The 144,179-nt window shown below is 40.3% G+C and overlaps 1 protein-coding gene across 2 annotated transcripts; it reads right to left on the bottom strand.

The window, feature by feature from the left end:
* Positions 1 to 64,394: 64,394 nt before the first annotated feature.
* LOC127575427 (potassium channel subfamily K member 3-like) lies at positions 64,395 to 129,604 on the bottom strand. Of its 2 annotated transcripts, XM_052025293.1 has the most exons (3): positions 129,234 to 129,604; positions 71,220 to 72,101; positions 64,395 to 69,386 (listed from the first exon to the last, which is right to left on the bottom strand). In XM_052025293.1, exons 1-2 carry the CDS (start codon positions 129,514 to 129,516, stop codon positions 71,257 to 71,259), a joined length of 1,128 nt encoding a protein of 375 aa, XP_051881253.1. In that variant the 5' UTR covers positions 129,517 to 129,604; the 3' UTR covers positions 64,395 to 69,386; positions 71,220 to 71,256. The 2 variants fall into 2 exon arrangements, with proteins under 2 accessions (XP_051881253.1, XP_051881252.1); XM_052025292.1 differs by having other exon boundaries at positions 64,395 to 72,101.
* Between the last annotated feature and the right edge of the window lie 14,575 nt (positions 129,605 to 144,179).

Genomic DNA, 144,179 nt, shown 5'->3' with positions numbered 1-144,179 from the left:
TTTTTAAAAATGCATAAGATTTTTGAGAGTTCATTCCAAGATGTACTGCTGCAATTGCTCTGAAGCAAGAGGATTCTAATTTTAAAATGTCCAGCAGAAAGAAATAATAGAGCTTTTCTCAGCCTCAAGCTAAGTTAATGCCATAATACTGACTGCTGACTGAATCAGCACAGTTAAAACTGCACAGAAATTTTCATCACTTGTGCCTTACTTGCCCTTCACTTGCCCTGCATTTACAAGATTTCATCATGGCAGATCTGATAGGTATCAATTGTCCCCTTGAAAATTTTATTTTTTATCATGGTTAACTTTAATTCATAAATCCCCCAAACTTACTTAATGCAAAGAAGGAAAATTATACACAAGATTACAATATTAGACTACAAGCCATTTAATTACAATTCAAAGTTGTACAGAGTATACTACAGAGGTAGCACAGCGGCACGCGTAGTAGAGCTACTGCTTCACAGTTCCGGTGACTTGGGTTCAATCCTGACCTTTGGTGCTCTCTCTATGGAGTTTGCATGCTCTCCCTTTGACGACATTGTTTTTCTCTAGGTTTCTTCTTGTGCTTTGGTTTCCCCCCACATCCCAATGACATGTGTGTGGGTAGGTTAATTGCTCCTATTGTATGGATGAATGTTAGAATTTAGGGGAGTTCTTGGGAATGTGGGAAGAATAAAATGGGAATTGTGAAGGATCAGTGTAAATGGGTGCTCGGTGATTGTCATGGACTTGGCAGGCTGAAGGACCAGTTTCCATGCTATATGTCTCAATGGCAATAAAATATAAGTTGCCATTTTTTAAGGAAGTAGGTTATTTGATTAGTTGCTTCCATGGTGATATAATGCTGCTGAGAATAACAAATGGTGACATTGAATGTTTGATTAAGTACCCAAAGAAATGTTGTGCATTTCTATAAAAGCAGGAATGCCATGAAATCAAATTTCAAGTGACAAGAGACCTACCTCATAACATGGGAAAGGACCTTAAGGTAATGTCTGCTGAAAGATGAATCATTGCAGATCCTTTTTAGAAGCAGGAAATTGCAAACACTGTCAAGGATTGTTAAAAGATTTTGAAAATATACCAGAAGCCAGGAAAGCCCTTGAGTGATTCAATAACCGTAACTGAGAAAGCAATTTTCACCCTTTTAAAGAGTTTGAATTTCTCTTGAGTTTTTACATAGGTTATAAAATGTTCAGAGTATTCCTGTACTTTAAAATAGATTTTAAAAGTTATTTTACAAGGATGAAAGCTTTACTGACAAGGTCAGGATTTATCTTTGAGTTAGTGGTGGGCAGTAACCTTCTTGAACTACCACAGTATGTCCAGTGAAGATAGTCCCGTGACATTAAATTTTCTATGACTTTATCTTTGAATCGGAAGATGAAGGATTTAGATATTGAAGGAACAGTGAGGTACTTCTGAGTCAGGATGGTATCTGACTTGGATAAAACCAGCATATGTTCCCTTGTGCTATCAGCCTTTCTGGGCAGTAGAAATCATGTAGTTGCCTTGAGTGAGCTGTATTTCATTTCATAGATGATCCACACTGCAGGTACTGTGGTGGTGATGGAAGGAGTGAATATACAGTATAGGATGCAGTCTGAGATGCTGGCTTTATTCTAGATAATACTGGTGGAGCTGCATACATCTAAGCATGTAGAGAATATTTCATCACATGCCTCACTTGTGCGTTGTTGATGGTGAAAAGGCTTTGAAGAATCACTGTCAGGTCACTTGTCACAGTATACCCAGCCTCTGACTTGCTGTTGTAGCCATAGTATTTATATTGGTGGTCCAATTAAGTTTCTGTATGTTGAAGATGGGGATTTCCATCTCATACCTCTTCTGATTTTTTTTAGGTTCACCAGCTCCAGAAAACATTTCCCAGTTGTATTCAGTATAGTCTTGTTGGGCATTGATGGCATATGACCTGTACATTTTAACTGCACTGCCTTAAAGCTGATGGCTTGCTTTGGGAGGATGTTACATGTTGAAATGCCATTTGTTGGCCATGCTCCAATATCTTTGTGTAACTATATCTGATCTCGTTGACACCAGGGACACTGTGTTCAGCTGGTACTCTGAATCTGACCCAGTCTCAGACCTTGCATGGCCATCTCATCTACTCTGTGAATTTTTATATTATGGTACAATTCACTGCCCTTGGCACACAATGAAATATAATATCATTGTTACTTTCATCTGTTTTGATTTATCTTGCATAATCAGCTCAAAATAGAGTGTAAACATTTTTCTCCACAGTCTCCATTCTTTAGTAGGTTACTTGCCTGGAAATTCAACAACTCAAGCGTTTTCATTTATTCTATGATGTAGTATCTTTTTTGAATCACAGAGCATGCTGATTCTCAGTGTATACTGTATTCATGTGCTATTTTACCTTTTAAGCATAGTGACTAAATTTCATAGTTTCATTAACCAGTATTTCTGATACTATGTATCAATATCACTCATAATATTCTGGAGGATAGCCTGTAATTTAAATTAGGTACTTCATTAACCAAAAGAAATTACAGAGAAGGACAAAGCATTTCTTTGTTCTATGTTTACTTTCAAATATGCAACTGATTCCAGTCAGTTCAATACTCACAATTTAATAATATTTACATAGAAAGCCATTGGTGACATAGTATAATATTTAAAGGGAAATGCACCCAATATTAAGTAAACCATATATGCTATACTTGGACACTCAGCTACTGTAGAACCATAACCTCACTGCAACTCTTCATAGAGAGATACAGTACAGAAACATGCCCTTTGCCCCCCCTCCCTTAGTTCACACTAACCATCAACTGCCTATTTACACTCATTCTATATTAATCCCAGTTCAGAGATCCCAGTGACACACAAAGCAGATATGTGGTGTATTTCCAATGAAGCTACAGTGGCACAGTGACAAAAATAATAGGAAATTCAGTGTTCATGTCTTTGTAGTAATACTCCAGGCAGAGTGCTGCCGCTTGTTTCAGATCATGAAATAAGAACTAATTCCTTTATCATTCTCCTTTAGTGATGCAAATTGTCCCCTTACCATATGTTGCTCTGAAACATGTAACCACATTATTCTGCAGTGATGATTTCAGAGTAACTTGTCATTGTCTTCAATCAGTTGTAATTTTACCTCTGCTCTTGTTTGTTATTGGCTTTGTTTCACTTTTCCTGTGACCATATAGCATATGTTTTGTGTAAGCTAATACCGAAAAAAGCATGAATTATGGAATATTTGTCTCAAAGCAGAAAATTCTGGAAGCCTGAAATGTGCCCTTCAGAATCTGACAAGTTGAAGTTTGATAGGAAGATGTAAATTCTTACCTGGTTAAGTATTTTAAAGAGCAATTCAAATAATGTCAGACATAGTGTTTCAAAAATAAGAGGAGATATGATGAGAAACACTTAAAATGCAAGAGACTACTTTGCCATTTTAATTAATTTAGAGATCTAGGGCTAGAAGTTCTCCGTTGCATATAATCATATATTAAAAAGACTGTGCACTGGATTTCTATGCTTCATATGGAGTCACCATGGAATAACTTTTCTGCACACGTGAAACACAAGGCATTGTACTCATAGGTAGCATCATTACACATATTAGCACCATGTAATTTTGGCAGCAGCATAAACCACAAACTTACCTGCTTGATGACCGGTTTTGGCCAGTCTCAACTGGAACAGCAGCTGGAAGTAGTAGGCTGGTTTGAGGTAATTTGATGTGCCATGATGGGTACAAGAATTTTGTCTCCAGCTCTGCACTGCACGTCAAATGGCAGAGGTGGAGCTCAGGGAGAAACTTGGAATATTCAGATCCCCTCCCCAAAAGAAAACAGTGGAAACAACACCCTTAGGATGTTCATAAATCTGATCCATCATTGGATTTGAACCATGCCCATTGATGTCTTCACCACAGGACTTCCCTGAAAAGATATGGGTAAGATCTGATACTTTAATGAGTGCTCAAGTGATAATGGTTCTTTCTGTGAAGGGTTGCTTTTCTGTTTGAAGTCCATATATCTCTTTATGTGTCCGAGGTCTGATATCACAGCAGCAACATTAAAACATGGATTGCACACTGATTGATATCACTGTTGCATACTCAGTATTATAAATACTTGGGATTCTAAGCCATATAATGTGCAATGTATTCTAGGAAGTCCTAACAATCAATTTTACACCTCCTTACACTGCTCTTTTAAGAAAAGCACTTCATGTACTGCCTAGGTATTCTACAATCCAAAGGTATGAACAGTGAATTTTCCAGTTTCAGGTAACCTGCATCTCCTGTGTTCCTTTCTCTCTCCTTCTGGTCCACCTCAGTTCTCTCACCACAAGCCCGCCCCACCCTTCCAACGTCCCCTCAGCCCTCCATTACCCAGTTTCTTTCCCTTCCCCCACCTGGTCCAATCTGCCATTCACCCACACACACAGTCCACTGGGTCTCCTATATCTTCCCACATCCCTGGTCATCATCCCTCCCATACCTGGTTCCTCTTATCACCTTCCTTAATTATCAGATTCCAGAAACTGAAGCCCTTTGTTCTCTCCACATATGCCAGATCCTGCCTCACCCCTCCCCTCACCTCTTTATGCAGGGTATCTGTCCTCTACACTCTCAGTCCTGATACAGGATCTCAGCTTAAACATCAGCTATTCCTTTGCCTCCACAGATGCTGCCTGACCTGCTGAGTTTGTCCAGAAATTTGTTCTTTGCTCCAGATTCCAGCAGCTGCAGTGTCTTGTGCCTCAATTTTACACCTCAGTTTGCAGCAGATACAAGGCATGCATTATGGAATTGAATTTCTAAGTTCTAATGTTTGTGTATAGTTTGTTTAACTCACAAAGGTAATTCAGGGTACTCCAGCAGTGAGCTTAGCAAGAAGGAGATCTCACTTTACATTAAGTCATGCAATCCTGCTTCCAATAAACCTCAGAAGTTTACCGATGGGCAGGTTTGTCATAGACCAGCAAATCCAGTAGGAATCTCACTCAGTTTTGTTGCTGCAGCAGGGTGAGTCATGAACTGACATCTCATTCCCGGGAGGTTGTGCAAGGTGCTCACAACTTCCAATGCAGCCAGAGCACCAAAGAATTCCAGGGGATTGGAGGGCCTGTCAGTCTTAACAGCAGCTTCCCATATAATTAAAAACTCCCGAAGTCTCACCAGCAGATGGGTGCAGGAGTGTGCTGGCAGGAGGCTGCAGTTGGGGATCCATGGGAATGGGCCAGGCAGTCTGTGGAAGAGGGAAACCAAAGTCAGGGATGGGATTGAGGAGGAAAGGCAACCAGTGGAAGGCTGAAACAGCAGAGGTTCATAGCAGTGGCCAGGGGAAGCAGTGAACCACACTCGCTTTTGTTGCTTACTGAGAAGTGTAAACCTTTGGTACGCAACAGAAGCTTACCGAGGATCCTCACTCAGTGAGGGAGTTTACATCATAGTCCAAAACTCAACAGCCCAGGACTAGGCCGAGAGTTAAAATTGGCACCATCATTTCTGTAACAAATGGATTAATATTTAATAGAGGAAAAAAGCAAAAGAAGCAAGGAATTTCATTTAAGCTATATTTTATCTGGGAGTTAGGTGAAGCCTTACTTACCGAGCAGTGCCATTGCACAGAAATTTCTGATTTTGTGGCCTCTTAACCAGAATACAAGCTCAGAAAATTCTCCCTACACAGCACTGGTAAAGAAATAGAACATTAATCCAAAGCACCAGAGCAAATTATAAATCACCTCTAGCTGTTATATATTATTTACACAACTCACTCACTTCTGACCAATCGACAAGGAAAAGGAAAAAAATATGTAGTTTTAATCAAAATTGCTTTTATCTTGTTGAATTTTTAATACAAAATATACCATCTGCATTCTGAAAAGAAAGGAAAATAAAATTGAATTATTAAACAGATTCTGCAGTCTGTAGAAAATTTAATCAGGAGTGCGGCAGCAATATACAGCAATATATAAAATTTATGGGAACTGGGAGTTCCCAGGTTCAATTAAAATAACCTTTAAATCAATGACGTGACATATTTAATTTATTTTATTTGCAGTTGCCTCAAACAATATAATTCTAAAAATAGTTCAGCTTCTATAATTGTGAAAAATTTATTTATATTTGTAAGCTGCTTGACTGATTTAAAAAAATGAGTCCTAATTTAAACTTGACACAAGAGGTCAGTGTGAGGTTTGCAAGGCAAAGCAACTGGTTGGCCTTTCTGATTTGAGACTCAACTCATCGAAGTTCAAGCTTGAACCTTGAAGTAAAGGTCCAAAAGCTGGCTGGAGCTGTGGCAGAAGACCATAGCTGGGACCAGGTTAAAGGGCTGTTGGTGGTTGAAGGCTAGAAACAATTGTATTTAAGGGCAGTGGCAAATTCATGGCATTTCTGCTGCTCACGGCCTTTCTCGGCCCTCTTTTAGCCTCCATGTGTATAGTGCCAGATTTCTCTAGCTAGGCTGACACTAAGTGTTAAACATGCGCTTGAACAATAAACTCTTATTGGGTTCTGATGTCATCAGTAGATTCAAACTCTAGAGTTTCAGATGCTGCCACCTGTATGGACAAATGCACCCACTAAAATGGAGTGGAGCACTTGTGCATCATGCGAAAGTTAAGTACAAAGGTATTAACACTTTAATATTCTGCATGTCCCATTTTCATTAGAAATGGAGAGTGGAAGTCAACCTGAAGGCATGACCAATTTGAAAAAGATCAGAAACTGCAGCTCCTGACTATCCCACAGTTTGCTCTCTGTATATCCATGCTCTTCCCCAAACGTTTATGTCTGGCCAACAATGTTGCTCATATGATTTAGCAACAGAAATTCATTGATAAAGAACATTAATAAATTCTGTATTTCCTTCAACCATCATTGGAGCAGTCCAGTTATATTCTTTGATGTTCTTTATTGATTTGTTTTGAGTTAGTGTGCTGACTAAGATGAACAATAACATTTGTATCACAGCATCTGACAACCTTAGGTCAGACCGATATAAATCAAGAATTAAGTGTACAATCCTCAGAAAATGGTCTCCAAGAAGGGCAATTCTTATTCCAAGATGACTTTTCTATTTCCTGCACTTATTAGTGTCCATTAGCGCCAAGCAATTGGTCATCCATCTATCTGCATGGAAGGAAGGTCAGAGAGAGAGAGAGAGAGAGAGAGACAGAGACAGAGACAGAGACAGAGAGAGGGAGAGAGAGAGAGAGAGAGAGAGAGAGAGAGTCCAGTCTGAATGAGAATATGCGGGTGCATTATTCTTAAGTGCAGTATGAATTCATTCTTGCATATAGAAATCATGTGATTCAATGAAGAGAACCCTGATCAGTTATTTGTGATCAATGTATCAATATGCATGCTGAGGAAAATAACTTAATCCAGGACCTGTAGATGTTCTCATTAGGCTAATATATTTCCTTGTTATCCTCAGTGGCTCTGCCTTAATGTTTATTTCAGGTAAGCCATTTATTAGTTGAGAAACCAAGTTAATATGTTTGCTTTCCCTTCCTTTCTTTCAGGGGGTTTAATGGTGTATTGAATTAGAGAGGATAGAATAAATTTCAAGTGCCTGCGTTTAATTAATTCCTGACGGGAATGAAAGCCTTGCCCATCAAACAGCTTAAAGTGGTTAGTTACCGTGACATGTTTTCAGTTTGTAATCTCTAAGCTAATACAGTTTTCTCCTTCTTAATGTCAAATTGAACAAATTAATTCCATTTATTGATTTACAATTGAGCAGAAGGTTAAAGCAGAATACAGAGAATAATTTGCAAGAAAATTCTCATGCGCCTATTTAGTATTGCCTAACAATAACTCTTAACACTTTGAGCTTTTGGAGAACAGATATCTAAACCACACGACTCAAAGGCAGTCATAGAAATTTTTTTGATATAACTTTTGAACTATTTAGATGACATAGGGTCAGAGTAGGCTTTTCAGCAGCAGTTAGACAAACTACCAAAAGTTGGTAGCATCTCACCAGCTACTGGCATCAAGCCTGTATTCCTTAAGGTGTAGGTGGGTGAACCTCACATCCATTCCGGTAACATAATTCCAAGGTTCAGTAAAACTGGTCAAGGCTCACAAAGCAATAAAACTCAATATTCTTCATGTGTCTTTGCAAATACTACATAAGTTCACCAGCCCTTATAACACACTGTTCTTTTTAACTTTAAACACTACTCGGATGCACAGTTCTTTTTAACTGTATTTGATTTCAAACACCACTCACTCAAGTGCTCACTCAGTATCTGTTCTTACATTTCAACAAAGAAATGTCATTCTCTTTGATGTTTGACCATTATCACAAAAAAAGATTCTATGAGTTTATCACCAGTTTGAAAGGATGGTGACTGAATTTAACTTTGTGATAACTTTGATGTTAAAGGTGATGGGGGACAGATCCAAACCTTGTAGTTATTTATTGTCAAGTTTATTGTCATGTGCACATGTATGCACAGGTGCAATAAAAAGCCTACTTGCAGCAGCATCACAGGCACATAGCATCATATAAGCAGCATTCACAAGAAAAACATATATTAACCATAAATTATACATGATTTTTACAAGAAAGAACACAAGTAGAACAAAAATAAAATAAAATCAATTTTAGTGCAAAGTGATCAAAGTGGTCATATATTGCTAAACTGTAGTAATTAGGGTTGTACCTGTTGGTTCAAGAACCGAATGGTTGAAGGGAAGTAGCTGTTCTTGGTGTGGGACTTCAGGCTTCTGTACCTCCTGCCCAATGGTAGCTGTGAGAAGATGGCGTGGCCCAGATGGTGGGGATCTTTGATGATGGATGTTGCCTTCTTGAGGCAGCACCTCCTCTAGGTACTACCGATGGTGGGGAGGGATGTGCCCATGATGTATTGGGCAGAGTCCACTACTCTCTGTAGCTTCTTACGTTCCTGCGCATTTAAATTGCCATACCAGACCATGGCGCAACCAGTCAGGACACTTTCAACAGTACATCTGTTGAAGTTTGTTAGAGTGTTTGTTGACAAACTGAACCTCCTTAACCTCCTTAGTAAGTAAAGATGCTGGAACTCTTTCCTTATGATTGAGTTTATGTATGAGGTCCAGGACAGGTCATCAGATATATTAACGCACAGGAATTTAAAGCTTAAAATTTGTGGATTTGAGTTTAAAACTTGTGAGTTGATTTGTAAAGCTTGGTGACAGCCAGTTTGCAGGGGTTTAATGAAGAAAGTAGGCAGTTAAATCTAAATGAATGCATGTCATTGCGTGGTATGTTTACTCTATTTATTTCCTTGGGTTTAGTATATATTCCCCATGCTTGGGTCAGTATATAGTTCCCACATTTATGTCTCTGCATGAATAACTCCTGTACTTCCTTTAGCTCACAGTCTGTTTTAAAACTTAATTTAAAAGTCTTGTTGGTTCCTTATAACATGCTTATTTTTATTTTTATTTATCAGTTTTTATTTGACCAAGGTTTATATCCTAGTCAGCCATCAGAAGCAATGAGTTACACAGCTCCTTTTACAGTACAGCTGCCTTACCCTTTTAATGTTGGTTTAGTTGGAGTTTAATTCATATTTGGTGTTGGCTTGGCAGAAGCGATCAAGACCTCAAACCTGGCACAAAGGTTGTGGTATACTGAGCAGCAGTGATCCTTGCCCTCCTGTACATTCCAGAGACATGGATTACCTGCTGCAGGTACCTCAAATCACTGGAGAAGTACCATCAATGTGTCTTCACAAAATCCTCCAAATCCACTATCAGGATTTGTGGTCCTCTTCCAGGCCAACATTTCCAGGACTGAGGCCCTATGATATGCAGTTGACTTCAATGGGTAGACCATGACATTTGCATGCCTGACAGTAGCTTCCTGAAGCAGACAGTCCATTGTGAGATCCGTCACAGCAATAAATTACCAGATAGATAGAGGAGATGATTCAAGGTTAACATCAAAGCATAACTTTCTCAATGACGCATGGAAATTCCTAGCCCATGATCATTCAAAATAGAGAAAGAGCATTTGGGGAGGATTGAAAACTTGTTGGGAGAATGTAGAAACCCAGTATAATCAGTGGAAGAAGGACACCACATCCAAAACTACCCCGCCCCCAAACACCTGAGCTCCAGTCCCATCTGTGGCTGAGTCTGTGAAGAACTACACAAGGAGAAGAATGGCCACAGAGCAGGAGATAGTTCAGCTGTTTTAAAAGCATTGTATGGCCAGAACTTAACAATGCCCCTCCACTCAGCAAACATAGGATGCATCTCATCTTGATCAGGTAACTTTTCTTACTTTGAGCATTACCAATTTATTAAGGACCTTCACTTCATCTATTTCTTGTTCTAGTTAAATTATCCACTGCTGTCTTCTTTACTGACACTGCCAGCGTCCTCTTTATCAGTGAAGCTGGATGCTGAGAATTCAAAACAACACATCCATGACCTCTTTCTCCATAGAAAAATCTTTCCGTTTTCTGATCAGCCATTGCTCCTTTAAATGTATTTTCAATTCTCTTTCAACCCCATTAAACTATAAGGTCTCTTTTACCCCTCTTATTTTGGTTTTCAATCTTTTACTTTATCAATCTCATAAGTGTCTTTATTCTGTTTCATTGCAATCCCTGTATTTTTAGAATCAAATTGCCATTCTTTTCCCCAGTGCAAATGTTTCTGGTTGATGCTCAAATTGTCTTCTCTTTGAAGGATGTCCATTGCTCATGCGCTGTTTTACTCAACAAACCTCGATTCCAATCCAATCCACCTTCACAAGATGCTTTCTCAATTTGCTGAAATTAGCCCTACATCGTTTGGAGACTTTTACTTATGATTTTTTCTTATCTTTTTTCTTTATTATTCTAAATCTAACAATATTTCCTGCATGCTAATCTATCGAAACACTTCATTTTCCAGAACCAGATCCGAAACTGTCTCCTTTTATTTATTTCTAAAACCTTCTGGTACACAATTAAGGAATTCTTCCCTGCTTGCTTTCTATAGTGACATTTTCCAAATGCACATTACAATAATTGAAGTTTCCCATTATCATTACTCTTGTATTCTAACATTGTTCTGTAATTTACATATAAATGATTATCCATCTCCTTTCCATTGCTCTGTGACCTAGTGTATAAGCTCCTCTTTTGTTTCTAATTCTAACCAAATATGTTGCGTCTTTGACCTCTCAAGTACTCCTTCCCTTTCTTGTGCTTACACAACCTTTAATCAATACATTTAGTAGAATGTAATTACAAGATCCGAGCAATACCTTTTTATGCATTCCAGTATCAAATCTGGTAGAAATTAACAGAATAAAATGTCTTTGTAGTTCCTTATTTTTTGCACTTGAGCAAGTATATATGTGAAGAGCAATCTGGTTGAACAGGTTTTGTTTCACGATGGTGCAAAATGGAGCTTAAAGCCATAATGGCAGATATGTCTGTTGGAATAACTGTCAAATGTAAAGGGGAAACAGGCAGAAAGTTCAGCAATTGATTTTCTCCTAGGAAGCATTAAGGGCATCTGTGACTTTTGTAAAGAAATTTTCCTCCAAGGAAAATGTGAATGATAACCTGTATTCAGTTACTGAGCACTTGAACGCTGAAGGTGATGAGAAGGGAGTTGCTGCATTTTTTGGGATCATGTGAAGAGCATTTTATGATTATGGAGTAATTAAGAAAAGCATGCAGTCTATTGAGAATTGTCTTGAAAATGACATTATCCCATTTAGCCTGATTTTAGAACAACTTTCAAGATGACTGAAACCTTTACACCCACTATGCCTTCTATATTTTGTGGCACTCTGCCTTCTATATTTTGTAACAGAAGTAGCACTTGTAATTGGGAGATATAATGACTAGCAAAATAAACTTAATAACTTGTGGACTCAAGGTAAAATTTAAAAAAACTTTCTAAATTGTTGCAGACAATTCCAAAGGGGCCACACCAAAAGCCAGTGCAGTGGGAACATCAGCAGTACAAGACACAACTCAAGTGATCACTGCAAGTGAATCATTAGGCACTAGCTTTATCTTCTAATCCCATCCAAAAATGCCTACCTCCACAGCCAGTTTCTGAGATGTGCCTGCAATTTGTCCAATTACATGAGTTAGGCCAAATTTAGGAAAATTTTATAATTCTAATTTAATCTTATAATTTAAGATAAAATCAGTCATTATACATTCCACCAAAAATAGCTTTTTACTATTTTGGCAAAACAAGGAATAACATGTTAAAACCATTACAAGGACAGCAGCCTAGAAATTGTCAGTTAGAACTTTTTGCTCTATGAAATTTAATTTCAAGAAAAAATCAATTACAAAGGAACATTGTAGATTCACTGTATTCTCCACATTCCCTGAATTTCTTTCCAGGCTCCATGTGCATTTGATTTGTTAATGCCTCATTCAGTCCAGTGGCATCCTACAACATGTAATATAGGTCTGCCTACCACTTCCCTGATTTTGGACCATCTGTGGATGGTTCATGAATGGTAATCGTGCAGAAAGAGACATTCAGAGCAGTCCTTAGACCTGCTTTGTAGTTATTTCAAAGGGGCTAGTCTGATCAGGTCTCTGGCTAAGTCCCTTGCGAGGAACCCCCATCTCAAGTAGGTCCACTTTAAGTTAAATGCACCCATCATTGTGTCTCTTCCTTGGGCCCATCCGGTCACAAACATCTCAATATATGACACTTGTCCAACCAACTCCTCCATTGTCCAAAGATTTGCCACCCAAGCCCCCATCAAATTGCTTTACCTTCCCTCACTAAATCACCAACCGGTCCATTGCCCAGTCCCCATCCCACTGACCTGTTGTCTAATCCTCTCCCTCCACCACAGCTACCAATCAACTTCCTGACCTTCGCCTAGCCCCAATTAACTTATTGCAACCCATGCTCCACCCATGAAGTCCTTGTCCAGTCATCAGGGTCCTGATTCCCACTAGCTGACATCTTAGGGTAGCACAGTGGCACAGCTAGTAGAGCTGCAGTCTCACAGCTCCAGTCATCAGGTTTAATCTTGACCACCAGTGCTCCCCAAGTGGAGTTTGTGCGTTCTCTCTGTGACCCAGTGGGATTCCCTGAGTGCTCCAGTTTCTTCTCACATCCCAAAGACATGTGGCTTAGTAGGCTAATTAGCACTGTAAATTGCTCTTAGCGTAGATAGGTGGGAGAATCTAGGGGGAGTTGATAGGAATAGGTTACAGGGAAAGTTAGTGGGAGATTGGGATTGCTCTATTGGCATACTCTCAATGGGTCAAATGGCCTCCTTCTATGTTGTAAGGAAATATGAAATATGAATGTAAATTGTGAACATCCCTTCATCCTCAGGCCCAATTCTCTTGAGATCCATCCCTCCTGACTACTCACCCACAACTGTGACTTAAACTCTAATCTGAACCCATGCTGTATCTGATCTCCTATAAACACACACAAAAGAGAGGCATTTGATAGTGTGGCTCATAGTGCTACAATGTCTTATCCACTAACGAACTTTGCAATGGCAGTTCTCAGGACTGTGTATAGGAATTTCAGTTTGAAGGTTTATGAATGCCATGTGTCCATAATCTAAGTCTATTTTTATATGATAGGAGCAGCTCCTTGCTAACTTGAGCAACACTTGCCGCTCCATTAATGAACCTTAATAGGTAGCATATAACTTCTCAGCTTATTTGTTGCACAATATCCCCTTTGCTGTTTGCATGAAATATTCCATATACTTTTGAAAGGTAGCTCCAGATTCCCAGAAGCAAGAGTCACAAAGTATCGGTATTTGTAACACAAGGAATGTTCCCAAAGGTGAAGTTCTATTGAAGGTGATAAAGATAGTTGCATTGAATCACTTTAAGGTATGTGTTAGCACATTTACATGTCCATTGAAACATTCTTACTATATATTTTCAGAGCAGCAAAATGGAACTGACAGAAAAAGAAATTGAATGTAACAATACAATTAAATATATGGCCTTAGAGAGGGAGGCTGCAGTAAACTTGGAAGAGGCCTGAGTTTCCAGAGAATACTTTGCCGAAATCCTCAGAAAGGAGATGTTTTCCTTTTTACTAATTCAAATCTTTGTCATTTCATGATGTAAATTATAGAGGAGAATTTATAAATAGATACTTGTGACATGGACCATAATACATTAATAATAAATATCAGGATTCCCATCGATGTCAATGGGCATCACAGCAATTTTGACCCATTAAAATTAATGGCTGTAGAATTCTTCAGGGCCCACTGACTTCCATACCCAAATTCACAATCTACACTTTCAATGCATGACAGGTCACATGAGGATTAAACTTCTATAAAGCCTGTCTATATAGCACAGATGCATTTTAGAAAGCTGGACAGAATAAAGAATAAAATGTACTACACGATACTTGGCAATTTATCCCTTGGTGCTTATGCCAACTGTTTGTTAAAGTTATACTCATATCAGAACCTCCCTATAAGATATCAAAGGGTAGCCAGTAAATTAACATGCTTTATTAAACCAAAGAACTTAAAGAATTTATTTTCCATGTGCCTACTGGAGTCATGCCTTCAGCAAGAATGTAAAACTCTTGATGAACCAAGATTATTATTGCAGCTATATAGGTCCCTGGTCAGACCCCACTTGGAGTATTGTGCTCAGTTCTGGTCGCCTCACTACAGGAAAGATGTGGAAGCCATAGAGAGGGTGCAGAGGAGATTTACAAGTATGCTGCCTGGAATGCGGAGCATGCCTTATGAAAGCAGGTTGAGGAAACTCGGCCTTTTCTCCTTGGAGAGACAGAGGATGAGGGGGGACCTGACTGAGGTCTATAAGATGATGAGAGGTATTGATAGGGTAGATAGTCAGAGGCTTTTCCCCAGGGCTGAATTGGTGGCCACAAGAGGACATAGGTTTAAGGTGCTGGGGAGTAGATATAGAGGAGATGTCAGGGGTAAGTTTTTTACTCAGAGAGTGGTGAGTGCGTGGAATGGGCTGCCGGAAACGGTGATGGAGGCTGATACGATAGGGTCTTTCAAGAGACTGTTAGATAGGTATATGGAGCTGAGTAAAATAGAGGGCTATGGGTAAACCTAGTAATTTCTAGGGTAGGGACATGTTCGGCATAGCTTTGTGGGCCGAAGGGCCTGAATTGTGCTGTAATTGTTCTATGTTCTATGTTCTATTACCGAAGATTTACCAGATTTCCTATCCCAAAATACTATGGGGAACCCAGTGCCAGTGCTGACCTTTTCAAATGGGCTGCAAGATGAAAAGAAATCCTAGAAAACTTATTTATGCAAAGACAAGATTTTCTTCTGCACCCTTGCTACCAAAGTCACCAAAGTTGCAAATCAACACATAGCTAACAAGATGGCAAAGTCTGCAAGTATTAACATCAGGAAAAAAATATTTAACAACTTACAATGTTGATAAACTCAAACCTTCTCCTCCATCGGTGCAACTTTGTTTACTAATGGTGGACAACAAACATTTCTAAATTGGACAATTCATGGGCTTGTAACAGGATGGAGACTGTCAAATTAAAAGGAAAGGTTGTGTCAAGCAAATTGTCACTGCTGTGAAATTTGACTTATGAAGTAAGGAGGGCTTGGAGAAAACTTCTGGGGAACAACTTGATGGCAAAGTTTGCAAGTATAAACATCAGGAAAATAAAAACAGAACTCTTCCACAATCTGAGTGGTTGCCAGAGTGAATTCCATGTAAAAATATCTGGAGTTAACGTAATACTTAAACACATTGATACAATCACGAAGAAGGCATACCAGCGGCTCTACTTCATTAGGAGTTTGAGGAGATTTGGTATGTCACCAAAGATTCTTGCAAATTTCTACATATGTACAGTGGAGAGCACTCTGACTGGTTGCATCACCTCCTGGTATGGTGGCTCCAATGTGCAGGATCAGAAAAGGCTGCAGAGGTTGTAGACTCAGCCAGCTCCATCGCAGGCACAACCCTCCCCGCCATTGAGGATATCTTCAAGAGGCGGTGCCTCAAGAAGGCAGTACCCATCATTAAGGACCCTCACCACCTGGGACATGCCCTCTTCACATTACTACCGTCAGGGAGGAGGTACAGGAGCCTGAAGACCCAGACTCAACGTTTCAGGAACAGCTTCTTCCCCTCTGCCATCAGATTTCTGAACGGTCCATGAACCCATGAACACTACCTCATTATTCCTCTTTTACAGTATTTATTTATTTTTGTAACTTATAGTGATTTTTTATGTCTTTTTGTCTTGCACTGTACTGCTGCCGCAAAACAACAAATCTCATGACATATATCAGTGATAATAAACCTGATTCTGATTCTGATTCTAAAGTTGAAGAATAGCTTGCAAGTTGAACTACAAACGGAACTAACCACCCATAGAGAGAAAGACTGTATGTAAGTAGATATGCCACATGTTACAAATAAAGGTTAGAGCACTGTAAAGTACAGGATACAGAAATCATGATAAACTTTCAAAGTTTGCATTGCTTTATATCATGATTTCACCTAACATCTTATGTTGGGTTATTGGTAGTGTTGTATTTATATTATTTTATTTGTTGCATTTGTTCAATTTTAATACTTTTCATAAAAGTTTTGGGTTGTGTTGTTCTATGAACCTTGACTTGTTTTTATCATCTAAACAGATTCAGGCTGAACTCAAAAACTATCTACATGGTGACTAAGTTTCATGGAGGTACAATCACATCTAGCCAGTACAATGCATACATGGAGAACAGTTGGCCACAATTCTTAAAGGGATACACATCTACAGGAAATACTCATCATATGTTACAGCACTGATAGAATCAGATAAAGGGAGTGGCAGGGGCTTTATGTGGAATGAGGACTGGACTTATTTTTGTGCTGTAATTCTTGTTTGTTTTGGCCAATTTTCATTGCAAGGAAAATTGTGACTAAGAAAAGGATGAAATTATTTCTATAATCAATTCTAGTCAAAATGTTTACTTAATTTTCAAAGTAAGTTTGAGCACCTCTATGTATCCAGATGATTAAGTAATGCCAAAGTGAAACAGGGGACCAGCTTATATTAAATGAGTGATATATTCTGGCTGGAGGACACAAAAGCAGTGGTCAAACTAATAAATGAGAAAACTCCCAAGAGAGATTCCTGCCAGGCTTCTGAAACATGCAAACATCTGCTGGTATTAAGTCCTCTTGTATAAAAGAAATACCTAGAAATTGAATGGTGCCTTTCTTTGGCATTCTAAAACATTGTTGTGTGGAACACCAGCATCAAGCTGAGTACCCCAAAAGAGATCAGATTATTGATTTTAACTTCCAACTAACAAGAAGCATTGATATGTGACTTTCATGGACCCCAAATGGGCAAGGCTAATTTCAATGGTGTAGTCAAGATTTTTCTACACAACATTTAGAGAAAGCATCAGCTCTTAAAGGCAGACTCCTTATGACAACTATGTGGGAATAAGATACAGAGAGATAGCAGGGGACAGAGAACAAACTCCCAGATCTTCTGTGGGGGCCATTGAACTGCCCTTAACTGAGATACACACCAGGAGTAAGGTCTTAAATGTTAGGGATGGCAAGGCTAGAAGTACTCCCTCCCTTCCTCACCAAGCCCCTATAGAAAAGTGTCCAGCAGGAGCTGGCTTGAACACTCTTCTCCAGAAGTGAGACTCCAAATCAATGGACTAATGCTAAAATTTCTTGACTTCACCAGAGCTCTACTCCATTTTAAGCATCATACTTTCATGCTGAAGCTCTCTCCCTCTCTCTCTCTCTCTCTCTCTCTCTCTCTCTCTCACATACACACACACACATTCACCCCATTTAATGAAAAGCTTACATAATTCCTTCAGCTCCTCCATTTAGTCTGAAACTGGGAAAAATGAAAGAGAAGATATTTCTTCTTCTCATAGGCAGAGAAACCAATGAGGATTCAACCACATCAAGAGCAGTGGCCACATGAAATTTGCCAGGTCTGCTCATTAAGTGTTTCCTTGTGTTTGGTACATCCCCTTTGTATTAATCATAATTATGCTTCTTTATCACCACTGGGGCTGCTGTATTATCATAAAAAAGGCCTGGGCTCAACAATTCTCTATTTAGTCCTTGCAGGCATAAGGAGAAGTCTGCTGTTTGCCCCACTCCTGCACAGAGGAAGAGCTGCAGAAGGAGAGGGAAAAAGAGGAAGACCAGAGGGTGGAATGGAGGAAGAGGAAGTGGATGGAAGTGCTGCTGATAACAATGAAGAGCAGAGTATATAATTACATCCGACAATTCACAGCAGGACCTTGGAGACCAGCATTGCCAGAGGTGAGCATGTACTGTGTGACATGGGGAGAAGCATCAGGCACCAGTGAGGTGCTCTCTGACACAAATCATGGGGAATGTGTTGTGGGGGCTCAATGGATGGAAAATTCAAGCCACTGTCGTGCCTCACAGAGGACGATTGTTGGGATGATTTTATGACAAGGATGATACAGGTTCATGACAATATGGTTGGCACTTTGTCAGATCTACCTGGACAAATGCAGGAGATGGCAAGAAGCAAAACATCCATATCCACTTTGAGTGGAGCCAGGAAACCACAACATCCACGCGCTCGCTTTGTATTGCCCTACTGTGCTCCTCCAGTTCCAGCAACCACAGGGGATGCAAAAACTAATCCAGCTCATCCCTTCTCACCATTCTTTCAGCTGAACCAGTGATTAACTTGCACTCTTGCACATTTCTTAATCTAATGTTTTGCATGCAGTGCTCACAATATGGTCCTCTGTACACAGGAGAGACATAAGTCAAGAATAACCATGTGCTTTAGTTCCCTTTAATTCTGCATTCCATTCCCACTCTGACCTCTCTGTCTTTGGCATCCAACACTTTTCCAATGAAGCCCAATGCAAGCTTGAGGAACAGAATCACATCTTCCGTCTAAGCACATTGCAGCCCCGGGGCTCAATATGAATTCAATAGCTTCAGATAACCATCTTTTCTTGCTTATATCAGGATAGTGCTGTCCCTCCTCACAAATTCATTGCCATTCATCACAAAGGAAGCAATTCATTCCCATCTCTGCCTCTCGTTCAACATGTTTATTCATACACCACAGTCAACCATCCCAGGCTGCTCCCTCAATTGGTAGTTTGAAGTCGATCCATCTAGAGCATGCCCTGTTACTGGTTCATCAAAGACTTCTCAGTGGACTCAAAGGAAAAGGAAGCAGTCAGACTGTAGTGACAGAGAGGACACTGCAACATAGCACCAGGCAATTGAAACTCCTATTCTAGTTAGCTGAAGGTGCGATGTTTAATTTGGAAGTCAAACGTGATAAGTCTCCATTGATGTATTCACTTAATTGAAAAAGAAAAAAATCAATATACAAGTAGCATTTAGCTTGGTTTTCATTTAGGCTCAACATATTCTTGCAGAATGTAGCAAAGAGTCATATTTGTCTTACGGCTGCTGGCATTGCTGTGTGCATTGCAATACCTCACTTAACAAGAATGCTAATTGAATGCGATGGCTCTGAGTCATGGTGGATTGCTATTTCAAATGTTGAGCTTCTCAGGACTGCACAGCAGATCGTAAGGTGTATCAAACTGATGCCACACTTCCCACGTAAATCATATGATGAATACTGTTGGATTCGACTGCTTTAACTAGCTTTTTAACATATATAATGTTTAATACACCTCAAGTGGCTGCACAGGGAATGGCCGCTTGCTAGCTTATTGGTTCGTCCATCAGGTGAATATGTGGCTTTTTCATTGGTTGGTTTGGCCACAAGTATCTAATAGGTTTCCTGATTGGACTATTGTCAGCTAAAGAGCATCTCTTATATCAAGTATAAAAGATGTCGCTTTTTGTTAATCTCTCTGTTTCTCTCCTCCCCCCGGCCCAAACTCATCTTTTGTTCCCTTTGTCTCGGCTCATCAAAGCTAGTGCCATGTGCTGTGTGACTTTTTCTTTGTTTTAAACTTTTCCAATAAAACTTTGTGAAGCATCAAGTTGTTTTCAACTCATTCCTGGACTCCTGAAAGAACCTGTGGATTCAAAAATAACAGGATCCAACAATACTTATGATCTCTGATTTAAAATCGATCCTTCTCTCAGAATTCTTCCCTCCTTGCTGCTCTTTACAAAGTCTTTAGTGGCACTCTCTGAAGAAGGAATTCCTATAACAGGCTGTAGAATAAAAGTAAAATACCAGAGTCAAACACAATATTAACTCAGTGCTGTCTGCACTTCAGGATCATTCATTTCTGAGCAAGGTAAAAAATTACACAAACAGATGAGATAGCGTTAGTTGTAGATAATTCATCCAGCAGGATGGCTTAAACATAAATAATTACATCTGATTGATTGGCACAGAGAGAAACTTTTCCCTGGAGAATTCATCATTAATTACCTCCTGTTGTCTATGAAGGGATGTCTAGACGATGCCTCCTTCCTGAGCTGAGTGTAATCATCTCCCCATGTGGTTGTGGAGGACCACGACCAGAGGTGGCCTCTCCCCCTTGGAGCTGTCCTTGTTCCTCTTGCTCCTCTTGTTCGTCCTGTTGGTCATCATTGTGTGACTCCAAAGTCTCTTAGACTGCTGGCCAATTTCCATCAAACATGGGTTATGCCCTCCTGTTGTTCAGGGTTTGAAACATGCAAAACACAACCACAAGCTCTGCAAAACTGTTGGGTCTGTTGTGCAGTCAGACCCCAGACTGACGTAGAGAGTAGAATCTTAAAATACTGTCAGGGTTTTGCTGTGTTGTAGTGATACTCAGCAAGAGTGTTCAGAGTGTGCACAGGTGTCAGAAATTATGAAAGGAGTACGTAGACTTTATCCCCCAAATTCCTTTCCTCAAGGCAAACATTCGGGGCAGACTCCCTAAGAATATAGAAGTCATCTGAACTCAAAGAAAATGTGCCATTGATATTGAGAAAATTCTCTCTTGATTAAAAAGAGCATGGAATTCCTTTCAATTGATGAAAGGCTTGGAGTTTTTGAGGGAAGCCTTAGGGGCACATGAGTTGTAGTCACTGGCAGCTTGGACCATGGGGAAGCCAACAATGTTGGTAAATCCAATAAGCATATAATGCCACCTTCCCCTTCCTGAAGTCAAAGTATACAAAGTTATTCTCCTTGCGAAAGGTCCCGAGTGACCTCCATAATGCTGCAGTGAGTAGCAACCAGTGGTATATGAAGGAGCAGATGAATGGTTGCCTAGAATGATCCTGAGGCCAGGTAGCTAAGTGTGCTCTGAACTTGACCTCTGAATTTCAGACATGGCTGTAGATCATCTTATAGAATGTCACAGAAGACAACCTTTGAAAACCTGAACCCGCATAAACATTGCTCATTGAACAGAACATAAAAATGTGCAGCACAGGAACAAGCCCTTCAGCCCACGATGTTGTGCTGAACTAATTAAACTGGTAATTAAATGCCAAACTAAACTAATCCTTTCTGCCTACACAATGTTCATATCTCTCCATTCTCTGCACATTCATGTGCCTATCTAAGAGACTCTTAAAGACCTCTGTCGTACTTGCCTCCAGCACCACCCCTGGCATCGCGTTCCAGGCACCCACCACTCTCTGTGTAAAAGACTTGCTTGCACATCTCCTTTGAACTTACGCCCCTCACCTTAAATACATGCCCTCTAGCCTCTGCCACTCCAGAGAAAACAACCTAAGTTTGTCTAACCTCTTCTTATAGCACATGCCCTCTAATCCAGGCAGCATCTGGGTAAACCTCCTCTGTACTCTCTCCAAAGCCTCCATATCCTTCCCGTAATGGGGCGACCAGACTTGAATGCAATACTCCAGATGTGTCCTAACCAGAGTTTTATAAAGCTGCAACAAAACTTTCTGACTCTTGAACTCAATACCTCAACTGATAAAGGCAAGCATGCCATATGCCTTCTTTACCAGCCTATCAACTTGTACAGCCACTTTCAGGGAACAATGGACTTGGACCCCAAGATCCCTCTGTACATTAACACTGTTAAGGGTCCTGCCATTAACAGTGTACTGTACGAGAGGTTGAAGTAGCATCTTGTATATCTGAAAACTTTCTGTGTACCATGTCTTCCTGTCCCAAGGTTCCTGACTTCCCCTTAGCTGTGTGCAAAAACTAGCCTGAAGCTTCCACTTAAAAGTTCCTGCCTACAGCCACTGAGGCACCTATTAAATAATTTGCTCAGCAGTTAAGTTCAGCACCAGGCATTCTCTGCTTGTCTGACCAAAATTTGAGTACTTAGGGAGATGTACAGATAGCCTGATGTCTTTTCTGAAATGTCCTTGTGAAGTGTTCTGTTGTCAGCAGGATATCCCTTTAAATGGCACCTAAATGAAGAACACAGTAAATTCTGCTCCTTTCTTGTAACTGTCAATCAACAGTCATTTTCTGGAAATGGTAGTTCCAGTTTACGTTGAGAGGGGTTGAAATAGCTGTTGCACGATGATAAACACCATTAGATTTGTGTCTGATGCTGAGAAAATGTCAGATGTGCAATCATGAATCTTGACCAGAAATACCCAGTCCAATTTTCCAACTGGTGCAATTTCATATAGAAAGGATCACTAATGCAGTTTACTCCAGGCTAAATCAATTTTGGATCATGTAGCACTGAAAAAAACTAGACTACACAATCCAATTTCTAGGCAGTAATTTTATAAAATTGTGGTTCCAGCAGGGAGCCTCAGCTGTTGGGAATGTGTATCAGGAATTTGGATTCATATATCCTGTGATTTTTGACAGTGTGAAAGGATGCTCAGATGTGCTGTTTACTAATTTTATATTAATTTAGGTTGGGAATCTGCTTTGCCAGCTAAAATAGCAAAACTGAAGCTATGTGACTGATATGGTTCTTAAAGGGACCAATGTTTTTTAATTTTTTTTTACAGAATTAATGTGGCACATTACAGAAGGAAGCTTAACTGCCTCCCCAACACAGCCAAGTGGTATTGCTTCCCTGTGACATTTCCTTGGTCTTGTTTCAAATGTGACACTCCTTCATTCATTGGCTAACACGGGGGGGGGGGGGGGCGCGTAATTTTAAGGTGATTGGAGGAAGATATAAGGGGGATGTCAGAGGTAAGTTTTTTACACAGAGAGTGGTGGGTGCATGGAATGCACTGCCATCAGTGGTTGTGGGTGCAGATATATTAGGGACATTTACAAGACTCTTAGATAGCCACATGAATGATAGAGAAATAGAGGGCTATGTGGGAGGGAAGGGTTAGATAGATATTAGAGCAGGATAAAATGTTGGCACAACATTGTAGGCCGAAGGGCCTGTACTGTGCTGTAATGTTCTATGTTTCTGTGTAAAATTGGATCCAGTATAATCTTCAATAAGCCACACTATTCTTTGTTGCAATTTAGGTGGCTTTTCTATCACCCACTCCCCCACACCTCCCCTCCTCTGATAATCAGAGTGCAAGATCACCCTATCCAGAGGTGCAGTAGTGATTCAATCTGTTGTGTTAAATTCTCCAAGGCTCAGGGCTCAAACCAATGTATTGTCTTTATCTGGACTCCTACTGTCAATCCATGTCATTACATTAACAAAACAAGAATTCACTCCAAAATGGTCAATACCACTCGAACAGAATGGGTTTCTGGATATCAATTACCAGTAAGCAAGGACTTGCCATGATTTACTCCCCCCTTAATAACCAATGTGCCTGCAACCTTTGAAGATATCCAACACTATAATTTGATTTCAACTCCCTTTGGAAAAGACTGTTAATAAAATGGAAGAATACTTCAACGGAGCTTGAGCCCCACACTAGAAATTAAGTTAACTACATTCAGGTGCCTAGTGAGTTCACAGGATGGTCTTCAAAGTTGTAACCTTATTTGTTTGTCTTCCACAATTTTCAGTTCCAGAAAGGCTGGACATTTAAGTTTCCGAGGAAGTGAGAGAGCTAGAAGGAGGCATAAGAGGCTGCAGATGCCGGAATCTGGAGCAACACACAATCTGCTGGAGGAACTCACTGGGTTGAGCATCTGTGGGGGGAAAGGAATTATCGATGTTTCGGGTCGAAACCCTGCACCAGGAGAGAGTCACAAGCTGTACTCACTTGAGACACAGGAATTCAGACAAGAGAGGACGAAGCAGGGTCAGAGACAGCCCTTGGGAGAGAGCTATGAGAAGACAGCAGCAGAGGGATTTTCAGTAATGTCTGATTGCATTATAGCAACACAATATCTGCAATAACGAGGATGTCCTAAATAATTTCAATCTACAATCCTTCAGAATAATCTATATCAAAACTACAAATCCCATGAGAGTCTGAAGAATCAGAAACAGCAGAGCTAATGTTTATCACTGCACTGAAAGAAAAGGCTGGTATTTTCTCTCAGAAGAAGTTCAGTTCAATAAGCAGTAACAAAAGGAAAGCTTGTGTTTAATAGTTGAACTAGCACACATTATATGTGCTCTGTGCAATAAAACAAAAATAAATTACCATATAAATAAGCACAGCATTAAAATTTCCATTCAATGATCATGAATTCATGGGAAAATAACCTTGCACTGTTTACACATTTTATGAACATGTATCTGTATTTAGGAATATGTCTCTGTTGATTCACTTAATCAAGTGCAATGTAGCAATGTAAATGAATGCAAGTGAGAAATCACTGAATATTGTATAAAGAATAAATAGCAAGATGATAAAGTGATAATATGAGAAAAAATTGCTGGAGAGCATCTGTGTGCACAAAATTGATGTTCAAACCAGACAATGCTTCAGTGAGAAAATTCATTCAATATTCTGAAAGCTGTCTGGGTAGAATCTTGGCTTGAAATTAACTGGGCCCTGAATCGTGCTGCTCGGTGCCAGTAACTGAATGTAGCTGAACTGCTGCAGTCTCACAGGAGAGTAACTGACTTACTGTTGTTTACCATCAGCTTAAATGAGATTCACCTAATCAGACACTTTCATTGCTGTAGGCAGGTTTCCAAAGTGATTGTTTTAGGCCTGATATATCTGCAAAATGGAGGAAACTTGTGTAAATAAAACATATCCTGATGAATTGGCTGTGTATTTGAAAAAAATTGAGTATCTTACTGGGTATCTGCTAGTTTTTAGAGGTGTGTTGAAAAATGAAGTGCTAACCTCATGAATTTGTAATACCTGCATGCTACACAACAAAAACAGCATGCTTCCACTCCAGGATATCTAAGATGTCCTCCTTTTTCAGCAAACAGGGTTTTCCCCCAACTGCTATTGATAGAGCCATCACCCGCATCTCCACTATTTCCTGCACTTCTGCCCTCGTCTCATCTCCCCCAGCATAACAGGGATAAAGATCCCCCAGTCCTCACTTACCACCTCACCAGCCTGTGCATCCAACATATCATTTTTCGCAACTTCCACCATCTACAATGGGATTCCACCATCAGGCACATCTTCCTCTCCCCCTGCTGCAGGGATCACTCTCTCCGTGACTTCCTCATCCGCTCATCGCTCCCCACCTACCCCCCTCCCTCCTCAGGCACCTGCCCCTATAACCACACTAAGCACTACACCTGTCCTTACACCTCCTCCCTCACCACCATCCAGGGCTCTAAACAGCCCTTCCAGGTGAGGCAGTCTTTCTAATGTGAATCACAAGGTGTTATTTATTGCATCCGGTGCTCCCGTTGCGAACTCCTCTACATCAGTGAGACCCGATGCAGACTGGGTGACCACTTCACCGAGCAGCTTCGCACTGTCCGTCGTGCCAGCTGGGATCTCCCGGTGGCTAGCCATTTTAATTCCACTTCCCATTCCTACACTGACATGTCCGTCCAAGGCCTCCTCCACTGCCAGGTCCAGGCTAGAAGCAAATTAGAGGAACAGCACCTCATTTTCCACCTGGGCAGTCTCCAATCCGGAGGCATGAACATCGAATTCTCAAACATTCATTAACCACTCTCCCTCTGTCCTTTTCCCCTTTTTTTCTTTTCTCTCTCCTCCTGATCCTACTGTCCCCATCACCCTATCTCTTTCCCCTCCCCCACCCTCTCCATTTGCCCATCGCCCACACCCTCCCCCCACTGGTTCCCCTCTCACCTCCCTCCCTTTATTCCACGCTTCATCATCATCACCTATCAGATTACATCATCTTCAGCCCTCTTTCACTTCCACCTATCACCTCCCAGCTTCTGATACCATTATCTGATTCTGATATCATACCTATCACCTGCCAGCTCTTGCTCCACCCCTTGCCTCCACCTTTTTATACTGGCTATCTCCTCTCCATCTTTCAGTGCAGATGAAAGGTCTCAACCCGAAACATCAACTGTCCATTTCCCTCCATAGACGCTGCCTGACCTGCTGAGTTCCTCCAGTGCTTTGTGTGTTGCATGCAGTAGAAAAGTGAGGTGATCGAACAACTAATGGATCAGCTTATAGCTCTGAGATCGTACCTCATCCAGTTGTTAATGGTGGTGGACAATTAAACTACTGAAAGAGGGAGGGGTTTCCATGAACATATTAACTGTAAGGCCCATCCAAATAAATCAGCCATGATCGAATGGCGGAGCAGACTCGATGGGCCGAGTGGTCTAATTCTGCTCCTATGTCTTATGGTCATCCTCTCATGTATGTCAGAGAATGAGTTGATAATGGCTTGGAGTTCAGCCTCCACCAAACAGAGTTGAAGCACCTACCCCTGACATTCAATGACATTGCCACTGCAGAATCTTTTGCACCTGGTGGTAACCACTGATCAGAAACATCGACCTCCTCAACTTCATAAACACAGCAACTTCAAAAAGAAGTTATAGGGTGGGTATCCTGACCCACCAGCTGCAAGGCATATGTCAGGAACATGGTGAAATTCTCTGCATTTGTCTGAATGAGTGCTGCTCCTATAATGCCCAACAAACTCAAAACTATCCAGGATAAACCTACTTTCTTGAATGGCACCACAATACAATCCCAAGTATTCATTCCATCCACCGATGGTGTAACATGACTGCAGCGTGCACTATCTGCAAAATCCTCTACAGTTATTCACCGAGACTTCTCTGTCAACATTACCCAACCCTGCGATCTCTACCACCAGGAAGAACAAGTGAAGCAGTCACAGGGAAATGCCAAGACCAACAGCTTCCCCTCAAAGTTACACTTGGTCCTGCCTTGACTTTTTCCAAGTCCTGACTTGGAAATACATCACTTTCTTAAGGGCAATTAGGGAATTGCAATAAATACAGACCTTGCCAGCAACAATCCATTAATAAACAAAATTATCATCTTTCAGCACAGCATGATAAAAATTGAATTATTTTCTTCTTAACTGTAAGATTCTATTGATTCTATGATTCTATGATTCAGACTGGCACATCTGAAAAGAGGACACTGGCTAACTGGCTAATCTTAAAACAGGCATTTTCATTGTATGCATGCAGTGGTGCAGCCAAATAGGATGGAAATGATTGGCTAATTTCCCTGTTAACCAAGCTTGGTAACCACACTGCTTTAAGAGACTGGGATTGATTACACGCACATGATTGATTTTAATTGGAGAAGTTGCTAACATTTCTGTTTCCTCCACTCGTTTAGTAGACTTGTTTTTGTGAGTGGATTGATTGTGTTTGCTACACAAGAGGCTGCTGTGAATCATAAACCCCACACATCTCAGATGTCCTGTGACACAGAGAGTGCCTTGTTCTGCCCAACACACGACAAGGGATAGTGACAGACATAAGTCACAACTGTGGACCATCTGTGGACCAGCAACTGGAATGAACCACATGCTGACATGTGAGTTCTGTGGACTTTTTAGCAGCTGAAGTTTCAAATGACCAATGATTCATTTGGAATGGGGGGGGGGGGGGGGAAATCAGATGAAAATCTAAGGATGAAGGGAGGATAATTGCAATAATAAGTCAAAGAAAACGTAGAAAATATGAAAGCAGCAGTGTAAGAATTGTTTTGTTTTAGCAATGGAATCAACTCCAGCTCCAAGATTACATTCTTACTTTAGGGATCACTCTGGACAATGCAGGATTCTAAACTCAAAAGGGTGCAGGTTATTTGCTTTCCTCAACATTCAATGAAAGTAAGTCATTAGATGTGAGGTAGTTAAAGTAATCAGTTAATCCACAAGCACTGAGTTTGAAGAAAATACTTCAGACTGTGAAAGAAATAAATAAATATGTGAACTGGGCTGTGTGCAAATGAATATTTTGATCAAAGGCTTGCTCGTGCAAAATCCAGTACTGCATGAGCCTAAGGTGTTGTGCACTACTGAGTATGCTTTACACCATCAAAGGTTTTGCCTTTGTGTGCTTCACCACTGTGGAGGTCACAAAAACAATGAGGTAAGTCCTGGCCTGGGTCACGAGGTGGAGAGGGTGCAGGGATAATGGGGAGCTGGAAGGAAGAGAAACCTGGGAGGTTGGGATTTAGATCATGCCAAGCATGGGTTGTTGGTGGAAGATCTTTAACATGATTATATACAAAAACATAACAGAAGTAATCCATGGGGCTCTCAAGCCTGCTCTACGATTGGAAAGACAATGGCTAATCTGATCATAGCCTCATTTTCACTTTCCTGTTTGGTCCTCTTAGGTGTATTGAACTAAGGGTTGGGGGCCTGGGTAAAATTATGGGTGGTAGATCAGTGGGGTGGTCTGGTGAGGGTCTTGAGCTGAGCAGAAGGACTCCAAAGGGAATGTGTTTTGAACATATAACTTAAAAGGACCTAAACAAAGTGGGTTCCCACTGCCAGGGTCCATAGACTGGGACTTGTTCAGGTGGATGACCTTTAGATAATGCTGAATCAGGCCTGTGAGATACCACTCTATTCACAGGCAATGCATCACTGGAAATTCCAGGACTTACATTGTCTAGGCAATCATTGTACACTATGTTCACAATTTTACTTCCCAAATTATTTTTTGCTGAATCTGAACCATGTACTTCCAAAAAAAATTGCACAACTTGATTCAATTTCTTGGCAACTATCTTAATTTAATTGTCAGGGTCATCAAGTTGGAGATGGCATCCAATAAGAACACAAAGAATGTGGAATTTACAGGGTAAATATTTGCTGCAATTCATAAATATCTCCTCCTAACATTTATTCTTCTTGATGGATTTCAGGAATTCAAATATATGCTGCTCATTACTTTTTGTTCCTCATGGCAATTGGTGGGCTGTGGCAGGCAACTGAATGAATAGAGCTCATCATTTTCTTGTACCAGCCCCACTGTGTCTGTCACTTGTAGTCCCAATGAGGCCTGCAGTTTTGAAGTTGTACTTATCTTTGTCACACTGACTTCAATGGAACTAAATTTTGGAAATGGAGAGCAATGTGCATCTGCTACTATTTGAGCCTTTTGCACAAAGGAAGAATTTCTAACTCAACACACAGTAACCTGTATAGACATGCACCAGCAAGACAACTTCCTGCAACATAGACACAGCAGAGGACTGTCACTAAATTATTGATCATTTAAATATTTTTCGACAAATTTGAGGTCTGAATATATTACTCTACCACAGAAAATATATCTGATAAGAAAGGCATCAGCAGAAAGAGTTACTGAATTTTCTAATTTCCCTGCATATATTCTACTGTTGTATAATGTAAGTCCACCTTTTTGTTATTAGGACAAAATATTAATTTGTCTTGTCACTGAAAGCACTATCTTAATTATTTTACTCAGTTAGCTGTTTTGCAAACATCAGCCTTGTATTTTACAGCTATCATGTAGAGCCATTTGTACCCTGTATATATTTTGATTCCCATCAACAGAAACTCCCCAAAGTCATGTTTCAAAGTGATCTGAGTTCATTTAACTGTTGGCAGTTTTACATCATCTGTGGGATCTGCATGCTGTTCTTTACAGAATTTTTTTGGAAAGCAAAGGAAGATTCACGTTAAGCTGTTGAAATCCATTTCTTGAAATTATATTGCCTCACAGTCCAAACCAGATCCAGAGAGAAGGGAAGCACTTTTGTACTTTAACTTACTAAGTTGGAAAACAATGATGCTTGTGTGTCTATTTCTTGTTCAATTGCTATCTGATCTGATAAGTTCCCAGCTTTACTGATATAATTGTCCAAAAACAAATCACTAAGTAACTTTAAAAACCATGATTGATGGGGAAATGAACAACAAACATAATTCTTCACTCTTTTATATTTTATCAATTAGTTAGTTCAGTTAAATATAGATCAATCTATGGGATTTCTGCATCTTATGACTACTAATTGTCATACTACCCTGTGACTAATATTTTGTAATTAATTTCTATTTTGGGCATCAAAATGCTTTGGGCTAACTTTAAACTTTTTGGATGGGGGGATATAAAAAGGAAATAAATGGGCTACCAGCCCTCAGGTTGCCTCCGGTTGTCCATTGCCAGTTTCTGTATAGGCAGGTTAGGAAGCAGACAAATAGCAGGTTGATGTTGATGAAGAATAATGTAATTTACAAGAGCAATTAAGATTCACAGTGTTTGAATTAATCCACTTAGTAACTTCATAAAAAGAAATTACAGCTGGTTCTCATAAACTCATATAACTCATTTTAGTTTTTTCGGATAATTCCCCACACATATTATTGACTCTAATTCATTCCAGACATACAAGATGGATCAGAATGGAAATGAAGAAAGAGCTAAGTTTTAAGTGTTTGAACTTTGTATAAAATATTTGAAGTTATTTTTTTTCTAGTGGTGTGAGAATTAGAAACAAGAGACAGTAATGTTAAAATTAGAGCTCGAATATTCACAAAAGAATCAGGAAATGGATCAGCTATTGAAATATTTAAACGACTGACAGCTTCAGTAAGGACAGCTGGTCAGAAACAAGGAAAAAACCTATAAACTGCCAGCAGATAATACTTGACTGGAAAGGTGAGTAGTAATGTGACAAAATTATACCCATAAAAACAGGGAATGTAAATAGCTTGGGACCATTTTTTGATAGAGATTCTGTAGCCAATTTAAGGACCGCTCTTTTGGCCACTTTTCAACAGTACAAATAGGTGGATTGTTTGCACAACTTTTGTGAATCAATAATTCAATTGGACTCCAATATGGGACACTAATTCACATATTAAATGATGCCTTCTCCTCATGAGACAGACTAATGTGGCCTCAGGTGGTATCTTGCAGGGCCATTAGAACCGTTGATGAGTAACTGAGTACAAAGTGGCCCAATGCCAATTTTACATTGCCACTGCCCTGGTTATGTCAGGCAGCCAAAGTTAGAAGTTGACATCAATGTTTCTCCTCAACGTCCATTCATGATAAACAGCACATGGAAGAACAATTGTTCTTTCATGCCCTTTCGTGGATTTTATTGCAGTAAACAATAATATAAAGCATGTTCTTGATTGAGGGTAGTGTAGACTAATCTATTTTACAAAGGCAATTAACTTCACAGTGTTCAAATTAATCCACTTAGTAACTTCATACAAGGGAATCACAGCTGGTTCGTATAAACTCATAACCAATTTTTTTGTTGAAGTATAATTTCCCACACATATTATTTGACTCATTAGAAATATAAGAATGGAAATAAAGCTGTTTTAAATATTCATTGTTATATGAAATATTAAAACTTTTGATCTGATAGAAGTTATTTCTTCTGAGGTGGAAATTAGAAACAGAAAGGAATAATGTTTAAGTTGGAACTAGAACATCTGGGACTGAATCAGGAAGCAAATACTACATAAAGGCTAGAAAAACTCTACAATGTTCATCTGCGGAGAACTGTGGTTGCTGAAATGATCAAAGTTTAGACATGTTTTCTAGGTGAGCAAAGGCAATTAAATGGGGTTTGAGCCATGAAAAGTGCTTCTATTTAAGTGGAAATTTTGAGAATTCATGGTAAAATCATGGAGATTGATGAAACATTGAGAATAAATAGCAGATAGAACAGCAAAATAATAACTGTTCATCCTGGAAATCTTAAATGAACACAAAAAAATGACGGAAATAATCAATAGTTTAGGAAGCATCTAGGGAGAGAAACAGAGTCTCTCCACAGATGCTGCCTAACCTGCTGAATATTTTCAGCAATTTCTGTTTTTTTTAAATATATTATTAGCAGGTAGATGTTGGGGAAATGATGTCTGGAAATGCAAATACCTAATGGTATGTCTCCAATAACCGTCTCCAGTTACTCATGGCTCTAAATTATAGGAATGGTTTGGATTTAGTGCTCCATCTAAAATGCTCCAATTTATAACCTACAGGTTGTGCTAAACTTAAGGCCTGATAAAGCAGACAAATCTATAAGTGGTATATTATTGGCAGTTGAGATTGAAATCGATGAGGAAATTTTCCAAGAGATTCCAAGAGATATTGGGGAGCAATGGAGGCAGAGATCCATTGTATCAGGTCTGTACCCTTACATTACTGGATTTGCTGGATATTCCTACACTGAATTCTGGGTCTGCCTAGAGCCAGCATATTGTAAACCTGTAGATTAACTGGAGGGAGTATTATATGTTTTTTTTACAGTGGTACAGTTGCCCAGCTAGTAGAGCCACAGCCTCACAGTGCCGAAGACCTGGGTTCTGACCTCAGGTACTGTATATGTGGAGTCTGCACGTTCTCCCTGTGACTATGTGGCTTTCCTCTGGGTGCTCTGCTTTCCTCCATCATCCCAAAGATTTGCAAACTGGAAGACTAACTGGCCACTGTGAATTTCTCCTAGTGTGTAGGTGAGTGGTGGAACCTGAGGGGAATTGATGAAGATGTGAGGACAATAAAAAATATGGGATTGATGTAGGATTTATTGAAGTGGGTGGATGATAGTGAGAACTCATTGGACTGAAGGGTCTGTTTCTGTACTGTATGAATCAATGACTCGATGTTCCAGTTATCTGGCCATTGGCCCAAGAAACCCACGTTCAAAAAAGCTGTTCTGGGCTGAAGACCAACTGAGGCCCTGGAAGCCCCTAATGGAAGGACCATTGCTGGATATCAAAGGGTAGCTGTAGCCCATTCAGACTTGCAGCTAGGTCCTTCCCTGATTCCAAACATAAGCCCACTCAGGAGTTGTCCCTGCAGTTGCAATTCATCCAGACAAGGAACTTTATTGCCTTCCCCTACACAGATAAAAGGTGCTTCCAATGTATGGTATCAGCAATAGGTTCTTGAGATGATCACACTCAGAGGAAAGAGAGAAAAAGAAACCAGAAAGCACTCAGCAAGATGCTGGGTGAGGAAATGAAGAGAGAGAAAGAGGGAGAGATACAGAGAGAGAAGGTGTGTGTGTGTGTGTGTGTGTGTGTGTGTGTGTGTGTGTGTGTGTGTGTGTGAGTGTGAGAGAGAGAGAGAGAGAGAGAGAGAGAGAGAGAGAGGGGGGGAGAGCAGATGTTGTCAGAAGCAGAATTTTATGAGCAGGGACAGCATGAAGGAGGAATATTATCTTCAGCAGAATTTAGTGTGAATGGAGAAAATAAGGAGAGCAAGGAGCTATAGAGAGAAAAGTGTGAAAGTCATTCCTGAGAGTGCTGAGCTGAGAAGCAGAAAATGAATCTTCTGCCTCCAGCACATTTACCTCCTGTGGAGATTGCATGCAATCAAAGATAAAGGATATTGGATACATCCACTGCTTTTATTTTCCAATTCCTACTAATTTGCAGCAGAGTTACTGAATTCCACTTTTATACGTTTTTTTGGGCCGTGGGTATTTATTGTCTTAACTGCCCTTGAGACTTCTGGAAGTCCTTGCTCCAGGCCTTCTGGTTAAACTATTCCCATGGTGCAGTTGGTAGGACATTCTAGGATTTAGGCTCAGTGACAATGGGGATGGAAATACACTTCTATATGGACAGGAACCTGGAAGTGATGGTTTCCCTCTGTGCCTATGTTCCTTATGTTTCTTGGTAGTAGAGATCGCAAGTTTAGGAGACACTGCTTGAGAACCCAAGATGAGGAACTGCAGTGCATTTTGTAGATTGTGTGCACAGTGAACTGGTGATGCAGGGAAGGAATGTTTAGAGACACAACAGACATCTATCACTTGCTTGCTCTTGCTTGACCCCTTCCCTTCACCTTTTCAAACTGTCTGTCTCCTCTTTATCTTTCAGTCCATATGAAGGGTCTTGATCTGAAACATTGACTGTCCTGTTTCCCTCCACAGATGCTGCCTAACCTGCTGATTTGCTCCAGATTGAATATTCAGGGTGGTTGATAGGGTGCCAATTAAGTAGGCTGTCTTGTTCTGGGTTGTGATGAACTTTTTGATTGTTATTGTAGCTGCACTCATCTAGGCATGTGGAGAGTATTCCATCACATTCCTGATGGTGGAAATGTCCTGAGGATGAGTTACTTGATACAAGATTCCCAGCCTCTTGTATTTGCAATATTTATGTGGCTGGTCCAGTTGAGTTTCTGGTCAATAATACCCCAAAGATATTGATGCCAGAAGCACAGTGGTGGTAATCCCTTTCTTAAAATTCATTTCCAGGATCTGGGCATTGCTGGTAACAGCAATATTTATTGTCCATCCCTAGTTGCCAGAGAGGAGGTGGTGGTGAGTTACCTTCTTGAAAAGCTGCTGTTCTTCTGCTGAAGGAACTCCCAGAGGACTGTTGAATAGTAAGTTCAAGGATTTAAACACAGCATTGATGAAGTGATATCATCCCAAGTCAGGATGATCTGCAATTTAGAATGGAACTGCAGGTGATGGTGTTCCTCTGCACCTGCTGACCTTATCCTTACTGGTGGTAGTGATCACAGGTTTGGGAGCTGCTTTTGGAATAGCCTGGGCAAGTAACTGCAATGCATTTTGTAGCTGGTTCACACTGAGCCACTGTGCCAGCTGTGGAGGAAATGAAAATCTAGGGTGGATGATGGGTGCTTATCAAGCAGGATGCTTTGTCCTGGATGGTGTCAAGTTTCTTGAGAGTTGTTGGCATTGCTGTGATCCAGAGGAAGTGGAAAGTTTCCCGTCATGCTCCTGATTCATGCCTTGTAAATGGTGGAAAGATTTAACGGTATCAATAAGTGAATCACACGTCACAGTATGGTGTTCCTGTATTTAAGAAGTTCAGCAGGGATAAGTCAGGTTACTACAGGTGGGTGAGCCTTATGCCAGTGGTAAGGAATCATTAGAAAAAATCCTAGGGGATAGTACTTATGTACACTTGGAGAGACAGGGACTGATCTGGGATAGACAGCATGGATTTGTGTGAGGGAAATCCTGCCTCACTAATTTTGAGTTTTTTGAGGAGATAACTAAGAATATTGATGAAGGAAGGGTGATAGGTAGAGTCTATATGGACTTTAGTAAGGCATTTGATGAAGTCCTATATGGTAGGCTGGTCCAGAAGGTTAAAGCACATGGGATCCAAAATAGGCTTGGTAATAGGAGGCAGAGGACGGTGATGGAAAGTTGCTTTTCTGATTGGGTGTCAGAGACCAGTGTCATACCACGGGGATGAGAGCTAGGACCCTTGTTGTTTGTGATATACAGTATATCAACAACTTAAATGTGAATGTAGGAGGAATGATTAGTAAGTTTGTGGATGACACAAAAATTGGTTGGTGTTGTGGACGGCAAGGAAGACTGTCTAAGTGTACAGCAGGATATAGGTCAGTTGGAAGAATGGCCAGAGTGTTGACAGATAGAATTTAATCCCAATAACTGGGCGGTGATGCATTTGGCAAAGTCAAACAGGAATAGGACATATACAGTAAATTAGAGGGCACTAAGGAATGTTGATGAACAGTGGAACCTTGGATTTAAGTCCATAGTTTCCTAAAAGTGGCAGTACAGGTAGATAGGGTGGTTAAGAAGGCATATGGCACATTTGCCTTCATAGTTCGGGCAGTGAATAAAAATGCTGTGATGATATATTGGAACTTTAGACCACACTTGGAGTACTGTGTCTATTTCTGGTGACCACACTAGAGGGAGGATGTATTGTGCTGGAGAGAGTGCAGAGGAGATTCATTAAGTTGTTGCCTGCATTATTGGATCTTACTTATGGGGAGAGATTGGATTGACTGAATTTGTTTGCCCTGGATAGGGGTATACTAAATTATAGAAAGCATAGATAGAGTAGATAGTCATAATCTTTTTCCCCATGGTAGGTGTATAAAAAATAAAAGGACACAGGTTTAAGGTGAGAAGAAAGAATTTTAAAGGGGATTTGAGTGGAAAGTTTTTTACACAGAGTAGTTGATATTTGGAACTTGCTTTGAGAGGTGGTGGTGGAATGAAATGCAATCAGTTCATTTAAGAGACATTTAGATAGACATTTGATTAAGCAAATCATAGAAGGATATAGATCTAATGCGAGTAAATGGGATTAAGGTCAAAAAGGTCAGCGTGAAAGTGGTGGGCCGTAGGGCCTGTTTCTGCGCTGTAGAGCTCTATGACTTTATAGGATACCCAGCCTCTGACCTGCTCTTGTAGCCATGGTTTTATGTGTCAGGTCCAGTTTATATCAATGGTGAACTCTGGAATATTGATGATGGGGACTCAATGAGGGTAATGCCATTAAATGTAAGTGATTAGAACCTCTCTTGTTGGAGATGTTCATCACCTGCCATTGATCAGCCCGATCCTGAATGTTATCTGAGTCTTCCGATATGCAGGCATGGCTGTTTCATTTGTGAATAAGTTGTGAATGGAACTAGACATGCAATGATCAATAAACATCCCCACTTCTGATGGAAGGAAGGATTCTGATAAAGCAGCTGAAATTGTTGAGTCTAGGACCAATTTTATCAGGGGTTCTTTTGGCCACTCTGAGTCAAATGTAGTTTTGACATCATATGTGACAAAGTCCGATCGGAACATTCTTTAGTTAACATCTTTGTTTTAAAATTGATAGCTTTCTTTATTTTTTAATTTGGCATGTATATTGATGCGGTAAGCAAATGGAATGTTAAATTATATTATGTAAACTGCATTTTATAAAGAAGTAAATTGATGAATTTGAGCACTCTGTAAGGAGATTTGTCGGTTGAAAGAACAAATTTGTAAAACTATCCATTAAATTCAATGACATGAAGCTGTAATTGGGTATATAGTGCACTGCAGGAGCATGCTGAGTATTAAGCAGTTTTGTCCATTAAGGTGCAAGAGATATATTTAAATTTACAGACAATGCATAAATTGCAGGACTGATCATGAGAATCACAAAGATAACAATTAATCCATTGAATTCATCCTTCCCTAGAATTCAGTGTGCTTCCATCCATCTCTCCTCCAAATTATTTTAAAGATCTTACCTCCAGTACCCAGCTAGAAGACCATGCCAGTTATTCATTGTGAAGCAGTTGGTAAATTTTTAAACATGTGTTCCTGTTTTGGAGCTTTGCTGATGAGCAGTGCAGATCTTCTTTATCTTTTTGCTACTTTCCACCAGTAACAAGCTGGAGAGGGACAAATATCCTAATATGTGCTCTCCCAATTTTGTAGGAATCAGGGGTGTGGCAGGTGCTGTAGCAGACTCAAGTATGAAAGAATTGCTGGTGCTGTCAGAGAAAGCTAGTATTATGATGAATGTCTTTCAGCACCTCCAGTTTTAAATAGTTCCAGCATCCCTGGAAGAATTCTATTCTCACCTTCTCCATCTTTATTGTGTCTCTACTGATGATGCCATTTTCCATCCTGTAGCCATATCTGCAACAAGACATATTTAACACATACCTATTGAAACAGTCAAACAGCTGTACTATAAAAGCAATTTTTTCAGGTTTACTCATAAAAAATGTCTGTTTCCTGTCTGCGTGCCATGTGGAACCCATGGAACTTTTGAATGAATTTTAAAAGCAAGTTGCAAACTGAAAGGAATGCAAGCAAATTTATTCATACAAAAGCACTGGCACAATTGACTGACAATAACCAAGGAAGTGGATAGCCACATGTTCGTTCAGATTTAACTGTCTGTCTTGTCGATTAAATTCCAATGATCGGGATGTTACCAAAATTTGCAGGGCCTTTGGAAGTTTTAACATAAAGTTATTGCTAAAGTTAAACCTATTCATCAACCTTTCACAATAATGATAAATCCAGAACATTTCTTCATTGAAACACCTTTACATAATAGTGGTCAACATTGTATGGAATGACACATTCCCCTGAGTGGTGCTTGAAATCTAAGCAAGATAAAAGGAACTGTATTTATGAGTAATGTTTGAATTTAAAGGGTCAAATGTATTAAATGGAATAACATACTAATGCTTGGTACTTGTGATGCAAGAAGTCAGAAAAAGAACCTTGAGTTGCACTGCTTTTGAGTTTTAACCAGTTTTACCTCTGCTTCCCTTAAACCCCAATGGTTTGTGCGAGCCAGAGGGGAACCGTCTAGGTAACCCTGTTCAAGAGCGAAGGGAATTTGAATTCAGGAATTATGGTACTAAGCAGGGAGACATGGACCTACCCACTCACATATCTTCCTAAACCTAATACCCTAGTTGACAGAGGTGTCAACTAACCTCACCATCCATTTCCTGCACTCCTGTGCTCACCTTAACCATCATCTCCATCCCGGAAACTTCCACATTCATTAGATCTTCGTTCAGCATTTCTACCATCTCCAATTTGATGACATTACCAAGAAAATCTTCCCACTCTTCCCCTTTCAATACGCAGAAGGGATCACTACCTCCATGGCATCCTAATCATTACCAGCATGACCTTCCCTTTTTTGTTGGCACCTTCGTATGCAGATGCAGGAGTTGCAAGACCTCTCCTTTGATCTCCTCGAAACATCCAGTTTTCCAAACTCACTTCCCAGCTGAAACAATGGTTACTTATGCTTCCTTCAATGTAATCTATCTATCATTGCTAACAATACAATATCATCTATAGTGGGGAGATCAGTGCAGTTCGTAGGACACTTAGTCTACAAGAGTGACCCAAGCTTCCAGTCATCTGTCACTTTAATTCTCCATCATGTTCTGACACTGACCTTTCTGTCCTTGGCTTTCCACATTTCCAATGAAGCTATAAGTAAGCCTGAGAAGCAGCACAATATTTTTCATTTAGGCACATTGCTGCTTTCTGGACACCATAGTGAGTTCAACAATATCTTATAATGATTCTGCTACTCCCACTAACACATCTTTTGCTCCATCTTTTGCTGCTTCATTTATCTAATTACCATTCCCTTTGCTCTTGCAATATTATCCTTCTTGATCTTTTAATCTCTCTTGCTTTCCACCCTATCATTCTTTCCTCACTTCTTTTTAATTCTTGATAAAAGACCATTTTCCCTGAACTGTTTCAAAATGATTATTTCCTTTCTCTCGCAATAGATGCTGCCTGATCTGCTGAATATTTCTGTCATCTTCTGTTTTTATTTCATACCTTCAGCATCCAAAATATGTTTTTTTTTACATTCCAGTGCTTTCCCAGTCAGACTCCAACCTTGTATCTGTCATAAACTCATCCAAAGCTTTACTTCTTCCCCCTTCAGCAAGTTCCATCAGGTCATCACCTCTATGGTCATGGAGATACCTTGGGTCTGAGTCAATTTTTGTGCCCTCATCCTTGTGTTCAAATCCTTACGTGACCTTGTCCTCTCCCATCTCCTAATTTGTGTCAGCCTTCAACATTCTGAGATAGCCTTTTGCCTATCCCTAATAATAACCCTAAAAAACCAATGCCAATACCAATACCAATATTGCACCAACATTGGCATTCCAGCTGACTTGATCCAAACATCTGGAATTCCCAGGTTCTGAGTCTCCCTCCTCCTCTAGGATATTCCTTAAAAGCTATTTCTTTGAGCAAACGTTTGGTTGTTTATTCTTCCATTTCCTTATGCAATTTGGTGTCTAATTTTATTTGACAGTGGCTCCCATGAAGCACCTTTGCAATTTTATTAAAGGAGCTGTTTAAAAGCATTTTTACCTGAAGCTAACAGTTTTTCAATTGATACTGCCTGATCCGCTGAATATTTTTGTTATCATCTGGTTTCATTTCAGATTTTCATTGAGAGCTACTATTTTGAGTTTCCTTCCTCTTACTTTTACTCTAATGAAGAAGGCAGAGGGGAATTTGCTCTTCCTGGTGAAGTTATGATTGTTGATCTGGAGCAATTCTGAGAAAATTCCCAGCACATGGCTCTAATTATTCACTGTATTGACCAACATAAAACTGCTCACTGTAAATGAGAAGTGAACTATTGGAGAGAGTCCCTTGAACAGGAAGACGAATGGATAGGAAGAGGAATGGGTAGGTAAATCCATGTGAACCATAAGCTCTGACAAAAATCTAATTTCATTTTCCTGCAGTAGATTAATTTAGCTAATTTGTGGTCATTGTGAAAACATGCTTTCAAAAGGAAATAAATACAACAAGAGTGACTTTGACATTAGAATCATCCAAGCAAATTTCGCAAGAGAGAGAAATGAGGAGAGGAATTCTATTATTGACTAAATGGAGAAAGATGGGTTAAGTAGATGTATATGTGTAAGGCTCATTGTGACTCTCTTGTTTATTAAAATTGGCTAGGTGTAATTCTTACATAAAGCCGAGGAACTGATGTTTTTATTTTTGGCAGAAGTACAAGAGAGGTGAATGTAGATTGATCACAGAATCAAAACGTAAGGTGGGTAGAAGAAGGCCTGTTGGCCCACTTGAAGCTCCTTGCTGATTGTGTCATCTATGATGTTGTCTTCCCACACTCCTTCACAGCTTCAAGGCAGCTTTTCATGTACCAGTGTCAGATCTAAAACAAGAAATGTTAAACAAAAGATATATTAGTTTAGTAAATATTCGTGTCAGCCTGTGAGAATACATTTACAATTGAGAGCTATCTTAAATGTTAACTGTCCTCTCAAACTGTGTATCTCTGAGCAAATGATATCTATAACATTGGAAAATTTGAGGACAAAATTGAATGGAAGACTGATCTAAGCTTTGTCAATGAAAAATAAATACAGGGATTTGTTTTAATGATAGTGTGAGAATTATAATTCAGAGAGATTGCTGCAAATGCTGCAAAGTAGACATTAACAGGCAACAATGTATTGAATTTGATTTGAGATAATCATTATTGGATCAAATTGCTCTGCTTCAAGCTGGCCCATTGTCCAGGTCAGATAAATTAGTGGGAGAGCTGGTGTCAGGAAGAACTGGGTGCATCTTCTTGCATGTGTAATCTGATGCTCTATTATAGATAATATTGCAGAAGAGCAGACTGGTGTTAGAAAGTAGGAAGGGGATGATAAGGCAGGGGTGAGAAGAAAGATTCTCAATTAGAATCACTGAATAGAAAAGAGCGGCACCACATGAGTTCAGCTCCAACATAGATAGGTGAAAAGTGTTATGAGAAAATGGTGCATTCAGTCATGTCAGAGACTGCAAGCAGTTTGAGAAAGAAAAGGAGAGATGGACTAGCACTGTCATGGTCAAATAGGTTGGTCATCTGTGATCCTTATAAGAGTCATTTCAGAACTATGGCTCGATTCAAACAGGGAGATCCAGGTAAAGTGGAAGCAAAAAAAAACTAACATAAGGGTTGGTAGACAAATTGAGAGTGACAAGGATAGGACTGATGAACTTCAACCAAATTGATTATACCATCTGCTGCAACTACTGCAGAATGGATCTTAGAGCATGTATTACCAAAGCAATTTGTTAGATTGTTATTCTAAGGCTTAGGGTTGATTTTTTTATTAAAATGATTCTTGAATATAGCTTTGCATTCTTGGAGTACAGAGATGGAATTCACTGTACAAAAGGCAACAAGGCAAAATTAATTTCAATGAGTCAAAAATCCTACAACCAATTCAGGGTATATATTACAATACCCTCCTGTCAACTAAAGCTCCAATTCGTAACACAGCCACTAATATAACATGACAAAAAATCCTTACAACTATAACCAAATTAGTGTGAGCAATTATGTCCTGAGAAACTACCACTGAAATCTAATATCTCATCCGGCATTCAACCAAAGCAAATTTGACTTTCCTAGAGAATCAAGGAATCAAGATTTTCCTCTGCTGACAGACTGAAAAATGGGCTGTCAGTGAAGGAAATTAGAGAACCTTTGTTCATCCTTGCCTGCCAAAGATCTGCTATTTGCCCTTTTCAGGTAAACCTATAAGTGGGGGCATTGCATGTTGTATGTTGTGGGCATGAGATTGTTTATATATTCAAACAGGAGTTTGTTTATATATTCAAACAGGAGTTTGTTGCGACTGGAGGGCCCTAATTTCAGTTTTGAATTATGAAGGTCACAAGGTGTGCATCATAACCTCTACCCACTTGTACCAGGCAGTGAGCACTCCAACCAGTCATCCTTGAAAGGGCCAACCGAAGCAATAATATTCCTCTTGGCTCCACAAGAACACAGTGGGCCAGTCTGTACAAGATCCTTCTGTCAAGCAGCTCGTCTCCTCCCTTTCCTGCGCTCCTGCTCTCACCCTGCCTGCCCCAGACAGAACAGGGAGAGAGTTCCCTTGGTACTTACCTTGCACCTTACCAGCTTTTCATCCAGCCCATCATTCTTCAAGGTTTCTTCCAGCTGCACCATGATCCCACCACTGGAGAGATCTTCCTACACCTTCCTGCTTTCTGCTAGGACCACTGTCTCCATGACTCTCTGGTTCGTTCATCACTCCCCACCCATCCCTCCTCCTCCCCAGGCACTTTCCCCTGTGTAGGAATGGGTGTTACCCTGAGGTGTAACACCCATTCCTACACATTCACCCCCTCCACCATCCATGGACCTAAACAGCCTTTCCAGGTGAGGCAGAGATTCACATGCACCTCTTCCAAACTTTCAGTGCTTTCGATGTTGCCTCCTCTACATCAGTCAGACCAAGTGCAGACTAGGTGACTGCTTTGCGGAGCATCTGCACTCTGTCCACAATGGCCATCTGGAGCTCTCAGTTGAAAACTATTTTAATTCCCCTTTGCATTTTCACAATGTCCTGACTGTCCTTGGCGTCCTCCACTAACAGGATGAGGCCAAACGCAAACTAGAAGAATAGCAGCTCATATTCCGCCTGGATAGTCTACAACCTGATGGCATGACCATTGAATATTCCACATTCTCCAGATGGAAAGATTCCTTCTATGGTCACCATTTCAGGAAAATCTGCAATAATTTATCACACATTTGCAAAAATCTATGATCTACATTGCATTTGCAGTGATAGAGCTAGCAGGGGGAAAAACATTCATATTGGACATGTTGGCTTAGGCCTCATGTGCGATAACCTATCAAGATCAAGACAAATATATTCATGATTAAAAAAGCATTTGTAGCGACTCACCGTCCGGTCAGGCGAACCAGCTTGGCAGTCGGGTCGCGCGGCGTCGGAGCGACGAGGCCCAAGATGGCAGCAGGCCTCGTCTTTCCCGAGTGACAGGGAGAACCCACGTGCGGGAAAGACTTGATGACGTAGTACTTACGTCATTGCTGGTTGCGTTGGGCGGGAACAGTCTCCCTTAAAAGGCCCGCGCAAGGCAGGAAAATAAACCAGTTCTTGTTTGACAATCCTTCGACTAGCGTCTTGTTTTATTTCGCTGTAGCAACCGCTACATTGGTGACCCCAACGGTCCAAACGGATTTTGGACCCGTGCAATGGACGACAATGCAGCAGCCAATGCAGTGGCACTCAAGCTGCCCGCCTTTTGGACACTTCGGCCCAGCGTCTGGTTTGACCAGGCCGAAGCACAATTCCATCTTCGGTAGATCACCTCCGACTCCACGAAGTACTACCATGTGGTTAGCTCTCTGGACCAAGAGACAGCCGCCCAGGTCGGGGACTTCATCCAGTTGCCTCCAGAGGAAGATAAGTACCCGGCTTTCAAAGACCTTTTGATTCGGACCTTCGGCCTCTCCCGTCGTGAGCGCACCGCCCGCCTGCTTCATCTGGATGGCCTGGGGGACAGATCCCCATCCGCCCTCATGAATGAGATGCTGGCATTGGCCGAGGGACACAAGCCATGCCTGATGTTCGAACAGGCCTTCCTCGAACAACTCCCCGATGACATCCACCTGTTGTTAGCTGCGCCGACTTCAGCAACCCCCGTGAGGTAGCCGCCTGGGCAGATGTCCTGTGGAAGGCCAAACGCGAGAGCAGTTCGTCCGTCGGCCAAATCACCAGGCCGCGAGCCCAACGCCCGCCTCGCCCAGTCCCAGCAACCGAGCAGCCACACCCCAGGAACACAGACGATGACACAGGTGACCAGCTGTGTTTCTACCATCAGAGGTGGGGAGCAGAGGCCTGTTGATGCCGCCCACCCTGCAGGTTTCAGGGAAACGCCAGGGTCAGCCGCCACTGATGGCTACGGCGGCTGGCCACCGACAGAGCCTCCTATCCGTTCAGAACAAGAAATCTGGACGGCGTTTCCTTGTTGATACTGGAGCGGAGGTCAGTATTTTGCCCCCAACCAGCTGCGACACTCGTAACAGGCCACCAGGTCCGGTACTCAATGCCGCCAACGGTACAACGATACGGTCTTTTGGCACCCGTACACTTCAATTACAATTCGGTGGCAGCCGTTTTACCTGGACCTTTACCCTTGCCACCGTCGCCCGACCACTCCTAGGAGCCGATTTCCTTCGGGCCCACAACCTGTTAGTCGACCTGCGAAGGAAGCGGTTAGTCCACTCTAGCACTCTCCGGACCTATCCCCTGGGAGAAATCAGCCTACCAGCCCCGCGCCTGGACTCCATTTCCCTTTCTGGCGACGAGTTCACCAAGCTCCTAGCCGAATTCCCATCAATTTTGGCACCTTTGTTTACAAATTTTAGGCCCAAACACGGGGTATGACACCACATCATTACTACAGGGCCACCACTTCATGCCCGAGCATGACGATTACCCCCAGACAAGCTCCACCTGGCAAAGGAAGAGTTCTGTCACATGGAGGAGCTGGGGATTGTTCGCAGGTCAGACAGCCCCTGGGCCTGCCCCCTGCACATGGTCCCCAAAGCCACCGGAGGGTGGAGGCCCTGCGGCGACTACTGCAGGCTGAATGATGCCACCACCCCGGACCGCTATCCCATCCCTCACATCCAGGACTTCACAGCGAACTTACACGGGGCCCGCATCTTTTCCAAAGTGGACCTCGTTCGGGGATACCACCAAATCCCGGTCCATCCGGATGACGTCCCCAAAACTGCGATTATCACCCCATTCGGCCTGTTCGAATTCCTTCGAATGCCGTTCGGCCTTAAGAACGCCGCGCAGACCTTCCAGCGGCTGATGGACGCGGTAGGCCGAGACCTGGACTTTGTGTTCATTTACTTAGATGACATACTGATCGCCAGCTGTAACCGCCAAGAACACCTTTCCCACCTCCGCCAGCTGTATTCCCGTCTCCGCGATTTCGGCCTCACGATTAACCCGTCCAAGTGCCAACTCGGACTTGACTCTATCGATTTCCTCGGCCACTAAATCACCAGTGACGGGGCAACACCCCTACCTGCCAAGGTAGACGCTGTCCGCCATTTTGCCCGCCCCGACATGGTCAAAGGCCTACAGGAATTCCTTGGGATGGTCAACTTTTACCATTGGTTCATCCCTGCGGCAGCCCGTATCATGCGCCCTCTGTTCTCGCTGATGGCTGGTAAGGGCAAGGACATCACCTGGACTGACGAGGCTGTGGCTGCCTTCCTTAAGGCCAAAGACGCCCTGGCAGACGCCACGATGCTTGTACACCCTAGGACAGACGTCCCAACCGCCCTCACGGTGGACGCGTCCAACACTGTGGTGGGTGGGGTACTGGAACAACTAATCGAAGGCCGTTGGCAACCCTTGGCATTTTTCAGCAAGCACCTTAGACCACCTGAACTGAAATACAATGCTTTTGATCGGGAACTTCTAGCGCTGTATCTGGCGGTCTGGCATTTCCGATACTTTCTAGAAGGCAGGCCTTTCACTGCTTTCACTGATCATAAACCTTTGTCCTTTGCCTTCTCCAAAGTCTCCGATCCCTGGTCAGCTCGTCAACAGCGACATTTGTCCTACATTTCTGAATTCACAACGGATATCCAACATGTCTCCGGAAAGGACAATGTCGTTGCTGATGCACTTTCCAGACCAACCATCCACAACCTATCCTTGGGTGTCGACTACGCGGCCCTAGCTGATGCACAGCAAGCCGATGACGAGCTGCCCAGCTACAGAACCACAGTCTCGGGCCTGCAGCTCCGAGATTTCTTGGTTGGTCCAGGTCAGCAAACCCTACTTTGCGACATCGCAACAGGTCAGCCCCGCCCTATAGTCCCTGCAGCCTGGTGGAGACGTGTTTTCGACTCGGTACATGGGTTGGCGCACCTGTCCATCAGATCAACTGTCCGACTGGTCGCCAGCAAGTTTGTCTGGCATGGCCTGCGCAAACAGGTCAGTGAGTGGGCCAGGACTTGTCCGCACTGCCAGACATCGAAAATCCAACGACACACCAAAATCCCGCCACAGCAGTTCGAGTCTACCCGTAGGAGGTTTGACCACATACATGTCAACCTCGTGGGCCCTCTGCCGGTTTCAAGAGGAGCCCGGTACCTCCTTACCATTGTGGACCAGTTCAGGAGGTGGCCAGAGGCAACCCCCCTGACTGACATCACAACTGATTCCTGCGCCCGGGCGCTGCTCACAACTTGGGTCTCACGTTTTGGTGTTCCGGCCCACATCACTTCAGACAGAGGCACCCAATTCACTTTCAGTCTCTGGGCTGCATTAGCTAACCTGCTAGGGATGCAGCTGCACACCACCATGGCCTACCATCCTCGGTCAAATGGGTTGGTGGAACGTTTTCACTGCCATCTGAAATCAGCCTTGATGGCCCGCCTCAAGGGTCCTAACTGGGTTGACGAGCTGCCTTGGGTCCTGCTCGGCATACGCACTGACCCCAAAGAAGACTTCCGCGCTTCGTCAGCTGAGCTTGTGTACGGGGCGCCCCTAGTTGTCCCAGGGGATTTCATACCTGCCCTTCGAGACCAAGGGGAACAACCCCCAGCAGTCCTACAAAGGCTGAGCGGGAAGCTTGGCAACTTGGGCCCGATTCCCACCTCACGGCACGGTCAAGCCCCATCCTGCCAGCCCAAAGAACTACGAGACTGTAAGTTTGTTTTCGTTCGCAGGGGCACACCTCGGGCGCGGTCGCAATGACCATATGAGGGACCGTTCCGAGTCATAAGGAATAATGGATCCACCTTTATTTTGGACATTGGAGGCAGGGAACAGGTTTTCATGACGGACCGCCTCAAACCGGCCCATTTAGATCTGCAACAACCGGTCGAGGTTTCAACGCCGTGATGCAGAGGCCGGCCCCCTAAGCGGCAGCTGGCACAGCCCGCGGACCTTGGGGACTGTATCGCTAGTTCTGGGGGGGGTTGTGTAGTGACTCACCGTCCGGTCAGGCGAACCAGCTCGGCAGTCGGGTCGCGCGGCGTCGGAGCGACGAGGCCCAAGATGGCGGCGGGCCTTGTCTTTCCCGAGCGACGGGGAGAACCCGCGCGTGGGAAAGACTTGATGATGTACTTACGTCATTGCCGGTTGCGTTGGGCGGGAACAGTCTCCCTTAAAAGGCTCGCGCAAGGCGGGAAAATAAACCAGTTCTTGTTTGACAATCCTTCGACTAGCGTTTTGTTTTATTTCGCGGTAGCAACCGCTGCACATTGTTATATACTAATGGCACAAGAACATCATGACTATTAAAAGCATTTTTTCATACAGTCATTTTTAAAACCAGAATAAATGCAAATAACTTGGTTAAATTTTCATAAGAATAGAATGAAACAGTCAGTTACTTTAGAAAATTAAATTATGCAGAACAGGTTTCAATTTGTAAAATCTGGTAACATTATTATAAATACATTCGAAAAGAACACAATGCTATATTTTAAATTCACAATTCAGCTAATCTCAGAAATGATCGCTGGCAAACATTCTCCCACTCTGTGCATCTTGCTCATCCTACAGCTATTATTTTGGTTTGGTTTATTTTTAGAAATGTCTGAATGTGTTCCTTCTCGGAGAAAAGAGTTTGATAATTAAAACTCAGTCAATTATGCACTTCTGAATTTTAAAAAATGCTGGTATTAAAAACTACCACTATGTTTAAGCATTATAGAATAGATGAAGTGCCATTTGTAGAGAAAAATATTCATAACATCTTGAGAGGCCAAAGGGCAATTTCTGTGCTTAATATTTTGTGAGATGATTCTCTGACACTGCACTCAAAGGCAAGAATAGTACGCAAAAGCAAGAATCACAGGATTTATTTTATCCAAATATGTTTTCAATCTGTGGTTTCTGATGCAACAACTTGTTTATATTTTTAACATGAAATAGTCTGATCCCCACCCAAAAGATTCTGATGGTTTTATTTAATATTAAATAATTCAATCTTCACCCAAAAAACCTGAAAACCTTCAAAATTGATAATATAACATTGTTTTTATTGAGGAAATAGAAGGGAATTTTTAACCGGTGCAAAAGTAAGTAATTACTTATGATGGAATCTGCTGAATATTTATTTAGCCCAATGATTACTGCAGTTTTACTCTTTGCAACTGAGTTGTCTGACTGCAGATGACCCAGTTACAGTTTGGTGGGAAGAGAAACTGACCTATACTGACAGCACCACAAACATCTTGGAAACCAAGGTAGAAATTAGTCTTCAACAGCTTGCAATAAATATGTAACATAATAGCTGCTGAAATAAAAACAGAAAATGTTGAACATATTTAGTGGGTCAGTTGATGTCTTTGGAGAGTTAACCAGATCAAATGTCTTCTATCAATTTTCTTTAAACAAATCCAGAAAATGTTAAGGGTAGCTGTTGCTACACATTGACTTCCTTTTCCAAGGCTTCAGTCTGTTGAAGTCAATATATTGTGTTAATACTATAATAGGCATTTCCAGGCATAAATAGGCATTTCTATTTCTTTGTTGCCTACTGGTTTGCAATAATTCAGCCTTGCCTTTTCATTGGTTTCCACCAAGTGGGTCCATCAGGCCTCACCAGCTGAAGTTCTTCCATTTCTATCACTGGAAAGGTGGAACCTTGCTCATGTTTCTCTTTTCTTCTACAGTGAGCATTGGGATCAAGTGCTGAATGTGTAAAGCACAATGACTGGCAACAATATATATCCAGCAGATCCAGTCTGAAAGGCATTACTTACAGACAGAATAAGAACAGGCTGTTTATTTCAAGTTAAGTTGCAATTTCATGTAGAGGATTTCAATCAGAATTCAAGCATAAATCCGTACCTTAATCTGTCTTTTCTGTTCTCAGATTCTGGTAGATTTGCTGAATATTTCCAACTCATTCTGCTTTCACTTCATATTTCCAGCAACTGTTTTTAACATCCTTTTACATATTTCATTGCATTTCCAAACTTTAACAATGTGTGATTTTTCACTTGGTTATAACTATGCTATTGTTGAATTGCACCTTCCCATGTTTTAGAACCACTTTAATGCCTCTGGGAGCCATAGAAGGAAATCTTGGTACACCACTTTCAGCTTGGTAAATTAGCTTGATCTACTGATTTTGTTTTTGAAAATGTCCTATTTTAAAAATAATCAACCTGTCAATAAATTCAATTTGAAACATCTGGTTCATACTGAGAACAGAATAGTAGAATCATAGAAAGGTACCGCACAGAAACTGGCCCTTTTGGCCCACGTTGTCCATGCCAACCGTGATGCCTATCTATGGTAATCTCATTTGCCTGCATTAGGCTTGTGTCCCTCTACATCTTTTCTGTCAAAGTACGTGTCCAAATGCCTTTCAAAGACTGTAATTGTACCTGCCTCTGCCACCTCCTTTGGCAGCTCATTCCATATAACCATCACCCTCCATGTGAAAAACTTGCCTCTCAGATCTCCAGAAAATGGTCTTTTCTGGTCTGCTCTAGTTTGTTCCTTGGGTTTCCAAGATTTCCCCACTGTGGTCAGGATTTTCAAGCAGAAATGCCCTAAGCGCTCTCAGAATCTCAGGTTAACTCACTCTTGTCCTTTCTGATCTACAGAGCCCTGCTGATATGATCCAACCCAATGTTTGCCATCCCAATTCATCCCAAGTGATTCCAAAGCTGATCCAGTCAAAGCACTTCCTAGTTTCGTTAAGGAAGGATTTGGACCAAGTCAACTTAGGAATCTTGGAACCTTTAAATAAAAACAGGAAATTCTGGAGACATTCAACAGGTCAGGCAGTTTTGCAGAAAAAGGAAGGTCAACTTACTGTTCTGGTCTATGAGCTTCCATCATTACGGATAAGCAGCTGAACTTTTCCTCATGCAACTCCATATATAACTGGCAATGAAATAAGACCTGTAAATTGGAGTTGGTTTTATAAGTGCATACAACTGCTTAGGAACCCAAAAAGTGGGACTTTCCACGTCTATATACATGGAACATAGAACAATACGGCACAGAACAGGCCCTTCAGCCCACAATGTTGTGCCGACATAGCTATTGCCTCCTACCTACAATATGCCCATATCTGTCTATTTTCCTCTCATTCATGTGCCCATCCAACCCCTTCTTGAAAGCCCCCAATGAGTTTGCCAATGTAATTGACTTTAATGTTACATTTATACTCACAATTACCAGACTTAAGTAAAACATTGCATATGATATGAGTTTGTGTTCATTAAATGAAGGCATCTGTAATAATTAATCTACCTGTATGTAAAAGGGGCAGGGACAGTGATTTATGGCACAGGATCAAGTGGAAGAGATAAAGGTCAGAAATAAAAAGCATGCTGTACAGCATCAAAGAGCATCCAGCACTGATGGGGTGAAAATATAGCTTCTTCCTTTGAAGCCAATGTGCTTTGTGTAGCAGACATAATTTGTTAACAGATGGCTAGAGGTTTTAGGAGATGACATAGTTTTTCCCTTTCATTTACTGTACCAGACCACTTCTGAATTAAATCAGTGGCACTGAATTTTCCATTAAGGACATCTGCTGGGATCTGACATCTTTCTGCCTTAATGTTTGAAAATCCGAAGTTAATGCAAGATAAGGAGAAGCATTTTAAACTTCTTTGAACATTTCTTTGCTCATGCATTTGAGGAAATCACCATGACACAAAAGGAACAAAATAGTTTTAAATTTTGCACCTCAAAATAAAAGTAATGAAATGTTTTGCTTAGGATTTAGTAAAGCTCTTAATTCAATAGGTGATGTTTAAATGTTATTACTTGAAAGAGGAGAATGCAGCATTGACTAATATACTGCTCCTGCCATAATGGTATCAGAGAGATCAGGTCATAGTGCATTCTTTTTTCACAGATACAGCAGCCATTGTTAGGTTCCATAAGTATGTCTCCCCACCACCACCATCATCTCCTATTGTATCATCAAAACTGCCATTTTTAGAGGTGAATTTATTCCAAGCAATAATGTCTTCCAATCATAGACATTATGTGGCCTGGGAATTTGTATTCATAGCAGTGTTTTGTCAGCACTGCACACGTGAAAATCACTTACTTCCACAGTTGAACTGGTGATATCTGGGTCAAATCATACATTTCTGGTAATTAAATCAGGCCCCTCTGATTGCAAATTCAGCATAACTTATGCTGGTCTTTGTGTATTTTCAGAACAACCATGTTTTAATAGTTGGCCTTTGCTTGGGCTGGTACACACTCAGTAGATTCCCTTACTTAACCTCAAGTTCCCACGTCATCAATCTCAATTTCTTAATTCTTGCTCACCAATCCAACCTCTGTTTCCAACCTCTGATCAAACTCTAGCTCTGTTTCTCTCCAACTCTCTACTCATTCTCCTGACTTTGGACCCAATCCAAATCCATTATCTAACCTGAACCCCTGATCCCTGACCAAGGGCCCAGTCCAACTCCAGATTATGAACCTTCAACCAAAGCCAAATCTGACTTCAACAATGACTCCCAACCTGATCCATATAACCCCAGCCAAGGTCTCACTCCATTGCCTGACCACCAACCACTGGCCCATTGGCAAAAAAAAGTCTTCCCCAGACTCAATCCCAGCCCTGGACTTCTCTGATCTTTCCTCTGTGAATTCTGAAATGACATATGCATGAAGGAAAGTGTGCAAGGGACAATCAGTAATGCCCAATGCCTTGATCCTTGGGTACCACTGATTTTTTTTCTGATAACCAAACTGTCTCTAAAGTGAAGACAAACAACTTTTTAGCACACCATTGAATTCCCAGACCTTAATATACTATCCTTCAGAATTATTTCTATTTTGCTAGGATCTTCCTGCTTTAGTCAATCTATCACAACTTTGGAAAAATATCAATGACAGAGGTGGTGAATGGATTTCACAGAGTAGAATCAGGGACAAGGGACGTCTGGTATGTAGAAGGTTTATTTAATTAATTTATGGATGTTGGTGTCAGTGTCAAAACCAATGTTTATTACCTATCCCTAATTGTCCTTGAAGAGGTGATGGTGAGCAACCTACTTTAAGTGCTCTCTTTTTAATATGACAGAGAAAGTCTCACACTGGCATGTCCAGTCTGTCTATCCAGTCAAAAACAGAATGCTGGAAGAACTCAATGGGTCAAGCAGCATCTGAGGAGGCAAATGGTGTATGTTGATGTATTGGGTCAAGAATAAGTTTCTTTTGTTTATCCATTCACTGGTGTCTTGGGATACAAAGTGGAGAAGATAGGTGCCTCCTTCAACAAATCTTATTGGGCTGATTGATGTAGGGGGCTCTATGGTTTCAGACCTTTGGCTGCAATCATACTTTGGGTCACTCAGCATCCTCCATAAGTTGAGCAGGTGACCACATCGCCCATGGCTTGTCTGGATTTCACTGAGGCTTCTCCACTATTTTCAGACACAGCCTGAAGCGTGGGTCCTCTGCTGTGAGGTCAATAATGAGGTATTTCTTTCCTTCACCAGAGGCATCCCACAGTCTTCCATTTGGACACTGGGTTTGTGTCTGCGGCACAGATATTGTCCAATGTGCGCAGAATGGCTGGTGTGATTTTCCATGCTTTTGTGGTGATTTTACTGGATTTTTATCAACAAAGAAATTTTTGTTTCCTAAGTTTACTTTTCATCTTGGGAAGGATATTGGAACGTTCCTAAATGGCAAGTAGGGTGGTAAAGCCCAGCACTGGTAGAACATCAATTAGAGTTGAACTACAGCAGTCCTTCTGGAATCAGTAGTCATATTATATCCTTGAGTAGGGAGTTTCAGGATTTAGACCTAGCCTGATGAAGGAAAGATGGTATAATTTCAAGTCAGAATGGTATATGATTCGGAGAGGAACCTGCAGAAGGTGGTGTTCTCATGTGTCTGATGTCTTGATTATTGAGATTGCCAACTTGTGAGGTGCTGACAGAGTAATGAAGTAGAGTAATTGCAGTGTATTTTACAGTCTTTTCCTTCCACTATTGATCCAGTATCAATCTTGTTCTTCCAAAATTTAGGCACTCCTTCAGGTCTTCATTAACTTATTTTTTCCAGTTCTAGTGCACAATAAACTGTGAATGTTGAGCTCTGTATGAGTTGTGTGAAAATATTGGTTAGTATTTGCTGCATTCTGGTTTCTTTACTAGGTGTCTGTATTGTGAATTTCTGGATACTGATGAATCCAGCCCTAGGATAAAGAGAAAACACAATTTGATCTCTTCATTAATTTAATCACTTCATTTGATCACTTATCATGGATCAATTTTGAACAAGTTTCTCTTTATGTACTTATTACTTCCGATAATTTGTTTTAATGGTCATTGAGTTTTAAGTTGGCTGTCGCAAAGACAAAAATCCTAAATAGTTTCTGAACAATGTATCAAACCATAGATTTGGTGGAGATGTACAGCTATGATCAGAGCAGGTCTACTTCAAAGGAAACCTTTGGTAGAGCTGTTTATATTTACAAAATCTAACTGAAGGAATGAAACGCAAATTCTAGACTAATTTCTAGGGAATAATTTATCTGCATAAATAAAATGCTCTAATATGCACTCCCCTAACTATTGACACAAAATTATATTCTGAGTATAATAATTAATGGCAAACTGCCATAGCACCAGCTAGTGAGTAACATTGCTTGCAGCCATTGGAAGTGATCTAACTACGCTGGGGATCAACAATTAAAAACAAAACTATACCCATGTGCATAAGCTTATTCCTTTCCATTGCTGGAGGAGGAGGTACTGCTATGTGAGTGCCTGTGGTCTTTATGTTTTCTTCCATATATTGTGCAATGCACTTTGGAATTATTTAATGTTACCAGTATCAGCTCCAAGGGGAAATCCAGCAACTGTACATGAGAACACACTGGTTGCACTATGGAGAGAATGGAATTAACTCCATCAGAGCATGTCATCAAAATATGTGGAAATGTTATGACTTTTTAAAAGTGGGATATATCCATTGAAAATAATTTATTTCTCTCGGTGGTTTTGAAGGTTCCCAGTCAAAGAAAATATTTATTTTTGATACTTAATTTGACAATTTGGTTCAGCCACTAACATTTTGGAATGTTTATTTTCTTGAGTGTGTATGAATACCTTGTAATGTCTGTATTACTTCATGAAGTGTAAAAAGACCCTTCATGATGGAAGCACCTGAAGTATGGCCAGCTAAATATTCTGTGATTTTCTGAAAGAGAATGACAGGACAACTCACTGGCCTACAACCAGCCCACCAGTCTCTAACCAGACAAACATCATGATCAACTGTTAAGAAGAATAACCATCACCACAGCAACCACCTCAGATTCAAAGAGAAATCATATTGTCAAAGAAATTTACAGCACAAAAGGAGCCCATCTGGCCCATTGAATCTCTGCTAACTTTAGAAATGCTATCCATTTTAAGCACATTTTGGAATTGGCCTATGGTGAGTGTTTTTACCACCTCTAATCTTTCAGGCAGTAAACTTCAGCCCTGTCCTTCCACCAACTTCCTGAAATCTATGACTCCTTGTTATTGATCCCTATACGAATCCAGCCAGGCCAGTCTTTCCTCATAACTATCATCCTCCAAGTCTAGTGACATCATTGTAAATCTTCTTTGCAACCTCTCTGGAGTGATCACTATTAGCCAGCCAATTGTGGTCATTGCCATCAGCCTCCCTCCAGCTTCCAATCACCCATCACCAACTACCCACAGCCACCAAAAGAGTAGTCTCCAGAATGGCAGTGAAAGCCTGAGAAGGGGCAGGGGGCACAGAGTTTTATTTTGGATCTGGTGGCAGTAAAGCATGGTTGTAAGCTGGAAGCCTGTGGGGTGAGGGTGGATGGGCAGGGAGAAAGGGTGAGAGGTGGAAGCTGAGACCGCATTCAGCCCCAAATCAATGGAACAAATTGAAATTCGGAAAGCAACCTGGTGTGTGAATGGACCAGCACGGGACTCAGATGGTGCAGAGGCAGAACTTCAGTTAAATGGCACTGGGAAACCTCACATCAAAGTGATCCTCTTTAGATCCAAACGAAGAAATTGCTTCCATTCAAATCAATTTTGGAAATATGCTTTCCAACATGAGACTCAGCACAACACTTCAAATTAATTCAGATCTGCCTGTACCTAGTTCTGCCAGATCTTAAATTCTCCTATTGCTGTGAATACAGCTACCCATCTGTTGTCAGTTAGTAGTCATGTTCATTCAGTTCAGCTTCTACTCCAGCCAAGATAGAAGCTTAGGGGATTTGGACAGGTGGTGAAGCAGAATTAACTCAGAGTGTGAGGGTGACATTGATATTTTAGACTTGCAGTGGGAAAAAACAGTCTCTGCTTTGGTAGCAGTCAATTTACAAGGTAATGCATTCATTTCTAGTTCCTCAAAAGTGAGTATTTCCTTCACAATAAACATGTAAAGTGCAGGCGTACTGCCTATATCATCCATCACACTCTTCAAAATATCTATAGTAGGGTGCGGAGCCTGCACAGCCTCTCCAATATTCAACAGAATGTAACAATTAATTACTGAGGGACAACATCATATGCAAGGCTTATTTTCTTTCATAATTGTTAGAGGTCAAAATATTCAGAAGGTCACAAAATATCTGTGGAGATAGAAATAAAGCTAATATTTCACTGACCTGAATTCTCCATTGATGCTGTCTGATCTGGTATTTCCAAAATTTTCTTTACTTCAGCTCTCTGAAACACTTAGTATTTTGAATTATTGTCAATAATACTAAACTCACACTCTTACATATTGTTTTATCACTCTGGATTTGGCCAATGCCAACCAAGCATTTATTGATGTTCTTTGAAAGCTCTGAAAAGAGGCTGGCAGAGTCTTTCATGCATTCCCTGTAATGATGAAGCTATTACAGTAATGTGAGGCCAGGCAAGGTTGAGGTGCACCTTTAGGTTGATTTAAAACAAAAATCACACAGCAATAAAATTACATTGCAGCCTCCACTCATTCAGTGAGAGCTCTGTTATCTAGCAGAGTGCTGGATTTGTCAGAATGCAGGTTAATCCAATATGCCTGTTAATTAAGAGTCAGTCTGGCCACTCCCACAACATGGCCTGTCCTTCCCTCTGGCTGACCTTCGGCATGGTTCCTCCATAGGTCCGGTGCCTCGCTCAACAGCAACCTTCCCAGACCACAGTCCTTCCTTCAGTCCAGATCCTTTGTGCCACTCCAGTCCAGCCCCACCCTTCCTGAAGGACTTCCCCATCAGCCCAGCTACTCCCCTAGCATGACCCCCTCTGACACTGTGACCCTTCCCTCAGCCCAGTCCCTCCCTCAGTGCAGCCCCTTTGTGGGCCTGATACCTTCCTCAGTCCAGTCCCTCCCTCAATCCAGACCGCTCCAGCACAGCCCCTCTCTCAGTCCAGTCCCTCCTTCAGTCCAGTCCCTCCCTTGGCCTGGGTGCTTCTTCAGACTGTCTTGTCAGACTGGGCCCTGTTTGGATCTTGCCACCCTCCAGGTTCTGTCCCTTCACTCGTTCTGAAATCTTAGTCATCAGAGTGTGCCAGACTGCAAAGTGCTTGATGACTGAGCTATTTCCACATGGAACAATTTTGACAGACTGGTAAATTTTTTTCATGGAAGTGAAAAGTTAAGGTTCAACTTAATACCCAGTTTATTAATATTAAGCAAATCAAATATTGTTCTAAATATTATGTTGGGTCTGTGGAAGATGCTGTTCACTTGTTCCTTTCCACCCTTGCAACATATCACTTTCCCATGAACTTGCCCCTCCTTCCTTTTCGAAAGATTTGCTCACCTTACATTGCAACTCCTCACTGTGTTTTGGCACTTCCTTGCCCTTCCCTAATTGCCTTTGGACTTCACGGCTTGTTAAGCCAACTCTGACAGCACTTAAGAGTCAACAACAGTGATGCATCTGGAGTGACGTATTGGCCAGGCCAGGTGAAGATGGTAGATTCCCTCCCCTGAAGGGCATTAGTGAACCTGATGAGGTTATCTAGCAATCCAGCTTTGTGGTATCGTTGTTAATGACATTATTTTTAAAGTTCCAACTGATTAATTGGGTGGAACAATAGGGAAGCAGTTAATGATGTAGTCCCACAGCTCCAGCAGGTCAGTTTTGATCCTGACCTTGGGTGCTGTCTGCATCGCGTTTGCAAATTCTCCTTGTGACTCTGCACGGTGGTTGTCCCTGCTGCTCCAGCTTTCTCCAGCATCCCAAAGTCATGTTGATAGATTAACTGGCAACTGTAAACTTGCCCCTAGAGTAGGTGGATGGTAGGAGAATCAGGTTAGAGTTGATGGGTGAGAGAAGAGGTTACAGGGAATAGGGCGGTAGACATCACTCTGACTGACAGCATAGTTTAGGTGGATGGAATGCCCTCCTACAGCATAATAAAACATAGGGTCATAGACTCATAGAGTAATGCAGCCTGGAAACAGGCCCTACGGCCCAACTTGTCCATGCTGACCAAGGTGCCCACGTAAGCTAGTCCCACTTGCCTTTGTTTGGCCTGTATCCCTCTAAACATTTCCTATCCATGTATTTATCCAAATGTCTTTCAAATGTTTTTATTGTACCTGCCTCAACTACTTTTTTTGGCGGTCACAAGAGACTGCAGGTGCTGGAATCTGGAGCTACACACAAGATGCTGGAGGAAATCAGCGGGTCAGGCAGCATTTATGAAATATGAATGTAAATTTCACATGTACCTTAGTGGGGTTTGAATTGAGTCTAGGCTGCTGGCTTACCTGCCAGTAAATGCATCACCAACGTACGTAAGAGGATTGGGTAAGAGTTCTTAACCACAGCAATCAGAGGTGGTGGGGGTGAGGATGTGGAGAGGGAGTAGGGGTATACTTGGTGAATTAGGTAGGGAGAAGAAGCTATGGATGAGTGTAGTGCACCCAACTCAGTCAGTAGCAGAATAAGTGACAGGTCCACATAGTGTGGACTGAACTCAGTCAATACTGAGATGCTGGCTTTGCTCCCAGTGCTACTTGTCAGCATGTACCCTACAGAGACAGAGTTATTCCAACTGCATTTTCTGGTGTTTTAGAGGATTCTGTAAATTTGTCTTTCAACCCCAGTGTAATTTATTGCAGAAGAGTTGGAGATATTTTAAATGTATAATGAAGTATTACAGTATAGGTTGTAGCAGATCAATGTCATTTGTTAAATTTACAGAAGAGTACTAAATTGCATTCACAATTAGCACTGATAGTAATTTGCTTCGCATATGTTCTTTTGTGCCTCTTAGAATGGCTTATTTTTTTCCCAATGAACATGAAAATCATTGCAGACTATAATCATTTGTAGGATAAATCGAGATAGACAGGCGAAGTTGAACCTTGTCCATGTGAATGCATCTGACTGATTGCTTCCATAATGAGTATGATAATTATACACTGATTACAAATGCCAATATTCATGTATCCCCACTAATATTGATTGCCTTATTATAATGCTGCGTGCTCAATCCCGGGTCACTCAAAGAATTTGTTGTGCCTTGGTCACATGCATGTTATCAAAATGAAAAAAAGTTATGAAAAATAAACCTGGTATGGTGACTCAAACACAGACTGACAATTCACATCACATTTCATATCAGAATTCTGCAGCAACTCCTAAATGTAGAAACCTCAGTGTAATATATTTAAATTAAATAAGGCTTATCACCACTTGCCTTATTCCTGAAGATGAAAATTGCCTTTTTTTCTGTCCAAACCTTGACAATTCTGCCAGTGCAGTTGCCGTCATATCCAATCAAGCCTTTTAATATATTCGCACCAAAGAGCAGCAATCATTCCAGTGCCCAAGAACAGCAGGATGATTTGCTTCAACAGCTATCGGCTGGTAGCACTCACATCTTGTGTGACGAAGTGCTTCCAGAGGTTGGTTATGGCTAGAACTAACTCCTGCCTGAACAAAGACCTGGAGCCAATGCAATTTGCCTAACACCATAACAGGTCTACAGCAGACGCAATCTCACTAGCTCTCCACTCTGCTTTGGAGCACATACACAACCGCAAGACATGCGTCAGGCTGCTGTTTATCGATTACAGCTTGGCATTCAACACCATCATTCCCTCAGTATTAATAACCAAGCTTCAAAACCTGGGCCTCTGTACCTCCCCCTGCAACTGGATCCTCCACTTCCTTATCGGGAGACCACAGTCAGTGCAGATCGGCAATAACATCTCCTCCTCGCTGACTATCAATACAGGCATACCTCAAGGATATGTGCTTAGCTCACTGCTCTACTCTCTCTACACTCATGACTGTGTGGCTAAGCACAGCTCAAACACTATCTATAAATTTGCTGATGACACCACTGTTGTTGGTAGAATCTCAGGTGGCAATGAAGAGGCGTATATGAGTGAGATAGATCGGCTGGTTGAGTGGTGTCACAACAACAACCTTGCACTCAACATCAGCAAGACCAAAGAACTGATTGTGGACTTCAGGAAGGGGAAGTCGGGAGAACACACACCAGTCCTCATCGAGGAAAGGGTGAGCAGGTTTAAGTTCCTGGGTGTCAACATCTCAGAGGTTCTATCATGGGCCCAAAGACATTGATGCAATCACAATAAAGGCATGGCAGTGGCTTTACTTCATTAGGATTTTGAGGAGATTTGGTTTGTCACCAAATGCTCTTACAAATTTATGGACTCAGCCAGCTCCATCATGGGCATAACTCCCCCCACCATCAAGGACACCTTCAAGAGGCGGAGCCTCAAGGAAGCGGCATCCATCATTAAGGACCCTCACCATCCGGGACATTCCCTCTTCTCGTTATTACCATCAGGGAGGAGGTACAGGAGCCTGAAGACCCACACTCAACATTTTAGGAACAGCTTCTTCCCCCCTGCCATCAGATTTCTGAATGATCCATGAACCCATGAACACTACCTCATTATTCCTTCTTTTTGCATTATTGACTTATTTTTGTAATTTATAGCTTTTATGTCTTTGCACTGTACTGATGCTGCAAAACAACAAATTTCGCGTCATAAGTCAGTGATAATAAATTTGAATCTGATTCTGATTCTGACTGCTTGTCATCAAAAAGCAGCTTCAACTACACTTGGAAGAGTAAATCTTCATATGATTAGAAATAATGTGCTTGCATGGAATGAGAACTGGTTAACAGACAGAAAGCCAAGAATGGGAATAAATGGGTCTTTCTCAGGTTGACAGGTTGTGACTAGTGGGAGACTGCAGAGAATGGTGATTCGGCCCCAGCTATTTACAACCTACATCAACAGTTTGGCTGAGGAAACAAAATCATGTTCCTGAAATTGCTGATGATACTAAACTAGGTGGGATAGTGAGAGGGGAGGAGGATGTAAAGAGGCTTCAAAGGGCTGCAGATTTGTGAGTGGGTGAGAACATGGCAGAATGAATATAATGTGGAAAATTGCAAGGGCATCCACATCTATGCAAAGAGCAGAAAAGCAGAGTATTTTTTTTCAGTACTGACAGGCTGGGAAAAGTAATTGATCAAAGGGACCTTGGTATTCTTGTACACAAGCTATTGATTGATAGCTAACATGCAGGTGCAGCAGGCAATTAGTAAGGCAAATGGTACGTTTGCCTTTATTACGAGGGCATTTGGATATATGAGTGAAAATGTCCTATTGTAATTATATAGGTCCTTGGTTAGACCACATGTGGAGTACAGTGTACAGGTTTGGACTTCTTACTGGAAAAAAGAATGTACTTGCCTTGGGGGAAATGTAGCAAAGATTCACCAGACCGGTTTCTGGTTTGCAGGCTGGCTGTTTGAGGAGAAATTCAGTAGACTAGATCTGTTTTCTCTAGAGATAGAAAACAATGAGAGGAAATCTCATTAAAACTTACAGAATTGTTACTGGTCTTGACAGGATGGATTCAGTGAGCATGTTTCCCTGGCTGAGGATTGTACAGAATGTCATATTTGCATCAGAATTGGCAAGTTCTAATAAAAGGTCATCAACCTGAAATGTTAAGTAAGTTTTTCTCTCTTCACAGATATCTCCTGATCTGCTGGGTATTTCCTGCATTCTCCTTTATTTCAGCTTTTCAGCAACTGCAGTATTCTATACCCCACAATTCCAGCATTGTTTTTGTTTCTCTCTGTCTTGTCTATCCTCCATCACTTTCTTCTATTTAAATCCCCCCCCAGACAGATAATTTTCATTAGCAAGCCTTACCACCCCCTCTCAGCTGGCATCACCAGTTTTTGCATCACAGTTTCTCATGGTCTCCACCCTCAATTAAAATTTCCTTTTGTTCTTTCTACCCCTTCTCTGCAACTTAAAATATGCTTGTCTGCTTAATTTGTGTAGTTCTAATGAAAGGTCATCAAATTTAAGCATTAGGTGTGTTTCTTTCTGCAAAAATACTGTATGAGCTGTTAAGTATTTCTAGCACTTTCTGTTTCTGTTTTAGATTTACAGCATCTACATATTTTTGCTTTTCAATTATCTAAGTGCTGTAAAAATGATAGGGGGCTGATGTAGTTTTAAATGAAAGAAAATTATAGCAGACTTGTTCAATTGAACAAGATCCTAGAAATTTATTGACACTTGAAGATACAGTACGGTTAAAGTAGTGAAGGATGTAGCCTGACTCAGTGTCACTCATCTCGGAAAATTTGCTTGTTCTGCTCATGCAAAGGCTTGATTATTTTAGTAGTGCCTCTTCTAGTTTTAACATTGTTGACTAGAGGGAGGGTATTTTTAGGAGACCCGTGGACGCTGCATGAAATCTTATTAAAATCATCCATACACAGGTTAGGGCAGAGGAAATAACTGGCTATAACCACTGTTGCACCTCATTGTACTGCTTGGGGAGCACTCAGTAAAAAGATTAGAGTGGGATTGGATATCCCACTTTTCAGTCACTGCCTTTGAAATATTTATTTAAGTGGCTGACACCAGGTGAGGTATGCTTCAGGGTACTGAAAGCACATCAGATCAAAGGTAAATCAAGGAGATTGTTGGGGAGGTTAATGCCATTAGCAACGGCCCAAGGACCTTTACCCAGTGCTGCACAGAGTACAATGTCCTCATACTTGTGGTGAAGGTCAGGTAATATACAAACAATCCCATCTCCTAATTACTAGGTTCACACACTGTTCCATGCACTACATCTCTAATGATCACCTGGAACCAATCTCTATCAATTAACAATCTTACCTGACATATGTTCCACCACACACTCATACTAATAAAACCACCCCAACACTTGCATCTCACAGTTTACACATGTTATAAGCAATTCAACCATACTAAGTGCAATTCAGAGACATACTGCAACACTCTCATTAACACTCTCTTCTTTCTCAGCCTCTCCCTCTCTCTCTCTCCTTTAAGAGGAGGTGGCAAGGAAACTGTGACTGCAGTAGCAAACTGATTCAGGTCCCTATGGCCCTGGAGATAAAGTGCACTGAGAAAAACATGCTGGTGATTATGGGTTCAGCCAGTGATGCAGCACTGATCATGGAAAATGCTCTTATTTGATCTGCTTCTCTCATCTTTTTCCCTCGTTTCCCAGTCCCTTCTGGCACACATGATGCAGATGATTTAAACATGCCTCTCTCATTCTTTACGTCAATCATCTGTGATTTTGGCTCAGTATTTCTCTCTCAGTACAGCCTGGCCTGCTGGGCATATCCCACAGCCCTGCTATTAGCAACACACAATACCGACAGAGATGTATAATCTGCCTTTAATTGCCACATTAACTCATTTGGTTTCACCCTATGACAGATATTCACTTTGTCCTTTCCATCTCTCCCTCACTTTATCTTCAATTCTAAACTAATTTTTGTTTTCTCTACCCAGCTCTGACAAAGGGTGTCAGACCTGAAGCACTAACTCTTTTTCTCTTTCCTTACTTGCTGTGTGTTTCCAGCATTTTCAGATTTTATTTAATATTTCCAGCATTTGCAGTTTTTGTTTTTTTTATTTTTATGCTCCTCTTATTTTCTCCCTTCCCTCACCATAAGCACAGCCTTGTGATTTTTTCTTTTGGTACAAAAGTAACCCACAGGCGGTTAAGTTACCAAGGAGAACAACAGTTAGCAGGCTAGATACCACCACTCCACAGATATCAGTAGGTGGTTTAAAATCATGATCCACACATGATAAGTCATAAAAAAGTCAAGAGTAAAGTGTGCCAGTTTCCCAAAGGGCTAGGTTGAACTCCCTTTATATTCTAGAGAGCTCAGATAAGGAACAGCCTGAAAGCCTACAATGAAATGATAAGGCACACAGGGAATCTAACTCTACTTTAACACCCAGAGACATAACCATGCAGCTTACTATGCAGAACAGGCAGAAATAACTCAACATGTAGGTGCTGGAGTGGAAGATCTCAGTAGTGCCATTTTCATGTCAGTCTTAAATCAGAATTCCTGGGTGAAGATGAGGAGTCAACTGATCGACATCAGTGTCTGGACTGACTTTCAGATTCAGGATTTTCACAAGGCCAACAGTGTCCTCAAGACTCTTTATTCACTTGATGTTGTCTTTAAGACTGCTTGGTTGCACTTTCCCCTTTCCTTATCATTGCATGTGAAGTCCTTCAGAATCTGTTAAGCCCTTCTTTTCCAATCATTTATCTCCAAGCAGAAGAATGCAGTTTGCCACAGAGCACTGTGGCAAGTTGGCTGGTCTATTCATCTTTGTCCCTTTTGTGTTAATGAGATACTAACTCAAATACCCAGATAATGATATCAATATCACCCCATAATAAACATTGTGCCGAATGGAAACTCAATGTATTACAAGAATGATTGAAGCTTACAGGTATTATCTTGTTTTTGTGTATTGCAAACACTGGAAAACCCCTACATTAAAAAATCATCCTAAAGATATGATTGGAAAGCCTTTTATTATTTGTTTACAAAGGCTATGATGACATAAATAATATCAACATGTATTATTACACCAGTTGCATGATTGAAGCTGAAGCCTCCTGAAACAAAGAAGTCAGATTTGTTCAGTAGACATTCCCAATTATCAAGGATTGTTGATTTTTTTTTAGTGACACTGTCTCCAAAAATCTGTGATTAAGGGGTTGTAACTATAGAACATCTCTTAATCAAAAGTCATTTGGAAATATTTCAGCAAATCATTTTATTAAATCAATAATTTTATTTACAACAAAGTATAGCACAAAACATCTTGGGTTTAGTCAATTAAACAGCAACACAAGGTACTCTAGCATTATGCACTACATTATGTACAACAAAGTGAGACAATACCAAGTCTGCTAAATTATCTCATTACATTGTGGAAATATGCTCCATAATAACAAATACTATAGTAAAACATATTACCATTTTATAAGGTTGTTTCATAAGACATGTGCACTGAAATGCAGAAGCTCAATAATCAACAACAAACATGAGCATTGTATATTAATTGTTGAACATCCTTTGAGCTATAAAGAGTTTACAGTGCAGAAGATAACCATTCAGCTCATAGGTCCATGCTCCCTGCTTAAGCACCCTAAAACTAATCTCACTGTTCCATTCTGATACCAATGCCTTGTATCTTACTGTATTTCAAGTATTGTTGACATTTATATCAATGTCTGTACCATTTGCTCTTCATCATTATTATATCTTGGATGAACCCACACCCAGTTATAAGGAAACATACAATGTATATTTACAATATGTTGTGGTTACTGTGCATCATTGCACATATTTTCAATCAGTCATGCTCTAGGGCATTTTCAAAGACCATATGCAGATTTATAACAACTCTCATGCAAAATTCATGCAATCTGTTCATCCACCTTAGTTCCTTTGGCATGAATCGATGCTTTAAATATTAAGCTGGAACTCACCGTTCATTTGGCACGTGTGAGTTTCAGTAGTTATATTCAACCATTCAGTGATGAATTCTATAATGGAAGATGATGTCACGTGACTAAGTTTGAACACCCATTAAAATAATGACATGCTGTCAATCAGCATTCTCCTTTAATATTTGTGAGGCATGTTTAAGTTAATTAGAAGTAAGCCAATGTTTGACAGTGGGGATGTGGAGAAAGTGAGATTCCTCTCACGGTCATGGGATATCAGTTGTCCCAAGTTTTCAGACCACAAGTGCAGTTTAGGCATTTGCTTTAAGGGGGGGGGGGGGGTTCTTTTATCAATTCATGTGCAGCTTTCTCCGATCCACAGTGTAACATTCAGTATTCAATATTCATGATTTTTGAAATATTAACATTAAGTCTGGTGTGCAGCCAGAATTATCCTTTCAGGAACTGGAACGCTCCATTGGCAACACAGAAGATACTCCCTGAAAATACATGTTAGCCACAGGCTACATTCAAAAATTATCCCAGCAGAGGCATCTGTTACTTACACAAGCTCAGAAAGGTGATGAACAGTTACGTTTTTTTTTGATACATGTTGAGCAAATACTTGTAACTTACATTATACTTCATCATACTTCTGTTCTCTGAGATTGTCTTACCCCTCTTATTCAGTCTTTTCTTCCTACTTCAATGTTCCGGTCTTAAAACTCAACCTAATTACTACTGATTGGTTTATCTTGTCTTCCCTTTCACTGGTGTCCTTGATTAAATAAAAAAATACTCTGAGGCTTTGATTTTCTGAACATATGCAGCTGGACAAAAGTATCCATTTACTGTATGCCTTGGAGGAAGGGCAGTTGGAAAAGAAGCTGGATGCAATTGATTCCAAATAAACTATTTTTCATTCATCTGATAATCATCTAGTATATTAAAATGAATAAAACTCCAGCAAAACAATTGTTTGCCATCCTGATTATATACTTTGAATCCTAGATTTATTTTTCCTTTTTTTTTCAAAAATACATGATCCCTGCAACTCAACTCAAATTAATTGAATTTATTTCTTTATATCTTGATATTGTTCCTTCTTACATTTTCTGACATTTTAAGCAAATTTATAATTTGCTTAGCTTGGCATAACCAAAAGCTTAAAATACCAAATTCATGACTAGTTCATTATTTAATGTTGATATAAATAAACAGGTGAATAAAAAGATCATTTACATAACACATACATATATAAAAGAAACAGTTAGACACAAAAGACATGACAATTGACATGTAACCATATTTAAAAATCAATATATTCTGAGTGCAGATTATTAAACTATAAAGTTATTCACAATACTTTATTTTTTATATTATATCTACATCTGAGATTTACAGCAGGTGTCCAGCAAGTAGCTTGAAATGGATTGTATGCATTTCTATTCAATTGTCTTAGTCAACAGATTTTAAAGCCTTCATTGACTGAGTTACACCAGCTACAAAACAGGTCAATTATCAGTCTGGTCTCTATAATTGCACAATATGATTGGTTCATCATCATGCAAATTTTGAAAACTATATCAAATTTATAAGATATGCATTTTTCCGTAACATATGTTTTATGGTTTAAGCAGTAAAAGAAAAGTGAAAATGATGCTTTCATTTCACTTCATACATGCCTCCATGCAAAGTCTATCAGTCCAGTTTTATTCCTTTGGATTGAAAGTGTTGTTTCCAGGCAGCTACAAGAACGTTTTATTTCTTAATTTTGCATTGATTTGTGGTAAAGAAACTCCTATATGTAATTTTAGGATTGTAAAGTTTTTTTAAATAAATTGCATTGTGAGCCAATGTAATTGAAAGAATGCACTGATCTGATTATAGCCTGTACCCTGGAAGCCAAGCAGTTTTGGAGTAAAGAAGGTCATGCTTTTATGAAGATCTTATGAAATCTAACATGTGAAAATATTATGTCACATACGATGGCCTTAGAGAGCAGGAGTGTGCTATCTATATTTTGTGGTTAATAAATTCAAACTACTCATTGGCATTAAACAGTAAAGTAGCAGTCATGCTTTATAGTAATTTAGCAAACTATCTGCTCTTTGGTTATGGTAGTTAATTGACTCTTGATAGCACACTGTATCAAAATGCCCAGGACTACAAACAGCTTGAATATAAAAAAGAAATGTAATCCACAGTTTTACTAAGTACTTTGAACAGTTGGAATCAAAAGAGACAAGGTGTAGTAAAACAAAATGCATCAGAAAACTTACAATGCAGATATCCATAGCCATCTTAATTTGCTGAGGGATAAAAATAAACAAATATTAAAACTGAAATAATAAAATATTTTTGGGAATCATCACTCCCTATAGAATATGTACCTATATTTTAATATTTCACAATAAATCATGCAACAACAATTGCAATTCAGTGCAGGCAGCATTCTCTTGGGGGGAGAAAAAATTAATTTAGAGATTTAAGGTCAGAGATTAAATCTAAGGCCTGGTATGAGATGAAGAACATACACATATGTGATCCTGAATTAGTTTTAGGTCAATCACTAATCATTCATATAAAAGCCTTACACCATTGAAGGATATTTATACTTCTACATTTTGTGCAATTCTTACTGATTGATGTTGTTGAGAAAGGATATTGTGCTGTTTGAATGTAGAACTTGCAGAGCTGCAATTATGAGATACTGTGGTAAGGAGATGGAAGAGTCAACAAATCTGAAGTAATAGAAAATGATTGTGCAGGGGATGTATTTCAGGGCATTGGTCGGCACGTGCCCCATCAGTGTTTAATCCACAGATTTGTGGTGGGAAGGGTATTTTTTCATTAGTGTGCTGACTCATAATAACACGTATTACATGGTCATACAAGGCCAAAATTTACCCATTGATTCCAGAACTCTTTAAAGCTAACAGATGCAGACCAAGAGACTTTGGCGGACATTTCAGGAGATTTAGTTTCTGTAGCTTGATCTACTGCACAATAAATCAAAGTATAATGGAGAATTTCATAATTCAAATTTGAACCATAAAGACAATCCTCTAAGTATATTGTCCTTCGACACTGTGGCCCTTTCTGAGATAAATTGTAATTACACTGACAAGAAAGCATATTTTGATAAAAGTAGTATTTCCATTTTTAAAAAAAATCAGCTAATATGATCAGCATTGCTCTGTATTTTGCATCCATAAATTTAATTTCTGACCAATGTTGTATATTTTTTACAGTAATTGCATCTACATTAACGAAATAGTATATCAGTTGCCAGTCTATTCATGTTTAGGTGACTGAAAATAGTTAAATTAGTGTTTTGCCCTTGTACTGTGATGGGGAGCCTTTTGGCTTGTCAGTTTCTGATGAGGTTAAAAAATGAGACCAAATGTACAACCTTTAGGATATCTAGTAGTGTATGGGCATTTATGGTGTACACTTGACTGTCAATGACCCGACATAGTATGGCACAATATGGTAAATAGCTTTAAATCAACCACTTTAAACTTCCTGTAAAAAGATAATCTGAAATCTGAAGTAAAATTAAAAATAAATTGGCAATGCTCAGCAAGTCTACAAGGTTTCATCAAATAACAGTAACTAGTCTTTTCTCTTTTCAGGTGTTGGGTATTCCCAGAATTTTTGGGTCTTAGTTTTTGAAGTCCTGTTTTATTCCTTTCAACCTAACAATGCAGTCAGGAGACATACATACTTGTGTAAACTGCAATTTTATTTGATACAATGGATCTCATCCTTTATTTACAAATCCTGTTGGCAACAAATGGTTAAGAAATGAGCACCATAGGTGGAAAAGATTCTAACTTTTTTAAAAAAAGTCTGGTAGAGTATTCAGCAGGTGGAATATTACACCTGGAGTATTCAGTCATGTACAAAAGTAAAAGTAATTCATTTTGATTTGAATCGGGCTAAACCAAGGTGTCAGCAATATTTTCATTTTGAGTGATTATTTGTGAGGGTAACCACAATTTGTCAAGCTAAATATTTATTATATACAGTATATGGTAGACTGTATAATCTTGCACCTTGATTTCAACTGGTCCCCAGTTGCATACAATGCAGCGTACATAATAAAATGGCAAAATTATCATTATTAAATGAGTTAATATTCCCAAGAGGTATTCCGGTAGTCCCTCAGTTTCAATATTTTTCTTGAAAAAGTTTGGCCCTACTCTTGTCCTCAGGATGCTGGCTCCTAGATGTACAGATATCAGTGTCTCCTCCTTGTTTGAGTGTTGGCAATGAGAAGGACAAAATCATTATATCTGTGGAAGAACAGAGGAATCTTAGATATCCACAGATCCTTAAAGGCAGCAGAACAGGTTAATTGGGTAGTTAAAAAGGCATTCAGGACTCTTTGCTTTATTACCTTAGGCACAGAATGTAAGAGCAGGGAGTTTATATTGCAACCATACATAATAGTGTTAGACCACAACTTGAGTATTGCATACAGTGCTGGTTGTCATGCTACAAGAAGGATTTGATTGCACTGGACAGAATGCTGAGGAGATTTACAAGGACACTGTCAGGACTGGAAAATTAAAACAATGAAGAAAGACTGGATACAATGGGGTTATTTTCTATGGAAAAGAGGTGATTGAGAGGAGAATTAGTTGACATCTATTAAATTAGGAGGGGTCTTGCTGGAGTAAATAGGTAGGAGCTATTAATGATCAAAAAGAGGTGAAATAGAATTAGTTGATAGAAAGATTAAAAGGTAGATCATTTTTAAATTATTTCCTCCAGATGGGTTGGTATCTGGGACTCAGTGCCTGGAAGGGGCACAGAAGCATAAATCCACAAGTTAAAAGTACATGGACATGTACTTGAAGAGCTGTGACCCGCAGGGCTGTGGACCTATTGCTCGAAGTTGGGATTAAACTGGGTGGCTCTTTTCTGACAACCACTGAACCAATAAGCAGAATCCCTCATTCTGTGTTGTGAATTTCTGGTGTCTGCAAAGTTGGGCTTCAGCTCTCATTTCACAGAGCAGGTGACCTATTCAGAGCTGCCACTGAATTGTAATTGAAAATTAGGTTGCTGCCGTGCTTGCGGTTTACCTCAGGTAATTATGGTGCCCTCTCTGAGGGCTACTGCTTTGTTCATCACATGACTTCAGCATATGGTGGGTGAAGTAGTGAGGCATTCAAAACACATGAACAGATCCTATAAGAGGTGCAGAATTCTAATTTGAACATATTATTCTAACTTTTCAACCTGCCCCTATCTCTAGCACACCTATCTTATCCATTGCACTGGGTACTGCAGTGTTTTGGAAGCTTGGTGAACCACCTAGCAAAATATACTGCTCCATGTCAGAATTTGTAGCTCATTATATCAGAGCCATTAGGAGTAAACTCTGCATTGAACTGTTGCCTTCACACTCTTGACTCCTACTTTCAGTTCCAGCTCCATCCACTCCTTTTTTCTTGACTGTCAATTTCACTCCAAGCCCCCACTCTCTGGTGTGAAGAGCAACGATTGTGACACCCACTTCAGATTCTGACATTTTTGCATATCCTGAACTACATGAAGGCATTCCTCATTATTAAGTAACACTGCAAGCAATGAAAGGCCATTACATCAGTGCACTATAGGTAGTGATTCATCCAATCAGGATATTCATTAAGTATATGTGACTGTGTGTCTCATGTTTATTCTAAGTGATATTTAATTCTCGCATCACTTCCATGAACAGGTGCATTGTTTAAAACCTGGTTCTGCCTGTTTTTAGAAGTGTGTTGGCTGGTTTGTTTCTTTCCCATAAATGATGTGTTTTCTTGTCACACTTTTTTGACTAAGTACTGCTATTTTTGCCTGATGATATATTAAACCAGAAAATTCCAGGAACACTCAACAGGTCAAGTAGCATTTGTGGAAAAAGTAACAGAGGGAAGACCCTTCATCAGCACATGGGTCTTTGACCTGAAACAATAACTTTTGTTTCTCTTTCCACAGATGCTACCAGACCTGCTGTGTGTTACCAGTAAATTTTGGTTTTATCTGAGATGTCCAACATCTGCTGTTTTTGATTTTCAATATATTAGTACAGTCCAATAGACTTATCAACTCCTAAATACTGCTAATTGTGTACATACCATTAATTAACTTTAAAATTAATTTACTGTATCCTTATTACACAGAACTTCTTCTTTTTGTTAATCCTTTGAGGGCAGACAAACTATGAAGTCCTGTAGACACAGAGCTAATGGTCGACCTGTGGAGATTACACACACATCCATTAGTAAAGGTCTCTGGAAGCCTATTTGGAGATGCATCGCTCTGTTCGATGCAAGTGTCAGATGTCGATATGTCTCTGGGGATGATCATTGGTATTGAATAATGCAATTTTTCCCGACTCTTATACCAGAGACATGAGCACATGGAGTGAAAATGAAGAACTTCTGCGTACATGTTCCGGAAGTTACCAGAGGTTTCTGTTGTGCGGATGGTAGATTGTCCATTTCTAATAAGCAAGGCTTTCTGCTCTGCATCCCGTTTCTCGTCTTCTGCATTCATTGTCATGAACCTCAGAACCACTAGGTTGAGGAAAGCTCCAATAACTGTCAGGCCTGTCAAAATGTAGACAAAGCTAAATGCCACATAGTGGGGGTTCTTTTGAAGAGCATCATGTTTCTGCAGAGCCACATAGTCCCCAAAACCAATGGTGGTGAGTGTGATGAAGCAATAGTAATATGCATGGAAAAAAGTCCAATCCTCATAATACGAGAATGCAGCAGCCCCAATGCATAGGGTGCTAATGCAGGAGAAAAAGCCAATGATGACCATGTTTGCCATGGAGACTTCTGTTCGTTTCATTCTAAGGCACTTCTTGATTCTGTGTAGGAGATACTTGACAAATGTATTGATTCTCTCTCCCATGCTCTGAAACATGACCAGTGTGAGTGGAATCCCAAGCAAGGCATAAAACATACAGAAAATCTTCCCTCCATCTGTGCTCGGAGCAGCGTGGCCATATCCTGCCAAAGAGAAAATGTATATCATCAACTTCCAGTTGTTATCTTTTTGGATTCAATATCAATAGTAAATACTTCTACTACATTAGCCAGGAATCTTAGCACTGAGGTGCCCAATTATATTTTTGTCACATAGTAGTTTTCTCAAGAAAACTAAATACAATATTTTTTTACAATTTTGTTGAAAAATCTATTTGGAGCACAAAACAAGGAACATCGGCTTTTGCGCATATAAACATATTGCTGGCAATAAGAAACAGAAAATTGCAGGTCAAATAGAAGATGACTTCTAGGAATTGCACTTGCATTATTTAAGTAAATCAACAGAAAGATTGACATATTTTAATTTTAATTTAAATCACCTTGTTTCATATGCAGAGTTTCATATTTAAAGGCAGTGTTGTGATATTTATGTAAAAGACTGGAATGTTTAAAATAATTTCAAGGAGATAATAATGAAGAGTGACAATATGCTGATTAGCAATAAGCAAATCTATTCATATGATTACCATAACTGCACAGGTAATAAACCTCCAGCAAGGTTGGAGATATAAAAAAAATTGTTCACATAGAATCATACAGCAGAGAAGCATGCCCTAGGGTCCACCATGCCTAAGCTGACCACCACCAGTCTATACTAATCTCATTACCAGCACTTGGTCCATCACCTACTCTGCCTTTGCAATTCAAGAGCTTGTTCAGATTCTTCTTAAATGTTGTGGAAGTACTGACCCCACCACCTTCTCAGGCAGTGTCTTCCCAATTGCAACCACCATCTAGGTAAAAAAAAATTCTTCCACAAATCCCCTTAAACCTCTTACTGTTCACTTGAAATCTATGAAGAAGTTTCTTACTATCTGCTCTGTTCTTTTAGGGTATACGCAACAAATCACAAGAGAAGCAGACTTTGGGTAAATTGAGAGTTTTATAGATATTTAGATCCACATTTATTGAGAATGATGTTGTGGGTTATAGAGATATTTGGCTGGACTGCTCTTGATCACTGGTCACACTCATCCCACAGCCGCACTTACATTATGCTGTCCCACAGGTTCAATCATCCTTGAGGCTTCACTGTCGTAGCCACCCTGTGAGATGAAGCAGTCCACACATGGTGACTTAGCCTCACCTGACAGATCCTGAGGCCCTGCCCCTGACCTCCATGTTGGCCTTTTGACAGCTCATTGATGTCAAAGAAATTCCACCAACTTTTAAACGTCGCTGATGATCAGGGACATCTAAAATTTGTTCAACTTGATTCTCATAATTAAAATAAAATTAATTTACTTAAAAGTACGTTGTGTGCTAGAAAGTAAATACATTATAATTTAGAAAAATTAAAGAACAACAGTTATTAGCACTTACTTTTTTAATCAAGGTAGGAGAACCCGTTCAAATGAACGGGGAGTGGGATGTCAGATACAATGGCATCTGAGCAAGAGCTTGTTCCTGACCTCTGTGTTGCAATGTGCAGGTCCCAAGGTCAAAAATGAGCTGACCCTCACAATTAGTTTACCAGTAGTTCTTTATGGAACCACCAGCTGATCAGGCCCATTAAAAATACAGCTTGATTTTCTTTCAGAGGGAATGCCGGAAAGTACAAGGGGTGATTCCGTGGCACAGGACTTCCAACAGCAAGCCTCTCTGACAGACAGTAAAACGATGAAATTGAATTCACAGGCTGCAGTTTTACAAATACTGAAATCCATGATTCATCTCTTGCATTTGGCAGGCAGGCCAGCCAATGCAGTAATCATCATGTTGTGCCCATTAGCCTTTTCATGAAGACTTCCCAATTATGGTCCTTCCTAGATGCTTCAGGCCTGAATGGATACATAGCTCCAACCTCCAGCAACTTCCCCCACTACATTCTGTGTGGCTCATGTCAGACTGCAGCCCTTGGTGGCTGATATATCTTGCCATGACATGTCACTTTAATCTACCTTGCTCATCCCTCACCTTTGAAGTGATGAGGTTGTGTATCACACTCAATGACTTTGATCGTCATCATCATTGTCAACCCCTTCCACCTCCTCTCCTTCCGCTCTTCCCTCTTGAACATTCCTTTCCTCCTGCTCCTATCTTCTGGCAAAATACCTCATCTATAGTTGATTGACATCATTCAAATCCAGTGAAACATTCTGCAAAACTGAAATCTTTTCGTAGGTTATTTTTCTCTAACAAATATATTGGCAATACTCAAAATGGAGCAATGGGAAAAAACAGCAAAGCCAAAGGCAACTGTTTAATAGAAGCAATATAGTTTACTTAAGCTGTTCTTGAAATCAGTGGGGTGATCTTCTGATTCAGTGTTTGCAGAAGGATGTTCCATTTATATGGAGCAAATCTTGAAACGTCACAGTGGTCTTGCTGTTATTTTCCATCTGCTAAACTTAATGAACAGATTACAGCTCATGGGGCTGCCAATCTCTAAGGAACACTACGATCAGAGCCTCCTGATCCTTTAATTATCTCTTAAACTCTTGCTTTAGGATTAAAATAATGTTGCCATCTAATCTATTTTCCACTCATCTACCAGTGATACTGATTAATGACGTTACTGGTCAAAACCTCTGGTCAATATTGCAGACAATATTTTTTTCAAATAACAGGCAAATTAAAAAAATTATAAAGTAAAGGGGAAGGAAGAACGTCACCAGAAATGTTGTTAATTAGATCAGTTTTATCTACAGAAAAGAATTTGTGAGAGGAAGAAATAGCTCTGAAAGGTGACCTTTAGAATAGTAGAAGTAATTGATCTGAAAGACTATTAGATTTATTTCTGCACAGAAAAATTGTTATACAATGTTAATTTAATTACCTCTCTCTTGTCCTTAAAAACACTGAACCCTTAAGTCCTATAAAGATGGCAAAAGAAATGGAGTTTCATCCTATCAATATATCTAAAGCCTCCACTTAATGCAGAATAGAACATGACACAATGACACCACGCTGCCAAAACTCAAATATCATCATAGGTCTGTGTTGTGCTCTGCCACGTTGCTGGTAGAGTCTACATTTAGCCAGTGCTATGCCTAACAATCATCTGTTCCTCATTGTGGGGTTCCTCATCTTACATAAACAAAATTTTTTTAAAAAGCTTAAGTAAGTACAATTTGAGCAGTATGTGGAAGTAGATATTTTCTGATAAACAATACAATTTCAGACTCACAATTACAATTTTATGCTGTTGGTGAATGGTTGTGGCTGTGCTAATGGATATTAATTCAGTAGGATGGACTAATTATCTGGTAACACAAGTTCAAACCCTTCTAAAGCTGCTAAAGGGCTAGAATTTCCACAGTACTCTTTAATACATTTGAGATAGCACTGTGGGTCACCCTCACTATGGTTATGCAAGTTGCGTAAATAAAGATCTTCAAATGCAAGGACTACAGAAGTTTAGCTGGGTCTCCCTGTATAACATCATACTGAAACCTTTCATCGACGTTAGTGTGTAGCCTAGCAGGTGTGATCTTTTCAGCCAATTCTTAAAGAGATGTATATTTGGGAGGGAGTAGGAAGAGTCAAATATAAAAGGAAAACCAAGTTAGTCCAGTAGGCATGACAAAGCACATGGGAGGAATGAAAGGCTAAATTACATTTACAAAAATGCAAGGCAGATCAGCTAAGGCCACTGCTTAACACATGGGGATATGATATCATTGCTAGCACAGAGATATTGTTGAGAAAAGGGCAGGACTGGCAATTCAACATTCCAGTGTATAGAACCTTCAGACATGACAGGGGGGCTATGTAAGAGACCAGGTGACAAAACTGACTAAGGAGTCAGTTGCTGCAGTTGTTAAGGAGGATATCCTTGAAAGTTCTTCAAATGAGACCATATTGGTATAGCTTAGAAACAAAAAGATGATTACCTTGCTGGGGGTGTACTAGAGCCTCCCAACGATCAGTGGGAGACAGAGAAGCAAAGTTGTAGGCAAATTCCAGAGACGTGCAGGACTAATTGGGGGAGGGGGGCAGGTAACAGAAGGGGATTTCAAATTCCTCAGTATTAACTTATATCATCTTAGTGTGAAAGGTGTAGAGGAGGTGGAATTATTAAAGTTCAACTTGGAGACCTTTTTGAGCCAGAAGGTAGATAGTCTGTCTACAGAGGGTAGATTGGAATGGACTGAATTGGACTGCTACTGGACTGAATCTTAGCAAATGTAGCCAGGCTGGTGGCTGGCGTACCTGTGGGAGATCAGTTTGGAGATAGTGACAATAATTCTGCAAGTTTTAAGGTACTCATGGAAAAGGATAAGATTGAATTCAAAATTAAGGTCAGAATTGGGGGAAGGCTAATTTCAATTCCACAAAACAGGATCTGGCCAAAGTAGACTGGGAGCAGCAACTTGCAGGTAAATCTACATATGATAAATAGGTGCCATTCAACGATGAAATACTGCAGGTTCAAGGCCAACGTGCTCTCTTAAGTTTTAAATGCAAGGACAGCATAAGGATGTATACAAGCACACAAATCAGCATGTAGCCCTCATGCCTTACCAATTCCACTGTTTGGAAGTCTGGAAAATGGGATCAATATGGATGGGCACATAATGGTCAACAGGGACATAGTAGGCCAAAGGGCCTATTTCTGTGCTATGTGACTCTATAACTTTATGAGGCAAGCTCATGAACACCAGAGCTTTGGGAAAGCTTGCGATGCACACACATCCCAATGCTCCATCTGCCTGCTTCTGTGAACTCAGGGAAAGGTGAATAAAGTCTTTTCTCCTTGGGTAGGGTGTTGGGTGAGTTCTCTAATGCAGAAATAAGCAGTGAACTGTGAGATGTGGCAGAGATTAGTGGTTACAGCCCAGAATAATGCTGAAGTAAAATGCTGTATCACTCTATGAATGTGAAGGGCTGAAAGCAGAAAAGATACAGATGTACCATCACAAAGTGCACATTTATAGCACTTGCACTGACTGATCTGGCTGGGTGATGAAGGAAGTAGATACTAGACTATGAATATGAAAGACATTGAGAGAACCAACAGAAGAAAAACTGACGACCTGGCAGCAATCGAGTTACTGGAAAGGCATCATTCCACAGAAGTATTGGTAGCAGTGATAATCGGACAATCCTTATGGACACACTGTATTCGCACTGAAGACAAATTCTATTGTCATATTACAATTGTGTGAAATGGGATAGATTGAGAACAGATCTGGCCACCCAAACCTGGCAAGAACAAAACACCCTGACCAATTAGCAGCAAGAAGATTATACTCTGTGGCAATATTAAAACTTAAGGTCATCCATATTCTACACTCCATTATCCATTACTATCAAGCCTAGCAGCGAACCCCTATCAAGTGAGTAGAAGAACAAGATGAACAGCATCAGACATATATATCAAAAACTCGAATGACTGCAAGCTGGAGTTACAGCACAGGACTACTTGCATGCTTAACAATAAAAACAGTATACTACAGAAATATCTACACAATTCTACAATTAATGGATCAGATTAGAATTCAGCCACATCCCATCATGAATGGTGATAGATAATAAACAACTGGAAGAGAAAGTGTCATGAACATTTCATCTCCAATGATGAACTACAGAGTACATGAATGCAAAAGACAAGGCTAAATTGTTTGCAATCACCTTTAGTCTGAAGCAGAAAGTGCATAATCCATCTCAGTCTCTCCTTATCATCACAGAAGCCAGTTTTCAGCCATTTCAATTCACTCCATGTGTTATCAAGGAATGGCTGAGTGCACTAGACACAGCAAGGACAACAAGGGCTGATAACATTCTACTTAGTGTGCTCCAGAACCAGCTATACCTTTAGCCAAGATGTTCCAGTATAGCTTCAATGTTGGCATCTACCTGACAAACTGTGTAAAAGTCCTGTATGCATTGTGCACACAAGCATGAAAAATCCATTTGGGCTATCTGCTTCCTCATCAGCTTGCTCTCCATCATCACCAAATAGTTTGAATATGCCAGAGACAGTGCCACCCATCATCACTGATACTCAGTTTGTGAAACTATTAGAGTGACTACCAGATGAAGTCACCATACCTGCTTGACTCCAGACCTCATTTCATTTGTGATCTGAAGATGGGCAAAAGGGTTCCAGAAGTAAAATGACAATGAAGGCCCTTGATATTGACTGAGTGAGTCACCAAGAAGCCACAATAAAGTTGGTCAATGAGAAATCTGGGAAAACTCTCTTCTGACTGGAGCCATACCTATCACAAGTATTGATTATTCGAGCTTTTTAAGACCTATCATTTTGGTGAGCGTTTCACCTTCTGATTTCTCAAAAGGCATAACTGTTGTCCCAGTTTAGACCATTCACAAGGTACACATCAATAGTAAGACTGCTTGCTACATGCCCACATGAGTACATCTCCAGCAGGAGTCAGGAAGCTTAAAACAATTCAGAATTAAGCAGCTTGCTTGATTGAAACCCCACCTAATAAACCACCACCACAGGATCATGGCCATAGTATAAGCCTCTTATAAGATCCACAACAGCAACCTGCTAAATATGTTTTTTGATAGGACCCCTAAAACCCATGACCCCAACAAACTAAATGGACAAGGGCAGTGAGTGTATGGAAATCCACTACCTCCAGGTTCCCTTCTGGGTCACACATTATCCTCACTCGGAAATATGTAATTACTCCTTCACTACTGGTGGATCAAATTCCCAGAGCTTACTTCACCATTACTGCAACAAAGGCAGCTCACCACCTTCTCAAAGGATGATGGGCATCGTATATTTGCATTGCCAGTGCTCCACACGTACCGCATATGAATAAAATACGTTTATTTTGAAAGCAATATATTCCTTTCATTAATATTTTAAACAATGCTGTCCAGTAAGTGAATCCAGAATGTACTTCTCATGAAGGTGTGTCTCACCAGTAAATTATTAGTGTAATCAGTTGTTTACGAGGGGGATGGGAAGCAGAGGGGTAGGTCAGAGGAAGAAATGGATGCGGAAAAGTCAGATCCAACATGTAGAGAGGCTTTGAGGAAGGAGAAGCAGAGTACAGGGTATAAAAGTAGAAAGGTGGATGGGCTAAAGTGCATTTACTTAAATACAAGAAGTATCAGGAATAAGGGTGATGAACTGAGATCTTGGATAAGTACATGAGACTATGATATTGTGGCTCTTGCACAGACTTGGCTGTCACCAGGGCAGGAACGGATATTGAATATTCCTGGATTTCAGTGCTTTAAAAGGGATGGGGGGGGAAGGGGGGAGAAGAGGAGGAGGGGTGGCATTACTGGTCAGGGATACTATTACAGCTGAAGAAAGGGTGGATTATGTATAAGGATCCTCTCTAGAGTCAGTATGGGTGGAAGTTAGAAACAAGAAAGGAGGAGTTACTCTACTGGGAGTATTCTATAGGCCCCCCGGTAGCAGCAGGGATACTGAGGAGCAGATTGGGAGGTAGATTTTGGAAAGGTGCAAGAATAACAGGATTGTTATGATGGGAGACTTCAACTTCCCAAATATTGATTGGCACCTGCTTAGTACCAAAGGTTTAGGCGGGGCAGAGTTTGTTAAGTGTGTCCAGGATGGATTCCTGTCACAGTATGTTGACAGGCCGACCAGAGGGAATGCCATATTAGATCTAGTATTAGGTAATGAAACGGGTCAGGTGACAGATCTCTCGGTGGGTGAGCATCTGGGGGACAGTGACCGCCGCTTCCTAACCTTCAGCATTGTCATGGACAAGGATAGGAGCAAAGAGGACAGGAAGATATTTCATTGGGGAAGGGCAAATTATGAGGTTATAAGGCTAGAACTTGAGAGTGTAAATTGGGATGACATTTTTGAAGGAAAATGTACAATGGAGATGTGGTTATTGTTCAGGGATCTCTTACAGGATGTTAGGGATAAATTTGTCCTGGTGAGGCAGAGAAAGAATGGCAGGGTGAAGGAACCATGGGTGACAAGAGAGGTGGAACAACTAGTTAGGAGGAAGAAGGCAGCATACATAAGGTGTAAGCAGCAAGGATCAGATAGGGCTCATGAGGAATATAGGGTAGCAAGGAAGGAACTTAAGAAGAGGCTGAGGAGAGCAAGAAGGGGACATGAGAAGGCCTTGGCGAGTAGGGTTAAGGAGAATCCCAAGGCTTTTTTCACGTATGTGAAGAGCAGAAGGATGACGAGAGTAAAGGTAGGACCGATTAGAGACAAAGGTGGGAAGATGTGCCTGGAAGCTGTGTAAGTGGGTGAGGTTCTCAATGAATACTTCTCTTCAGTATTCAGCAACGAGATGGGCCTTGATGACGCTGAGGACAGTGTTGATAAGGATAATGTTCTAGAGCATGCAGATATCAAGAGAGAGGATGTGTTGGAGCTGTTAGAAAATATTAGGACAGATAAGTCCCCGGGGCCTGACGGAATATTCCCCAGGCTGCTCCGCGAGGTGAGGGAGGAGATAGCTGAACCGTTGGCTAGGATCTTTGAGTCCTCGTTGTCCACGGGAATAGCACCAGAGGATTGGAGGGTGGCAAATGTTGTCACCTTATTCAAAAAAGGCAGTAGGGATAGTCCAGGCAATTACAGACCAGTGAGCCTTACGTCTGTGGTGGGCAAGCTGTTGGAAAGGATTCTGAGAGATAGGATCTATGAGCATTTAGAGAATCATGGACTGATTAGGGACAGCCACCATGGCTTTGTGAAGGGAAGATCATGTCTCACAAGCCTGATAGGGTTCTTTGAGGAGGTGACCAGGAAGATTGATGAGGGTAGTGCAGTGGATGTGGTCTACATGGATTTTAGTAAGGCGTTTGACAAGGTTCCGCATGGTAGGCTTCTTCAGAAGGTCAGAGGGCATGGGATCCAGGGAGGCTTGGCTGTGTGGATTCAGAATTGGCTTGCCTATAGAAAGCAGAGGGTTGTGGTGGAGGGAGTGCATTCAGATTGGAGGGCTGTGACTAGCGGTGTCCCACAAGGATTGGTTCTGGGACCTCTACTTTTTGTGATATTTATTAATGACTTGGATAAGGGGGTAGAAGGGTGGGTTAGCAAGTTTGCAGATGACACAAAGGTCGATGGTGTTGTGGATAGTGTGGAGGAATGTCGAAGATTGCAGAGGGATATTGATAGGATGCAGAGCTGGGCTGACAAGTGGCAGATGGAGTTCAATCTGGAGAAGTGTGAGGTGGTACACTTTGGAAGGACAAACTCCAAGGTGGAGTACAAGGTTAATGGCAGGATTCTGGGTTGTGTGGAGGAGCAGAGGGATCTGGGGGTTCATATCCACAGATCACTGAAAGTTGCCTCACAGGTGGATAGGGTAGTTTAGAAAGCTTATGGGATGTTAGCTTTCTTAAGTCGTGGGATCAAGTTTAAGAGCCACGAGGTAATGATGCAGCTCTACAAAACTCTGGTTAGACCACACTAGGAGTACTGTGTCCAGTTCTGGTTGCCTCATTATAGGAAGGATGTGGAAGCATTGGAAAGGGTGCAGAGGATTTACCAGGATGCTGCCTGGTTTGGAGAGTATGCATTATGAGGAGAGACTAAGGGAGCTAGGGCTTTACTCTTTGGAGAGAAGGAGGATGAGGGGAGACATGATAGAGGTATACAAAATATTAAGAGGGATAGAAAGAGCAGACAGCTAGCGCCTCTTTCCCAGGGCACCAATGCTCAGTACAAGAGGGCATGGCTTTAAAGTAATGGGTGGGAAGTTTAAGGGAGATATCAGAGGGAGGTTTTTCACCCAGAGAGTGGTTGGTGCATGGAATGCACTGCCTGGGGTAGTGGTGGAGGCAGGTACGTTGGTCGAGTTCATGAGATTGTTAGATAAGCATATGGAGGAATTTAAAATAGGGGGATATGTGGGAGGAAGGGGTTAGATAGCTTTAGGCGTGGTTTAAAGGTCGGCACAACATGGTGGGCCGAAAAGCCTGTATTGTCCTATGGTTCTATGGTTTTAAGGTGTAAGGAATATCTAGTCTATTGCTTAACTTCAAGCACATTCTCAAAGAAAACTCATTTGTTGAGCCCCCAAGTATTTCTTTGAAGCTTATTTTATCTTTAGTAGAACTTGACTAAGTACTATTTCACATCATGAACGTGAATGTGACTCATCTTCATGAACCTCACTGCAGTGTTTGATGTGGTTGATCATCATTTAATGTAATTCTGCTATTATCCATCTCCTTGATACCAGTCTTGCTTAATTCTACTCCAAATATATCTCGTGCCTTCACACCCTTGGATATTGTGGCCGGAGGATGAAACCTTGGTGCCATTAGATGCGATCTGTTGCCAAAGACATGGTTCAGGTACTAAATGTACATTGATAATACCCAGTTCCTGCTTGTCATCCTTCTCATAACCGTCTCACTTTCTTTGTGTGGCCAAATTCTTTGATGAGCTACAATTGTTAATCTTTGGGAAGAATAAAGACATAGTCTTCGGCATCCAGCCAAACTCTATCTCCACAACACCAGTTTTGTTCCATTCTCTAACCAATGTTATAAGTTAGAACATATTATTTGTAACCTTGCAATCTCACTTGATTCTGAGCTAAGCTTCACATCCCATGTCTGTTCCACTTCAGCGATCATTTATTTCCACCTATAATGTAGCCTGTTTCTACCTCATCTCAGCCAGTCTGCTGTAGAAATCCTATTCTCCATGTCTACATTATCCCAAACCATTCCAATTATATTCTGACAGACCTTCTATTCTCCAAATTCTGTTAACCATAAACTTTGGTCCAAAAGTATGCACAGGCCAGTGGAGGGGGCAGCAGAGATAGGGCCTCACATTTTCCCCATTATCTACAAGCATATTATCTTTATTAGTCACATGTACATAGAAACACAGAGAAATGAATCTTTTGCGTAGAATGTTCTGGGGGCAGCCCGCAAGTGTCGCCACGCTTCCAGCGCCAACATAGCATGCCCACAACTTCTTAACCTGTACATCTTTGGAATGTGGGAGGAAACCGGAGCACCCGGAGGAAACCCACGCAGACACGGGGAGAATGTACAAACTCCTTAGAGACAGTGGTCGGAATTGAACCCGGGTCACTGGCACTGTAAAGCATTATGCTAACCGCTACAACATGCACACATGTATGCATGTTTCTGTGTGATTAACATACCCTGACAAAAGCAGATAAATTTAAATTCCTGTTTGTCTATTTTTTTAGTGTGTCAAAATTCTGCCGCCAGACATTATACTAACAAATGTTGCTCATCTCTCATTGTTGATACATATTTGCTCACTGGATCAGTTTCTCAAATACTAAACTCTTACCATCATGTTCAAATCATGGTATGGCCTTCCCTATCCCTGTAACCTTCTCTAGCTTTGCAGCTGTTTGAAAACTCTGTGATGCCCTCATCTCTGGTTCTTCTTGGCTCTTATTCCCATCATCCTACCACTAGTGGTGATGATCTCTAAACCGTTAATCCTGCAACTTTTTCCCTAATCCACTCTGTCTCTCTCTGTTCTTTGACTTTCCTTAAAACACGCTCTTCTGCAAAGCTTCTAATCATCCCTGACATCCCCTTCTTCGCTTCGATTTCAATTTCTGTCATATTATGCTTCTGAGAAGTGCCCTGGGACATTGTTCTGCATTAAACCATAAGATCAGAGTAATTTGTTAATACAGTTACTGTTGCTAAGCAAAGGTAAACAGAATCTAATAATAAAAGAAACCAGTGGCTCAACTTATATCTTGTGAATTTAAGTTAGCAAACATATACATAAGGATTAACACAATTTTGGCGATAGAATTTAATGGCATCTTTACATGTTAAAATAGAGAGTATGTGCGTGATGAATGTATATGCCACCAATTTCCCTTCAAGTGTTACATTATTTATAGAATAGACAGCTGGCAGTAAGTTATAAGGCAGCAGTAATTTAATGATGATTCTGATGATGTCATAAATAGACTGTAAACCTTGTGTAGCTTTAGGTTATCTGACGAACACTGAGAAAGAAATTGTTCCTAATGCTATCTAGAGATAATTTGCTATTCTCTATAATATATGATGCATTTTAACATTGTATTTGATTTACTGTACTTTGAACCATTATGCAGTTGCCAAGGAAATGGAACAGAACTGATGCTGATATAACCCCAGTGTTTTATGGCAGGATATGATTAAGGCATCAGTAGACTACCCAGTAATAAACTTCAGCCTTTTATATTTCAGAACAGTTTTTTTATGGCACAATATTATCCACAAAGTCTCAAAACAACCCACTGAAATTTGAGAAAGTCTTGTTCAGGATGATGTAAACAGCAGTGATTCTGTGCAGAAGGTAAACAGATGTGTAGGGTTGCCATTTCCCATAAAGTAGCTTGGCAGCATCATCATATATTTCCCATTCAGTTATACAATTTAAAGAGTAAACAAAATGAAATATAATGCTGAGCAGATAAGGTGAGACTAATGGATAAAGACAGTAAAATATTGAAAGGAAAGGTACAATATCATAGCAGTTAGGTTTACTGGAATAGTAATCCAGAGGCTTAGTGTAGTGATTGGAGAGCTGAGTTCAAATCTGACCATGACAGATGGAAAATTTAAGTTCAGTTAATAATTTGAAATAAAAAGCTTGCATCAGTAATGCTTATCATAAACAAAAAAACAATCTGGTTCACTAATTCCTTTTAAATAATGGAATCTGACATTGTTACCCAGATCGGTCTTTGTGCGATTCCAGACCTACAGCAACGTGCTTGAATCCTAACTGCCCTCTAAAATGGCCCAGCAGGCCACTTAGTTACTCCAAGCTTCTATGACTAAACATAATAAGAATAAAATTGGATGGATGTGCTTCCAATGACCTCGGCACTGGATTCCGAAGGGACAAAGGCACATTTAGCCCTGCCAATCTAGAAGATCATCCCCTTGAGGCTCTTGGAATCTGTGTCTGAGAGCTGTCCCATAATCTACGGACAAGAAATTTCTGTACATAGTCTTACTCACAGGATTATGCATTTTTGCCAACTTTTATCTGTAGCATAATTTGACTAAGTACCATTTCACATCATGAATATGAATGTGACCCATCTTTATGAACCATACTGCAGTATTTGATATGGTTGATCGTCATTTAATGTAATTCTGCTATTATCCATCTCCTTGGTACCAGTCTTGCTTAATTCTACTGCAAATGTATCTCATGCCTTCACACCTTTGGACATTGTTTTATCTTGATACCAGAGTATGTCCTTTACTCCCAGTGGAATGGACCCATATACATCCTAGTGTCATAGGACTATGGAAAATTTACAACACAGTAGGAGGTCATTGCACCCATCACATTTGTGCATGTCAAAAAATCCATCCAGTGTCTTCCAGTACTAGCTTCATAGCACTACAGGTAATGGATCTTCAAGTGTATATTTTGGTGTAGGTTGGAGGTGCAGAGGATTTAGGAAATCATGATAAAATTGAGCATATTAGGTCAAGGAAAATGGAAACTGTCTAAGTGGCTGAGGGAGACAGAAGTGACATGGATGTAAGTGGGAAGTGACTGAAAGAGAGAACAGAGTTAAAGTAAGAGTTCTGACAGACAAACAATGTTTTAGCAAGACATACAGGCTGCCTATGGAGCTCTGGAGTGGGGGCAGGGGAGTGAAAATAAGCTGTGTGTGATTAAGGGACTATGAAATTGGAGGCTGTGCAGGGAAGATCGCCAGAGCAAATGAGGTCAGTGGCCTTATATTCAGTGGTATAAAAATTATCAAAAATTACAGTGAGATCTTGATCAGTTAAGTAAATTGGCTGAGAATTGGCAAATAGTGTTCAATCCAGATATGTGGGAGGTGTTGCACTTTGGGAAGTCAAACCAGGGTAGACTTATACAGTGAATTGTAGGGCCCTGCAGAGTGTTGTGGGACCTAGTACAGGTACATAGTTCGCTGAAAGTGGTGTCACAAGTAGGCTGAGTGGTGAAGAAGGTGTTTGGCATGCTGGCCCTCATCACTCAGGGGATTGAATTCAAGGGTCAGGATGAAGGCAATCAATTGTCCAAGACGTTGGTGAAGCTACACTTGGAATACTTTATATAGTTCTGGTCACCCGGTTGCAGGAAAGACGTCATTAAGCTGGAAAGAGTGCACAAAATATTTATGAGAATGTTGCCAGTACTCAAGGGTCTGAGTTATAGGGAGAGGCTGGGCAGGCTAGGACTTTATTCCTTGAAACGTAGGAGACTGAGAGGTGACCTTTTAGAGGTGCATGAGGAGCGTCGATAGGGTGAATGCACAATCTTTTTCCCAGGGAAAGGGAACCAAAAACTAGAGGGCATAGGTTTAAGGTGAGAGGGAAAGATTTAAAAGGGGCCTAAGGGGCATATTCTTCAAGCAGAGGGTGGTACATATATATGGAATGAGCTGCTAGAGAAAGTAGTTTGAGGCAGATACAATAACAACACACTTGGATAAATAGTTGGATAGGAAAGGATTAGAGGGAAAAGGGCCAAATGTGGACAAATGGAACTAGCTTAGGTGGGCACCTTGATCGGCATGGATGAGTTGGGCCGAAGGGCCTGTTTCTGTGCTGTATTATGCTATGATTCTATGATCGTGACGTATGAGTAAGTGCCAGAGAGCTGCTATTCAGATTCTGCAAGGTAGATGGCAATTCATCAGCCAACACCAGCATTGCCTTTAACAAAAACAAAAAATGCTGCAAACACTCAGCGGATGTGCAATACCTGTGGAAAGAGAAACAATTAACAGTTAGTCTGACACCCTTCATCAGAACTGGGAAAGAGAGAAAAGTTAGTTTTCAGTAGCTGCAAAAGGTGTGGGAGGGATGGGTCGAACAAAGAGAATATCTCTGATACACTTAGACCAAATGAGTTAATGTAGCATTAGGATAGCAGTAAGGATCAGATTGTGCTTGTCTGTGTAACATATTGTTAACAGCAAGGCTGTAGGACATCCAGTCGGCCAGACAATAAAAATAGAAAAAGAAAAACTATGCCAAAATGATGGCAGGCAGGAATGGCCAATTCTGTGACTAACAGAAGACAGAGTAGGTTACCTAAAGTTGGAGAATTCACTATTAAGTCTAGAAGACTTCAATGTGCCCAAACAGAAGATGAGATGTTATTCCTCAAGCCTGTGTTGAAGCCACAGACACCAAATTCAAAATGGGAATGAGACATGGAATTAAAGTGGCAGGCAACTGAAAGCTCAGGGCCAGCCCTGTGGACTGAATGCAGGTGCTCTGCAAAATAATTACCCAATCTATGATTGCCTTCATCAGCATTGCCTTTGTCAACCACTTGGTAACAACCCTGGGGTTAGTCCTTTGTGAATGGAGTGCTGCAAATTCAGAGGAGAATAGTTTTGAGTAAGTAAGTGGAATGTGAAAATTGAGATGGTTGAGATGGTCAATGTCATCCCTTCCAAGATTACTCTGTTCCTCCATACCTATCAATATCCCTCCATTTATTATGTATTTCTGTGTCTTGCTGAACTTCCTCAAACGTTTTATCTTACATTTCTCTTGATTAAATTCCATTTGCCATTTTCTGCTCAATTGAACAGACCAGTCTAAGGATTACCCCCTTACAGTCAACCACATGAACAATCTTTTTTGACTTACTGCTCTCTTTTAGCTGATGATTCAATTGTATATTGACAATTATTTAGAAGAAGCACAGAGAAAAGCAAGGGGACAAAAATTACTCTGGAAGGGGGAACTTCAACATCCACCAGAAAAAATAGCACTACCACTGACTAAGCCAACAAAGCCTTGAAAGAGATAGCTGCCAGACTGGGCCTGTGGCAGGTGGTGAGCAAACCATCACAAGGGGTAATATTACACGAGCTCATTCTTAACAATCTCCCTGCTGCAGTTACATCTATCCATGACTGTTTTGGGAAGAGTGATCCTGGCACAGGCATTTCTTCACAACAAGGACACCTTTCAAGATGTTCTACAGTAATACCACTGTGTTACATGATATGGATTCAGGACGCTTCCAGCAGCTCCAATCTGGGCATCCATGGGCACTGTGAGCCATTAAGGGAAGCAGAACTGTACTCCATCACAATCTTTAACCTCAAGACCCAATTTATCCCTCACTCTACCATTGCTATAAAGCTAGAGGGAAACCCTGAGGAATGTGGAAGGACAAGCCAGGAATAACACCTGATGTAGCTATAGGTGAGTTTGTAACCTAACAAAGTTACAACACAGGACCAGACTCATAAAATTATTAAAGCATCAATGAAGCCTATATGGCCCATTGAGTTTGTGCTGGCTCTTTATTAAATAATCCAGTCAGTCCCATCCCCTACTCATTTCTCTACAAATTATATTCCCTCAAGTGGCTTTCTGATTTTGAAAGCCTAGGCTTTCACCATAACTTTCCTGTTTTGTAACCTATGCATGTTTATAAAGTCCAGAAACTTGCATTCTTTACCAACCACTCTCTTAACATGCTCTGTCATACTCTATAGATTTATAGATCTATATATCTAGATCTCTCCATTCCTGCAATTCCTTGAGGACTGTGACAGTTGAACTATAACATTTTGTGTCTTTCTTTCTGCAGAAATGTTATTTCACACCCCTGCATTATACTTCACTTGCTTTTGGTCTGCCTATTTTGCTAGCCCATCTATTTCCTTACATGGTCTATTACTTTGAAAAAGAGTGAAAATCCAACTGTTGTGACTTACATCACTATGAGAAAAATGATAGAGAGGATTCCATTGATATATTATCACAAGAGCTAATATAATAAAAAAGCTCAAGGGTGAAAATCGCTAGACTGGCCAAGGCAGATGCAAATTGTGAAGGGCTCCACTTAAAATGCAACAATCACCAGTTTCCCTATGGAAAGGCAAAAAAGGCAGTGAAATAAATAGCTGTTACAGCAATACACACAGAATCAGTAATACCGTAAGCCACAGAATTGAAGCAATAATACATTATATAGGACAAGAGAGGCAATTACTGTGACAAACCTACAGAAAAATTGGGACTGCTAATTAAATTTTGCACAATATAGTTGTAAGATACACAGGGAAAATAAGAGGTAGAAAAACTGTCCTCATCCAAAATAACAAAAGTGGCAGAAAAAAATAACAGAAATAAGATTCTTGTGAATCGATATTAAAGATTATGAAAGATTAACTACACCAATGGTGGCAGTCTATAGAGCACCTCTTAGTGGAAGGAGAAATACGTAAATGGAGAAAATGAGTGAAAAAACATTATGGGAGATTTCAATTATATGTAAATGAATTGGCTGGAAGATATGATGAGATATTCATGGAAATCCTGTACTACGTGCAGGGCTGCTTTCTAACTGTGAATGTAAGTAGAATACAACTTAGTTGTGAGTTGGGCCAAAGGGCCTGTTTCCATGCTGTATAACTCTATGACTCTACTCCCATTACTTTATTGCCCTCATTAACCTATCAACCAGATAATCTCTACAACTTTTCCCCACGGCAACCTTGGTATCATACTGAGTTAGGAAGGAGCCCGGCATATATTACAGGAGTCCCATTTCATTATTTCTCCAGCTCTTCTGAGTCTCACCCTTTCACAGATATTCTCTTTGTCCTCTCAATCATATTTCCACCTTCTCTACAACTTAATTTCTTTCTTTTACAGTTCTGACGAAGGAACTTCAATCTGAAATGTTAACTCTTTCTTTCCACAGATGTTGCCTGACCTGCTGAGTGTTTCCAGCATTTTCTGTTTTTAATTACACAAAGGGCTTAATCAGAAAGAAAGACCAATTGTGGTCATTGCAAAGCCTTGTGAAAAAAAAGTAATTTCTCATTGTTCATGCACTGCCTTCACTTTTCAAGGTAAACATCTGCTCTATCTTGAATTAATTTCAGATACTGAATACCTTCATGACAACCAGCTCTTCCCATTTACAAATTTTACAGCTACTCACCAAATAGCCACTTTAGTACACTTGCAGTGAAGTACACAAATGGATATGTAGAATCAGAACAATACAAAATGGCAGGGCTACACAATGAGATCAGAAGGACAGTTAATAATCTCTTTGGTTCAATGGAATACTAAGGCAGCTGCAAATGGACATTGTTTCATTTGATCAGCTGCCTTATGGTCTCAATTGAAATTGCAGGCAATTCTCCAACACTATTTCCCCTTTAGTGCATCCATCTGTACTATTATAGACCCAACATCATTCTTTGGCAGCTGCACTCAGGTCTCACTGCTCCCACAAGAACTCTGCAAAAGAAAGACAGAACAGTATAAAGATGTACCTGAAGCAGATGTATCAATTGCTCGCCTTCCAGGATTCATCTTCCAACAATGATCTTCTTTTAATGACAGAAATTGAGAGTGGAATGCTGTCATGATTTGTGGCATACTTTAGCATCATCACGTCATCCACACATTGCCAAAGCCATCTCAGATCACTGGCTAGTAGGATTGGACTCATTATGGCATCACTCTGTACTGCTGTAGAAGTTCTGAGAAAACACTATCTCCATGTAAAGGACATATAGAAGCTTCAATGAGATATAAACAAGCTAAGTGAGTGGACAACAACAAGGCTGATGGCATACAATGTGGAAAAATGTGTGGTAGAAAATTCTGAAGTGCTGAGTATTTCTTAAATGGTGAGAGATTGGGAAATGTTAATGTTCCGAGGGAACCCCCAGAGGTGCTGCCTGATCTGCTGCGCACAGTAAAAACCTGATTATCTACCACCTGCTAGACTTGTCAGGTGCCATTTTATCAAAATGCTGGTTAACCTGGTGATTATCTGGGTGCCCCCTCAGTGCTGCCCAATGTCCACCTGCACACTCCCTTGGCACTGTTCCCTTGTTAACCCAGGTACTCTTTCAATGCTGTCCCAATGTCAACCTGGGTGCTCCACTGGCATCGTCCTGTTGTTGACCTGGGTCCTCCCTCAGCACTGTCCTACTGTTGACCAGGATGTTCCCTTGGCACTACCCCAAAATCAACCTGAGTGCCTACTTGACACTGTCCCGGTAATGACCCAGGAGCTCCCTTGGCACTGTCCTGATGTTGACCAGGGTGCTCCCTCAGCGCTTTCTCAAAGTAGACCAATGTGCACCCTTGGCACTGCTCAGGTGTCAACATGGGTGCTCCCTCGTTACTGTTGATCTCAACCCAGATGCTCCCCTCAAGCATTGGTCAACAGAGCCTGCTGGTGAAGGCTGTGCCACATATCCAAGCTTTGCCTGTACTTCCAGTATTTTCTATTTTTATAGCTAAGGTAAGCCGGCTTGATTTCATTGGCGAGGACAATTCCTGCAAGTGAATAACATCAATAGAGAAACAACCTTCTGACAAAGTATAGGAGTCTCAGTTCCCACTCTGTCAACTGCACTCTTAATATATTAGGCAATGATGTGCACATCTGATGCTGTTCCGATTGTACATATGTCATCACCTCTGTCAGATTCCTGACAAGGCCCGTAAATAGATTTTGGAACAAGGCTGCCTGTCTCCTGGTAGCAGCACCGATGCCCTGCAGAGCAGGAAGCTACAGCTCTGTGAATCACCTAGCCTCTGATTTAGGATTAGCAGAGCTCTGGAGGACTGGGATTGTACCTTAATTGAGGTGGAAACCCACTCCCTTGACCTCCTTAATTCCTCAGCATTGCCTGCTGGTGCAAAAGAATGAAACACTTTCAAAATGGAAATGAGGACCTTCTGGTTTTTCTCCAGAACCCATGGATGCCTTATTTCCCATCTCATCGAGGCTGGTCTGACAGGTCAGACACTACTGTCAGCAATTTAGTATACCTACCCACGTGCCTTCTGCTAAATGCCTCTCTATTGTAGAGCTCAGCTTACTTTTGAGTCAGCACTACTGAGGAGCCAAGAGAGGAGCTCTCCTTCTCCTCCCACCTGACTGAACTTGATCAGTGCCAGATATCTCCCTCGTGCAATACACCCCATTAATCTAATCTGTTCTCTTAGTTTTTGCATCTGAGCTTGTGCTGTGTGGGAACAGATGCATTGGTGCAATGTGCTGCCTCCATCTCCTGCTCTTCAGATAACTCTAGCAGCTCCTCTGTTGCATAAGGCTGCAGCTCAGGGCATCTTTCACTGCTTCTTTGAAGAAGGCCTAGAAAGGATAGTACATGTTTGGTGGCAGCAATGTTGAGCTGCAAATGCACTGGTGTAATATAATATTGGTGTTCAGAGGATCCATTGATTGGGAATGCTTGGAAATGAGCTCCAAGTTACATGTGTTGACCCTGCATGTAAAAACACCCCATACTGCTGAATGAGATTGTGCAATAAAATAAAGAGGGCAGATCTCAGAACAGCTTCTCCTGGTGCTGGGGTTCACCTAATCCAGCACCTGTTACATTCTGGCATTCTCTTCTCTAAGAGGTATCAACTTGCTGTTCAAGTCCAAGCATCAGTCAGCTGCTTGTGGTGATCTTACGTGACAATAGAGGGTGGGAAACATAAGAACATTAGGAATTAATGCAGGATTAGGTGGTTGGGTGGAGACTTGATAGATGATATTGTGGAACAGTCATGGAGTGATTGTGAGAGCGTGAATGTGAGGAGATTAAAGGACTGCAGGCAGAGTGTACGGCTGAGTTAGTGTGTGAGTAATGAACTGGTGCAGTGACAGAGTCATTGGGTCAACGTGTGTTTGAGACAGAGTAAGAGAGAGATGCAGGGAGGGAAAATTTTGTCAATTGAAATGTTGGAAGTAAAAGATCATTTGAGGACCTTTGCTTTGAAAGGTTGCTCCTGGCTAAAGTCACACTCTTGCCATCTCCCAAAACCCTCACAGTCCTCCCTACCTGAACCCAGCTCCTGTAACACACAGCACTGTCACCACTCCCCAAACATCCCACCCCTATCAGCACATCCCACCACCAGCTCCTCAACTGCCCAACAGCCGCCAACTATTAATTCCGTGTCCAGTGTGCGTTGCAGTAAACCTGAAACCTCACAGACAGACTAAAGACTGTGTAAGTGGGAGAGGGAGAGGCAGGGAGAGACACACAGGGAGCAAATAAAATGAGCTCTATAAAGCAGTTTAGTCCAGCTAATATTTGATGTAATTGAACCATTCATACCATACATAAATCGAATACCCTGTGATGCAACATTTAAGCAATGAGTAAATCTAGTCTAAAACACTACAGTTTTGTACCTGTTATGTTATACCATTGATTCCATTCAGGGGTTAAGCAAATAGACCAATATATTCTTTACAGGTATCAATCTACTAATATTGCTGAAATAACCTGAAATGTTAATTAACTCTGTTTCCCTCTCCACTGCTGTCGCCTGAATAGCTAAGTATTTCCAGCATGTTCTGTTTTATTTTAGATTTTCAGCATCTGCAGTTTCTTACTTTTAAATTCCAATATTTCTATAAAACAAATCTTAGTGGACTGTGCAAATACAATCCTTATTTCTTACTCCCATCACAGTTCTTAGTTGTATAACTAATTGCTCCATACCTTTCTCTTTTGGAGCAAATACCATAATGCAGATAAAATGAATGCACAATATGAAATCACCATCAGATATAAGTTATTTGTGCTTTTTATTTGGATTCCAACTATATTCTGACTTTTTGACAAGTTGTACTCTGCCACTGAGAGTTAATTAATTTCATCATACCGCTCAGGAGATAAGGTACTTGCATAAAGAGCGGTCTCCAGGCAGTATCTGTTTTGATCATTTTCTTCTCTGTTTTTCATGATTCTGACGGCTATACCCCGTTAGATGGGTAGTTGTGCATTTTACGTCAGATGTAGTAGTCAATCAATCTCCACACCTCAAGTTGATTCCACCCATTACATTTATAGGAAAATCTTAAAACACAATACAACACTGATCATTCTTGCATGTGTACCAGCTGCTGTTATTGATTAGGTATTGACTGTCTTCGATAAATAATGTTGTATTTATCCCACACCTGTTGGTTACAGAGTGACACCACAATGTTGTTCACTTATTCATTGTAAAGATTTCAGCATCCTGTCAATGCTAACATATTGTTCATTAACTAAAAACATCATCAAGGGAGCTAATATCATGAGTGGTTAGCTGCAGTTATTGCTAGCTTGCAATGCTTCAAGTTAGTCAGGAATCAGTCACAACAGTGGTGACTTTCGCATGAAACAGAGAAGAATGGCAAAAAAAATAGAAAGATGGGACCCCAAGGTTTCAGGTACCAAAGATCAACCTGTTGTTTCTATTGGATTGCTGTAAAAACTTACTTGACTCACTAATGTTCTTCAGGAAAGTAAATCTGCCACCCTTACCTGGTTCAGCCTACATGTAATTATGTAATTATGTAATTCCACACACACACACACACACACACACACACACACACACACACACACACACACACACACACACACACACACACACACACACACACACACACACACACACAGCAATGTAGCTGACTCTTAACTGCCCTCTGAACTGACCAGCAAGCTGGTCAATTGTATCAAAACTGATACATTATCACAGAATAAGAGTAAAATGAGGCGCACCACCCAGCATTGAACTTGACATGACATTTTGACAAGGCGAAGTCATGCCCAGCCCAGTTAACTTTGCAAAATACTCCTCACAAATAGTTGGGGCTTCGTATCAAAATTGAGACTAGTCAAGTGACAGTCTTACATAATGAAGTAGGCTCATAGGCTCTTGTATAGCTTTTCGCTGAGACAAGTAGCAAGGAGAGAGCTACGAACAACATTGCTTATTGAAGTCAGTCAATAGCTAATCAATAACACCAGCCGGTACAAAAGCATATCAAAGGTCATACCACTTGTACACACAAAGTACATTCACATTCAAACGTGCAACAGTGTTTTCCCTTAAAAAAATTAACAAGTACATAAAAATCTTCAAAAATTCATACACTAAATTATATTAGCAGTTAACTAAATATGTGAAATTACATAATTAACTAAACGTTGACACAAATATGTTCTTAAATTTAACTAAACTTATATTTACTCATTTTCTTTGTCATTGACTATAAAGTCTATCCTTCAAACCAAACAATAATTCACTATGATGGCTATCCCAGCTACAGATGACCCCCAAAAATCACTTCCCAAGCTTCATACATAATTAATATCATAGCTCAAATTGCAAGTGTTATCTTAACTATGCATAAGAATACTGTTTAACATATCTTCTAAACACCAGCTGTAATAGATTAGACTAATGACCCTTGTTAACTATGATAGCAGTTATAATTATACATTATTTTCAGTATGTTACTAAATGCCATTAATTCATCAATATCATTTTTTCTACTTTGATTCCTTCTTAATGTTCCTCATTTTCATGTCTGTGCTTTCACTCAGTCTTATAGTTTGACCACATAGACACTGAACTTTTTCTCTTTCTTGCTGTCCCCATTAGTTAGAAAGTTATCACCTCTGACCCTACTATGGATTATTTCCAATGGTCACAATTTAGTCATAAATGCTTTCAGCTTCTCCAGGTGCACTTTGACCACACTATTGTGCTGACAACACTCATGGGATCTTCAGTACTTTTAAATGACTTTCACAGAGCAGTACATTCCTCCCTCAGGCACCCAGCTCAGTGTGAGCCTGATTCCAACCACTGTGAACAACAGAAGCTCCACAGATATCAAACTCTCTCCCAAGACCTTTGTAGCCTTAACCACTACAATAGTATCATCTGACGAACTTGAGGTGACTTTTCTGGAGTACCCTAGTCTGAATTTCTCACCTTCTATCTCATTTGTGAATCCCTGTCATTGCCCAGAGATGATGATGGATCCATTGTCTCATAGTTTCCAGTTCCTCCCTCTGAACTACTTGTTATCGGGGAATGTGAATTGCCCTGAAAATGTCACTGTCTAGAAGACCCTCTGAACAGAGTTTGCTTGAAACAGACTAGGCCTCGCTCTGGAACATCCCACTCTGGTCTATTTCTCTAGCTCCCAACACTTTACTCTGCAATAAATGAACACAAAAAAAAAACTACATTTGCTGTAAATCTGAAATTAAAACAGAAAATGCTGGAAACACTCAGGAGGTCAAGTGGCATCTTTAGAAAGAGAAAGAGGTAACATTTCAGGTTAAAAACCCTTTGCCAGAACTCCACAGATTTGACTTTCCACCAAGGGATGGACTCTGCAGATGTTTCAGAAATGAATACCTTCCCTCCAAGTATCCTGCTGCCACTGTAATGGAGGATGTTTTTTTAATCAGCAGGGAAGTTAACATGGGCAGCTCTTGCTGGTTGACACTCCAACACGACATATCCATGGCCTACAAATATGCTCTAAATATTCCCTTTATATCCTGAAAGGTAAATTTCTATATTGACATGGTCAGCTTGCACTGTTACACCATTTCTGGGAATATCATTTTGTCTTTCACTGACATGTGGTTTCACCAGAACTTTTTGCTGCATAACATTATACCTTTATTCACTCACCTTGGAACACAACTTCTGCATGCATTAGTCTAAGTTCTGGCATACTTCTTCCTGGGAGTGTCTTGCATTTAGTGAGGCTATACATGGCCGAAGGGCCTGTTTTGTGCTGTACGGTTCTATGGTTCTATGGATAAGACTATTGAACAGTTCCCTTACACGATGGGATGGACTCTTGACCTCACAATCTACTTTGTTTGATCTTGCACCTTATTGTCAACCTGCAATGCACTTCCCTGTAGCTGTGACACTTTACTCCGTATTCCGTTTTTGTTTTTTAACCTGTACTACCTCAATGCACTGTGTAATGAATTGATCTGTACGATCGGTAATGCAAGACAAGTTTTTCACTGTACCTTGGTACAAGTGACAATAATAAACCAATATATTCCACTTCAGATGGACTTTCAACAAACTCCCCCTGCAATGATGCCACATGGCTTCATCACCACACCTGTCCTCGAGCAGGGAGCTATCTATGTTTGCCATTCTTTTGTCCTGAGTTATATTTTTTTCTCTCATTTTCTCATCAGTAACTATGACTCTGTTAGAGCTGCAGCCAATGACATTGACCTGGCAGTATCTGTGAGCTTCAGGCTTTTTGACACAGTCAAACCACCTGATCACTGATCTGTTTGGGGAGGGCCAGCGGACATTGATTCCTGATATCAAGAAGTTTCATGGCATCAGGTCAAAGTATGGGCAAGGAAAACTTCCTCTGATTACTGCCTATTGTCTTCCCTCACCTCTTACAGCTCCTCCATTTTGAAAAACATCTAGGAAAAGCACTGAGTACAGCAAGTACATGCAATATTCTTTGGATGTGGTCTTCAATACTTTTTACCAGAATTGAAACCTGAGGACATATTGGCCAGACTAGGTCTATGGCAGGTGGTGAGCGAACCATAAAAGGGATAAAGCTATTTGGCTCATCCTTACCAGTCAACCTGTGTCTGTCCACAGCACGTTTGGCAGTTGTGACTATAGCACAGTCATTGTGTAGGTGAAGTTCCATCTTCACATGGAGGATGTCTGCCATCGTATTGCCCGGTATTCCCATCATGGGAATTCAAAAATGAGCATCCATGAAGTGCTGTGGCCATCAGGGGAAGCAGAATTGTATCTCATCCCAATTTGTAACCTCATAGCCTAGCATATGCTGCACTGTACTATTACAATTAAGCCAGGAGACCAACCTTGGTTCAGTGAAGAGGCAGATGAACTTGCTGGAAACAATACGAGGCATAGCTAGAAATTAGTTGCTAACCAGCTGAAGCTGAAACATGGTCTAAGCAGCAAAACTGTAATGTAATAGACAAGGCTAAATGATTTCAAACCAATAAATCACATCAAAGATCTGCACTCTTATTATATCTCGTCATGAATGGCAATGGACAATTAAACAGTTAACAGGAGCAGGAGATTAAAGGCAAGACTTGTGTGCTTGCAACATCCTCTGCCAGAAGTACCATCCTAGCTTCTACCTGATTCCTTTCACACATGCCAGTTTACAGCCAACTCTATTCATTCTACATGATACAAGTTCCTTCTACCAGCAATTCTTATTTTATTGCATGGAGAATGCCAATTAATTCACTAATCTGGAAATATATGGTATTTAGAAAGGCATTGGGTTCAGCACAAAATCAAAGAGAAATTAATCCATCAAGTGTTTCCTGGTTTCTTTAAAAGGTGCTGTTCGGGATGGTCTTTTCAGCAGCTGAAGCTATGTTCAGCCAATTGAACTTAAAAGAGGCTGTTAGCTGGAACACAGACCTCCAAATGTCACACTGATCTAAAATCAGCATTGCATCATGGTCATCCAGCTCTTGTGTCCTTTCAGCTGGACACATTACTAATGCCTAACCAAAATCCAAAAGATATATGTACACTCCAAGCTCTAAGCACACTCACGGTGCCTTAAAACAGGCAGTAACTGTCACAGGTCCCAATTTCCTACTAAATACATTACAAAGAAGGTGGCTGTGTTCATCAACAAGCCAATTTACTAAGTAAACTGGATGGTCAGCAATTTCTAATATTTTTGGCAATGAGTAAATAGTACTTTCAGCCATCTTAGTGAATTACTTAAGAAATCATTTTCATCAAAATCATAATTCAGTACTTTGGCTCTGGAGAAGTGGGAGAAAGGGTCTGGAGAAAGGAATCCAGTATTAGTAATATTAAATATGATTTGTGCATCAACCTATAATGACTTAGAATTTCCATAACGTCATAGCACTCTAGCAGGCCTAAAATGTGCACTTAAGAAGAGACTCAAGAGATTGCAGATGCTGGAATCTGGAGTAAAAAAAACAAACTGTTGGAGGAACTCAGCTGGTTGAGTCACATCAGTAGGGGGAAAGGAATTGTCAATGTTTCAGGTGCAGGGTCTCAACCCGAAATGTCGACAATCCTATTCCCCCCCCCCCCACCCCCCATTGATGCTGCACGACCCGCTGAGTTCCTTTATCAGTTTGTTATGTACACTTAAGAGTTCAGCAAGTTACATAATAGCAGCATGTTCATTCTGCTTCTGAATTATGCTACTTGGCATATTGGATCATACTGTTCCGTTAGATTTCAGGGTCCAAACGCAGAAGCCTGATTATCCTTATTTCCTAGTTAAATAAACCATGGTTCACATAGTCCAATGGATGGTGCAGTGGGTGCAGTGGTTGGTGCTGCAACCTCACAGTTCTGGTGACAGGAGTTCAATCCCAATCTCGGGTGGTATCTGTGTGGAGTTAGCACATTCTCCCTGTGATCATGTGGGTTTCCTTCGGGTGCTCTGGTTTCATCCCATCTGCCAAAGATACAGTGGCTGGTAGGTTATTTTGCCACTGTAAATTGTCCTTAGTGTAGGTGATGACAGAGAAGAGGGGTGGGGCACAAAATGGAGTTGATGGGGATGTGAGAGTAAAAGTATGATAAGTGCAGATGGGTGCTTGATTGGTGACTGTCATGGTGAGTTGAAGGGCCTGTTTCTATGTTCTAGAAGCTACTGTGTTTTTTGGGGGTGGCACATCCCAAAGATGTGCAGATTGGTGGGTAACCTGGCCTCTGTAAATTATGTGCAGGTGAGTGGTAAACTCTGGGTGGAGGTGTGAGAAGAATAAAATGAGATTAGTGTCGGATTAGTGCAAATGGGTGTTGGATGGTCGGCATGAACTCGGTGGGCCAAAGGGACTGTTTCTGTGCTGTGACTCTAATGTTCCCAACTTAGCTCTGCCTGCGGCAAAGAGTGCTACCAGGCTGAATTTGCCAATGTAAGCTCATCCTACAGCAAAACTCATGTATAGTTTGAATGACTTTTAATGATAACTTCACAGCAAAAAAGCAGCAAGCATAATTTACTAACCACCATGGATTTAAAAATGTGTTGGCTGCAGCTCTATAGAATGGCAGCCAATCATAAATAGAGAAACAGGCTTTAATTTTTATAATGGTGAAGCTGAAACATGTGAGCAAATTGCTGCGTAGGGTGCTGAAATATGGTGGATACGGCTGGTGGTGCTATATTTGGGGGCTAAAGATTTCTACATTGAAAGCATAATTGCAAACTGCATGGAGGAGGTTCACTAACCAGGTCAATGTGATGACACATGCCTCCTGTACTCAGCAACACAGATGGTATGAGCTTCCTGGAACAAAGCTGAGCCCTCATCTACCAAGCACCTTCCTTCGTTTGTATGTTTCTTTCCCTTTTCAACATGCAATGATTATGCCAAATGACAACTGTTTCCCCAGATAGTAATAGTAATGCAACTGTGTAATAGCTGAGCATTAATTAGAATCAACCCCTTACTTGGCCTCAAGCTAAATATGGAATCCAAATGTCTGCAGGGGAATCATCTGCGATATCATTTGTTGCCCAATGAAACCTCTGCAATCCGTCCAATTGATGGTTCCTTTCAGTAAGGGAGCAATGCAGGTTTTCTCCCTTGCAAACATTAACATAGCTGTGCATAACAGATTGTTTGAAGAAGAACTGGACCATGTGGTGACTCAGAAAGAACCAAATGCATGAAAGCATCATGCTGTGGTACCTTTCACTGCTCTGGGAAGAATTGTTTCTGCTCCAATGTTGATTGAAGGTCACATGTAGCAGATGGTCATGTGGAGAGTAAACACCAACATAGAATGCTTCCGCCAAGAGTTCTGTTTCTACATTGTATTTTCCATGTAATTTGATGTAACAAGCTGTGTGTCACCCTTCATTGCAAAGTTGAAACAATGAGCTTAGATTTCCTGTAACTTGCTCAGGTGCTTATAAATTCCATAAACATAGATTCCAAAATAGAAGAAAAAAAGGAGCAGGAGTTCATTGTACAGCTCTTAGAGCCTGCTCTATCTTTCAATAAGATAGGGGCTGATTTTGATCCTTGGGCAACTCAATTCTCCCATCTGATATACATAACCCTTGATTTCATTGTAACCAAAATACCTTACATGTTCCAGTCAAGTACTCCTCACTCTTTTGAATTTAAATGAGTACAAGCTTAGCTTGTCCTAACTCTCCTCATAAGACCACTCATCCATTCTAGGTACTTATCTAGTAAATCTTCTCTGAACATCCTTCCTTGAACACAGTACTCCTGATGTGATCTGGCAAATGCCTTGTATGACTGAAGCATAACCTTCCAACTTGTATATTCAATCAACAATAATATCCTCAGGAACAAACCTCTGAGAGAAGAGATTCCTCCTCATCTCAGTCTGAAATGGTCAACTCTTTACCTTGAGACTAAGTCACCAGTTCTCATCTTCTCCACTAAGGGCAACATCCTCATGACATTTATCCTGTCAAGTCTTCTTAGACTCTTATATATTTCAATGAGATCTTATTCTTCTAAACTCTCATGAGCGTGGGCCCAACCTGCTCAATCTTTCCTTATGAGAAGACAATCTCTTCCTCCCAGGATTTCTATAGATATATGGTGGAGAGCATTCTGATTGGTTGCATCACAGCCTGATATGGAAGCTCCAATACATAGGATCGCAAGAGGCTGCAGAGGGTTATAGACTCAGCCAGCTCCATGACAGGCCCAACCCTTCTCACCATTGAGGACATCTTCTAGAGGCAGTGCCTTAAGAAGGCAGCATCCATCACTAAGGACCCTCACCATCCAGGACATGCCCTTTTCTCATTAGTACCATCGGGGAGGAAGTACAGGAGCCTGAAGACCCACACTTAACAATTCAGGAACTGCTTCTTCCCTTCCATCATCAGATTTCTGAAAGGTTCATGAACCCATTAACAGTATCTTGTTGGAGAAACAAAGGACTACAGATGCTGGAACTGCATCTCCCTGGTGCCAGTCACTTCAACTCCCCCTTCCACTCTATCACTGATCTCGCAGGGACAACACTCTCTGCGACTCACTAGTTCAGTCCTCCCTCCCCACCCATCCTGCTCCCACCCCGGGGACTTTATACTACCCCACCATAGGTGCAACACCTGCCCCTACACCACCTCCATCACGTCCATCCAGGGACCCAAACAGTCCTTTCAGGTGAGACAGAGATTTACCTGCACCTCCCTTAATATCATCTACTGCATTCGGTGCTCCAAGTGTGGCCTCTTCTACATTTGTAAGACCAAACACAGACTAGGTGACTGTTTCGTAGAGCACCTGCACTCTGTCCGAAACTGTAATCTGCATCTCCCCATTGCCAGTCACTTCAACTCCCCCTTCCCACTCCATCACTGATACCTGCATCTACTTATCACCACCTTGTGCCCACCCCGCCTCCCCTCTTTTGTCCACCTATCACTGCTCTGTTTCTCCCCCCTATACAGTATCTTGGGCTTCCTTTTTTTCCTATCTTCAGTCCTGTAGATGGGTCCTAACCCGAAATATTGACCGCCTGCCTTTCTCCACAGATGCTGCCTGGCCTGCTGAGTTCCTCCAGCATCTTGTTGTTTTTTCAACACTATCTCGTTACTCCTTTTTTTGCAATATCTATTTAATTTTGTAATTTATAAAGATTTTATGTCTTTGCACTGCACTGCTGCTACAAAACAACAAATCTCACATCATATAAGTCAGTGATAATAAATCTGATTCTGAATCAATCCAGTGACCCTTTGCCGCACTGTGTCTAAGGCAAATAGATCATTCCTTATATGAAACTAAACCGGTCTCATCAAATCCTTGTATAGCTGTAGCAAGACTTCCCTACTGATATTCCATCCCTCTTGCAATAAAAGCCATTATGCTATTTACATTTTAGCTATTTGTTGTACCTACATGCTGTTTATTTCTTGCGTGATCTCTTTGAACACCGAAATTTAATAGCATCACACCATTTAAATAAATTGTTCCATCTAAAGTAGATAATCTCACATCTACCATCATAGTCCTCCATTTGCCTTATTTTTCCCACACACTTAACCTCTCTTTATCCCTTGCATTGAAATTAGAGTTCACTTGCTTTTGATGTGCTAAACATATGCTGCATGCAGCATTTTTGGCTACTCCAATTTCCCAAAGAAATTCACAAAATTGGGCAAAAATCTTTGAAGAATAGGACCATACCATTTAGCACTCATGCACTAAAACAGGACCTCAATGGTTCCTGTGAGGATCACTATGCTGAGTTTGCAACTGTTGCATCATTGTTATACTGGCTAATGGGAAGCAAGTCAGGCTTAGAACTTTCCTGATGGCAGCCAAAGTACACAAGCAGAATAGGTTGTCATGGAGGTGAGGGAGACGCAGGGAAAGGAGACACAGAGCTTTCCAATGTGACTGGGTATTCCCATTGCAATGAAATGACCTGATTAATTCCTGTATCACAATGGCCCTAAGCCACTGTGAACTTTAGGCTGATCAAAAGACCAGTAGCTTCTACAGGCAGGTCAAATCATCTTAAAACAAAGGTTGCAATCAGTGAAAGAAGCTCCAATGAATTATTCAACATAATGCTGGCCATTAAAAAGTGAGGCTGGGAAGTGTGTAAATCATCTTGCTTCATCTGTAAATATGTTTATGCATTTCTTAACAAGTAATTCTCAAAAAAAAGAATCTAGTTAATTGCCACCTTATTCCTAAACCATGCACCATACGCTTCAGAAGTTTGCATGTAAAACCGTCCAGTTTCTAGGCATTCGTGTTCTCTTTATATCTTACTTTCCTGAACAATCTTTGTATTATCAGAAAAAGTGGATATATTACATGCAGTCTCGTCATTACATAGACTGTAAGTAGCTGAGGACCCAACACTGATCCCTGAGGCGATCTATTAGTTGCAGCTTTGTCACTTGAAAATGGCCTGATTACCCATATTTTATTTATTTACTATCCATTAATCAATCCTCTATTTATGATATATTACCCTCAAATCCATGAGCTCTTGGCATGCGATTGAATGCTTTAGAAATCTACATAGATAATATCCACTGGATCCCCTTTTATCTACCCTGCTGGTTACATCCTCAAAGGACTCCAATTAATTAGTTAAAATGATTTCCCTTTCAGAAAATCACAATAACTCTGCCTATTTATGTTTTATTTTTCTCTGTGGTCTGTTTGTTGTTTGCTTTATAATAGATTGCAATAATTTGTGACTATTGATATCTGACTAACAGGCAGGTAGTTCTGAATCTTCTCCCTCCCTCCTTTTTTGACCAGGAGTGTTACATCTGCTGTTTCCTAATCTGCGGGAAATCTTCCAAGACCTAAGGTATTTTGCAAGATGACAACCAATGCATATGTAGACTCCTCTTTCAATCTTAGAAAGTAAAAATAAAAATTGTAAATGTATAATAGACAGCTGATATTAAATATAACAAAACTTAAGCATCTTATATTGCTATTCAAGCTTAAAATTTCACCCTTTCCCTTATGTGCAATTGTAGTTGAATTCCTTATTCTCAACTGAAGCTCTCAGTATGTGGAGAACCACTTTGAAAGAAACCATTTAAATCCTTCATTAGTCAACAGCAAAGAGTAACTGCTGGAGACCGTATTGGCATATTCTGTAAACTAATGAGGCCTTGTGTGCGTTTATAATTTTGCCTATTTCGTGCTAACAGTGTCCACTGATAAATGGCACACAACCTTAATGTCTCAAACCTTGTCTGCTGCTTGAATGACTCCCTTCCATTTGAATAGACTTGAAAACAAAACATCATGTATGTATGGAAACTGGTTCCAATGTGAAAATGCTCAGGCATGGGCACAATGGGCCAAATAGCTTTCTGCTTCACTGAAATCTATTGCATCATTAAATTGTGTCAAGTTAGAAACTTTTTCACCTATAATCACATCAATGTCAATATTAGAACATATTTTGCTTCATCTGTAAATATGTTTATGCATTTCTTAACAAGTAATTCTCAAAAAAAAGAATCTAGTTAACAAAGTAAAATAATGCTATGTGCATTAACTGATATAGTAGAAGACCTTATTTTTATTTCTAATGAAGTAGCAATGCATTTTAGTGACCACCACAGATCAATCCTTATCAGGTTTATGTTGTTGAGACACTGAAGTCAATTAATTTAATGGTTTTAATTTTACAGCTGCCAGAAATGTACCATTTCTGACTTCAGGGTGCTTCCCACAATTTGTTGAAACCCGAGCAGTTCCTGCAGAAGCTGGCTCCTCACCAGTATATTCTTTACTGGTTTTCGAATTCCCATTTTAATTACTATGGTTTCAATCCAACAATGATTCATCAGTTAGAACTGTTGTGATGTCAAACTAAGGTAAATTTGTTTGTACTTACTGCCATATTTATACCAAGTGATTAACTTGCCAGAATGAAAATATCAATATTTGGAAATTACCTTCTATCCTTAATGCCAGGACTTGCATTTTTACCATGTTGCCAAATTGGCATGAATTTTCCTCACACTACATTATTCACATATATTGGCATGCATCCACATCTCTAATTTAAACAGATGTGATAAAGGTCCTCATAAATCAATCTAACCACAGCTTACAATTCCTCAATGCCATGGCAACACTGTACTCATGCACAGAATGCTAGATGATAGCTGAAAAATCCTAGATGCTTGATACAGTATGCATTCCACAGTTGTTTCTGTAAAACAGGCATAACTTTCAGCACAAGAAAGAGAACCATCAAAGCACAGCGGTTTATAGACCAGAAGGAGGACAACTGGCTCACTGTGACTTTGTCGGTTCTTATTTGAGAACAGTCCAAGATTACTTCCAAGTTCTGATGACAACTGAAACATTAACTTGGTTTCTTCCTCCCTATAGATTCTTCCTAGCCTGCTGAATATTTCCAGCTATTTCCCAATACCTCTCCACAGACCTTCATCATACACTGGCTCAATATTTATCCAAGTTTTCCTGATCTACCTTTAAAACTACAAGTACTGTTTAGTTTGAGCCCTCAAACACTTTCAAGAGTTTAAATTTACTGAGTTCCTCCATACATGTATTACTTAGAAATATAAACTCATGTCCAACTTGTTTCAAAGTTATTGAGGCTAAACTCAATGGTATATTGATTTTTCATATTCTTCTGGCTTCTCACTGCTCAACCTTTGGCCAAGCTTAAACCTAATATAAAATGAATCTAGTCAACAGAAAATCAAAGAATCATAGGACGTTATAGCACTGAAGGAGTTAATAAACTTACCATGTCTGCATAATTTTCTTTTTTTGACAAACAATCCAATTAGTCCCAGAACCTCACTCCTTCCCCAGATAGCTGCATTATTTATCCATTTACTTTATGAAACCTACATTGGAATTTGTATCTACCAGCATTCAATTAAATCCTAACAACCTGTTGCCTAACCAAAAAAAGCCTCACATTACCTCTTTTATCCCCCAATTACATCAGCCATTGAAATTGTTTTACTTTATTTGTTACCACTAACTTCATAATTTCAATTACTTCTCTCAACTGTGCTTGTGCTATTGCTCTGGAGAAAAGAGCACTGATGTACCCATGAAATTGTGATGATTTTTTTAAATGCAGATGCTGGAAATCTGAACTAAAACAGAAAATGCTGCAAACACTCTGCAGGCAGCATCTGTGGAAAGAGAAACAGAGTTAATCCTTTCATCAGAACTGGGAACGAGCAAACAAGGTAGTTTTAAGTTGCAGTGAAGGTAGTGGGAGGGATGGATAGGACAGAGGAAATATCTGTGATAAGGTGAGGCCAGGTCAAAGGGGTTAATGGGCAGTTAGAGGGTGATTGCACTTCTTTGTTCTGTGTTGCTTTGGGACATTGAGAAGTCTGGCTGCACTAATGGAGAGAAAACAAACTGAAACTGTGATACCTCAACTCTAAAATCTTAGAAAGTAAATTTCTTCTCCACTTTCTCCAAAGCATTCACTTCCTCCTAAAGTGCAGTTCCATGATTGAACATGATACTACAGTAGGGCCAAAATCGTCTTTTATAAGATTAACATAATTTACCTGCTCTTTACAACTATTTACAGAGCACAGGATCATCGTTTTTTTTGTCCAGACTTGATATTACTCACATTATTCAATCATATCATTTTCAAAGAAATACAGTTGGTCCAACATCACTCTATCCTTTATTTATTGCCACATCATTCTATAATTGCAAACTAATTGATAAATCTGTGGAATCCCTGGGTTATAAACATTGAAGCCACAACATAAGGCTTCACAGCTTGTTAATGTATTCCAGAAACATCAGACAATAATTAAGTCAAATGTGTGTCTGGCTCCAGCACTCTAGACATTAGGAAAGAACTCCCACAATCCAGTGAAACTTTGGTGCTTTAAAATATTGTCATGTTTTCAAATTAATTGGAAGCTCCCATGGCAACACTATTCACAGAATAAAATCTGGTAATTCATTGGTGCATATGTCATCTTGGTTTATTTAGTAGTAGTCTCACCTCTGAGTTTACATACCACAATCCCATCACAAGTTTGGCTGACTTTAATGCAGTGCGGCAATAACAGAGCTCCCATATTTCAGAGGAAATGGTAAGCTGAGTACAGAGAAAAAGAAAAGATCCACTACACTGGTCATGAATCTTACTTGCTGTTTATCGGACCTTGTTGTGTCAAAACTGGTTGCTCTCCTTGCCTGCATACTAATCCCATATTTAAAATGTAATCCATTATCTGTAACATCCAAAAGATGCAATGTAAATGCAATGCATTTACAAGTTATTTCTTTCTTCTCCTGTACAGAAAGCTAATGCCTCTTTCAGTTATATCTACAAGATACCCTACAAAGCAAATATTTAAGAATAAATTAAGATATGCTCAAAATCACAAATGTATGAATCATTTCCCCAATTTCTTGGAGAAGTATAGTAATAGTTCGTTACAATAATTTACAGCTTCCACGTGCCAGTGAATTCCACCAGTGTCGACGAGATTTGATTTTATTATTCATACAAAGGATGTGCATACTGCTTGCAAGGCCAGCATTTAATGCTTATCCCTACTTGCCTTTCATAGAGTTATAAAGTCAGACAGCACAGATACAGGCCCGTCAAGTCCTTGCCATCCATCAAGCACCATTTACACTAACCCAACTTTATTCTCCTCACACTTGTTTGGCACAGCTTTGTGGGCCAAAGGACCTGAATTGTGCTGTAGGTTTTCTATGTTTCTATGTTACACCAAATCTCTCCAGATTCTACCACTCAAACACTAGGGGTAATTAACTTCTTTGGGATGTGGGAGGAAAATGGAACGCCCAGAGGAAATTCATGCAGTCCCAGGGAAAATGTGCAAACTCCACATAGACAGCACCAGAGGTCAGTTTTGAACCCATGTCACTGAAGGCTTGAGGCAGCTGCTCTACAGCCATGCCTCTCTGCTGCCCATCCATAATTGTGTGGTACATTTATGTCAACCAGTGTCAGCTTTTATACAGAGCATGCTGCATACATTTTTAATGAGTTTCAGTGTATTCACCATCTTATCAAAAGCCTTCTATAATGCAGATTTCCTGTATAATCATTTTACTGTAAAGGGCACTGAATTGAGTTTAAGAAGCACTTCTTTTGCATCGATATGGTCCTGAAAAATGCTGGAAGTAATGATAAATCTTTAATCTATTCAGAAGCCTGTCACATAAAATGAATATCTCTTCTGATCCTCATGTGTGCAATATTTGATCCTAATACTTGAACAATGCACCATATAGCATAATCACTGGAGATAAAATAAAGATAAGTAGCAAAAGGTAAATTGTGGGATTTGTTCACACAACAGAAGAATATACCTGAAAATTATTTGTAAATATTTATTTATCTTTTTCAAAAATTAGCGTAACTAATTGAATGAATAAGTCAAAACTATCATCTTGATTCGTGAACATATTTTCCATCTGTGGTTTTGGAACTGCAGATTAAGTAAACTTAATCTACTGTGTAATCTGTATAGGGAACTGATTTTGTATTAAAAAGTGACCTCACAGTTTTAACTACTTCAACAAAAAAGCTCCCTTAATCTGAACAAGAGGTGTTCAAAATAAAATCAATTGTCAAGGGGAGGCCAAAGAGGCTTATTATTTCAACCACAGAGTCACTTAAGCTTCTACACCATGGCTGTCACTCATTTTTGCTGTAACCTAGAAAAACTAGTCATTCAGAAGGTTTTATTTTCTGCAATACTTTTTTTATAGGAAACAATGAAGCCCTCCACTGTACCAGGCCTGTGTGTTTGCTAGCTCTGTTTTCTGGAGATTTTACATTGATCCTTTACCTTTAACCTACCAGTGAGGGAACAACAACAGAGGAGTTTATGAAATTTCCTTTGATGTCTCTTCCCACAATAAATGGATTATACCTGTGAAAAGGGAGACATGCTTTTTGACTTCAGGACTGGGAAATTCAGCCCTTTTACATTCCCAGAATGTACTCTAACCACCACTAACTGACATTGGAGCTGAGGAAAAAGGTAGTGCAGAAACAGGCTAAAGATACAGGTACAGGTACATTATCTCTGAGCATACTGGAAAGTGATCTCAAGATGGCCCTGACTGTCAAAGATGTATCCCTAAAAATCTGAAGGGTATTTGTTTCTCTCATCATTGGATTTGAACCAGAAAGAGGAAAATCACCTTCAGATCCTTCCAAACCATCTGCCATGCTCAATTCAAGAAGCTTAGAAATGTAACTGAGAACAAACATATGGCAATAAATTAATTCAAAAATACAATTCCAGGTTTGGTTAAAAGAATACAGTGTTATGTAGTTTCAAATAAAGAAACAAACAAAATTTATAATCCTAATTGCCTTTTTAAATTATTACCAATTGATCTATTATTTCTTTTCTTGTGTTTTCTGCCAACATTGTTAACTGTTCTTTGGCTCAGCCACCATCTCTCACCACTTCAAAACTGCCTTCAATATCACCTTCCTACTTGCTGCCTGCCCTTTTTAAGTGTACCTCTGTAAAGCTCACTAAAATATTTCTCAGCAATGCAGGGTCAATGATGACAGAACTGGAGCTGAGCTTTATAATCCAGATTGCACTGCTTGGAAAGTCAGTGAGCGCAGAGACAATAATAACATTCAAACAGAAATCAAACAGAAACTTGTAAAAGATTAACAAAATCTCAGACCATGGGGGAAGAATAAGGAAATTGGACTGATTGGACAGGATGCAGGATCTTGCTAGCTCAGATGATCTTCTTCTGTGCTATATCTGACTCCAAATGCTTTTTTAATAAAACCGTTCCTTTTTCTTTCCAAGCTAATTGACAAAATGAGGTTCATAAGAAGCTGTTCTTGCTTCCTTTAAAAACATTGATGAATGGCTTTTTATGTCAGCAAAATGAAGAAAAGATATATGGTTAAAAGGGTGTTGAAGCGAGTAAGTATCTTTCAGTAATATCTTTGTATAAAAGGTAGTTATGCTAAGCAATGATTTGCATTATCAAGAAGATACAGTACAAAAGTCACTGAATAAAGTTTAGGAGGTCATTAGAACCCTTCTAATTTTTAGTTTGAATTAAATTTTAATTGAAGTCTGTAACTTAGCTTGAGGGAAGTGGCTTTGTGTGTTTTTAATTACATAGAACTAAAATTTAATCAATCTGTAATACAACTTGAACCATTTTAATGCACATCGCAAGTGGATGAGGTAAAAACTGTCTAAAGCAGGCCTCTGCAGAATATTCAAACTGAGTTCTATTTTGTCAAAAGGATTCTACTAACTGCATTTAATGTGACATGAAGAGAAAGATGGAACAGCCTTCTTGTCAGATAATTGTAGTTCAGCAGTTGTCAGGTAGGATATTATGGTATCAGTAATTGTTGATACCATTTGCAATAGATAGCAAGATTTGTCTATGGGGCAACTGGTCAAGAGTACATTTGAGGAGTGTAGAGGACATAAAAACAATTTATACAAATTAAGCAGGAAAATTCAACACTAGGATCACCTGCTGCCTTTGACAAGTATGGTGAAGACAAGTTGTGATTGGCTGCTATGAAGCCAGGCCATGCAGGCCTTCAAGCATGATTAATGACCTGCATTGTATTACTACTGATGAAGGCCAACACTAGTCTCAAGTTTATGTCAAAAGGGCTTTCTAGATTTCTGAAGAGGTGAAAAGAAAGAATGGTTTTCAATTAGCATAATGCTATTACATCGCCAGCGACTCAGGTTCAATTCCCGCCAATGTCTGTAAGAAGTTTGTACGTTCTCCCCGTGACTGTGGGTTTCCTCCGGGTGCTCCGGTTTCCTCCTACATTCCAAAAACATGCAAGTTAGTAGGTGGGTGTAATTGGGCGGTGCAGGCTCATTGGGCTAGAAGGGCCTGTTACTGTGCTGTATAAAACAAAATAAAATGTTAAAGTTTTAGAAGAATGAGCGGCAATCTCATGGAAACATAAGAAATTCTTAAACGGCTAGACAAAGATGCAAAGTTTGCTTTTCTTGGCTGGGTGACTAGAGCCAGAGCTCAGTCTCAAAATAAGGGTCAGCCATTCAGAACTGAGATGAGAAGGAATTTCTTCACCCAGGAGGTGCACCTTTGGAATTCACTATTGAAGAGGGCAGAAAAAATATAAATATATTATCTAAATGGTGAGAGATTGCCAAGCTCTGAGATGCAGAGGGATCTGGGTGTCCCAGAGCATGATTTGCAGAAGGTTAATGTGTAGGTCCAGCAAGTACTTAAACAGCTAACAGTATGTTATTGTTGATGAAATTCAAAAACTTGCGGATGCTGGAAATCTGAAACTAAAAACAGAAAATGCTGGAAACACAGGTCAGGCACCATCTGTGGAAAGAGAAAAAGTTAACATTTCAGGTTTGAAGCACCGAAGAGTTTCCAAGGGTCTTCAAGATTTTATTGTTTAATGCTAGGGGAACTGCACACCAGATGGAGGGTCTTGACCTGAAATGTCGATTGTCCATTTCCCTCCACAGATGCTGCCTGACCTGCTGAGCTCCACCAGCATCTTGGATGTTGCTACAGGTTCCAGCATATGCAGTCTCTTGTGTCTACCAAAGTAGGGAAGTTTTGCTTCATTTATACAGGGAAATGGTCAGATTGCATCCAGAGTACTGCAGAGCTTTTTTCTTAGAGTTTCCTTATTTAAGGAAGGATCTATATTTCCAAAAGAACTTCCGACAAAGGAAATCCACAGCCTCATCTCCCTCATCCGTGAAGAGAATAACAAGCCAGAGAACCTTGAGATGCTTTAATTGTGATCATTTTTAAGAAAGGAAACAAATCTGACTGCAGGAACATCTGAACAGAAGATCTTCCCTGTCCGCCACAGGGAAAGTCTTTGCAAGAATCTCCTTCAATTCTAACCTTCCAGTGATTGAAGGGCTTCTCCACAGATTTTATTGTGGATTCTATCCATCAAAAGGTGCAATGAACATGATCTTTACTGTGCAACAACTGCAAGAAAAATACAAGGAGCAACATCACCAACTGTGCATTTTTTTGACAGAACAACAGCCTTTAATACTGTCAACCAAGAGACTGTGAAGAACCCTGCTCAAACTTTCTGCCCTTAGGAATGTATTTTCATTCTATGCCTGTTGCATGATGATGTGTAAGCCACAGTTCTAACCAATGACCTACCAGAGACCCGTCCCAGTGCAGCCTGGGATCAGACAAGGCATGATATCCCTCCAACCTACTTCTCAGTCTTCCTCACCACAATAATGAACTGCATTTTCAAAAAAGATTCCCATTGGTTTAGAGCAAATCAATGGAGTGAAAGGGAAACTGTTCAATCCTCATTGGCTCCACTCCAGAACAAAGGACATTTCAACCTCAATCATTGAGATGCAGTACACAAACATTGCCTGGGTATATGCACATTCAGAAAATCAAGCTCCAAGTAATAGATGACCCATTTCTAACATATACAAGAGAACGGACCTTCTGTTCTGATGTCCTTACACTAAATATCCTCAAGACAAAAGTTCCCTACCAACCCCTGCCACACAACACCATCCCCTGGCAATAGAAGTCAATGATGAGACCCCGGGAAACGTGGATCCAGGAGCAACTTTTCAGCAAAGGCAGACAACAAATTACCATGTCTAATCACCCTCTCTCAGCCATCACCAACATCACTCGCATTATTCAGTGTCTCTTGGTCTCCATCCTGTCACAGATATTCCCTTTGTTCTTTTCACTCTTCTCCTTCTCTGCAACTTAAAAAATTCAGATTCCCAACATCATCTTTTTGCTTCTTGAACCACAGGATCAGGCCAATTTTGTGGGCAATTAAATACTAAGTCATAATAAAACAAATGTACTTCAATACCATCTACCACATACAGCTCCAAATGGAAATAACTGATGACCTTATGTTGAAACCTAATTATCAAGAGATAATTAAACCAACCCAAGTTATTGTTATCCCAAAATACAGGTTTCATTATAGAGCTTTCCTCTTCAGACTCTGCCTTCTTTGCTTCTCTCATTCTTTCCCTCATTCTCAATCTCCCTTGAGATATTTTAAATGAATGTTTAAAAACATTGTTGTGTGAATATGGTAATATTTTTTCATTCCTTTGCATACTATGATTCCATTCACACTTTATGAAGCCAAATCGTGCTTAGCAGCATTGAAACCTAATCCTTGAGATATTGCAGTCGACCCTCTTAAGGCTTAGCTATTATAAAGGAAGTAATGTAAAAGACTCAAGTGAGATGAAAGCTGGCTGCTTAGCCTGGAGACTTATTCCATACATGCAAAAACAAATTGTAATGTCATAGATACAATGCTAAATTGTTTTCTTAACTCAACATTACCAAAGGAAACCCTACTACTTGAGAATGAAATAATAAATGTCAGAAATAGGATCGAAATTGATTCACATTGCATCTGTTTTTTTTTCAGAAGTGGAAAATGGAGCAAGGAAAAGCATTTTAAGGGGGCACTGCCCCATAAAATGTGACTAACGTTTAAAATAAGTCAGGAGATCTTTCAGGGGTCTCTTCCAGCTAGGGCTGATAACTCTGGTTTAATATTTTCCCACAGGAAAAATTACATGCTCTCTACCCAACCAAACTGAACATTATTTCCCTCTTTTCATAATTTTACAACAAATAGGCAAATGTTTGTAAAGAGAACATGCTAAATGCCTCAGCAGTTTTCCTCCCAAGTTGCTTATGGCAGTGACCGAGCCAATTGTTAATAACTAAGGCCCCAGGATAACCTGAAAGGATGAAAATCCTTTTGACCACCCGCAGAACTGGGTATTAGGCTGACATTTTTTTCTTCATTTGTACATTGTTCAATGTATTCGACAGTGATTACTCATCCCTGTGATTAATGCTGACTCCTGTCTCTACTTTCAACCCTCTTACCTCCATTCCCTAGTTCTTCCATCTCTCCTTCCTGGTTGACAACCTGGGCATTTCTCTGAGTTCTCCTGCTGCAAGTATTAATGCAATTGAATATAACTACACAGATAGAGGTGAATTTTCATCAAGTCATGAATTAGCACCCGCAGAATTTATCAATCTTTACCTGCAAAGGACAGTCAGATTGGCTTTTACCATGTTGAACCTCTGTGTCAAATACAGACAGTTGAAATGTACACAGTGGGCCATGCATGTGAGGATGCATAAAAATTATGTTGTTTTGCTTGATTACCTTTGGAGATCAGGGAATATTTATGTTGAAGTTGCTCCCTGATGATTCAGAAGCCAGGATAATTTCCATGATGAGGTATATGATAGATTAATGGGAAGAGAGAACACATCTGGAGTCTAGCATACAGATTTGGTCTCCTTTTTTAAGGATATAGCTTCCATGGAGGCAGTGTAGTCAAGGTTCATAAATTGATTCACAGAATAAGAGGGTTGGCCTATGAGGAAAGATGATGCTGAGGGGGCACCCTTATAGAAATGTTTAAAATTATGAGAGGCACACATAAAGGTGGATGATAACAATCTATTCCCCAAGATAGGAAAGTCCAAGACTAGGGGGCATAGCTTTAGGGTGAGAGGGGAAAGATTTAAAAGAGACGTAAGGAGCAACTTTTTTTTACACAGAGATTGGTGAGTATATGGAATGAGCTGCCGGAGGAAGTGAGTGAGGCAGGTACAATAGTATCATTAAGAAGCACGTGGATAGGTACATGGAGGGGCGGGGCTTAGAGGGATATGGGCCGAACGCAGGAAATTGGGACTAGCTGGGTGGGCAGCGTGGACTGGTTGGGCCGAAGGGCCTGTGCTGTATCCGTGCTGTATTGCTCTATGACTATGACTGAATGGGTTAATACTTTTGGGTGTTTGGAAGAATGAAAGGTGATCTCATCAAAACATATAGAAGCCTGTGGGAGCTTTATAATGCAGTTGATCTGAGAATATTTTCTCTGGTAGGGAGTCTGCAACCAGGAAGCATATCTCAGGATAAAAGAGTGGCCACTTAAGAATGAAATGAAGTGGAATTTCCTCTCTTTCTCTGAATATGAATCTTTGGAAGAATCTATCCATAAGTATTCTGAATGCTGAACCATTGACCTTATTCAATAGCGAAATAGTTTTTTGGAACACAGTGGAATGAAAAGATTGTAGGGTGCAGGCAGAAGAACAGAGTTCTGACAACAATCAGAATAGCCATGATTTTACTGAATGGTGGAGTAGGCTTCAAGACTCTATTGGCCTATTCCTGCTTCAATGTAGGAGAGGACTTGATGGTTCAATATACTTTTGTGTGTCGTGTTCCATAGTTTCTTATGCTGCGGTAACCTGAATTTACACAGTTGTGAGATCAATTTGTTTTAGAACATTTCCTATGTAATCATTTGATGAGAAGTACATGGAGTTAATCTTGAGACTTTATCCTAAAAGCAAATTATTTTATACACTTCCTTCACTTCAAATTCCTATCAAAAGAATTAATAAAACCAACTCCTACATTTTAAATTAACAAAGGCTTTGGAATTCTATCATAAAGCAAACATTTAAGTGTCTATTGAAGTAGAAAGTTAATGCTAATCAAGACAGGCGACTTCACACATTGATCTTACTGTCCATGATTTTGTTTCTGGGTCCAAGGTATGTCTGATGCACTCACACATGGAAGCATCTGGACATGCGCCATTGTTTCCAATAGTATGTATTGCATGTCTGAATGCCATTTCTGCAAGACAGGGGATCATTACAAGTTTTGATTTCTACCTTATTGCTTCCCACAGTTTTCTGTAGAATGCACGGAAATGCCCACAAGTATATGTAAGATCTTCACATTGCTATCTTGTCACTTGTTTTACACTGCGAGATGTAACAATGATTTGTGTATTTACTCATTTCCTTCATATCACTCTCATAATCAAAAATGGAATGCACTTCATGCGATGGCAAGAGTTTTCCAAACAGTATGATTGGAGCTGTGGAGCAGGGAAGAATGGAAGTGCAACAGCAATGCTGTGGAGCAATAGGTCCAAAAAGCAAAACAACTTGATAAATTGCTTTATTATTATTGTCATGCATACTGAGGTACAGTGAAGAACTTTGTTTTGCATGCCATTCATACAGATCACTTGTTACATCAGTACACTGAGGTTGTACAAGGGAAAAACAATAACAGAATGCAGAATAAAGTGTTAGAGTTACAGAGAAAGTGCAGTGCAGGCACACAATAAGGTGAAAGGCCATAACAAGGCATACTGTGAGGTCAAGAGTCCATCCTATCGTACTAGAGGACCATTCAATAGCCTTATAACAGTGGGATAGAAGCTGTCCTTGAGCCTGGTTGTTTGTGCTTTCAGGGTTTTGTATCTTCTGCCTGATGGGAGGGGGGAGAAGAGATAATGTCCAGGGTGGGTGGGATCTTTGATTATGTTGGTTGCTTTACCAAGGCAGCAAGAAATGTAGACAGAGTCTATGGAGGGGAAACTGGTTTCCGTGATGGATTGGGCTGTGTCCACAAATCTCTGCGGTTTCTTGCGGTCTTGAGCAGAGCAGCTGCCATACCAAGCCTTGATGCATCCGGATAGGATGCTTTGTATGGTGCATCAATAAAAATAGGTGAGTGTCAAAGGGGGCATACCAAATTTCATTAGCCTCCTGAGGAAGTAAAGGTGCTGGTGACCTTTTCTGATCATGGCATCTACGTAGTTGGACTAGGACAGGCTATTGGTGATCACTCCTAGGAACTTGAAGCTCTCAACCCTCTCGACCTCAGCATTGTTGATGTAAGTAGGAGCATGTGCACCACCCCCCTTCCCGTAGTCAAGGTCCAGCTCTTTTGTTTTGCTGACATTGAGGGAAAGATTGTTGTCATGACACCATGCCACCAGGACCTCTATTATCGCTGACTTATATGTCATGAAATGTGTTGTTTTGCAGCAGCAGTACAATGCAAAGACATAAAATTACCATAAATTACAAAATAAATAAATAGTGCAAACAAAAAAAGGAATAACGAGTTAGTGTTCATGGGTTCATGGACCGTCCAGGTATCTGATGGTGGAGGGGAAGAAGCTGTTCCTAGATCATTGAGTGTGGGCCTTCAGGCTCCTGTACCTCTTCCCCAATGGTAGTAATGAGAAGGGAGCATGTCCCGGATGGCGAGAGACCTTAGTGATGGATGTCACCTTCTTGAGGCACCGCTTCTTGAAGATGTCCTTGATAGTGGAGAAGAGTTGTGCCCGTGATGCAGCTGGCTGAATCTACAACCCTCTGCAGCCTCTTGCAATCCTGTGCACCGTGCCACCACACCAGGCAGTCATGCAACCAGTCAGAATGCTCTCCACCATACATCTACGGAAATTTGGAAGAGTCTTTGGTGAAGTACCAAATTTCCTCCTAATGAAGTAGAGCCGTTGGCTCTATCTTCTTCGTGATTGCAAATCTTTCTAAACGTGAAAATGCACAGTTTAGAATGAGTGGGAGCTCTGTTAGCTGCTGTGGGTTGGCTACAATTGAGCAGGTATTTCTGAGCAGTGGGCAGTAAATGAGAAGATACTCTTGCCTGGAATTTCTACATACCGGTCAACATATTCTAAAACACTAAAATTAACTACATATAGTCTAAACAAGAATCTATTTAGCAAATTTATTTAAAAAAAACATAAGGTAAATTTTAGAAGTTAGTGCTCTTCAGGCTTTTTCAATGAGAAGATAGATCAGATAATTTATTGAGATTAGTGCACATACTTTGCAACCCTTCTAATTTTCCAGTCATTAATTTTAATCACTGAAAAGTTATGAAACCTGTGATTCAAACCTCTGTATCTTTTTGTCTTTGAGAGCATGTATTGGTAAACTCCCTTTGTACCTGTGTACTGATATGCATGTCAGTATGTAAGTCTCCCCATTGCTGCTTGGTGCAGCGGAAAGCACATTCCACGAACCACTGATCTCAACACTGGTCCATGTTAAACATCTTGCATGACTAATGCATACCATTTCCACTATTTTTCTTTCCAGCTTTTCAACCTTTCATCCATTTTGGCTGAATTGTTCTCTATTTATTAAGCTATTTGTGGGAGCAGCCTCTCTATTTTATGAAAGCTGAGAGCTATGTCACCTGGTAGCTGACCATAAAGTGGTTTCCAATCACAGAGAAATTCCTCCAAAACTCTATTTTAAATGGGCGACCTTTTATTCTGAAGCTATGCCTTCTATATCTAGATTCCTCCACATGAGGATAAAAAAATCTCTCAGCATCTCCACAGCCAAGACCCTTCAGAATCTTATATATTTCAAGATCAGCCCTTCCTCATCTAAATTCTATTGAATTCACATACAAGGACTATGGAGTAAAAGAATTTTTTTTAATGGTTCTTGGTCAGACTATTATGTAGTTAGAGACTGGATAATCTGGGACTCACTTAATGACCATCAAGGTGAGAAAATATCTAACATACTTCAGTTTCCTGGACTCTCCTCTTGGTGGCTATCAGCTGCTGCTTTCCAGGCAGAGACAAAAGAAACAAATCAAGGGTTTGGAAACATTGTTAAAGTCTGTAATAGAGGTAACTAAGTGAAGAAATGACAGCTTCATGCTCCTTTCAATAGTTTAAAATAGTACAGAGTACTATAAAAGGATGAGCTTTTGTTTTCATTCTGCCTAAGAACTAAATATTCCTCAAGTTTAAAAATGAAATGAGAACTGAAATCTTTGACCCCAGAACACTGCCGCAACTTTCCAGAATTCTTCAGAAAAAGAATGCCAGTGAGGTTGGAAGCTCACTTCTAGGTCTTTGTCTTAAAATATTTACCAGTTCTACCCTTTCTCTCCCCTGTTGACTTGCAGACTGTTTTGTGCTTTATACTAGCCTCTCCTTTGGCAGTCAACAACATTTGACAACTCAACAACGAAACATAACTGCTGTTTCCATAATCTGTCTATGTGAGACCAAAACTCCTCGTATCCATTCTCTGGTAGAATGGCAGAGATGATGTTGGGGATATCTGCTCCTGAACATAAATTTCATATACTATGTCAGAGGTAAATTGTCTAATTTCCATATAAGTACTTTGAGTCACTTTTTGGACATCCTGATGGGACCTGTGGCAAGGTTCTGCACCTCAGGCCCTATCAGAAAGTTCAGCCTGACCCAATAGAAGTTCAGTCTTCACTGAGGTGAAAGTAAGCTCCTTGTCAACTCATGCTAGGAATGCTCCTCTCCCCTATAAACATTTGAGATACAGTTTACCTTGAAAGAATATGTACATGCAGTGTAATCTTCTCAGTGAAACTGGTGATCTTCACAACTACTGGAACAACCGACCCTGTGGCAGAAATGGTCTTCAGGCAATGTTGGAGCAGAAAGTGTATTTCCCTTGTGAAGCAGGAACTACACTTACAGCTCCACTAGATAATCTAATAAGCTCCTAGGACTTTCTTTCTTGCCTAATAATGGTAGTTCTGAAGGGAATTACCATAACTTAGACATTTAAATGACATCATATCTATGTCTTCCATGCATTTGCTGTCGAACATGGAAGTCCCCGACTTACTGACATATGCTGACTTTCTGGACTTCACATGCAGTCTAGCATGTCACTCAGTCTGGCTAAGGTTCCCCATCCTTCATGCTTGGAATTTACTTCTTAAGTACTGGCACATATCTGAGATCTCATTAAACTTAATTGTGATCAGGAGGCAAAGAGGAAGGTTAGTTTCTTCTTGTTGCAATTCTTTCACTTTAGTTTGCTAGTTTTAAATATTTATATGGATTTTAGCTTTTTTTTAATGTCTCCATGTTGACAATTTTATCTCTGATGTCTCTGCATGTTCCGGATACTTAAAACTATTAAATTACCCTCAGAATCTTCTGTGTGAACTGGTCTGACAAGCCCAGCATGTGTCTCTAAATGTTGTCCCTGGAGCTAAATTTAGGTACTGACATAATGCTGCATTTGTCCCTGGTGTTTCAGCTATTGGAAACTAAGATACATTGCTTTCTACAACATGAATTGCCGAAGAACAGTTCTGCAAAAGAGAAATTTTAAGATGTAAAAAAAAAGTTACCCTTCATAGGAATAGAAACTAATGAAAGGAGAAAACCACAGGAAAATATTGATGTTGTTTTAACCTAGGTGGACTCTCATTGACATTGAGAATACATTCCGTGCATTTGAACCTGCTTTGCCCATCAGACTTTCATGCACAATTTTGCACCTCCAACATGAATGAAGGAATTTGGATCAACCTATGGCTTTAAATCCTTGTATCCCACTTCACAATCATTGTCTCTGAGTTATCAGAGTTTTTGGATTGGAGGCTGGGTTGAACAGGTTCAAAGTCAAACATTTTCCAGGTACTATGAAAAAAGCCTCTACCTCCACCCAGGGCCCAACAGCAAAGGAACCATTTCTTTAAACCGACTGAAGATGTCGCTGAACATGAATTTCTGCAGCTTAATGTTCATGGCTGAACCTGGCTGTATATGTGAATTTAGTTGTTCTCATGAGTTGGCAAGCACCATGCTTGATGTTGCATTATATTGGTGAGGCCAAATGTTCTATAAATTTTGAAGGCCTGTACTGATTTGAAGAGACAATGCAGTATGTAGTGCAATGTCTTAATAGTATAGGCACATATATGCTAGGTATCTCCTCACCTTGGTTTTCATTTAAGTGAGTCCCATTTTATCCAGTTTCTAACCACCCAAGAACCATTTCAAAGCCCAGGAATACCTGAAGTCAGAGAGAAAACAAGTTGAATTTTCCTATTTTCAGTAGTGAAAATGGAGTTGAGGCCAATATCAGATCAACCATGATCTTATTGAACAATGGAGTAGGCTTGAGGGTCCACTTGGCCTGATCTTTCCCATTTTGCTTATATTATTGAAATACAACACCCACAACCTTTCCTTTCATACACAGGCACAGAAGGTGAATTGCTTAGAAAATAGAAGATACTATTTCCCATTTTGCTTATATTATTGAAATACAACACCCACAACCTTTCCTTTCATACACAGGCACAGAAGGTGAATTGCTTAGAAAATAGAAGACTCTATTCTCTGAGATCATGGTTTGGAAGTTGCTGGGAAATTCCAGAGGAAGTGAAAGTCCTGAACTTACTAATGGAGCTTCACTGGATCCTGTAAAGGTAATTCTATACTTAGTACATACATGAATTGTGTTTGCAGGCAGCTTGCTGTCAGTCGCAAGTCACTGCCCTGTAAGCTTGTGTCCCAGAATTTGACCAGAGGTTCCCAGTAATGATCCGTCCCATGCCTCAGATTTTCCATGTGTTTAGCAAGGATTGGGAAGCCTTATAACCAAATCTGCTGACTATACCAAGTCAGGTGATGCAGTAAGTAATATGAATGAGAATATAAATTTGCAAAGTGACTATAAATTATATGAATAGGCAGAAATATGGAAGATAGAGTGGAATATAGGGAAATGAAAGGTTTGGATTTAAGCAAAATTGAGGAAAGTTGGAACTGCAGAGGAGCAAAGAGACAGGGTTCATGACAAATTACTAGAAACTATGGCACATACAAACAAGCATTAAAAAGACTACTGTAATGTTTGTCTTTATCTCAAGAAATAGTTCAGATGGAAAGCAGCAGTAGTCCTGCTACAGTCACATGAAGAGCTAGTTGGATCACTTCTGGAGCACTGTATTCAGTTTGGAGCACTGCACCCTCAAGAGGTGATTTATTGCAACCATTTAATTCTGTCAAAGGATATGATAGTGTAATTGAACAGAAGTCATGTGTTGGGGTAAGGAAGTCCAGAACAAGGAGGAATAATCTTAAATTCAGTGTCACTTACCATGCCTGCATGCAAAGGGTAATGGAAATATGGAACTGCAGTCCCCAAAAGCTGTGGAGGGTAGGTAATTTGAAAATGTCAAAACTGAAATTTATAAAACTTTTGTTAGGCTTTAAAGGTTTAAAACAAAGGTGCCATTAAATGACGGATCAGGCATGGCAGAGCAGGTATGAGAGTCCATACCTGTCATATTGTTCATAGTGAAACACTTCATGAGAAGAATAGGGATTCCCCATCATTCTTCATTACTGAAAGCAGGAGAGCTCAACTCATTTTTCTCTCTGAAAGTCTGTAGCCTTTTGTTGCTGGCTGCCAAGGTTAAAGCATTTCTATGATTGACAGAGAAAGACTGCCCTTCTGTGAACTATTCTCCCTTAAATCTGAAATGCAGAATCATACTACCAAATTGCCTGTATAAACTAGCACCCTGAGGTAAGAGAAAGCTCTGAAATGTTAATCTGGATAAGGAGGCTGCTGTATGAATGGTTAAGAACTAGGCACTGGACAAGTAGGTGACACGAGGATTCATCTACTCACAAGAGCACAACTGCTTGAAATTGTAGATAACAATCCTTCTTCTGAAGAACTAAGTAGCACTTCAAAGCATATTTCAAACAGGTTTTGTTTTATGGCTGCTGTTTTACAATGCAGATTGTCACAGAGAAGGTGCATGATGATTGCATAGACTATTTTGTTTCAAGTATGATAAATCCTTAGTGCAGGGTGGTGGATGGGGTACCAATTAGTTAGGATGATTTGTACAGTGGATAATGTCAAGTTTTGTGAGGATTTGAGGCTACACTCATTCTAGCAAGTAGAGAGTATTCCATGGCCCCAGAGGACGGATCTTTGCAGTATGCCCTCTGAGGCCTACTCACCACTAAGGCCCCACTCCATCTCACCGGGCATCTCCCCAGTGTAGAAGCTGATCTCAAGTAGCCTTCCTCTTCTAACCCAAGTAAGTATGAGCAGAAGAATACTGCAGGTGGTGAATCCAGAAGGCAGGTGAAATCCAGTTCAATTTGAGCTATTAAGTAATAAAATTAGATGAAACTAGGAATACTCAGCAAGTCAGGCAGCATCTGCTGTGAGAGAAACAGAGTTAATGGTTCAAATCAATGACCATTTGATGAAAGGTCATTAGCCCAAAACTTTAGTTTCTCTTTCCATAGCTGCTGCCTGACCTGCTGAATGGAGTCATAAGAGTCATAGAGGAACATTCATACAACATAGAAACAAGCCCTTTGGCCCATCACATCTGCCCCAATGATCAAGCACCCTCTTAACTAATTCAATTTTTCTTCTCACATGCCCATCAACTCCAATTTTCCTCCTCAATTCTCCTGCCACTCACTCCTCATGTATGTGGGTGGCAGGAGAATTGAGGAGGGAAATTGGAGTGTTTTTGGCATGTGGGAGGAAACCAGAGCATCTGAAAGAAACCTAGGTGGTCAAAGGGAGAGCTTGAGTATTTCCAGCATTTTCTGTTTTATTTCAGATTTCCAGCATCTGCAGTTTTTCTTTTGCTTTAGGCCTACTAACTGTCTGGTCCTGCCGTTTTCTGAGCCACGTTTCAGATATTACGATAACATCATTCCCTTAAGGTCACTTTTACCTGTAGCTCACCAAGCTTATTCATGACAAATTCTGCATCTAAATATATGTATCCTAAATTTTCTTTTTCTTCCAGTCTTTTTTAGTCATCTCCAACTCATTCCAATGCTTTCCACTTACTTGTTCATCTATTTCTATTTTCCAGTGCTATATGCTGGTTCCCTGCCAAATTAGTTTAAGCACTAATTTTTTGATATCACATTGAAAGAGTCAAATTGGCTGAAGAATAGTGATGGCGGGAAACTAAGAAGGAAGCCAAGGTGGATCATCCACCTGATGTCTTATACAGAAGGTAGCTGCAATTACTTCAGTATCATTGGTACCTGCATGCTGGTCTCTGCCATTATTGGGGATGGAGATGTCTCCTTCCATTATGTCCACATATTCATGATTAGATGCGGCAGGAGTATAGAACTTTAATCTGTTCCATTATTGTCTATCGTATGCTCCTTTTGCTGATTTAAACGCATGTATCCTATGTTGCATATTATGCATGCTTGGAACTGCCCCTACTACACTCTTCTGCAACCTGGGTCCTTTTTCCTGGCTTGACAGTTTTGTTGAAGTCAAAGGCGTGACAGGTGATATGGTTATATTGTGGCAGAATACCAATTACTGCTACTGATAACTTAAAACACCTCATGGACCCTCAGCTATTAGCTGCCATAGCTGCTCTGAATCTATCCCATTTAGTAGAATGCTCGGGACACATAACACTATAGAGAATGACCTTAGGGTGAAGGCAGAACTTTATCTCTTCAAGGACTGGTGCCTAGGTCAGAATCAGAATCAGGTTTATTATCACTGACGTATGTTGTGAAATTTCTTGTTTTGCGGCAGCAGTACAGTACAAGACATAAAAATTACCATAAGTTACAAAAATAAATAAGTAGTTCAAAAGAGGAATAATGGGGTGGTGTCCATGGACCATTCAGAAATCTGATGGTGGAAGGGAAGAAGCTGTTCCTGAAATGTTGAGTGTGGGTCTTCAGGCTCCTGTACCTCCTCCCTGATGGTAGTTACATGAAGAGGGCACGTCCCGGATGTCAATACTGGATGATGCATCCAGTTTTAATCATAATCTGTCCTAACATAGCAATTTAGATGCAAGTGAATACTTTGATAGGTCATTTCAAAGCCAGTTAACATGATGACAATCATTGTCGTAATTAGTGAAAATACTTATTTTTATTGTAGTTTATTTAATTAACAGCACTTAAATCCTTTAGCTGTTGTGATAAAATTTGAACTCATACCTTCAGATTGTTGGTCCAGACCTCTGGATTACTGATCTAATAACAACCACCACACAGCCATTCCCTTCAGATTCACTGCTGTGATTGATGAGGATTTCAACTTTTTCAATGATTAAATGTTAAGTACCACAATTGCTGCTGTTTATGTCAAAATGTGAGCATGTGTTTTTCCAGGAATTCACATAGATGTGCTTTTGATTCAATTATTACTATTTTAATAATATTTTTCTTAAAGAAATTTGATCATATTGCAATAACTGGCTAAATCAATGTTATGATATAGCCTTGACAGAAGCAAGAGTCATGAGTTATGATACCTTGCTTCTCACTGAAAGCCCTACCTGGAACACCTTTCAGCAACTATCATGCCGAATATCCATGCTGTTGTGTATAACATGATCACCAAACCATCGCTTGTTACATGTTCCTTATGTCCTCCTCACTTAAGCACTAAATTTGTTTAATCTCATCTTTAAAATTCCCATCTTTATCCCTCTACCTCACCAAGCTCCACCTCAGGTTTCTCAGTGATAAATCCTTAGCTTTTTTCTCTCTCAGCTTCTGCATATAACAAAGAACATAGAACAGTACAGCACAGGCCCTTCAGCCCACAAAGTTTGTTCCAATCATGATGTCAAATTAAACTAATACCTTCTGCCTGCACATGATCCTTATCCCTCATCCATTACCTGCATATTCCTGTGTCTATCTAAAAGCGTCTTAAACACCACTATCGTATCTGCTTCCTCCACCACCCCGGCAGTGTATTCCAGGCACCTACCACGATCTGTGTAAAAAACTTTCCCCACACATCTTCTCTTTACTCCTCTCACCTTAAAGCTATGCCCTCTAGTATTTGACATTTCTACTCTGTGAAAAAGATTCTGACTCTCTACCCTATCTATAACTCTCATAATTTTATAAACTTCTATCAGGTCTCCTGTCAGCCTCTGATGACCCAGATGAAGCAATTCATGTTTCTCCAACCTCTCCTTATAGCTAATACCCTCTCTTCCAGGCAGAACCCTAGTGAACTTTTTCTGCACCCTCTCCAAAGCCTCTACATCATTCCTGTAACGGGGCAACCAGAACTGCACACAATACTCCAAGTGAAGCCTAACCAAAGTTTTATACAACTGCAACATGACTTCTTTACTCTGATACTAAATGCCCCAACCAATGAAGGCAAGCATACCATATGCCTTCTGTACCACTCTATCTACTTCCAGACTAAATGTTTTCTTTCTCAGTGATATCAATCCCTGAGTCAGCATCATTTGCTCCTTTACATGGATCTAAGCAGTTTAAGAAAGTATAGGTGACCAGTAAACCCCTAAATTTACAAGCCACCGATCCTTCCTTAACTTGTTTAAATGCATGTAATATCTCCCATTCATAACCATGAGCACCCCAAACCTTCTTAAATGATATGACCTCTTTACTAGCAATCACAGTCAAGACCATCCCCAATCACTTCCTTGTAATGCTCATTACTCATATCCCTCACATGCTTCCAAAGGCACTTTCTTCTGCATCTCCAAACACAACGCTTACTGAAGTCATATGCAACAGTATTTTCAAACTTACAACCATCTAGCCTTTAGTCCTCTATTTCCCATGAATGGTTTATGGCACCAGAGCTGACTTTGATGCCACTATCTCTATTGCAACATCCCTATTTTTCCAAGCAGATACATCTCTTGCTCTGTTCCATTGAAGTTCTAATTACAAAGTTCTTTTCCTAGCCTAAATGTTACCTGTTATTCTGAAAAATTCACTTTCATGTGCACCATTTCCCTTGCTCTAAAAGCTTCCTTCATTAACCCACTCCCAACCCTTTCATCCTTATAAATGCAGGAGCGAAGTATTCCCTTGATTCCAAGGCATGCTGGCGTAATATTTTGGTGAGCACAAATGGACAAACACAAAACCAGCCTGCTTCAGCTGGAAACCGATTTATTTTGCAAATTAGTCTTCTATTTTGTTGTAGGATTCTGACTCTAATGTTCAGGTACAAATGAACAGAATGTGTACTGCATATATTCCATCCAGTTGCACCAGACATTAATGAAGTTGTCAAGGCTGCTCAGAATAAAAACAAAGGAAGTTTTAATGCTTTAGTTAAGAGTTTACAGAATTTAAAGTAGGCCCACAATAATAGTTCTGTTCAACAGTTTATGTAATGGCCTCTAACCACTCCAGCTAAATTACTTACTTATCCCCTCAATCACCAACCTCCCCCCCCACACCAAACTCTCAAGATTACCTCCACCTCTCTGATCTAGCTGTTAGTAGAATGTAATGACCATCTCACTATTCCATATGCAGAATTTCAGTTACCATTTAGTGAGTCCTAGCTCACAAGCTGTATCTGAAGGAAGACCAAGCCAGTGGATTTGTTGAACTAAATGGCCTCCTTGTGTGCTTTGATGATCCCATGTTAATTTACATGATCTGTACAGCTGTGTTGATGTCTCTGAGCTCATTTTGCATGGAAGGCAATGATTTCCTCCTTCACCTTAATCTGGATGTTAGATTCCATGATTACGTAGAAATGCTCATGTTATCACACTAACTACCTTTCATTCACATTATCCACTGAGAAATATAAGAATAAAACCAAGTACACTGAAATAAAACAGTTGAAATAAGTTACAAATGTTCTAGAATAAAGCAGTTAAAAATAGCTTCACTGAGCACTCCTATCAAATAGTACCTGTCTAAACAAAATAGTCATTATTTTTCACAAAGCAGACAGCTTTCCAATTTAGTATTCAGCCAATTGCATCAAGAAGTTGCTAAAATGGATAACGATTCTGAAAATACTGCAGACAAACTAAACACAAGCAAATTGAATTTCGCACCCCTAAGATTACGGATAATCATGAAATAAAACATAAAATTACATGCATGTAATACCATTAATACAGGGATGTGCTAAAACACTTCATGAATAGGTGCAATAAAGTAGATGTCAAAATAGGTTTAAGGGAGATTAGGAGATTGAACACAATCTTGGTTGAAAGGCTTTGTCATGGTAAGGTTTTTAAAGGTGGCAAAACAATGGAAAGACTTAAGGGGTCACTTCCAGGGTACAGAACCCAGGTCAATGAAATCTCCATAACAATGTAGAAGTGAACTCCATGACACCTAAGACAAGCTGAATACAGTTTTCAGCAGATCAATTCAGTCCAACTACTCTACCTATACTCCACGTAAGTTTCTTCCAATCATTTAACACTATCGGTATATTCTTCTATTCCTTCTTCCTTTGTGTGTTTCTCGGAAATGTCATGTGCTCCAACTGTTCCTTGTAACAAGTTCCATATTCAAAACATCCTCTGAGAGAAGCTTTTCCTGAATTCTTTATTGGATATATCCCATATTTATGACCCCTTATTTTGGATTCCCCAACAAATGTAAACATCTTCTCTACCTACGTTCCATTAAATCCTCTAGTATTTTGAAAGCATCTGCTGGGTCACACTCTAATCTTTATCGGAAAAATACCCTATTTAGCATTTTCTGCCAGTTCTAACTTCTCCGTGCTGGGATCAGCCTTCCAATTATTTTTCTGGCAGGTTCGCCAGTGCCATTATCTCCTTTTACTAAATATGGAAATCAGAATTCGAGTACAAAACGCTTCCTATTTAAGTCACTGCTAATGTGTTCAATGTGAAAATTTTCAGCAATTTTCATGACTCCTTTTTCCCTTATTCTAACATTGCAAGTTCTGAGACCAAGGACTGTTTATAAAGGGAGGCTGTGACTTACTACAGGTTTATGAATTTTATATTATGGCTTCCTCAAAGGGTCAGACAGAACTATCCGGGCTGTCGCATCCTTCTCTAATTCTTAAAAATATAAAACATCTATTTGCCAGAGTCATGATCAAAATATCCCTGTATGTATAATGAATATTTAGTGCAAGGAACTATTTAGCATGTCTTAGATCCTAAACTTTACTTCTATCACCACGTCGCCACAAACTACTGAAAAAGACGTTAAGCTGGAAAATTGTAATTAAATGAATATTTAAAATTGCTACAGATATCAACTTTTCAGTAAAGCGGTAACAAGATCTCTTGCGATTTCTTAACTGTTTTCTTAACGAAACACCCGAAAGAAAGTGCAGGCCCGTCAATACAAGACAGACAGAACAAAGCACCCACCGATGGTTGTGATCACAGTGATGGCGAAATAGAAAGAACCGGCAAATTTCCACTGGACCCCAGCTTGATGCGGCTTGAGTTTCAAGACAACAAGCTCGAGTTCTTCGTATTTCTTCTTGCTCAGGTTGTATTTGGTCATGAGCTCGTACCTCCTTTCTTCCAAGTTCTTCTTCTCCGAGGTCTCCTGCTTGGACTCCAGGGCATCGAAGACGGCGGCTCCGACCAGCAGGTAAGTGAAGGTGCAGACAATGAGGGCGAGAGTCCGCACGTTCTGGCGCTTCATGGCGCCGCTCCGGGAGCCGCTGGACTCATGATGCACAGCAGAAGACTGGAGGGTGCGGCGGAGCAACAACCCACACCCTCAGCGCGGGGAGCTGTCTTTCAGCACGGCCGAGCCCTGTCGCCACGCCCATTCGCTCCTGCTGCTGTTTCTGGCCATATTAGGGGAGGTGGGGGGAGTTGAGGGGGGGTTGGGGGGATGGTAAGAGGCAGCCGACGCACGCCAGGGTAAGTGCACAAAAGGCACGTTTCCTAAACTGCATTTACTCCCGAATGTATATGTACCGAAGGGAAGTTACTCCTGGAGATGGAAGCGAATAAATTGCTCTATACATCCGCAACCCATCCCCCCTTCCAAGCCCCCTGTGAGGCAGTCGCTTTTGAATATGAATACGCGTACAATGCCGCATGGGTTTACACCTCTGGGAGGAAATATTTGCTTTCGATCACAGGGTGAGATGTAAACTAGGTTTTATTTTGTTAGCCTGATATATTCAAAATTCATGACCCGAGAAGTGCAAGTAATTAGTCGATAAACACTATATTATCATATATAAAGGCAATCGTTAGTCAGAGGTAATAAAAAGCCATCGGTGTGATTATTGTTTCCACTCACATTTCCTCGCATATCTGAACTATTGGACTGGTGTCTGGAATCGTACACGGCACGTTTCCAGCTATCCTTCAGCACCACTTCATCAGTTCATTAAACAAGAGCATCTAGGCGCTGGGTGTGTGTCAATATTCCTTGATGTTGGGTATTGTTAATTTTTACTCAACTAAGAATAGAGAAGGAAAATTGTAAGATAATAAAGTGCCCCATAGATTTTCATATATTTTGCCAGTTCCTCACGGGATGTTATTAATATTATTTTCTCTTGCCATATGCCTAAGACTAGTTTTTGTGCAGGAGACATTGTTCATTCGTATTAGATGTGAGCTGACAGATTATCGTTGTTATTAGTGAGTATTTTTTTATGTCAACTAATACAATTGTAAATGCAGGCAGATGTGCAAAGCTTTAGTCGGCATTTTACAGCAATATAGAAAGCTATCTGTAGGGGAGGGGAGGGGACTTGCATTTTGCAACAGAGAATTTGATACGGTACAGGTAGCTTTATCTCCGTGGCTTTTTGTTTCCTCCAAGTCACATCAGTCAACTTCGTGTATCTTCTTTCAGCCGAAGGACGGGTGGATTTCAGATTTCTTTCTTTAATTAACGCCACTTTCCTTTTCATAAGGAACGAGAACATCTGTCAAATGCTACTCTCTTTTCATTTATTCTGCCTAGAAGTCCACTAATACAGTCTGCATTGCCTCATTTAGAACATGCAAAAAAAGATCCTGATACTTATTTTAAATTATGATTTAATAGACAACTGAAAACACGTCCAGGGAATTGAGTGAAAATATTGCGGATATGCTATAGAGGGCAAATTGCACTCGCTGTTGCTTTGTTAGTCGATTGTAAACATGTGCTTCCCTACCACTTTAGCAACTTACTTCCAGCCCCCTGCAACAAACACACAGACTACACCTCCACCCCCCACCCACCCCACCCACCCCCCACCACCACCACCACCAAAGGTCTTTCATTGTTTACATCGTTAAAGCTTATTAAGCTGACCTAGGACGAAGGCAGATTTTACCAATCACGTTTTTGTTTTCCTTTTAAATATGCTCATATTTCAAGACCTAGGCATAATTGTCAAGGCCAGTATTTGTTGTCCATTCCCGATTGCCCTTGAAAAAGATGGTCGTGAGCCACCCTCCTGAGCAGCTGCAAAGGCACTCCCAGGTGCCCAGGTGAGTAATTGCAGTGCATTTGTAGATCGTATACACTGCAGTCGTGAAGCGTCACTGGTGGAGAGGATGAAGGGTTTAAAGTGGATGGGATATCAATTAAGTGGCTGCTCTGTCAAGGAATGATAATCAACGGACAATTTATTTGGGAAATCATGGGCTCAGAGCACCTGATTTGTCATCTGTCCATCCTCTTCTAAGCTTTCCTGCCAGAAATTAGAAGGCCATGGAATACAGCTGCCCTCATACGTTCAGTGTATTCAAAATGCATTAAATGAGAGAGATTTGACATCTAGTTATTTAACCATCAATTATAACTACTGCCCAGGCTAATCTATAATTGGGGCAAACATTTAAAGTGCAAACAGTCCTGAAGAAGGATCCTGACCCGAAACGTTGACCGCCTGCTCTTCACGGATGCTGCCTGGCCTGCTGAGTTCCTCCAGCATCATCATGTTTTTCATCTAGATTCCAGCATCTGCAGTCCTTTGTTTCTCTGCTAGAAATGTAAACATCTTAGAGACCACCATAAGCTGTGGAAGATGCCAAAGACTTACTACAGCTACTCTTCCTTTGTGGGAAGGGGGAAACTATTTTGGAAATCCATCTAAAGTGTTAATGGATTTGAAATAAAAAGCAATATAATGTTAAGTGAATATGTCCAAAAAATCATCTCCAAATATCATCAACAATACTCTCTAGACGTGTTAACTGTAATATTGTGAAAACTCTACCTCTTTGTAATTCCTTTTTGTTACATCACATTTTCTGTGTTAGTCAATAGGGTGTATTTTCATATTCATCATATTTCAATATTTTTTAATTTTCTTAAATGATATATTCAATGATTCTCATCACATAGGCTAAGCCTTGGATAAAAATATATATGCATTTATAAAGGCTGATAGAATATGAACCTTGAACGGTAAAATCATCAGCTCAAATTCCAAACTGTAAGACTGAGAAAAATGTACAAATAGATGAGATAGAAATCAGTGTTTTTTTGACCTTACAGCTTGATCCATGAATTTTCAACACATAACACACAGATCACACGGCTGAATCAACAGACTGCTGAGGTCCATGTAACCTCTTGTTGAAGAACAAGTAAAAGTGCCACTAAGTTGTGGAGCAGGTTAGGCACAGAAAAATAGATTGTTTGTAGGTCAAGTAAAGAAACAACCTTGCATAGGTTCAGGAACTAACAAAGGTAGCATAAGAAACAAATGAGGAAAAGAAGCATTACAAGGTGGATAACCAGAAAGTAATTTGTATGGGAAATATTGATACGGCACACAATGGCAAATACGTTGACAACTTTTTGCTTAACCTGCGTTTCTGGTCTGGAGCTTTGTCTACACCCCAAGCTATTGTTCAGCACCCAATCCCTTTTCCCAAGGGAACAGGTGAGAATATGGCAGATGTTGAGCTATTTCACTTCAACAGAATCTGATATTTAAATCAGGAAAAATGTAAGAGTTTTTATTGAAGTGGACTGCAGATTAGGGATGCCATTTTGCATATTTTCTGCAGTCCATTTCTGTTAATATCACAAGACTCTTTGAACCGAGTAACACAATAATCCCACTCTATAACACCCACCCTGCTGTCTGGAATTATATTCCCATGCTTGCTGACAAGGCACAAGACCACTGTTGAAGTACCTGCAACTGTCAGAATCCTCCCATGTGGTCAATTCCTTGGATTCTCCCTCTGCTGTAAACTACCAGATTTAGCCAAAAACAAGCCAGGAATTTGCCGCAACCTGAAAGCACCATTACCACCAAGACTGCAATTGTTCAAGTAGGCCCACTAAACTCCAACCAAAAATCACTAGAAAATGGGTAATAAATGTAATATTAGCAGTTTTACCCACATTCAAGATTATACTTCTCCAAAGCCAGACAATGTAATCTCATACTGCTCAATTCTTTGATTCAGCAGCCTCCTTTTTATACTTGCCTTCATCCTGAATCCTGCTAACATACCCTTTCAGAAAGGTAAATGAAAAAATGAATACACAAATATTACAACTTATATTGCAATTGGTCAATGATTTATGGTTTTCACGTAGAAAGCCACAAATATATAGAATTTCAAAACTACATTGGAAGGAGATTGTGCTTAAGTTAGTTATTCATTGTTAATAGATTATACATTTAATCCCCATACCTCTCTTGACTTATTATGAGAAATGCAACTAGTTCCACAAATCAGATATACGCTGTAACAATGCAGTGGACAATTACTTCTGTTTAAATAGCTCAGAGAGCTTTAAAGGCATTCACATGATGCAATTATTACTCATTTTTATAATTAAATGGAATTAAATAATACATAATGGCCAACTGTCGAGTGTAAAAAAACTGGCCCATTCATTAAGAACATAAATTTTCAATGAATACAAAAGGCTGCCATATCATTTTGTAGAAACAGGATAGTCTCCTTCCACTTGGTGGTTGTGCTATAAGTATTAGTTTTCAAATGAGGAATTTCAAGTTGAATACCACAGGTTTTAAGTGATTTTATCAAAAGGGGACTGAATTAAGATTTTGAAAATCAGTCACTGTAAAGGTACTAAAAATAAGCCGTGCAACAATACTCATGCAGAAGGAAGCTGTCTAATAAAATGGAGAGTGCATGGCATAAATTAAGGATTAGATAATTGACAGAGAATAGGGTAGGAATAAAAATATTACTTTGCTGAAAGAAGCCATAGGGATTAATGTTGCAGTGCCAGTGCTCAGAATCTATATCAGTGCTTTATATGAGTGGATCAAATGTAATAATTCAAAGTTTTTGATGAAATATAACCAGGTGGCAGTATGGATACACAAGAAATTGCAGCTGCTGGAAATTGGAGCAACACACAAAGCACTGGAAGAACTCAGCAGGTCAGGCAGCATCTATGGAGAGAAATGGATAGTTGACATTTCGGGTCAAGGCCCTTCATGAGATCCATCTGGATGAAGGATCTCGACTCAAAATGTCTACTGTCCATTTCCCTCCATAGATGCTGCCTGACCTGCTGAGTTCCTCCAGCACCTCTGTCTGTTGCTCCAGGTGGCAGTATGGGTTGTGAGGATGATCCAGAGAAGCTTCATGGGGGATACAAACTCATAAAGGGAATGGGTGAAGATATGGAAAATAGAATTAAAATGGAAAAATACAATGTTATCAAATTTGGTCGGAAAAAAAATAAATACGGCATATTTTTCAAATAGTGAGAGATTGTATCAGAGGGACCTGGGTATCCTAGTACATGATTCACTGAAGATTATCATGCAGATATAGCAAACAGTTAGGAAGGCAAAGGGCACATTGGCCTTTAGTGCAAGATTTCAATAGTAGATGTGTCTTGCCCCAAATATATAGGTTCCTGATGGGATCATATCAGGAAAATTCTCCACAGATCAGGTCTCCCTCCCTCAAGAAAAATACGCTTGACATAGAGATAGAGTGTAGCAAAGGTTTACTGGACTGATTCCTGAGATAGTGGCTTTGTCAGAAGGGGAAGAATTAAGCTAACTGTATGTGTACCGGATGACACAGTGGTGCAGCTATGGAACTACCGCCTCATAGTTCCAGCAACCCATGTTGTCTGATGCTGTCTGATGGAGCTTACAAGTTCTTCCTGTGACCACTCAGGTTTCTCCCCAGTGCTCCAAATTGCTTCAAAGATGTGCAGGTTGGTAGATTGATAGGCCGTGTAAATTGCCCTTCATGTCAGTGAGTGGCAGAACCTGGGGAGAGATGATCGGAATGTGAGGGCAGTAAAATGGGATAAGTATAAATGGGTGGTCCACAGGCAGTCTGAACTTGGTAGGCCAAAGTGTGTGTTTCCGTGCTGTATGACTCAATGACTCCATATGCTGTTGAAGTTGGAATAATGAGAGGTGATCTCATTGAAACATATGGAATTTTTATTTGGTTTGACAGATTAGATGTAGAGATAATGTTTCCCCTTGTTTGGTCAACTAGCACCAGGGGTCACTGTCTCAAAATAAAGCGTCAGCCATTCAAAACTAAGAAATTTCTTCACACAGGTGGTAGTTAATCTTTGGAATTCCCTACCCAAAAGAGCTGTAAAGGCTCATTCACTGAATATATACCGGATAGAGCATGCTAGACTTTTAAATATTAAGGGAACCACAGAGTATGGTGTGAGTGCAGGGAAGTATGGGTGAGATTAAAGGTCAGCCACAATCTTACTGAATAGCAAAGCATGGAGAGACAAGTGGCCTGCTTGTGCTTCTATTTCTTGGTAATTGTATTGCTATTGGTTTACTATTGCCACATGTCCCAAGATACAGTGAAAAGCCTTTGTGTGCCATCTGGACTATTCATTCCATATATAACCATATTGAGGTAGTAAAAAGGAAAACAGAATGCAGAATATATATGTACAAGAATTTGAGATGAAATGTTAAGAATTTGTGTTCCTTTATTTAATGGCACACTTTCAGAGGTAAATTCACAAGACAAAACAAGACAAAGGAGCAGAAGTAGGCCACTTGACCAATTCTAGATCATATCACAAAAGCAAATGTTTGGCTGACTGCTATTCTTTTGGACTTTGCCAGGATCATGGTATGTTTTTAAAGCACCATAGGAATGAATTCTAGTGCAAGCTTGATGGTGAAACCCAACATGAAGCCTTCATTCAAACTCTGCACAACACACAGATGCTCAAAATACACAGAGCATTTGGACATGAAAATAATAAATGTGCAACACTCATTTGACCATCCCCTGTGAAGTTGATTCAGATATATGCAATTATCACAGAGTATGAATGAAACACATGATATCATTTAAAAAATGGAATAACTGTAAAATGACCAGATGTTGACAACCACCCATATAGATCACTGAGTTCCTACAGGGAAGGAAATCCACTGTCTTTACCCAGTTTGAAGAATATCTTACTGCAGATCCAGACTAATGTGGTTGACACATTATCCTCTGAAAAGGCTTAACAAACCTCACAGTTGAATCAAATCACTTTATTTAAAGACAATAAGAACAAAAGCAGGTGGTTCTGATTTGGGTTCTAGACATTGCGAAGACACTTGCAAAATCCTCCTTAAGAGCGTCTGGGTAAATGGTGTCTAAATTGAAGGAACTATCCCATAGTGTATCCCATAGCAAAAGGCCAACATAGTCATACTCACAGAATCATAGCTTTCAGGCTACATCAGAGTTCCTGCATAACAATGTTTTATCAGCTGTATAGATCCAACAGAGTTGGTGGCATCATAGTGTTCAGTCAAGGAGCATCCTTACAAATCTGTAATAGAAAGATCATGAAGTTCTCCTAACATCAGGTCAAATGTGGGCAAGGAAATCTATAGCTGATTAACATCAAGCAGTTTCCCTCACTTGGTGAATCAGTACTCCATCTTCAAAAAGCAGAACTCTAGCCAGAACCATTATTTTTAGAAACAGGGCACCTTCTTTTCATCCAATAGGGAGTGATAGTTTATAGCTGGTTTATACCCACTGTGACCTAAATATGATTGCAGACCCATTGCAATGTGGCTAATACTCTATATGAAACATCATCGATAGTGTTCAAAGAGCAAAGAATTCATCTACAAAGGATAGAGAGAGTAGATGAATTCTTTGCTCTTTGAGCACTATCTGTGATGTTTCATATAGAGACGTAACCACATTTCAATTGGTCTGCAATCACATTTAGGTCACAGTGGGTATAGACTCGCTATAAGCTGCCACTTCCTATGGAATGAAAAGATGCCCCTTGTTTCTAAAATCCTAACCCTTGGGATGGCTGTGGTGGGGAAGAAATGGTCACCCACTTCTTTGCAGACTGTGGATTTACTAAGAGGGTGTGGAGACAGATGCAAGGGTCCATATCCCAGATAAGTGGGACGATCTGTGTGTTGTTCTCAGGGACCCACACTGAGACAGACACCAGGTGCTGCTGGAAGGTCATCAACTCGGTGAAAGACGCCCTTTGGTCTGCCCGAAACTTGTTGGTCTTCCAACACAGTGAAATGTCTGTGAGGGAATGCTGCAGACTGGCACAATCCAGGCTGCAGGAGTACGTGCTGAGGGATGCACTGAAACTCAGTGCAGCTAATGCTAAGTGGGGAAGGACCACAGTATAGGCTGCTTCAGCTACCACACATGGAGGGCCGGAGTTGGGTGGGGAAGCCTCTCAAGCAATGTAAAGGTCATATCACCCCTCAGGGGCCACATGAGTGGTATGGTTCTGTGTTTGCTTGTTTTTCTTATTAAAAAAAGTTTATACTACTGAATGTAATGAACATGAATGTAAAAGTTTTTTGCTCTGTTTCTTCCTTTGTATATATTTTTTATTCTGAATAAAGTTTATTTTTGAAATTAAAAAATATTCTCCTCCTTAAACAGAGAGCATTAACCAGCAAAGGAATAAAGAAGGATCACAAAGTAATGAGCTACATGCAGGTAGTACTCTAGGTTCAACATGTCAACCCAGGGCTCTTTATCAAATGGAAAGCCTATCATCCTTAAACATGCAGTAAAATGTGACCACCAGCAAATGAATCAACATCATTGCTATGCACACAGAAAGCTCAAATGGTTCATTCGCCTTAAGACAGCCCACTGTGCTGATCATCATTTCAGCCACTGCTCTAGATGAATGGATGGCTGTGGTGGGGGGTGGGGAGGTGGTGGTGTGGAGAATAGAGGATTATTCCTTCCCTCTCTGCTGTTTAGTCTGGGCTCAAGGTAACATTGGAGAGCAACTACTACCACAATAACAGAGCCACAAGAACACAAGAAAATAGGAGCAGAAGGAGGTCACCCAGCACCTCAAGACTGACCTGCCATTCAGTATGCTCAGGGTTCAACATCTCTAATTCCCCTATCTTTCTCCTATTTAAATAGCCCCAAAGATTGAGCCTCCACAATCCTGCTGGATAGACAAGTCCAGAGGTTCAGCACCCTCTGTACCACTCAGTTTTAAATGACCCCTTTTCAAGTACTAATGGACACACCTCAACATCTACCCTGTCATACCTGCTTAAGACATTATATGTTTCAGTAAGGTCAGCCCATATTCCAGTAACTGCAAAGAATACAGATCCAAATTCTTAAGGCATGATATGGTAACCTTCTCATCTCAGGAATTAGTCCAGTAAATCTCTTTTGGTCTGCCTCCATCCTGATATCCTTTCTTAAATGAGGGAACCAAAACCGTGCTCCGTGTGGTCCCGCCGACACTCTGCGCTATTGTAACAATGTTTCCATATTTCTAAACTCCAGCTTCTTTATAATAATGGCCAATATGTCATTCGCCTACTTGGCTCACTGCATGCTAACATCTTGTGATTCATGCACAAGAACAGCTAGATCTTTGCAGTCTATTAATTTACAATCTCACTCCAGGTTGGCTACTTCCTGCAATGGAAGCTATGAGCTCTCCTATCAAAAGCGATATCAAAGTTGGATCAAAGTGTGCTGGGATACACCTAGCCATCACTTCCATGCTGGGAAGAAGAGGCCCCAGGGTTAATATACTGTATATAATTACAGCTGGATTTCCCTGAGCACCTTGACATGTCATCAGGATGCTGGACAATGCACTAAAATCTCATTGTGCGATATCATCAATCCTCATTTGAGGCTTCCTGATTGTAAACTTCATCTGAATTTTATGGAGCAGAATTGGCCTGATTGCAAATTACTTGTACCTGATAATATATTCCAAGTGTATAAGGTGCAAAGAACAAGTGATGGTGGATGAAAGTGATGGGATATCTTAACATAAGAATGTAGGAAATAGGACTCTTGTGCATATTCTGCCATTCAATGAGATCATGGCTGATTATTTTTTACCTCAGCATCATCATCCTGCAGTAACCCAATTTTCCTTGATTCCCCTAATATCTAAAAATCTATCTATATCTTCTTTGAATATACTGAGTAACTGAGATTTGATAGACCTGAACACAATATTCCAGATGTGGTCTCACCAGAGCCCTATATAACTGGAGCCAGACCCCTCTCTGCTGTAATCAAATACTCTTGCAATAAATGCCATTTACCCTGAGAAACAAAGGACTGCAGATGCTGGAATCTAGATGAAAAACAAGATGATGCTGGAGGAACTCAGCAGGCCAGGCAGCATCTGTGGAGAAATCGCAGGCGGTCAACGTTTCTCCACGGATGCTGCCTGGCCTGCTGAGTTCCTCCAGCATCATCGTACTATTTACCCTATTCTTCACTTGCTGTACCTGCACATTAACTCTCAGTAACTCATATACTGTCCTCTGAACACCAACACCTTTCAATCTTTTACCATTTAGAAATGCACTGCCCTTCTATTTTTTCTAGCAAAATGAATGATCTTACATTTTCCCACCTTATATTCCATCTGACAGGCCCTTGCCTATTCACTCACTGTGTCCACATCTCTCTGATGGTCCTATGTATCCTTATCACAGCCCAAACTGCCACCTAGCTTTGCATAATCAGCAAACTTCTTTCAACAGTTGTCCATCAAGTGTTGTAGCCTGTCTAGATGAGAAAAGCACATGGTCAAGACCGGGGGCAGGGCAAGGTAAGAGGAGCACCTTTAAAACATCTGCATGTTATTTTGGCACGAGGAATTGTAGAATAAAGTAGTGGTGAGAAGTAGGATTAGATATGCCCAGCCCTTCCTTTTCAATAATCTCCAACCTAGCAACTTGATCGGAAAAGCTCTCTCCTCAAGGTAACTCAGCTTGTGAGTCAGTAGGGCCATCTCCTCTCTGCTTCTGAGGGTGATTATTGCATGTCATCTTTTAAAAGAGAGGTTAGTGAGTGAGCTTCAATGTTTGTTTGCAACGTGCCTGCCATGCTTGAAGAGATGGGTTTATGTAAAGTGTGATAAGTGTGAATGTTAAAGTAGTGGTGTAAATGTGTGAATGGCAGTGCAGCCATTAGTATAAATTGGTAAATTGGTTTATTATTATTGTCACATGTACTGAGGTACAATGAAAAACTTGTCTTGCATACCGTTCATACAGATCAATTCATTACAAGAGTGCATTGAGGTAGTACAAGGTGAAACAACAACAGAGTGCAGAATAAAGTGTTACAGTTACAGAGAAACTGCAATGCAGGTAGACAATAAGGTGCAAGGTCATACAAGGTAGATTGTGAGGTCAAGAGTCCATTTTATCATACTAGGGAACCGTTCAATAGTCTTATAACAGCCGGATAGAAGCTGTCCTTGGGCCTGGTGGTACGTGCTTTCAGGCTTTTGTATCTTCTGCCCAATGGGAGGAGGGAGAAGAGAGAATGTTTGGGGTGGGTGGGGTCTTTGATTATGCTGGCTGCTTTACCAAGACAGAAAAAAGTGTAGACAGAGTCCATGGAGGGGAGGGTGGCTTCCGTGATGTGCTGTGCTGTTTCTACAACTCCCTGCGGTTTCTTGCATGGGCAGAGCAGTTGCCATACCAAGCCTTGATGCATCTGGATAGGATGCTTTCTATGGTGCATCAATAAAAATTGGTGAGTGTCAAAGGGGACATACCAAATTTCTTTAGCCTCCTGAGGAAGTAGAGGTGCTGGTGAGCTTTCTTGGCTGTGGTGTCAACATGGTTGGACCAGGACAAGCTGTTGGTGATGTTCATTCCTAGAAATTTGAAACTCTCAACCCTCTCGACCTCAGCACCATGATGTAAAGAGGAGGATGTTCACTGCCCCCTTTCCTGAAGTCAATGAAGCTCTTTTGTTTTGCTGACGTTGAGGGAAAGAATGTTGTCATGACACCATGCCACTAGGATCTCTATCTCCTTCTTATACTCTGATTCATCATTATTTGAGATACGGCCCAATACGGTGGCATCATCTGCAAATTCGTAGATAGAATTGGAGCAGAATCTGACCATGTAGTTGGTTTATAGAGAGTAAAAAAAAAGTAGGGGGCTGAGGACTCAGCCTTGTGAGGCGCCAGTGTTGAGGATAATGGTGGAGGAGGTGTTGCTGCCTATCCTTCCTGATTGCGGTCTGTTGGTCATGAGGTCAAGGATCCAGTTACAAAGGGAGGTGTTGATTCCCAGGTCTCGTAGTTTGGAGATGAGTTTTCTTGGAATCATAGTATTGAAGGCGGAGCCGTAGTCAATAAACAATAGTCTAATGCAGGTGTCTTTACTGTCCAAATGCTCTAGAGATGAGTGTAGGGACAGGGAGATGGCATCTGCCATAGACCTGTTTCAGCAAGGATTTGGCACTTGGTTAGTCTAATGTTTACGGGCATTGGGACCAGATTTCAGAACTCACTTCCTTCCACTGGTGCTCTATCTTAGCTTTTTGCCTCTTCAATCAAGATATAGACATTTGTGAAACAGGAGGGTTACTCCTGTGCCAATGTTGCCTTTGCTTTAAACAATGCTTCCCAAACTCTACAATGACTTCTGACAGTCATTGGATTCAGTGATTGTTCCACTTTTAACGTTAATTAGAACATGAGTTCCATCTGGTGTGCAGGACTCCTGAAATTGCTGCCCTTAATAAGTGCTAATGGAAAGAGATCACAATTATTGCCTGTTAAGCACATTGCCTTTCATACATGCACAAACATCACACAAAGAAATTTGGGGCAAACTGGCATGGATCCACAATGCAGTATCATTTCAGCACATTTCTTTATCAATTGAATTTCTAAGCTATTATCTAGTAATTAATGCATTTTGTTGGAACTCGTGCACAGATCAGCTGCTGCATTTCCTTCATTATAACAGTGATTGTGTTGCACAAAAGTAGCTCTTTAGCTGTAGAATGCTTTAGAATAACCTGAAACCATGAAAGACACTACTTAAATGTTTTTTTTTCATTTTATCATAATGGTCCTTTTGGAAAAGATTAGTAGCCTAATTCATTAAATTACCTCATGTAAAGTGTTTTAGGATATGGCAAGCAGGCCAAAACATAAAGTAGCATAAAATCCATTAAATACCATTGTTCATATCTTGCAAAATGATGTGCATAGATTTGCATAGGAGTTCTACCGACTGCTCCATTTTTGTTAAATAGATAACTTGTTTGATGCTACATTTTAATCCTTTATCCGGAGTGTACATGGAAGATTTTCTTTTGCATACTTAATTTTAATCAAATTGAAATTGAAATAATCTTGATTTTTGTGAATTTGAATGCTTTATATTTTGATGCAATGTAATACCATGTAATACAATGGTGAATGGAAGACATTCTTATCTGTGTTATAACCAAATTAAGTATTAAAATAGACAGGTAAGCAATTTGCATTTAATAGAACCAATAACAATAAATGTTGAGGGAAAACACATTGCAGTAGAATTTCTTTGACAGCTTTATTCTCCAAGTTTTGTAATTTAAAGTCTTGCAGATTTTCAATTATAGAGGAAACTTCATTTTGTAATCTACCCCTTATTTGCTTATGGTTATAATTAATCACAATGTCATTCATTATTACACAATAATTACACTTATCAAGTTTCATAGAATGTCTGTTACAGAGATTCTAATTAATATAATTTAGGTATTAATTTATGTTTAATTATCAGAATTTATAATTACACAATTTGTCATCTAATAATTGTGAAGATGTTTTTCATACTGGCAGTGCAATTTTTTTTTCAGTCCTGGAAGCTAAGTCTATGCTCCTACGAGATATCAATTGCCATATCAAATGTTTCCCTAACCTGGCAAAAGGTACAAAAGACTTGGCATTGAATCATAAAATTATTGAAAATTTTCCATTTCATCCGTCATGTCTGTGCTAGTCAAAAAGAGCTATCTGACTTATTCCCAGCTTCCAGCACTATGCCCGTAGCCACTGTAGATCAAGGCTGTAATCAAGCTCTGGTTGTTTTCTTTGGAACAAAAGAGGCTGGAAGAAAGCTAATTGAGCTATATATAAGTAGGAATGATGTAGATAGAGTAAGTAGTAAGGACCTATTTCCCAAGGGATAATTGATAAAAGGATTAGCACGAAGATGAGGGTTTTCTTTTGGTTTTGCCCAGTGTGTGGTGATGGTCTATGTACACATCCAGGTAAATGTAATGAGGATATGAATGAAGTCAGGGTTTCTGCCTCTACCAATCATTCAGGTTGTGAGTTCCAGACCCTTAGCACCCTCTGTTCCACAATATTCCACATTGCTACAATTTTCCAGTCCTGGCAGCATCTTCGTAAATCTTCCCTGCACCTTTTCCAATGCAATCACATATTTCCTGCAATGTGATGACCATAACTATTCACGGTATTCAACCTATGGCCTAATTTTGTATGCAGTTCTAGAATAATCTTCCTGCTCTCATATTCCAAACCCCTATGATTTTTTTAATCACCTCATCGGCCTGTCTTGTGACCTTTAGAGGTCTGTGGACATACATTCTGTTCTTCACAAAATCATCCCACTTACTGGATATTCCTTTGCCTTGTTGCACCTTCCCAAATGCTTTACCTTACACTTCTCTGAATTAAATCCAGTTTTATATTTTACTGCCCAACTAACCAAATCATCTATATCTTTCTGCAGCCTGAAGCGTTCCTCCTCACTGTCAACTACACAGCCAATTTTTGAATCATCTGCATTTTGTAGCACTAAATATAGAAATTTAATTTAACGGTGATTCTCAGAACCACAATAAATTCTATTCTCATCATTCTGTACTCTATAAGGTAAGAATAAGCATGTTGCGTTGAATTCCTCAAGGTAACAACCAGTGCATTTTGCCAAATTCCTTATGATAAAGCAGGTTGAAGTAACATGTTCTGCATCTTAAAATTGCATTCAACCGTAACATTTTTAGCATCAATCTGTTAAACATTTCATGGACAATTTACATCAGTGGCAGTAACTTGGAGTCATATAGCATCTTCAT

The sequence above is a fragment of the Pristis pectinata genome, chromosome 10 (assembly GCF_009764475.1).
Source record: "Pristis pectinata isolate sPriPec2 chromosome 10, sPriPec2.1.pri, whole genome shotgun sequence".
Lineage (NCBI taxonomy): Eukaryota > Metazoa > Chordata > Chondrichthyes > Rhinopristiformes > Pristidae > Pristis > Pristis pectinata.
Note: the sequence above shows the minus strand (reverse complement) of the source record. Positions and strands in the feature narration are given on the sequence as shown.

What these genes read in the sequence shown, in the direction of transcription:
- LOC127575427 (XM_052025292.1), bottom strand. Translation starts at nt 129,516, where the DNA reads ATGAAGCGCCAGAACGTGCGGACTCTCGCCCTCATTGTCTGCACCTTC. An exon ending in CACTGTGATCACAACCATCG is followed by an intron (nt 72,102 to 129,233) that starts GTGGGTGCTTTG and finishes TCTCTTTGGCAG; the next exon opens with GATATGGCCACGCTGCTCCG.